At 38.7% G+C, this 144179-nt stretch overlaps 2 protein-coding genes across 7 annotated transcripts; both read left to right on the top strand.

The window, feature by feature from the left end:
- Positions 1–14545: 14545 nt before the first annotated feature.
- Positions 14546–21001, top strand: CLN8 (CLN8 transmembrane ER and ERGIC protein). 2 transcript variants are annotated; one of them, XM_083857613.1, is made up of 3 exons: positions 14546–14645; positions 15922–16560; positions 16953–21001. In XM_083857613.1, exons 2-3 carry the CDS (start codon positions 15922–15924, stop codon positions 17265–17267), a joined length of 954 nt encoding a protein of 317 aa, XP_083713739.1. In that variant the 5' UTR covers positions 14546–14645; the 3' UTR covers positions 17268–21001. The 2 variants fall into 2 exon arrangements, with proteins under 2 accessions (XP_083713739.1, XP_083713740.1); XM_083857614.1 differs by lacking the exon at positions 14546–14645 and adding an exon at positions 14665–14683.
- Positions 21002–28553: 7552 nt separating this feature from the next.
- ARHGEF10 (Rho guanine nucleotide exchange factor 10) lies at positions 28554–139521 on the top strand. 5 transcript variants are annotated; one of them, XM_083857594.1, is made up of 30 exons: positions 28554–28611; positions 36773–36832; positions 41704–41779; positions 59405–59575; positions 61724–62014; positions 62910–62973; positions 64145–64224; positions 65331–65387; positions 67980–68143; positions 71253–71369; positions 72541–72655; positions 74564–74676; positions 78399–78476; positions 78711–78890; positions 80157–80273; positions 82022–82111; positions 82515–82685; positions 85028–85173; positions 87469–87644; positions 102851–102966; positions 104576–104703; positions 105198–105298; positions 106208–106329; positions 109753–109839; positions 111153–111376; positions 112452–112609; positions 121217–121359; positions 127304–127478; positions 133576–133698; positions 135646–139521. In XM_083857594.1, exons 3-30 carry the CDS (start codon positions 41743–41745, stop codon positions 136158–136160), a joined length of 4059 nt encoding a protein of 1352 aa, XP_083713720.1. In that variant the 5' UTR covers positions 28554–28611; positions 36773–36832; positions 41704–41742; the 3' UTR covers positions 136161–139521. The 5 variants fall into 5 exon arrangements, with proteins under 5 accessions (XP_083713720.1, XP_083713718.1, XP_083713721.1 ...); XM_083857592.1 differs by having other exon boundaries at positions 82019–82111; XM_083857595.1 differs by lacking the exon at positions 71253–71369 and having other exon boundaries at positions 82019–82111.
- The last annotated feature ends 4658 nt before the right edge of the window (positions 139522–144179 follow it).

Here is a 144179-nt window from a genome sequence, read left to right as displayed (position 1 = left end):
GCAGGAAAATAGCACTTTCACAGAGCCTAGGCAGACCTCCAACCTTCAGAACCTGTAGAGTTACTGAATCACAGCAAAGAAACTGAAAATCGAGGCTCCTTTAAGAGATATCAATGAACATAATCTTGTTTTTTAGCTATAATATGAAAGCAAGATTAAGTAACAAGGCATCAAAGCCAAACACTGATAAGAGTGTGAAATTTCTTTTCTAAAATAATTTTGCACGCGTTTTCTCCCAACTGGCAGGTGTAATATGGCCAAACAAGTTTCATATATAGAAACTCTTCCTAACTCAACAAGGAGACCTCTGCCCCTACTTTTTGTTCTTTCTGATACTTTTCTGGTGTTTCTTCCCCATTGGAAACATAAATATTAATTACCACAAATCTCTGCAGGGAGGTTGTCCCAGTAAATATTGTTCACATATTTAAAATTGATATTTATAACACCCAAAATACATATGAAGGGTTTGGGGTTTTTTTTCCAGAATCACTTTTGTTGATACTCTCCTTTCTTCCCCAAGTTTCTCTTCTGAAGTGTCTTGTAATGTACTGAACAGAGACATTTGCCTGACTCTGCTGCATTCTCTGGACTCTGCTCACTACCTGTCCTCTCAGTATATTCTCTAATACTGACACTGGTTTTCATACACAGAAATACTTGTATTTATATCCTCTCCAATCAAAAATGTCCTTGGATTTCAGAGGGCGTATTTTTTGTCCTCGATGTCAGGCAGTTGTGAAAAGTGTAATTTAGACAGTGATTTACATCCTCTGTCACACAGCCTTCACAGTACTCAGATGGTGCTTAATGATACCATTGCAGAGTAGCTCATAAAACTGAGCACATAAATGTTTTTATGATTATGGACATGCATGGGCTCAATTCCATATATCTTCCTAAATTTAGACGTTTCTGCTGAATTAGCTTTTGATTGGTTTTTGCCATTCTGCTGTGCACTTAGTAAGAGGTCTGAGCTAAAAGCAGCAAAGGCATCAAGCCATTTGTTTCTCCAGGGTAGCCAGTCCCTGGAGAAACATCACTTAACTGCTGAGAAACACTAAGAAAGAAATAAGACCTCCTTTGTTGTCTAGCTTAAATTTTGTTCTTTGTGTGAAGAAATAGATGTTTTATGCATTAATTTTAGAACATACAAGATTTAACTGAAAAAGATCCCCTTCAAACCATCTCAAGCTGTTATCCTGTCAGCAGGAAAACAAACATGCTTCTAATTGAGATGTCTTTGTCTCTGAGAAGTCAATCTTTAAGCCACTCTCTCTCCATCTTCTAAAGTAGTCTTTCAGAAACATGACCTGTCAATTGTGAACAAGCCAAACCATAGGAATGGAACATCAGCCGGAAGGATTAAAAAACTGAGGCAGGAAGATGCTGAGAGGTGGATCCCATGATTTTGGATAAAGGGCCTTGTAAGAGAAAACTCTGGTAGTTTGGGCAGAAGAGATATTTGGGAATAGGGAAGAGACAGAGGTACAGGCTGGAGTATTGTTTTGGTAGGGAAGAGAAAAGAAGTTGAGGGTGTCCTACTTTGCAGTAGTTGGAGAGAGGGGAGGTAGGCACTGCAGTGAGGTGAGACCAATTTGATAATCGAGCCTAAGGGTATTGCAAAATGGGATGGGAGTAGACATGACAGGAGTATTTATTAGACAAGCTTGAAGACACTGATCGTTGTCAGTGCCCTCCCCATGCACATACAAGCACACTCCCAATGCTTTCTTCCTGGGCAAACAGCTACTGACAGTGCACACATCAGGATGTGTTTGCGGTAGCAGATTAGCTGTCCCTTCTGTTGAGAAATCACTTTTGAGCCACAGCTTAAACTGGTTTATCCCAAGATGAATGTTTTCTGTGGAGTGGCTGCTGCACCATAAAAGGCTGACATCCATGTGAATCTATGGAAACTTGGTGCTGGTCAGCTGAAGACCCTCATGACCCACCTAATTGTCTTACTGTCAGTTTAGTTGTGATTTCTGTCTAAATGTCCCTCCATTCCTGCCTAGAGCCTTCTGAACAAGATTCATACTGAACTGGGACCAATAGTCTGCCTCACATTTTTTCAGCCCTCCCCAGCTGCTCATATAGCATCCCTGCTCAGATGTTTTGGTATGAATCTGGCAACATCACATCACACTTTTTTTTGTCTTTTCTTCACCTTCATTCCTTCATTTACCTAACATCTGCCTCTGAGCTGGTTTTCTGGGAAAAAAAAAAAATAAAAAAAAAACCCCAAAAAACCCAAACACCCCCCCCAAAAAAACAAACAAACAAACAAACAAACAAACAAAAAAACCCCACAACCAACCAACCAACCAAAAACAAAACCAAAAAACCAACCAACCAACCAACCAAACCAAACCAAACCAATCCACCAAAACAAACCTGAACATTTTCACTTAATACGTTACAAGGGAAAGTTCTTTAAAAAACTCTCATTTTCAATAGCATATCTCTGCCATGCTTTCTTGGCCAAAAGTGTTGACAGTACAAAAGTATTAAGAACTATATTGAATAACTTTATTTAAAAATATGTGCATATATAAAAACTATTTTCTTTAAAAGTGCTTACATTCTATAGCCTATTTCCATGTAGATAAGTAAGACCAAAGGTCCTTCAATAATGTTTTAAGTTCACTGTCTTGTCCTTCAGAAATAAACTGAGCAGAACTAACAAAGAAAATTACAGTTAAAGAGTTGTTTAAAAATCTATTACTTCTCAGTTACAGCACCTCAGGGTTTTTTTTGTGTGTTTCTGTAAAGAGGCTTTACACCTACCTGAGTCCAGTGGAGATGCCAGGGGGGTACAGGAGCAGTCCCACCGTAATTTAGTGGGAGATCAAAAGTTTGATCACAGAAAAGGGTGCTCACCCACCGTAGTCATAAGTAAGATTATTACTTCAGGCACAAAGGACATACATCCACAGTAGTGTTCAGGGAAAATCAATGTAGAAAGAAATTTGGAGATCATTCTGGTAGTCTTTCTGTACAGAAACAGGGCTAGAAAAGAGATGCAATACTTTCATAGTATTTTCCTATAAGTTGCTGGGAAAACAACTACTAGAATACTGCTTCCAAACAAATAAAGATTGAAAAAGTTATAGATTAAAACTACAAAACTTTATAGATTGCTTAATCATCCTAAAAGCTTATTCTATTTAAATGATCAAAGATTAAAGACTCCTTGATCGCAATTTATAAATGCCAAAGCTGTTGAAGGTATAATGAGATTCAGTGACTGGAAGATGAAGCTAAACCAATTCAGACCATAAATAATGCTCTCATTAGTTATCTGTGTACATATTAACTCTTGAAATAATCTATCAAGGGTTGCCCATCACTAAAAAGAATTAAATCAACATTGGTTATTTTATTTGGTAGATATGCTTTAATTCAGCAACATCTATTGGACTTGAAGCAAATTAAATAATGGATGTCCATTGACCTGTGTTACTCAGAGGACTGAAGTAAATAATTTTAAGATCTATATTAATCACTGAGTTCTTTAATTTATTCAATGAAAATAACAATGTCATAGCTTGGTTAGGTGGGTTAATCCTTATGTCTTGATTTGTTTCTTCTAATCACAGTATTAGAATATCCTTTGCAGAGGATACTTCCTTCCCCCCACAGCCAGCAATAACCCTAAAACAGACCACTGGGACAGATCTTGACTTCTAGGTCATATTGCCACCTTTGTCAGCAAGCTTTCACAGAGGCCACACTGGATCAGATAGGGACATTTTGACCAGCATTGTCCAAAGGGATTACAGAGAAGGTGACATTATTTGGGGTTGTAACTGTACCCTGCTGAGAGATGTCCTATGACAGCTGCATCTTTTAAAATGCATTGCAGTGCAGCCTGGAAACAATGTGGTCATTTTTCAAGGAAAGAGACATTTAAGTGTGCTTCTCATTAATAATTCCCAGTCAGGCAATTCCAAAGCCTAATCACTGCTCTGCCTTTTTACTTGGCTGGTGGTGATTCATTCTCCTCGCTGGGACTATGTGTCAAATGACAATAATCTGCTCTCTGGGGCTTCCAAGCACTAGGTACTGTAGTGTGCTGTAACTTGAAGGTGCATTTCAGCATGTCATCCAGACCAGCACAGTGACTGATCTTTCACCTGTATTGATGATGATGGAACAAGCAGCATAAAAAGTGAAAAACAGAAGATGGAGGAAGGGGTTGTGACTTAATTGCAGCCTTCCAGTACCTGAAGGGAGCTTGCAAGAAAGCTGGACAGGGACTTTTTACAGGGGTGTGTAGTGATAGGACAAGGGGGAATAGGCTTAAGCTGAAGGAGGGTAGATTTAGATTAGGTACTAGGAAGAAATTCTTTATTGTCAAGATGGTAAGGCACTGGAACAGATTGCTCTGAGAAATTCTGGATGTCCTGTCATTGAAAGTGTTCCAAAGCCAGGTTGGATGTGACTCTGAAAAGCTTGGTTTAGCAAAGAGCGTCCAGGAGTTGGAACTATATGATATTTAAGGTTGATTTGAATATGATTTGATTATATGGTTTCACCTGCCCCTTTTATTGCGGTTTGTAATTTTTCGTTCATTAGATATCTGCTAACAGATACTGGCTTTGCATCTGACATATGTAAGCAATAAAAACTGTATGTTTAGGGAGAAGACTGTAACAATTTTCTGCTAGTCAAATTAGACGCTATTTTGCATTTGGTGTAATTTTTTTTTTCCAGTTTTAGTTAATCGTATAACACTTTGGCCTAACTTAAGGTCTGTGGTATAAGGATTTGGTCAAGTATTTCTCTTTTGTAAAGCCCTTACACCACTTCTTCTACCATTAAGGGCTGGTGCTTTATGAATCTTTTGCATATGAAATTGTGCCAAATGGCATTTAGGGAAGTCACCCTGAGTTCTGAAGAACCAGACAATGGACACTCTTTCTCCATCTCCAGGCTGTGTCAGCTAAAATGACATGACAAGCCTCCTGCCAGACACTCTCATTCCATCCTAGCTGTTACCTAAGCTATTTCCTTCCCTACCTGGAGCTTACTGCAACAGGTCAGAAAAGGGTTACTGGTCGAGGTAACCCAGCTTGCCTTGACAGGAGTATAAGCAGCTCAGGAACAGATTAGGAGGGGCAGTAAACTGAAACATGAAGGGTGAGGGAGAGGTGGCCAGCTGAAGAAAACAGCTTCTGCTAGCACAGCCAGATCTTGCAGTGAACAGGTGCAGCAGCCTTAGTTTTGCTTGACTTCTCATCTAAAATAAGAAGCACAATAGAAAGTAGGATTTTCCTGTGGCAGCTTCTACTTATCCCAATCTTATATGCATACCTCCCCCTTAATGCCGAATTTTAATTTGCCCGTTGAGCCCTCTAAAAGCTCCCTTCTTTGTTCTTATTCACTTCCCACTCACTTCTAAAGACAGTGGCTATGATCATATTGTGAATTCTGTTATGCAGCAGTACCAATTAGTTCTTAAAGTTATTCCTGATTGTTACTTTGGAAGAAGTTGAAAGTATTTTCTCATTTTCATTTTTCATGTCACTTCGTGAAAAATTCACCTTCTGCAATAGACGATGGGTTTGTAAGTCACAATAACTCAAATCACAAAACTTAATTTAACAAGTTGGATTTATGCAATTTGTTGCTATTGCCAATGTGTTCACTTCTTTCATGATGCTTCCAACTACCAGTTCCAGCTCTGTATTGAGTACAAAATGGAGACTGGGGAATATATAACTATTCAAATGGGATAAAATAGGAAGTGTATATCTGGGTCCTTATGTCTGGGCTTCAGAGAAAGTTTGTATTTTATTACTTATTGGTGTTGCAATACAGTTGTGGTGATCAGATTTCCATAGAAACCTGTCATTCTGAAGTACTCAGTATTTATTTGTTGTTGTTTATCCTCTTCAGCAGTGGTAATGACGAATCTGATTCTTTTGGCATGCAGTTTCAAATCCAGTCACTTCAGCAGAATGAAACTTTAACCTTAGCAAATGGAAATCTACTGCCTTGTCAGTGTAGAGTTCTTTTCTATGTGCTGAAGGGCTAAATGTTCAGTAAACTCCTACAATGATTTCATGAGTAAACCTGCTCCCTCCTTGTTCAGTTTGATTTTTGGTAAGTAAATTTAGATTCCATTTTATAGGGAAAAGTGAGCTACTCCTGCTAAAAGACTTTAAGGGAGGTTTTAGTCTGTGTAGGTATTTCACCTCTTTCTGTGAAAAACATTTCCCAAGGGACATTCTATTTCACATAATATTCTGAGTTGGACAGGACTCACAAGGATCATCGAGTTCAACTCTCAAGTGAATGGCTCATACAGGGATTGAAGCCATGACCTTGGTGTTATTAGCACCATGTTCTAACCAACTCAGCTAATAAAGAAAACTTTAATTACCTTACGACCAAAACAGAAATAGAATTACTTGGCAGCTAAAATCTAGTTTCCGTTAATAGCCTATCCCCTGGAGGTGCTGGAACAGCAGAGATCCTGCACCTCTGACACTGTAAAAACTGTCTACTTTAACAAAGGTGTTGACTCATTAAGTGGCTTCTTTTGCCTTCGGTTTGTTCTCTTTTTTTCAGACATTGATTTCATTTGGAATGCTTATACATAAGGATGAACCTGATGCATGGGAGTTTTGGTCTTCTCTTCCAAATAACTGGCCAAAAACTAGGGCCATGGTTTCTATAGTTTGTGTAAGCAGGTATCACTTTCCTGTCGATTCACAAATACAGCAACCTCAGTTCAGTCCAGATGGTCACCTTTGTAGAAAAAAAACGTACTCTGATTGCAGTGAAGACCTTTACTATAACTTTCAATGAGATTTTCCTTTATTAACATAATCGATTGCAAAATTATATGCTGGAAGACATAAGAAGGCCAAGAATCAGTTGAATGTTCACAGAATGAGGATTCTTTTTTCAAGAACAAGAAAACCAGCTGACTTCACATTAAGGGAAGGTGTCAAGTCCTGTGGAAGTGAGATGATATCTAGTAAGAAGTTAATTATTCCACTGAGGGCTGCTTTATTTAGGAGTCTATCAGTGTGAAGCTGTAAACTTATGTAAAATATATTCTATTTTTCCTTGTGCTGTATTTTCAAGCACCTAAGCCTTCTGAAATAAAAGGATGGAACAGTAACCAACACTCATCTCCAACACACTGTACACATGTAGTGAACAGATATAGTGTTGTGCTGTAACATCATCATTTCCAAAGGAAGGAGCTCAGTTTAGCCTTCAGACCACTAAAAACTGGCTCCTTCCATAGCCCGCTGCTCATCAGCAGGGCCATCTCACAGCATTACCCTTTGAACTTGACAAAATATTTACACTTAGACTTATTAGGTTACAGCCTAAGTCTACAAAGACTTACTTGTGCTTTTCACTGTGAGTAATCCCACTGAAATATCAATAAAGTTGGATGTCAACTTTTCTGAGAAAAAAGCTTGAAAATCTTGTTCATGACTCTGAGTTGCCATTATGAATTGCAAAATCAAATTGTTTTAAGAGAAGCAAGGTAAAGGAAACATGGTTGATTTTTCCATCGGAAATTTCTCTCATAATATGTTATTCTCACTGATCTTCTGCTGTCATTAGCAATTTGCAGAATGAGCTGCCCCTGTGCATGAATCTGGTGATGTGATGTTGAGTTTAGGCTATCTCTGGTAATTGATAGACCTGTAGCCAAACAGGACAGAGAACTCCTGTTTCGTGGTGCAGCCTTTCTTTTCATGGAATACTAATCGGGAGTTCCTTTCTACTGATTTCTGTGAAACTTTTCAGATCATATTTACTTTGGATGAAACCAGCCAACTGGTTCAAAACATAATATAAAAATATCTTTTGAGCTGATGTGCAAAGGATAAAACTACATAAAACCTTATTTCTTTAAAATTGTATGATTTTTAATTGTGTGTTTTTCCCTAAATTTCCTTAAAATACTCTAAAGGCTACTACAATGGATTACACCCATGACCTGCCATGGTTTATTTCAGTGGGGTTTTGATTAAGCTTGCAAGAAAGAGGAGAGGATAACTTGGCAGAAAATTCTCTGACGCACGTTCCTTCTCACTCTTGAAATGTATTCTTTTCCCTCTGTGGATATGACTTGTGAATGAAAGGCTTTAACTCTTTCCTTTCACATTAAACTATGTGATGAAACTACTGCAGTATGCAAGACACTAGCAAAATAGTGAAAAGGCCAGTTTACTCTTTACTGAAAGTGAAAATTCAGGAAGAATGGAATACAATGAAATGGGAAAAGCCCACATAGGGCCTGACCATGAAGTGGTATAAATCAGTTCAGTGGTCATGTGCTGGATGATGCCTTCTGTTTCAGCACACCACACCAAAGCAGTAAATAGCAGACTGATGAAAGCTCTAGGCTCATTTAACACTGACAGATTTGTGGCAGACATCAAATACTTGACTCCTGACCATTGCATATAAACTTAGCTCTGAGGAGAAAGGAGGTATTAGGGAGATTTTGCAGCACCACAGGCTTAGTTAAATGAAAATCTGTATTAAAGATTAAAAGAGACACCGTAACTGCTGTTTACTATCATTAATATGTGTAGAATTTATTTTTAGAAATTCATTAAGTAAATGGTAAGAATCTTCATATTCTAAACAAATTTAAATAGACTAAATTTAAAAAAAAAAAGAATCCATCTTTTGCAGGTCTAGAGTAATCTGCCATAAAAGCAGCTTGTTCACAGCTGTTGTTTTAAATATACATTTCTTCCAACTATTCCTAGCAAAATGTTGTAACAAAAATTATTTTCCTTTTAATTTCTCATATTAATTGTTGCTTTATATTCTTGTAATTGTTGCACAGTAGTGCAATTTGTGAAATAACTGAATGTTTCCACTTGGATCAGGCTGAAAATGATAAAATAATTTGTCACCTTCCGTCTTCTTTACTTCTTGTGGCTGCTTATTCCAAGAAACCATTTAAGCTATTCAGAATCTTCTTACTATGATGGATTTGCTGTCATTTTGCTGAAATCCCCAAAATTAAACTTGTCATATTACTGAGGCCACAGTTTCTCATTTCTGTCCACTGTTGCCTTACAGTAATTGTATGGTCCTTAACTTCACCTTGGATAATTTTCACAGTAACTGTAGCTGTCTACAAATACAACTGAAACATGGTCTGAGGTGATACCTGGGATCAAACTCTTGCTAGAGACACATTGGTAAGCCACTGGCTGCTCTCATTTGACAAACATAATTTTATCTGCTGGTAAATCCTCTAGTTTCTATTCAGGTGAGACTACCTGAAGCTAAATAAAACCCCAGAATGATAACCGTGTATTCCAGGAGACAGACACAGTATTTTCCTTTGATTCCTGAAGAGGAACTGGAGTTAACTGTGTGAGAAATGAGAAAGAAGGACTAGACATTCTGGGTCAACCTGAAACACCAGTTAAGACTAACCTTCATGACTACAGCTGTGAAGCAAGAGCCTAATACTAATGCAGAATAACTTGTTCCAGCAAACATTGTTAAGACATGTTGTTTGGTGAGGGAGGAATAAAAAGGTTCAACTGCAAACCCAAGATCTTATCATTACCTCATGGCACTTACATGAAGCCTGCGAGAAGCAACTAAGGAACTTAAGTCCAGGGCTGAATACAGTTGGTATTATTCTTACTTATTATTCCTAAGGGGTAAAAGTGATACTGGGCACTAGAAGGTGAAGATCCTCAGATAGGACCATAAAAAGCCATTGATTAGACAGAGGTAGTGAAAAGAGGGAGGAAAAAAAATAATATATTTAAGCAATGACTGAACAGCCATGCTTACAGTGCACAGGATATAAAGGGAAGCTTGCAAAATGGAAAGAGACTAAGAACTCTGTAGAGTGAAGCATGAACTTAAGGAGAGAAAGAAGAGGTGAAGCTGGCAATGATTTGATTTACAGACTAACTGCAGAGCCAGCAGAAGAGAGAATTTGAGATTCAGATAAATTCATGACACAAGTGGTTGGACTTGTATAGCAGAGACCTTGAAAGTGTCATGTATTAAAATGGAAATAAATTAGGAAAAAAATAGGGTATCTTGCCTTAAATGGAATTTTAAAAATGAGAAGAGAAGAAATAGTGAAGGAATAATTGCCCAAAGGCTGTACTTGGTGAGGTCCAACTAAGCAGTGGATGATGAATGGCCAGATGTTACAGCATAGGGATGAGTAATATCCTGAACTATGTTGACATGTAACAGAGCTTTTGGAGTGAGACTGAGATATCCAACACTACTCAACAGTGGTTGTATACCTCCAGCATTTTCATGGAATATTTGCAAACAGTAATGGGGGATAGCCTTTAGAGGGACTGAGTAAAGAATCTCCAGGTTTTTTTATATCACTTCCATTATCTGGAAATATTCAAGCAGACAGAAACCAACAGTTTCATTGCTGTGATCATTGCTGATCTGTGATCCGCTACCATAGCTCATAGCTCAAAGTGTGGATGCTCAGCAAATGTGAATAGTTTAAAATTTTGAGAATATCAAATGTTTCATGGCAACTATTTTCACTATCTGTTCTGAAGCATAAGGAGTTGATTAATTTATTTAAAACTGACTATAAGTGAAATACAAAAAGAGTTTGTGCAGATCTCCCAGTACAGAGGAAAGCATAGCAGTCTAGGTAGATGAATATGTTATGAAATGTAAAGATATTCTGAACCCATGGAGCACATGAAAGCCTTGTAATACAGGTTTTCTAAAAGAACTCAAGTATACTCCCTATTAGCTAAGAGGAAAAAGGCCTTAAACAAGCATGTTCCAAGTGCTCATTTTAACAATCGTGATTTGCATCTAGGAATACTGCAACACAAGTACTTGTTGAACAAGAATCAGAAGAACTTTGAGAGTGTGTGTAAAGCATTGAAAAAAAACCAAGATTACACATTTGGTGTTGCCACAGTGTTGCTTGAGGCAGGCATGCAGTAAGCCTCCCACAGACTCGAACCAAAACTCTCATAATTAGTAGTCATCTCTCATAGATTTGAACCCAGACTGTAGATTAGTAGGTGGAGAAGGTGTAAATTTCAGTTTAAAAAGCTTTTCTAAAACTTTGGGAGCAGAGGGCTAAAACCTTTTGAGAAGTCAGTGAGGTCTTGGCTTTTAAATTAGCAGTAGACTTTTTATCCTCTATTAGGAAGATTACCAGCTCAGGTTTTATTTATGATCATATGACTTAGTTCAACATACACTGACTACAAGTATTTTGTACTCTGGAATTAAAAAATTAATTAAAATAACCTTAGGCAGTAACTTGAGTTCCTTCATATACTACTTAGAGGATGACAAAGAGCTATAAAATGATCAGGGAATTGCTTCATCAGGCAGGTTTTCTTCCAATTTACGTCCCTTTTGCCACAGATAATTTCTGGCCCCATCAGGCCATGCCTCCTTCAGAGAGAAAAGTTCCCTCTGTTGCCACTGCAAAAGGCAGAATTCAGGGTGGCTTATTGTGGACTTTTCTGCCCAAGGCAAATGTTTACATGCCCAAGGCAAATGTTTACAGGACGAACAGTTTTCTGCAATGGATGGATTAATTTGATTACAGGCTTGAAACTCCTTTCTTAACTTGGCCCTAAAACACACTACTCAACTCACTGTGAATGGCAATGGAAGCACAGGTTGGCCATATTCTGTATACCCACCACATAAACATAAAATCCTACTGCAATCCTCCTGCAGTCTCTCCACAGCTGGCTCCCCTCTGAGGAGGGGAATCACTGAAGGTATCACTGGCTGCCCTTGTGTTCCCCATACTGATCTCCTAAGCCTACCTTTTAGGTGCTCTCACACCACCAAGAGGGGACTACTCTGCCTCTGGAAGCATAGGGAGCAGGAAAAGGATCTGGGATCATGGCACTTTGATTTGGGGTATAATGAAAACAAAAATGTTAAAACTAAAGACATTTTAACTATCATCAGATATTTGTGTATTTGTAAATAAAACAGAGGAACTGATTTGTTACAACATGCAGTATTTAATTATTGTTATGACACCAAGGTATGCTAAGGTTTACCTGAACTAACTGGTACTTACTTGTCTAAAGGGTTCCTGGGTATTGGGCATGGGTCCATTTGAAGCAGCAGTATGGCAAAAATTACCTTCTGAAGCCAACATTTATACACATGTTTTGGGAATAGTGTGTACTGAAGTAATTTTCAATTCACATCAGGATCAGATTTGAAACCACTTGTTTCAAAGTAAAAGGCAGCCCCCACATGGTGGAGGATGTATAGATGTAGACATTGAGGCAACAAAACACAGGTATTGTAAAGTGAAAAAAGATCCAGTTCTTGACTTCAAGCAAGCACTACCAAATCAGTATGGAGAGGCTTTTAGCTACAAGGAGTGAGTGGATCATCCAGACTGCAGGCAGGGATCCTTGCCAGGAGGTGCTCTTTGCTCTTCCAGCCATGACATTCTGAAGATGCTGAGAAAGTCTTCCAAAATTGAGACAGTCTAGATAGGAAATTTAGCTTTGGACTCGGCATGCTGTGGCATCCAGACAGAATGTCTGTATGAAGGAGAATTGAATATGACATAATGTGGACAATGAGCCTCACTGCAGGACGAACTACTTTGAAATACCTGAAGTGATCATAATGACACGCCTATAAAAAAGATGTTACTAAATATGGCTGTATCAGTAAAAGATTCAGAAAGTAACTCTGAACTATTTCAACATAGCTATGGCTGCCAGTAACTAAAAGATGCAATATTACTTTGAGAAGGCAAGTAAGGCATCAAAGACAAAGAAAAACCATAAGAAAGACAACAGCCAGTGAGTGATCTTGCTTTTGACACTATAGTTAAAGATCTTTATTTGTAAGTAAAAATATCCTCTTCCTTGACAACTTAAAGGAATTATTTAAAGACAGTTCTGGCAAAGAATAAAATTGGAGAAAGCTAAAACACATGGCCTTGGTACATAAGCCCCATCATGTTGCTTGAGAGAGTAATTTCTTCCAACTTCTTCCCAGCTTTTGCTTGAACTGCTTTATCATCCTTTTCAGGTTTCCCAGGACAGCTCCAGCACCTGCTAGAAAACAGGGGTTGATAAATGAATATCCACCATCAGCTAGGAAAGTACTTTTCAAGTGAGAACTCCTCCAGATTTTTCACTTCACATCTCTCGGGCCCTGTGGTCCTTTTCCCCCTCCAGCATTAGTAAATAGCTGTAACAATATCCCAAGGCTTTGCAACAAATTTACTCTCCCCTTTGTGCAAAAAATGAATCCTCCCGTCTACAAGACCAATTTGCTAGAGCTTGTCATTAGGACCTCTGTCACTCCTGCCTGCTGTATGAAATCAGCATTTTTTGGCTGAAATTTCTTTCTCAGCATTTACTGCTGAGCCTGGTCCTCCTGAGGCTCCTGGTAGGGAAGTGGCAGATGCGCTCTGCCTGTGACTCACCTCAGTGGCACACAGGCAGTGTCTGGGTGTGTAGGCACCGTGCTGTCCCTTGGGGCTGTCTTGGAGCAGAGGAGCTCAGAGAGAAGGTGCCTCACGCCCAGCACACTAAAAGAAGGCACAAGAGGTAGGTTTTGTCCCCAGACTTTCCCAACAAACAGGCGTTTCTGGCTGCCTGTATGTAAACTGCTGAGGTAGCACACAGATCTCAGATACAGGTCCAGAACAGATCTCACTTTTCACAGAACTCACGGGTCTGCCGCAGACCCTGGTATCACATTAGCAGCTAAAAGCAAATGTACAGAACCCCTGCAGTCCAGTTATCCTGCTATGGTGCCAGTTTTGCACAGGGAATGGCAGCATTTCCCTCTCCCCATGCAGAAACCAGGAACACGTCAGAGTGTCGTTTTGCAGATTTTCCAGCTCTGGTCTCTCACCACACCTGACTCGGGTCAGGATTTCAGCTGTTCTAGGCCCATCTTCCACGTGGCAGAAGTTGTGGCTTGATTTTATTTGTCTTTTTTGGTCGCTCTTTTTGAGAAATCACCTGATCTGTTGTGGGACTGAGAACTTCCCTAGCAGAACTCAGAGTCCCTGTTGGTCACTCCTGTAGGAGAAGCAGAAGTACACCGCGGCACGGTCACACAGCCGGGGAAGCCTCCCGGGGCAGTTTCAGTGGCCGCGGGAGATCCAGCCTGAGTCACTGGATGACAACATCAGTTGTCACAAATATGAGGAGAATCATGTAGCAGAACACTGTGACATCCATTTAATAACTTGCTGTCTTTAATGAAACGGGATAATTATAGCTAAATGCACATGCTATGGCACCACTGACATTTATTTTTGCTGTCAGTCTTGCTGGGCAGGCATCCCTGCAGTGTTCACCTCTCAGCCGCCGACGCTCAGCGCCGCTCTCGGGGAGAGAAACGCGCCCCGCAAACAAGGCTCCCCCTGCCCGAGTGGTACGGCCGTGCTGTCCGCCCTCCCCCCCATCGCGGCGCCCGGTGGTTGGTGCTGACGCGGCGCATGCGCGGAGGGCGCCCGGCGGCTGCGGGCGGTGCTGCGGGACCGGCGGGTCCAGCCGGGTCAGGGCCTCCCCAGGCGGGTCGGGCCGGGCCAGGCCGGGCCGGGCGCTCCTGGGGGACCGGGCAGGGCAGTCCCGGAGCCGGGAAGGGTCGTCTCGTCATTGCAGGCAGCGCTGTGGGTGAGGAGCGGGGTTTGTGCGTTGGGGTCGGTCCCCAGGTCTGCGTGAGAGGCTCGGCGGCCGCGGGGGCGGGGGCGGGTTACGGGGGTGTCGGTGCCGTGTCTGTGCGGAGGCGGAGGAGCTGTCGCGGCCCTGCTGGAGCCCCGGCTTGCGGCAGTGGGGGCTGATCGGGGCCTGGTCGTGCCGTGGGGTTGGTGTGTTTTGCCCTGGTTTCCCCCGGGGAGATGAGGGCGGGGGCTGCTGGCACTTGGAGTCGCTCTTGCCGAGTGTGGTGGCGTGGGGCGGGCGAGGGGCCCCCGGGCCATCCCCCTGCCCGGAGCGGCGAGCCAAGGGCAGGGCCGTCGGTGCCCTACAGGGTTCACCGCGGGCAGCGGTGGTGGCATTGGCTGCCTGCTACAGCAGGGCGGGGGCTTCTCGCCGGGCGCTCTGTCCTCGGTGATCTCCGTGGCCTTTTCTCTTGCGTTCACCGGACTCTAAACGCGCCGCGGTGTTAAACAGTCACAGGTTGCGGCGGGTGTAGTGGTCGTGCTTCTATCACCTGTATAGTTCATAAAACGAGCTGGAGTTCAGATCTGTTTTCTCCCTCCCCACAAGACTTTGTTTTTGAGCTTCACTGTATTGAGGAAGTTTCAGACAACTTGAGGCACTTAATGCTGGGCTGTTCAGCTAATTACACTGATGTTGCTAATAATATGTAATAATGTTGCTTGTCTGCATTCCATATTCTTTTTCCATTTTTGAATATGTTTGGGGTTTTTTGGAAAGTGGCTGAATGTTCAGAAACTGGTGGCAGAGTCTTGTTTTGAGCCACCATACATCCCCTTTTTGGTGTAAGTGTTCCCCCTTACTACATTAGTTTTTTGTAGTTTTATGTCCTGGATCTGTATTTGAGATTCTGAATTACACCCGAAGCTGCAGCTGTAGCAAATGTGGGAAAAGCAGGGGAGTAGGACAATAACTGCTGAATGCTGCTGAAGTAAAAGTTTCATAAGTAACAAAACTGGATTTGCTTCTCTTCCTCTTTCTTGCCTTCCTACTTGACCCTCCTCTGCTTTTGCTTCAGTGCATTACTTTGTACTAGTTGGGACTTCACAGGCCACTTGTAAATCTTGTTGCTTAATTTTTTTTTTGTCTGTCTACCTATCTTTGGGATGACTCTGCTTAATGGCAACAGGCCCAAAGTCATAACTGAGGTGGATGTGAGCCCTCTGTGGTTTAGAATCTATATACATCGATGTACTTAAAAATTCACTAAATTTTTTTCTCCTTGTTCCAGATGGAAGAGTTCATGCTTACTGGTTTGCATAATAGCAGAGGCAAAATAGGCATGAAGGAGACTATAGTGGGGATGAGAAGTGTCAAAAGAGAAGAAATGAATCCTGCAAATGATGATACAGTGTTTGGGACTATTTTTGACTGGGACTATCTCTTATGGGAAGTTCGTTTGACATTTTTGGCTGCTGGTTTTTTAATCTACTTGGGAGTATTTCTTCTGTCTCACTGGTTGTCTTCTTGGAGAAGTACCACTTACCGTGCCTTGTATGCAAAGGAGAAGGTGTTTTGGAATATGGCAGTCACACGTGGTGTGTTTGGACTTCAGAGCTGTGTTGCTGGGTTATGGGCTTTGCTCATAGATCCTGTTTTTCATGCTGACAAAGTCTATTCACAGCAAAAGTGGAGTTGGTTTAACTGTTTAATAGCAGCTGGATTTTTCTTGCTTGAAAATGTAGCAGTTCATGTGTCCAACATTATTTTTAGAACATTTGATGTTTTCTTAGTAGTTCATCATTTGCTTGCTTTTGGTGGCTTGGCTGGTTTAGTAATTAATGTGAAATCTGGACATTATCTGCCTTTGATGGGAATGTTGCTGGAGATGAGCACTCCCTCAACATGCATTTCCTGGATGCTTCTGAAGGTAAGGATGTGATAATTTTCAGATTATGTTTGTCACAGTTTTCATGCATTTCACTTGCCCGTAGATTATTATGTGGCTTGTTTGGATAGTTTTTCATCAAAACTGCATTTGTCCAACTGATATGTGTGTTGCTGTCATACCTGCTTTTGTCGAGCTGGCACTTGAGCAGCTCTATGTAGGTTTGTGTGGTGCCGAGTGCCTGTGGGGTGGTATCGGTCCATACCAAGTTTGGGATGCCAGATAGATGTGGAGTAACATTGCACTATGAGGAAAAAATGCCTGAGAGTGTGCATATATGAAAGGTGGATATTTGTATTAGTTCTACAGATTCCATTTCCTTATCTTGAAGTAACAATCTCACTTCTGCATACTTTGTGTTCTTATTTTCCTAGGCTGGCCGTGCTAGCACCTTTTTCTGGAAGGCAAACCAGTGGGTGATGATCCATCTGTTTCACTGCCGCATGATCCTTACCTACCACATGTGGTGGGTGTGTATTTTCAATTGGAATTCGATTATAGAAAACCTGGGACTTCTTCACTTTATTGTTTTGTTCTCAGGATTATTTGCTGTTACACTAATACTTAACCCATACTGGACATACAAAAAAACTCAGCAACTCCTCAGCCCAACTGACTGGAACTTTGAAAATAAAGCAGTGGAAAATGGCAAATTAAATGGTGAAACACATCAAAAGAAGAAGATGTAGTACTGAAACAACAATTTCCCAGCAGAGTAACAGAAGAATACAATGCAAAGTCATTCTTTGCACTGAACTAGAAGATTTTGCAAGAAGCTCATTGACACAGTGATTCCTTGCTGGTAGCACTCTGTATGCATCACAAGTGTTGAAAAGCATTCTTTGTGTTTCTTATGTGTATACATATAAGAACTTCAACCCTTGTTATGAATTACACCAACAATGTGTCAGATTGGACAGTATTTCATAATTTAGTAGTGATGTGCTCCCTAATGGCATTTTTTTTCCTAATGCTTCAAAGTGGTTTTACAATAAGTCATCTATTAAGCTCAGCTTGAATCAAGTTTAGCTTGCATCCTATTTCACATATAGGGGAAGTACTGATACTGAAAATTATGTTAAATTGTTTATTAAGATCAATTATGATCCAAGTTAGGTATGCATGGTACCTAATTCCTGTGTGCCAGTGAATCATTCCAAGTGGCAGAACTGGTCAGTGGTAGAATGCAGTCATGGCCCGGGTTTAGGTTTTGTGGTTGGTTGGCTTGTGGGTTTGAGGTTTTTTAGGTATTTGCTTTTGTTCTTTTTTTCTTTTAAGTGCACTTAAGGAACAGGAAAATAATTGTTTGAGTGTTTGCTCACTCAAAGTTGTAGTTTTCAGCTTGCCCTCAGTATGGGAGGAGTTCATATCCATTGAAACCATGCATGTGGAGATCCGTGTATTTGCCATATGAGTGGTCTGTAGGCAATCAGAGTGGCCCCTTCTGGACTTGAAATCAATGAAATACAGGTGGCAACATCAGAAGGTAACTCTGTATCGTCCTTGAAAAAAATGCTGCTTGATTAGTAAAGTTATTTTGTTTGTAGGTCCCGTGAGGGGTCGTGCAATTAGTTCCACTAGTGCTTCTGTTATGGTTCATCTTATTTTTGGGAATGCACTTAGTTTTCAATGGTTTCAGAATCTGAGTGACTCCTCTGTGGAGGAAAGCCCCTACGACCTCCTGTAGGAGTTTGATTGTTTTAATATTTTTATTTAACTTTAAAGAACATACCAAGTGACACTAACAATCCTTTGCACTTTATCTACCACATCACAAAAATCGTTCCTTGACCTGAGAAACTGGGTTGCTCTTTAGGTAGGGACTAATGGTGATGGATGTTCTCCCACTTTATGTAATTCGATGGTTCCTGGGTGAAATTTTTGGGAAGTGGATGGAGGGATAAAAGTCACGATAGAAGAGAGTGACACCTAGTGGCAAGAGAATGACTGGGGTATTAGTTTCGCTGCACAGAACAAATGAGATTTAAAAAAAAAATGGTTAATTGGAATTCTGTGTGACATAACTGTTACACAGATTTATTTCCCAAAGCATTAAGACTGAGTGAGCCCAAGCTTTGAAGAACTGTAGATCAGGCCATGAATTAGAGACTTTGTGGACTGATCTGTGGTGGATCATGTTGTTTTAAATGTGTGAGGGAAGCACTCTTTGGTGTATACAGCCCCATTTTATTAATTTTTGTAAGGATTGTCTTTGATTTGTTCTGAGTGAAGGGAGTGGTCAAGTTGCTGTGTTCCCTCATTCACTCTGTGTGAGCATAGAGTTGAATTGCTTTTCTGTGATGGGGACAAAACTTCTTACTTTAGGTCACAAATATATAGCCAGGTCTTGTTGATAATGATGAAGTGCTGAATATCTGAAATTGCCCATTCAAAACCAGGCTGAGAGGGTCACAGTAATTTTACACAGAACCCTGTCTCTTATTGTGCTGATATTTAATAGGTAAAATCTAAATTTGGAGCTACCTTCTTATTTCTAAGCTAGGCAGAAAAATCCTAACAGAAAATGGAAGGATCAGAAGAAGTTTGGGATGAGTGTGTAATTCTTATAGTGGCTGGCTAAAGAATGTGAATTTCCTATGTATTAAAATAAAAGAATATGGAGGGTGGGGTTAGTAATGAATTGAGACTGAGAAAAGACAGCTAGAAATTTGTCATAGCACTAGATGTCTAAAGTCTAATATTTTATATTATTAATTTGTGTAACTTTATTAATTGAATTTAAAATCTTTCATTAAAATTATGTTTTTGTCATAATAATGAAGTCTTTTTAGTTTGCATCCTAGTGTGATTTTTTTCACAAAAAGCCTGTTAGCCTGGGTTTGCATGTCTTTACTATATAATGAATAATACTTTAGAGCCCCTGTTAATGTAAACACCTGTAGACCTGCTAGAACAAGAAAGCTGTGCAATAAAGCAAATAACAGCACTTATTTTATTTCTGTTGGTTTGGGAGTACTTCACAGTCCAGCTAGAAATACAACACAACAAAAATACAACCTTTCTTTGTCTTCATCATGGCATAGTGTTGAGTTACCGGTTTCTGTTACACAGAGCCTCTTTCTTTATACTTGAGTATAAAAGGACCTTTTATAAGAGCATGTAGGGATAGGACAAGGGTAATGGCTTTAAACTAAAAGAGAAGAGAGTTAGATTATATTAGCAAGAAATTCTTCCCTGTGAGGGTGGTGAGGCACTGGTTGCCTGCAGAAGTTGTGGATGCCCCATCTCTGGAAGTGTTCAAGGCAAGCGAGGGTGGATGGGGCTTTGAACAACCTGGTGTAGTGGAAGGTGTCTCTGCCTACAGCAGGAGGGTTGGAACTGGATTATCTGTAAGGTCTCTTCCAATCCAAGACTTCTGGGATTCTTTGCTGTCTATTGACTGCTCCCTTTAGGAGGATTTTCTGGTTTATTGTTGTGGAAGTCACATTGCTCTGAAACAAGTCTGAAAAAATTCTCGAACTGAGGGGTTGGGTGTTATTAACCCTTACAACTAAGTGCACCTTTTCAGCCCAGAGGTAGAGTAGCCATATCTTGTTTGTAAATTTTGTCGAAGTGAAATTAATCCCAGTCCTATTGGCCCACCTTATACAGCCTCATCTGCAATCTCATTTAGAAAAATTCAGTCAGCTTCAGTAGTGGCTGGATTGGGTCACAGGGTATGCTGCTGTGGATTTGGAAAACTTGAATTAAGTGATTTTGGGTGAAATATTTGTTTCCCAAGGTGACTGCTAGGGACTTGGCACTGCTTTCTTGTTGAACAAGCTTATTTGAGGAATGGTGTTAGTGTCACCTTTCTGGCTGAAGCTTTTTTTTAAAAAAACCCAAACAACAAAAACCCAAACCAGCAAACTGTGGTGGGGATAATGGTGTTTAGTTGTTTTGGTTTGGGTTTTTTTGTTTGTTTTTTTCTAAAGAAAAATGTTTCATCTGAGACACCTTGTCCAGTCATCTGATTCTTACTGTGTTCATACAACATTCCTACATCACAGTTGTGTTTTCCTCCATTTCTATCCTATGTTTTTTTCCAAAACTTGTCATTGTTTCCCCCGCTGAACCCACCAATTTTTTTTTTTTATTCCTACTTGCAGTACTGGTCATGATCTTGGAGGAGTCACATTACCACTGCGATATCTTTGTCTAGTAGTAGTTTTCAGTACATCCTCTCAGGCCCATCTTCCACTAAATATTCATGTCCAAATCTTGCAGAGTGTTTTTGTGTATTCCTGATAACATGGATTAATATTTATGTGATATACAGTTATACAAAACCTTCTTTAACCTCAGGGAGACTCCCCCTTAAAGTGAATTTAAGTGTTAAGCAAACTCAAATCTGCTCTTGTATGATATAACGTTTGTTGGAAAGCATCTTTACACTGTACATAAATAAAAGTATTTTATTGAATAGCTGTCTATTGTGAGTTTCATTTACTGATTAAGATAATGCCAGTTATTTTTCACTTGCTGTTTGTAGCTTAAACAGTTTTTGCAGGGCATGCAAAAAAAAGTTTTATTTTGAAATGTTAATCTTGACAAAGATAATGTTATATTCATGGAAATAGCTACAAAAATCTTGTAAACCAGTGTCCCTTCACCAGCATATCATGTGTTATTCCCATGAGCATGTTTACAACACTAGAAGCTGTGCTATATGTAAGTATGTGTTAAAAACAGTTAAAAAAACCTCTTGGGAATGACCCTTCTGGCTTATGTGTTTGAAGTGTGTGGTCCATTTTTGCATTAGGCTTTGACCATGAAGACACTTAATTTGGTACCACATGATATTTCATGGTTTAGTATAAGCTACCTTAAATAAACAATCAAAACAACAAACATAAAGTCCAAAAACTTGCCCATTGCAAAATAGTTCAATACAGTTCTACGCATTTCTTTCAGGATGTTTTCCAGGAATTAATTCCTGATGCTTATTAGATTTGTGAGTCAAAGGAACACAGCATCATTACTGGCATTTTAATTATTCTTATAAGAATGTGCAGTGCAAGCAACTGGTTGGCTGCCTCTGCAGTGAAGTCCCCAAGATTAACTGAAGCAGAAACAAGACATCCATGTGTACAGCTCCACTGTGAGATGTGTGTGGGTACAGACTGGGATGAGAAGAACAATGTATAATAGCGTTTGTATGAGTAAAGTCCACCTCCTTTTTTTTGGTAAATGGTCTGGAAAATTAATTAAAATGTTATTTTTTGCTATTCAGGTGTTTCAATTAATAGGTAAATACATTTAATGTGGTAATGTTAAACATATTCTCAGAAAAATATTGGAGCAGACTTGTTCTAACAATGTTATACAACAATTACAATCTTTTGGTCTTGTGTCATTGCACTGTTACTTAAATTGGAACAAAAAAATGCAAGCAGTGGTCATTAATGAAGGAAACTATTCCTGTTGCTGTAGTTGTCAGCCCCCAGATGGGTTTCCAGTATTGGAGAAGACATTTCATGCTCTGGCTCTGATTGACCAATTAGCATGTTCTTCTAGTGGTGCCACAGAGCAGGAACAAATATTTTGCAGCACACTGTGCCTTTCTCTTTCTCCTAAGTGGAACACTGGTGACTGGGGTGGAACAATGATACAGCAAACCTGCAAAGCCATAACAAGCCTTGTTCATAGTTTAAGGTGCCTACAGGCCAAGGTTGGAAGGAGTGTGGCCTGCTCGCCCATCCACAAGTTAGAAAGCAAAGGAATTGGCCGTGCCAATTGTTTGCTGCTATTTTGTGTTCTGAGAGCCAGTTAGGGGCACTTCTGAGTCCTTAGGAATATGATCCGAGCAGAGAGAACAGAAATTTAATACTAGCTTTGTCAGATGCCTTACTTCTGGTCTGAAGTTTTTATTTCCTCATATGTTTGTAGCTGCCTCTGCTCCTTTGACTGCTTGGCTCCCATTAGTGTGCTGCATAAGCTGACAGTGTTTTCACTACTATGTCCTCTATAAAGAATTGGGAGGGTTTGGTACTAGTAATTGATTCTGGCATCTCCAGGTATTTTCTTGGATTTATATATTGCTATATAGATCTTCAGCTTCCTTCTCTTGCCTTGCTGCTTCTATGGCTAAAAGCAGTTTACCAGGTGAACGCTGCATTTTGTTACCAAAGTTGTGCTCATTTATGTTTAGGCATGGGGCTTGCAACAGGAAGGGGACAAACTATACCTGAGAAAGGGCTAATTTTGTAGAAGGTAGAGAGTCAACTTTCCTATGCTTCTGAACCTTGCAGTTCTGCTGTCAAGCTCTTTTAAGTGTAAATGAAGGTGACAACTATAATACCTTGAAAAAGAAAGCCATGCAGACAAACTATAGAAGTATATAGAGTACTTTTGCATGAAAGTTTACATAGAGTAGACAGATAGCATCCAACAAGATCTTGTTCATCTTGTTTTGTGGGTTGTATTTACAGGAAGAAAGTGTATCCTGGAAAGCAGCAGTAGCCTTCCTAGTAGTCATTAAGGATTAAATAAGAAAAAAGGTAGGAGGCTTTGGGGATGAGGTAGATGGAACTGGTTGTTACATTATATACTGCTGACCAGGTTGTGATTACATACTGAATATCAGGTTTTCTGATGCTTTAACTTCCTTTTTTCTCTCAGCATCGTATTGAATATCAGTGTGACACTGGTTGAGGGTAAGTTTAAAAACTTTTTAGGACATCAAAATTGCTAAGCAATATATTGCCCAAGGCTGAAAGAGCCTAAAGTCTGTTCTAATTTAAAGTAATTTATTCTTGTATCATCATTGCCTTTTTATCTTACATAATTATTTTTCACCCTTGGAGACTCTTTTGCATATTCATGAGTACAAATCAATCTGCTCTTTTGTTTTCCCAGCCATCCTAACACTCTTTGTCACTTTTCCCACTTGAATTCCTTTTTATTACATGTTGGTAGCTTAGAGTTGTTCATAGTATTTGATATAAAGTCTTCTCAGTATCTTGTATTACACTAGTACCTCCTTTCCTCCCCTGGGAACAGTTCTGCTTCGGCCAAAGGCTGCCTTTGTCTTTCAGGGTTGCAGGGCCTCAGCACTTTGTGGTGCTCCTGAGAGGAAATTCACTCAAGTTTTTCCCTTTATCAGCTTCAGGATGAAGAAGAGCCATCAGAGAACAGTGAAATAACTGAAAGTAGGAATGTTGTGTTATAGAAACAACTTGTGCATGTGACTGTCTGGGGTGTGGGTGTCCAGGCCGGGCAGCAGCGGGAACTGCGGGGGCACCGTGAGCTGAGGCCAGCGCTGCTCCAGCCGGATCCAGCTGGATCTACCGGATCCCACCGCCACCGCCGGGCACGGCCGAGCCATGGCCAGGGCGAGGGCACCATCGGGGGAAACATGGGTAAAGAAGGGCAAAGATGCTGCGCAAAAACGAGGAGTGAGGAGAACAAAGTGAAAGAAATAGCTCTGCCAGCACCAAGTTCAGTGGAGAAGGAGGGGGAGAAGCTGCTCCAGGGCACCAGAGCCGAGATTCACCCGCAGCCATGGAGGAGCCCTTGAAGAAGCAGGTTTATCCTGAAGGACTGCAGCCTGTGGGAAGCACCCACACTAAACCAGAGGAGGAAGAACCGGGAGGAGCTGTTATTGACGGACCACAACCCTGGTTCCCATCCCACTGTGGCCCTCAGGGTGGAGGAGGCCAAGAAGTTGGGAATGGAGTGATGTTGAGCCTGGTGAGGAGGAAGGACAGAGGGGGGAGGGTCTTTTTATTTTGTTGTTGTTTCTTACCATCCCATTTTTAATTTTAATTGGCAAAAGGTGAAATTGCTCCAAGTTGAGTCTATTTGGCCCATGACAGTAGTTGCTAAGGGATCTTGTCTTCATTTTGACCTACAAGGTTTCCATCTTATTTTTTCCCCCAATCCTGCTAATGAGGAGGAATGAGAGAGCAACTGGTCTGGTTGCTGGCCGAGGTTAACCCATCACAAGAATGGGTTATGGCATCAGCTGTACTATCACTTATGTACCACCCATGACAACAAGGAGATGATGTAACCTAAGGGCTCTGCTCCTGAGAAATATTAAAATACAGGAAAATTTATGCCTAGTCTGTCTGAATCGACAGTGTGAGAATTTGACTATACTCCTCGTAAAAGAAGGAAATAAATGAAATGCATTCAAAAAAGAAGTACTGGTGCTGGTGAAAGATCACAATATAATAAAATTCAATTGTCAGGTTAACCTGTAGTGGTATGCTCAGAACCGACTCCCAGTAGTGGTGCTCGTGCTTCAGGATGATGTAGAAGATGAGTCAGCAGTAGGCACCAAAGCAGAATGTGATTCAGCAGTGTTTTTATAAACCCAAATGTTATTTTTGATGTAATAGTCTTGTAGTGGTGTGGAATTGGGGTTTTTAATTTTTGTATAATTTTTGTATCTAAGTTCTGTAAAAGGTTTCCTCCCTACCCCCACATCCCCGCTTCCCTTGATCACCGTCGTTAAGTCACATAATAGGCCTGGCTCCACCCATTGTATGTCTCTGACAGCCTTGGCTTCAGTTGTTAAGAATCTATTATATCTTATCTGTGAACGCACCCAAAGTTCTTGATAGCCCGGGCAGGCCAGATGGCCAGCCAAGGCCTCAGGTATCATCCCACCCCTTTCAACCCTGAATGGTAATGTCACATTCCCTCTTTTTTGGTCACTCCCCTTAATTTCCATTGAGTTCCACCCCCGTTCATAAGAGCAGGACAGACCCAAAATCACTCTCTGGTCCTCACTCTCGGACACACACTCAAGCCTGGAACACCTGAGCATCTGCCCTGAATAAACACCTTCTTACCACCGATTGTGAGTAGCTTCTTCTCTGAAATAAGCACGCTCCTGCCCGGGGTCCGGACCTGCCTAAAACTTCACCTTATCTCCCAGAGCCCAGCAAGCCGGAGGGTTCTCTGGGAACAGTGATAAGTCTGAATTTAGGAAAACTGTGGTTTGCTTTTATTTTTTTTTAAATGAATATTATATAGTATATATCATCTATATCTATATCTATGTATAGATATAAAATAATTGTCACTCAGTCTGGTTTGGTAAGGAAAGTAGAGGGGACCTGTAACTTTAAAAGGCTCCAGCATGTGTTCTGCAGATGCTCAAGTTAAGCAAGCTCATTGGATGTCCTGGCTTGGAGTGGTTTCTGAGGTGTTACCATAAGCAGATGACATACTGTCTTCATGGGGGACACAGTTGGGAACAACAGAACTTCCAGTGGATGAAAGTCCCTAGGAAAAAGTGCCAGCTACATCAGCCATTTAATGGAAGAATCTGGGAAAGCTGGGCTTTGCTGGGGAACTTGATAACCTAAGTTTTAGTTGTTTAGTTGTTTTGTTCAGATTTCATGCAGTATTTTGGAAAGCAAGCTATTAGAATGATGGTTTATATCTTAGGTGTCATAAATTTAGGTATACATTCAACCATGCCAATTTCCATGGCACCATTGTGTCACAGGGGGTCAGGACACAGGCCAGGGCTGATGGTGTCCTTAGGATGCCTGGTACACCTGGAGAAGGTGGATGGTGTGGCTGTATGGTGAAGATGTGTGGGGTAGATGTCCTATGTGCAGTAGCTTGGAGGCACAGTATTGCTTGAATCCCCAGTAATCAGAAATGAGAGTCAGTAAATTTTGGTGAGGTCTCATGCAAGTAACACCAGCAAAAACAACTTAAACAATAGCTTTTTAGAATCTGGTCATAAAAAGCATCATGTTAACAGTGGAGACAGCCATTATCTGTACTCTAATTATCGACAACTAATTATGAGTGGATAAATAAATTTGTGATTGCAATGATTAGGGTGCTAAATATTACTGCTGATAGGCTGTTGCCTTATAAAACAGTAGGAAAGTGCAAGTTGTTTTGAAAGTTAATTTTTCTTTTTTATAAGTTGATCTGCTATTGTTGGATAGGTCCAACAAGGTTTCCACAGCAACCTTTTATTAGAATATATGTGTGGTCACCAGAATCAAAAGAAGGAGTTGTCAAAGATCAAAAGTCGTCACAAAAAGCCTTAAAGAAGGATTTCAGTTTTGTCTAAGATAATTGTGAAAGATTAGATTATCTGTGAAAGGTAATTATCAAAGGGAAAATTTAATGCACATAGATTGTAAGACAGGTGTCAAAAGGAGAAGGATATTGCTAGTAACTGGTATTTTTAATTACAGAATCAAGCTAGTCGTACTTGGCCTAGGTATGTCTCTGTTTTTTAAAGTGGCATCTAATGATAAGTACTTATTAAACAGTTTGCCAAAGATTGATTCCCCACCATTTCAGCCCCTGAAATGATAGCTTGGTGTGAGTGAAATGCAACATATTTTAAAAATCACAAAAACATCAGGATAAAATGGTTTCTGATGGAACTGAGTGGTCTCTGATATGAACTGAACACCATAATGGTATTCCTGGCCTGAATTTTTATGTATGGCCCAATTTTCTTCTTTGCTTTTTTACACAGAACCTATACAGCTATGTGAAAACTCTTTTGAGTCAATGCCATGATGAACTGCATTGAAAAGAAGTAACTTTGTGAGAATGGAAACATTTTTTTAAAGGAATAGTTTAAAAAACTTTGTGATTCAGACTGTATGAATCCACACTAAGACTTGGATAATGGTGAATCTGTGTTGTTAAACTACAAAGGGAAAATGTAGGGAAAAGGTGGATTAATGAAATATCAAATGCCACCATTTTCTAGTAACGTCTGCCTGTAATGATAATGAATTTACTATTTACTGAGTGTATTTTATTACTTGCTGTAGAATGAATTTATTTAAATAGGAAGGGATCACTGCTGGATGACACATGGATCTTTGAACAGCATTTAGCTTGAAGATTTAATTCTTAAAAGTGGTCCAAAGATTTCAGATAATACTAAACAACATTAAATAGTTGTAACGAGTTATAATTTATTTAAGAATTTATAATGTACTTGGGGCATTTTTTTTTTTAATTGAAGTGTGACAGATGTGTCCATGGGTATATTGTAAGGTACACATTTGCAAAATGATTGCATCTTGTAAAAGTTTTCTATACTTTAACTAAATGGCATGGTCAGGCCTGAATGTACAAGTGGTTGGTGTTAGTCCCAGGACAAGCATTCCAGCTGGAGTGGCTCGGTCACTGCTGGCCCGCAGCGATGCCAACATTCCTGTGAGGCCTGGCACGCGAGAAAGGTGCAAAAAGCAAAAAAGTTCCTCATGGGGTGCCAGCATCTCTAGGTAGCATTTAACTTACTGGATTTCAAGTTATAAATTAGATTTAAATCCAAAATAGCGCCGTGGCCCAGTGTGTACCCTGGCGTTTTCAGGGGCTATTCGTGAGCAGGAGGCGGAGTGTCCCAGTTGTCCAGCCCCGGCCCGGCTGCCCTCCCGGTCCCGCCGGCGGGAGCTCCCTGCCCTCCACTCCCCTCCCGTGGCACCGACGCCTCTCGGGATGTGCTCCGGCCCCGGGATGTGTTCCCGCTCCGGGACGTGCTCCGACCCCGGGATGTGCTCCGACCCCGGGATGTGCTCCGCTCCGGGATGTGCTCCGACCCCGGGATGTGCTCCCACCCCGGGGCGGAGTCGCGGGCGGCGGCAGGAACGCGGCGGGGTCCGCGGGGACACGAGTGCCCGCCCCGCCCCGGCTCTGCCCGGCCCGATCCGACCCGGGGGACAGGCGGGACCCACCGGGGCCTGGCGGGGGCGGGCGCTGAGGGCGGCGGGGCCGCAGCGGGGCGGGCAGAGCCGGGGCGGGGCGGGGCGGGGCGGGCAGAGCCGGGGCGGGGCGGGGCGGGCAGAGCCGGGCCGGGGCGGGGCGGGGCGGGGCGGGCAGAGCCAGGGCGGGCAGAGCCGGGGCGGGCCGGGGCGGGTCCCGCCGGCGCTCAGGAGCTCCGCCCGGCGGCCAGCGCGGGCTCCGCGGCGGGGCCAGTGACGTGTCCGGGCAGCGGGGCGGCCGCCGGGCCCCGGCGGGGCGGGGCGGGCTGGGCCGGGCCGGGCGGCGGCCGCCTCGGAGCGTCTGGCGGCTCCGGCCGCGGCGGAGGAGGTGGGTGTTCGCTTGGCGCCGGGGTCTTGCTCCGGTGTTGTCACGGAAAGTTCGGTGGGCTCGGTGTTGGGGGCGGGGGCTGCGGGCCGGGGGCGGCGGGCGCTGGACAACGCCGCGGGGGCGGAGAGGGGACGCGCGGTGTGGGATTGTCATTAAATAGGTTCTGCCCGTGCCAGGTGGGTCACTGAAGCGAGGGTGCGAGGGGTCCGTAAAACGCCTTGGCCAAACTTCTCGGCGGTGAACTGTGGTGGAATTTATTCCGCGAGGTTTCCGCGGGCGTTTCTCGCTGTGCTCTCGTGTTCCGCGGGGTGGGGAGCGCTGGCTCCGGCTCCCCTCCCCTCCCTTCTCCAGCGGCTGTGACACGGCTCTGGAAAACACAGCTCCCGTGGGGGCTGCACATCCTTGCCTGCGCCCTTCTTCAAAGCTGGTGGCGACCAGTTTTTTACTTGGCATCGGCAATTAAATGTTTCTTTGTAATTACGGTGCAACTGTCGGCTAAGTTACATAGTTGTTTGTGGTGATCCCAGACCATGTAGTTGCTTTTGCGAGATGTAGTGCTTACAGGGTAAAATAAGGAGAGCTTTAAAAGATTGCCCAGTCATGCACTGGATGAGTGAGTGAGTAAGCTGTGTCAGTAGGCAATACCAAGTGCTTGGAAAGTTAGGTATTAATAATTTGACCACAACAGAGGCTTATTTAAAAGACTTTTAGGTGTTGCTTGTTTTTTTAGCCAAAACAATTTTATCCATCCTAAATTCTGTCCTCTTTCATTTACATATTTCTTTAATCCTTCAGGTCTGTCTTTCTTTCTTTCTTTCTTTCTTTCTTTCTTTCTTTCTTTCTTGATCATGGCTTTTACCTTGATCTAGCAGGTTTTAAGTTGTTTAATTGCAATGTAAAAAGCTTTTTTTTTTTTTTTTTTCAGTCATGCAACTTTAACTGTTAGCATAAAAAGGTGTACAGTTGGGGTCTTTTTCTCATGAGTCAGAAAATAAAAAATATTGCTTTAAAACTGTTTAATGCTAAATACAGTGAGGTTATACCAACATGTGTTTGTTTGTGGCTGTTTTTATTGTAAATAAATTATTTTTTTCCTAAAGCCTTCGCTCTGCGTGGTCAACCCTAGTGAATTCTGCAGTATCTGTTCTATGGTATAAATGAACTATAACATTTTTAAAATTTTCTGTTGGCACTCAGGAGACACAGGTTTATTGCCTGAATGTGAGGACATATTCGTTGCCTACAACTTCAAGCCCATTATTCGGGCAGGGGTTCTGGCTGTTCAGCTGCTTTCATCAATGGGCCCTTCATTCTTTTCACTTGGGTGATCTGTTTGATCTTGATAATCTGTCTGACTTGCTTTGTTTAATCCATCTTGTCTTTTTTTTTTCTTTCCTTCCCACCCTCAGGCTCAGTACTCCATGAACTAGTTACATGTGTTTATCTGGTTATGAACAGTAGTTCTTTAGATACTACCTTGAAATCTGATATTTCCAGAGGCTTTACAGTGAGATTTCAAGATTTTTTTAATATATTCTGTGGATTCCTTAGATTACCTTTGGCACTCTACATGAGATGCGACTTACTGTGTGAGTGACGACAGGTGTCTTGTGATGGTGCTGGGCTTCCAGTGTGTAGGGCTTCTGTGGCTGATACCCACAGATGGATGTGGTAGGAGAAAGGACCATGGAAGCAGACAGACACTTGAGGAATGGGATGTCCATCATCTCGTGTTGAATGTTGGGACCTGACAGCATCCTATGGGTTTGAGCTTCAGGAGCTGGTATGCCACTGGATATGGAGAGGAGCCCCAGTGCTGCGTGGTGGGTGTGTGCAGTCTGGCATTGATTCCATGAGATGTGGAAGCCAAATGTACAAGTCTTGTGCTATTGGCTCTGACAGGCCAGTTATGAGCACACTAAAGTACTGAAAAGCACTTTTCCTTCCCTCCTTCCCTCCATGCTGAGGAGCTCTCTTTGACCCTGAGCTGTGTTAATGCTTAGCAGATAGGCTATGATTTCACTCATTAGTAGACAGCAAAAATCCTTTCCCATACTGGAAAACTATAAACCAAGTTTTATCTTGTCAGGCCAGGCAGGATGGGGTTCTCAGTGACCCAGTCTGGTAGAAAATGTCCCTGCCTCACACATGGCAAGGGGGTTGGAACCTGGATGATTTTTAAGGTCCCCTCCAATCCAAAGAATCCATGATTCTGTGAAGAAATACCAACAGCAGAGGAGTTCTTCAGTTGATTCTGAGCTGTTAAGGAATCATTGCATAGTTTATAAACATTTGAAGGAAGACAACAAACCTGAAGGGCTATTGTTAAACTTCATAATTGTTAATGGAATTGAATGCAGTTGGGAATAGTACATTACTTATTTGGTAAACAGGAAGTCTGTTAACTGCTTCTATGTGAATTAAAAATTATTTTTAGAATCTGATGTAGAAAATTTATAAACTTCATCCTATTTCTGAAGCAGCCAGGAAGCAAATGCTGCAGGCCAGAAGGAGGACCAGTTTTGATTCAGACTTTCAGACTGACCTTGATATGCAGTCAGTTTATTTATCTGTAGTAGACTGTTTGCAATTTTGTATGTGATGAAGAAATGAGCTATGTGGGTACTTATTTTCTTCATTTTACGTTTGCAGGACAGTAATTTTGTTTCCACTTATACAGTAACTCCTATTTCGCTTTTTTCTTTATATATTTCCATTTTACAGTTTTACTTTAGAATGTTAGAAGGGATCCCATGGAGTTGTCATGTGGTCTCTAAAAGGTATTTTTTAAACTATCTTTCTGTAAATTCAGCTTCCTGATGGTTTTTTGAGCTGTAAGTGCATTTTTGGACCATCCTTGGATACTTCTTGTGGAATATCTATTGTGGCAGTTGTACCTTAGAGGAACTGCCTTTGGAGTTACAATGTTAAATTGTTCTTAATTTTTGAACATTTTGTATGTTATAATGAAATGATAAATGAGGTTATGAATTAGTCTTCCATTTTGTATGTATTCAATGACACGAGGGAGGTATTTTTCATACCTAAGATCATATTTTGTTAAAATCAGCATTTATTACAGAAACTTTTTTCCCACTCCCATTCCTTTTAATGCAATGTCATTCTTGATATTACATCTCTTAGTGTAAAATTAATATTGGTAAATTAATTTCTGAATCTAGAAGTAGTTTAGCAAGTAGAAAAGCTGTAAGCCTGGATGCTTGGAAATTTTCAGGGATTGGTTCATAAACTGAAGGCTGAGAATTTCTTAGGGGAAACTGCAGGTATATCATAAGGAAGAGAGGCTCTTTATTATAAGGAGGTAGGAGGCACATGAGCAAGGTAAACCAGAATTCTCATTATGGACCTGTACAACTATCTCTTAGTATTCTTTTTGTTTTCAAATTTTTCTCAATAATGTCACTGTACGTCTGACCATGTAGTTTACAGAGAACAGAATATTGTAACTCAAGTTCTGTTATATATCCATGGAAGAAAACTCTGCATTAATATTAAGATCTTTTGAGATTTTAATCAGTTGGACATTTTCCTATCATAAAGAATCTTGAGTTTTACTTGCACCAACACAGTGCAGGTTATTTAGAAACCAGGAACATGTAAAACTAGAACTTGTTTTTAAGGGAATGATGACAAATAATGCTAAACAAAAGTTGAAAAATATGTTTTCAAACTTGTGTTTTTAGATCAAAAACTTGATTCATGTTTATTCTGAAATGCCTGAATCAGCAAGACTGTGGGAAGTGATGCATAACTGCACAGCATTGATTATGTCCTACATGTTCACTGCTCAGTCAGGAAGCCTGAAGCTTAATGTCAAATGCGTGGGTGAAGCAGTTAAGCAGAGCAAAATAAATTGTTCTACTTACGTGCTGCTGAATAGGGGCATTATCTTGGGAAAATCTGTTTCAGTGACTTACTGTACTGTACAATATTTGTTACTTGGGACTGAACCATGAATGTGAACTATTAGGATCCAAGCTCAAGGTCAGACATTCACTCGTTTCTCTTCTGTAATCTCTTGTTTCTCAAAATGAGTTAAAAAATTTGCAGAAATCATATGAATATTTTTTTCCTTAGAGATACAGACTTGTGCATCTCAAAAAAGTTCCAAGAAGGAGGGTAGGTAAACATTATTTCCTTGTCTGTAAAATGGGATAACAACTTTCTGAGAAGTAGAGGGCAATATTTAGATTTCCTGGTAGGATCACACTGAGTCTTGAACTTATGTCTCTTTTTTTTATATTTTTCACTTTTCTAAAGCGTTCTCAGTCTCATCCTCAGTGTCCTTTTAAAATTTCATACTTAATATTCAATATTGTTGCAAACCATGGATTGACTAATGTGGGTTTTAAAAACTTCACTTCCAAATTGTAGAAGGTTGAGAAGAAAGATGTCTACTAGATAATTTCCAATTCAAGGAAAGATTGAAGACTGCTGATGTTTGGACTAGCTGTAGAACTTACACTTCTGTGGGAATCTAGCTTCCATTATGCATTTTTTGAAGACAAGGGCTGTTCTTTGCAGGTGCTGTTGCTATTTTTCTTTCTTCCTGTAATTAATGATTTAACAGCTGCATTACCTGATTTCTGATTTATTTTAATAAAATTTTGCTGTTAGAAAAATCAATGAAAATAGTGGTTTTTTTTCCTAGAGCATGCATTTTAACTTTGTTATTAGAAATGTACTTCCGTATTTTACTCCATATATTTTTGAAACTCAGTAATAAGACTCTATTTATATTCTTAATAACTTGGTTCATCAGGTGAAATACATTTGTTCAACTGGATGATTTTCTAATGATCAGATAGAATGAGTTGTCAATGGGAAACAGCATGGTTACTTTTCCAAGGACAGTAGTACCCAAAGAGCTGAAAATGTTTAGGTAAAATATCTCTATCAGGACCTGGTTTGCAGGCAGCAGTAGTAACTGAATATTCATTTCAGTGTATCCTTTCACTTACATCATTGGAAACAGCTTCCACCAGAAGCTGGTGGAAATATTCATCTTGAAAGTATCTTGAAAGACAGCCCATGCCTCATGAAACTAGGATGCACAGGTTTAGTGCAAGTTGAAACAAGACTTTCTGCTTTTGTAATGAATGTCTGACTAATGTACAGTTAGTGGGGGAAAATGCTTTATTGACTGTATCCATAAATAACATTTCTGTGGCTTTTTTTTCCCAAGTTAAGACCTTGATTCACTGGAGAATGAAACCATGTTTCAGGAGGAGATATACTCCCTCTGACAATAAATACTGTATTTTACATGTAGAGGGTGATCATAATTACTATACTAAATGATATTTTGGTGCATTTTTAATAGAAAGCATTTCTAAACTCTCTGTGTAATAATTATAATTGCACATGTGTTATAATAATATGTATTCAACTAAACCCTGTATAGGCTTACATCTCAATTGAAGTGTGCTGCAGCATATGAAGATCTTTGATTACAAAATAGAGGCCTTGATGAGGATATTTCCAATTAAGGTAGTTTTTCATATCCAGCATTGAAAGGGACTAATCTGAATTAAATTTAAAAAAGGAAATTGCAGAAATATGATTGCTTTTCCAGATGAAGTTACTTGATTGCTATCAAATTATAGCAGAAATTAAGAAAAATGCTCTTAATATTAATATATTTTTATTTTGCTTGCATGTGGGACATGAAGGATCTTTGTCTTGATCCTTGATGCAGTTTTCTAATTTGTGTGGCACAGAAGAAGAAGACATCATTCTTGTTGCCAGTGTTCCTTTTTAATTCTTCAGACGCTTACAATTTGTTACAGTACTCTGGACCTCCAGGATGGTCTGGGAATCCTGGAGTGATGTCTGTCTTCTTACTTTGGGTGTTCAAACAGTTGCCAGGACGAAAGACAGGAGCAAAGCTTATTCACTAAAAATGTTAGGTGTCCTAAGTGCATGGTTTGAGTACCTCTTCCTTTCCCTGGTTTACTTTTTATCCATATTCCTCTCATTCCTCAAACATTTGTATGTCATGGCTTTTCTATTTGTAAAGTAAATATATTGCTACTGTGCTTAATAAAACCATATGCTTGTGTTGGATTCAGCAAGGTCTTTTGCAGAATGTGATTGTGATCAGGTGGGTGTGCTGCTCGATGGGTGGAAGCCTGGTGGGATGGTTAGAGGTGGCTGGTTGGCTGTAACGTGAGGCTGGTAACCAGTGGAGAGCCCCAGCAGTCCATCATAGGATGGAGTGTCCAGTTTAATGTTATGCATGAAGTGGAAGCCCACCAGCCCTTGCTCATGGGGTTTGCAAGCAACACCAAACTAGGGGAAAGGGGTGGGCATTGGATGAGCTTAAGATTCAGGCTGTCATTCAGGAGGATTTGGGTGGATTGGAGGAGCTGGCTGGCAAGAATTCAGCAATGAGGAGGGCGAGGTTACACACCTGGGAAGGAATGTCTCCTCAGAGGGGAAGGGTTCCTCTCACTCAGCCCGTGTCAGACCACACCTGCAGTATTGCATCCAGTTTTGTGTCCACATTTTACCCCAGTACAAGAGAGATGTGGAAGAAATGGAGCAAGTTCAGCATGAGGCTGTTACAATGTCACGGAGTGGGAGCAGTGTCCTGGAGGAGAAAAAAGCTTCATGGGGGCCTGGCAGTGTGCTCCCACCAGCCTGCAGACTATGAGAAAGGGAGCAGAACCACAGGCTATGGTCATAACTGAAGTAAGAGTAGTTCTAGCTAGATGTAAGGACAATGTTTTTTTTCTGGGAAGACAAGAAAACAACATCCTTATCAGGATGCCTGATAAGGTTGTGCAGTCTGTCTTAAGAGATTTTTCAGTATCTCAATAGATAAAGCAGCCTGGTCTCACTTGGTAGTGGACCTGGTTTGGAGCAGCACGTTGGATTACATGACCTCTTGCCAACCGTAATTGATTCTGTAATTTGCTTGCATTAATAATCTGTAGAGGGGAAGAACATAAATACTAAAAATTTAACAGTGCTGATTTCACTGTGATCAGGATCCTTTGGACAAATCTGCTAATGCGATCTTTGCTTCCTTCTTTTCCCTTCCTCTAGGTGATGTACTGTACAGGAATCTAGGTGAAGAAATGGTGTAAATAATACTCTTTAAAACGAAAGATTAGAAAACCAATCTTCAGCCAGGTGTTTGGTGTGTCTCTGTAGATTGCTTCTTTTTCAGGGCTTGCTGCTGCTGCTGTATTTTCTCTGGCCTTGAGCAGGATAGTGTTTGGTGTGAGAAATGGCTGCAGGAAAAGAAGCAAAATAGCTTTCGTTGAAGTCAATTCTCTATTCATTCTGAAAAATGTGCATCTCTGCAGATCTGGCCTTGTTTGAATTGCTGTAAGAACTAGAATGTCGCCCAACTTTAACTGAGCCAGGAATTAGGTTTCCTATTAATTTTCTACCTGAACCATTGTACTTCCTTTTTTATTCCATTGCTTGTGATTTCAGTAATTTTCTTTGCTAATATAAGAATAAAATTTGTATAGAACAGGACTCTTAGCTATTAATAAAATCAAATATACATTAAAAGAAATAATGATCCAGTCTTGATACAGAGACTTCTTTAATGGCTTACAGCATGGGCTGGAAAGCTGTCATAATATAAATGGCTGCTTCATTCATACTCACTGTAGACACCTCTTAAAAAAATTACAGTCTGTGTTTCTTAGGCATAACTTGTATGGAGAACAAGTTTGTTTTTTCAGTCTGTAAGACAGCTTTCTTGAGCTACAGAAGGAAAAAAAATAGGAAATTAACCTTCTACCTTCTGCCTTCTTCTATCTTGTCATTTCCCTCCACTGCTGGAAGAGTCTTCGTATCAAATTTCAGCAAGATTTACTTCCCAGTGGGAGTTCTGTAGTTCTAGATGGAAGAAGACTCAATTGGGCATTATGCAGCAATATTCAGTAAGTGTTGTGGACACAAAGGGATTTTAGACATTCAGGGACTTTGCCTTTGGAATTTTGATGTTGTTTAGGTGTTGTTGTTTTTTTTTTAGTTTAATTTTTAGACTTCCAGACTTTCTCAGAGACATTGCATTTCTGCTTGGACTAAGCTTTCTCCACAAGTTACAGTTTGCTGGAAATCAGTCTGCTTGATTCAGCTTCTTTTTCCTATTATAAAGTGTTCATTCTCTCTACAGTGTTAAGAATGAAGAATCCTGATGTTGCTGCAGTTACAGTGCACACACCCTAAAGAGAAGGTATGTGAGTCATCTTTACAGTTCTTAGGGTGATGGAGCTGAGAAAGCTTGGCAGCCTGTGCCCTTTGGGAGCTCAGTACATAAGTACTGTGCCTCCAGGTCTGAATGCTGCACTGCCTTGTAGTTTTGGCAGAGTTTGTGCCAGTCCCATTTTTGTTGCATTCTGGCTTCTGCCTAAGTAGTGACTGTTGGAAAATAGTTTTGTTGAAGTGGAAATGCAGATGTTGATCGGTATTTGTAACCCTTTAGCTAAAAACTGATAGTCTGTTGTTTGTCCCACAATTAGAGGAAATCATTGGACAAAATCAGATACGCAGATGCAGCTGAGAAGCCTAGTCCTGGAGGCAAAAGAAGTTACCAGAGGTTAGGAGAAAGGAAAAATGAGTCTCAGAGAGGAATGTTGACATTCTTCTATAGTCTTTGGACAAGTATAAAGGTGTCTTTGCCTTTGTTTTGTTTGCTGAATCTGTCCTTTGCTGTGGAGTCAGAATTTCAGTCTCACAGATTTTGCTGGTATTAGCACTTTGAGGTTGTAAGGCCTGCTGTGGAAAATCACAGACTCCCACTTTCTTCAGTACCAGCTTCTGTGGTCAAAGGTGAGTGTAACTGGTGGAAAATTTGAAGTGTTAGGAACTGTCCTTAGGGACTATTTCACACTTGGATGATTTTTATCTCTGGTGTGAGTGCTGTTGGAGATCTGACTGCTTTAACTGTGTGATACTTTTCTGCTTTGGAAACAGTGCCCATGAACATCTGGTTTTAATGTGGTACGTGGTATTTACATATCAACTTAAAACTTAGAAAGCATTGCAAACTTGGTCAGGAACTGAAAATATTGCAGTATAATACGGGACGTGTTGTGTTTTTTTTCTTTCAGAATGCAGGCATTTTATATGATTATTCCTGATTTTTAGTGCCAAACTTAGGAAGTTACTTGCTAAACATCTGGAATAAAAGCATGGTATTGTGCTACAAGGTGTTTTGTTTTTTTTTTTTTTTTAACAGTAGTCCTTTAGGCTTGGAATAGTTGGGGTTTACTTAGATTGATTGGTTCAGCTATAAGCGGGGAAGGTAAACTGGGAACTTAAAAAATTGGAAAACTATCTTTCCTCTTCCAATCTGTTAATATGAGTAAGAATTACCTGTTCCTTCTAACAGTTTGGCCAGAAAGGACTGGATGAAAACATCAGGAAGTAGATATTGAAAGTGAGGGCCAATATTTACACCAGAGTGGGTCAGCTGCCTTTGATAAAAGTGCCCAGGAGCTCCTTTGCCTCTCCCCCTGTGTCTGCTGTACTTGGGGCACACAGGGGAAACGAGGAGAAGAGGGGAAAAGGAGACAATCTGTAGACCACTTTTGTGGCCCACAGCAGCCACTGCTATCTCTACCCACACCTGAAGCAAAGAAGGTGATGAGCACCAAGTCCGGTGAATTCCTTTCACATGTGGATTGCAATGGGTAATGTTGAACTTTCAGCTGAGTAACTGTGAGAGCTTCTTTCTGTCTCTTTGTACCTGTGATTGCTGTGGAGTCTGGAAGGGTGCAGTTTGAGTCATTAAACAGAGGTTATACTGTGTTTGAGAAAACAGCGTTACATGGGGGAAAATAGCTGCATATTTTTATAACCTCTATGTCATTTTGAGTAGGTCAGGGCAGTTGTTCAGTTATTCATATTCATATTTTTATGAAGGAATACACATGAATATGATAGCAAAGGTCTTTCATGTTTAATAAGGACTTTTTCTTTTTGCAGTTTTTTAAATACCTTTGGAACCAAATCTTAATATTCTATGTCTTAAAAGCTGTTAATTTTTAAAATATAATTTTATGTTAAACCAAGTAGCACCTACTCAATAGTCTCGATGCTGCAGCTGAAATTCGGTGTTCATTGTGAGGCCCCAGTGCAAGTGAGGGGACTGGCAAACTGGAGCAAGTCCAGTAAAGGCCACTGCTATGGTTGGGGTGGGAAGAGGTCAGGAAAGGTTGAGGGAACCGGCTTTGTGTTGTTTTGAGGAGAAAGGACTGAGGGAGATTGAATTGCAGTCTTCTGCTTCCTGATGGGGTTGGAAAGAAGGTGGAGCTGGGCTTTTTTCAGAGGAGCACAGCAGGAGGATGAGAGGCAATGGCTGCAAGTTACTGCAAGGCTAACTCCAGTTGAGTTTATGGGAAAAACTCTATCTGGAGTTCCTGGTTAAGCTCAGGAGCAGGATGCTCTAGGGGATGGTGAGACCTCCACCTTTATGGAGTTTCATAACTTGGGGGAACAAAGGCCCTGAGTAACCTGATTTAATTTTGAAAACACCTGTCTTGAGTGTATAAGAGAGCATTCAGAAGTGCTTTGCAGCCTAATTTGAGCTTTGATTTTCACAGTTATTGTCTAAATGCACCGGTAAGTTGTGCTGTGTAACTCTTAGCGGGAGAATCAATAGGAAAAGAGCTTGAGCTACAAATGTAAATGTACCATATGTTGCTAGTCAAATTAAATAATATGCCTTAATCTTGATTTAAACACTTTTAAGTTGAGTTAGTTCCCCTGCCTCTCAAAAGAAGAGTGAAAAGCTTCTTTGATATATGGTGCTATTAGATATCGTTCATAAATGAGCTGTCTGCTTCATAATATGGCAATTAATTCCTTTTTGGAAGGTATTAATACAAACTGTAATATACAAGCATGTAATACACAAGCTCTCTTTCCTGCTGCAGGATTTTTCTCAGCATCTAAAAGGTAATGAAAAATGTGGGCAACTTCAAGATGAGTTAATGTAATGTATAAATGAACCCCTGAGGCATTCTTAAGTGAGAAAGTGTACCTTTCTTCTTGTGAATAACTGCACTGTTCAGATGGGAGCAAGCAGGTCAGTGGGTAGGACTATAACACTGGGTCTGTGTCCTTCTTTGACACAATTCTTGTGTAATTCGAAGCATGTCACTGTGAACTAGATCAAAATGGAAATCAAACTCCATGGCTCAGCTCTGTGTCTTGTTAATATTTGCTGGTCAAGAAGGAATTTATTTTTTTAAAAATCATTGTTGGAAGTTAACTTTGATAGATGTTTAAAAGCTTGCATCATATATTTACAGAAAAAAAAATTCTGAAAGCCTTTTAGCTACTCTGTTACAGATGCATTTGGAAAAGGTGCTGAGACTCACTTTCAGAGGTTTACTGGCTATTACATGTGTCACACTTAAAAACCTGTGCTCCAGTCATTAGCAGCTTTAAAAAAAAATAAAAAAAAAAAAATTAGCCATTTCTTCAAACCATAACTCTCACTTGTTTTGGCTGACAGTTTTGGTGTAGCAGGATGCATTCCAGACATCTGTAAGCAGGAACACGCCTTGGAGCTCTGCAGATATAAACTGTAGAGAAGCTTTAGAAGGAGCATCGTATAGTGAAAGCACATAATGGAATTTGTTGTGTTACAGGCAGATGTTGTATATGTGGGTGAATCCTTTCTGAGCCTTTGCTCTGAAGCTACTTGATTTTGTCTAGGACTGGATTAAGAGTTACCAAAGATTAAGACAGTTTAAAAAGGAATTTTGTATGCTTAGTAAATGAAGTTGTTATGAATTGTCTCATCATGATAGGATCTTGTGCTACCAGAGTTGTTATTCTTCCTGGCACATCAAACCGGTAATTCACCCTTGCAAACCTAATGCTAAGGAGGAAAATTGCCTGGTGCCTCTTAGGGTTGGATGCTTTTTTAAGCTTTTCTTTTTCACTACCACTTTTTCTCTAAGTGGTGATTGATTTGACCTTTGTATCCTGATCCATTTAGTTTAATGTTTTGCCTATGTACTTTGGATTTCACTGTCTCTTTCAACTTAATCTTTTAATTTTTGGGCTATGGAGACTTTCCAAGAGCTTGAGATATTTTGTTGCCAGCAGAGCAGATAACAACTTCAGATTAACATCTATGGGCCACTCAAGAGTAGGACAGAAACTTCAGCAGTGGCTCTTCCACTGTCTTTTGTAGCTTTTGGAAACTTACTTTTTTCTCCTCAGCTTTATTCTGAAGTCTGTTTTTTTGGTATCCTGTCTCTTGAGTTAGAGTGAAAATGGACTGGGCACGGAGTATGTGCATTGCTTAGTGCAGTAGGTTTTCCTTCTGGATGATACTGAAAAGTCACTGTTGAGTAGCATTATGGGGAAGGATGGATGATGTCTCTCATGGGTTCTGGGCTTTGCTCTCTTCAGTTGTGTATTCAGTACCAAAGTAGGGGAATACTTTGTAGAGTTTTTTTTCCTTAAAGCATGAGATCAATGGCATTTGAGAAAAGAAGATGAAAGAAAAGATCCACAGGAACTTGTTTGCTAGTACTTTGCTCTCCTTAGGAAAGGTGGAAGTAAAGGGACTCAAGCAGGATTTTTAAGATTAGCAAAAAAAAAAAAAAAAAAAAGGAAAAGAAGCTGTGAAGCTGTGTACAAAGTGTATAGTTAAAACTTGTTATTTCTGATTGCTAAATAAAGAAAAGTGTCGTGAAAAGTGATAAGCTTCCTAGAGTTTTTATCCTTCACTCCTTCACAAAGATTTTTGAGATGGAATATATCTTCCAAACAGACAGTGAAATTACATATTGTAGTAATCTTCTTGTGATTGTCACAGTGGGAACTGCAGAGTACCAAATAGTTGAAAAACTTTGTCTTTCTTCAGCTGGTTTACTGAGATCATTAAAAGAATTGGCTCCAGTACTGAGGGCTGTATATGTAAAAATTTGGATTGTATTTGTATTGAAGCAAAAAGCCAGGCAAATTTCCTCTCTTCCATAATGGTATTAGCTAATAGGTATGAGCTTGGCCAAATTGAAAAGGAGTGTCTCAATATTTGGAAATTGTGTTAATCTACAAAACATGTTCCCTTCATTTTTGCAGAGTTTTCCAGTCTGCTAAAGGTGTACTGGACACACTAGAATGGATACAGAGGATTTCCCTCCACCGCCACCAGAAGGTAATTGAAATAGTTTGGAGTTTAAAGCCAAATTTTCTGTAAGAATTTGATTACTTTTCCAGCAGTGATTTTACCTCTGCAGCATTCCCTTTCCCCATATCACCCTAAGGCTTGGACCCAGTGGTATTCTGTGAAACATGAGTTCCTGTCATCTACCCTCTCTTGTTCTTGGACTTCACTCGCTGGTGTAGTTTCTTCTGGGAAGAAACCTCAGAGCAATTGGTCCTTGCATTCCAAATCTGAAAATATGTGTTTTCTATGGCAGCTCTGTGTAGTCAGAGTACAGACACTTACAGAAGAGTATTATGGATGCTGGACTGAGGGGCTCATTGTATAAAGTTAACACTCAGTGCCCCTTGTCTGCTGTATGCTGGTAGCTGGATGGCCTCTTGTAGTGGTTTGAAAGCAAAATCAGTGAGAGACTCCAAGTCAGAAATACAATAGGACTTGTATAGGAAGAAAAAAAAAAAGAAGTAAAATAAAATAAGTGCAATAATACAAAAGACCTCTGACAGAGTCAGAAATACAACTTGACGTCCTGTTGGTCAGGGTGTTGGAAATGGTCCAAAAGTGAGCCCTCCTGTAGTGGCAGATGTGGTCCTGTTGGAAGTAGAGATGGTCTTGTGGAGCCAAGGGTCCAGAGATGGGTCCAGTCTTCCTTTGAGAATCCTGTGGGAACACCAGAGTGCCTGATGGCACTTGTGGCTCCTTTTTATCTAGGTGGAAAGGGTTTGGCTCCTCCTCCATGGATAGAACATCTCACAATAGGATGATGAAATGTGTCATGTCATTGGTGAGCTTTAATGGCCCATTAACAGAAGATATCTCCTGGGAGGGTGAACAGAGATAAGGAACAGTGCCTCACTTGGTTTTAACAGCAAACAATGCCCCACCCGGTTTTAGCAGCTGGCTTGTTATCAGAAAGGCAGTTACCCCTCCCTCCTGGAGTTACAACAGATAAAGAAAAAATACCTCCCCAGCTGGGTTTCAACAGATGGAATAGAATAAACTTTTTTTGTTGGTTACATAACTCAAGACACCTCTGCTGTAACCCAGTTGTCTGAGGGCACAAAGGTAGGATCTACAAAGACACTGTCTCACTGCCTTTTGTGTTTATGCTCAAAGAGAACATTGCATGGTGGTGTTTTTTTTTTATCCTGTTTGATTTCCTGCAAGCACATCATTGTGTAGAGCTTGTCATTACATATTTTAATAGTTCATAGGTTTTGGCTTTTGGTAGCTGGATGCTGAGAGACTTCATAAAAGTATTATGTGCTTGTTCTGGTCATCCCAAAACATAAATTTACAGAGATCTGTGGTTGAACCGTCTTGTATGTTGTTTAAGTTGCTATTATAGTGTAGGAGCATCTGTGGATGGCAGGGAGAAGGAACTCTGCAGACCCGAGACATTCTAGGAGCATGTGGTTTTATTGCAAGGGTCGTGGGTAAAAGGGTCTTGCCTTCAGCCACCAGCTTCGGCTGAAGGGATACCCCAAAGAGAGAGGGGGAGAGAGAGAGAGAGGGTAAGAGCAAGAAGGTAAAAGAGGTGGCTGGGGTAAGAGAGCGAGGTCCTTGTTACATTACATTATATCTCCTTTTGTGTTGAATATTCTAATTTACAGTGATGAACCGACGGGAGACACAAAACCTACAGACTTTGCAGACAGCCTATGAGAACTGCTATATTCCCATATCACTCTGTGTTCTGAACTCTAAAGGCTACTCTCTTATCTACGCTTTCCTGGATACCTTGGCTGGGCTACACCCTTGGGTCTCTTGGTGTCACTTAGTTATCACTCAGCCCATCTTCTAGCTAATCACTTGTCTTCCTGCCTGCCATGCCTACATCTCAAAGCTGGCTTTCATTTCTATTTCACTCACAGGTTTTATATTTTCAGTATTTCTTGACAGGCAATCATATTTGTAAGCTTTTCTTGTCTCATCTTTCCCAACATCATAGTTTGTATAGATAGTGATTTTTCTGTATCATATTATCTGCTCCTTATATGGGACAATATTACTTATGGACTTGCACTTTATTATATACATTGATAAATGCATATATTAATATATATAAATTATATACCTTATTGCCTACAGAGTATTTAATTTAATGTTCACACAGAACTTACATGAAGTCATTTGAGTATAAAAGATTTAATCTTAGTTTTGTTTGGGTGTAACACTTTAGAAATTTGGAAATTATCATTCTAGATCAGAACTACTTTCTCTCTAGTTTAGGCACTGCCACAGATAGAGGTCTGTTACTAGATACTACCTAGGGAGTTTGGAATACGAAAGAAGCAGAAACTTGTGAAATCAGCTTTTAGTGGGTTAGATTTCTGGCCAACATTATTGGCAGTTTCGTTTATGCTCTGAGATATCACTGAGGTAATTGTTGGCAACAATTCCTTGGCTGTCCATGCCTAATACACATGGTCAGGACCCTGAATTTAGCTCAGTTTTGTTTAGTGACAGTTCCTGTGAAACTGTCTCTGTAGGATAATCCATTCCAAAACAATATAGTGCTGTAGGGGAAGAGCCATCCCTAAGGAATCAATATTTCCACTTGAGCAGAGGCTGCTGTTTTTCAAAGACAGCCAATAATTGTGGCAACAGCTCCGACTTTGTGCAGCATTTCAGCTTGTGAGAGACTCTGACAAGGTTTCAGGGTGATGCAGTTCAGTACCATTCCAGAATTCAAATTCTTTTGCAGCAGAGGTTTTTGTGATGTGTAGAACTATGTGTATCATGTACTTATTTTCAGACATGTCAGTTCTTAATAGGCTGGGATTAGATTTATTTACCATAAATTGCGATTCTGCTCTACCTAATCTTGCATCAGTGTCAATTGATACTTTTCTTTGGGGGGGTGGGGGCAGGGGAGGGAGGTAAAAGGGGATTTGGAACAGGCTCCCCAGAGACCAGCACCAAGCCTGACAGAGTTCAAAAAGTGCTCAGTTAATGCTCTCAGGCACATGGTATGATTCCAGGGTGGCCATGTGCATAGCCAGGAGTGGGACTTTGATGAGCTTTGTGGGTCCCTTCTAGCTCAGAATATCTGTGATTTCTCTCTCACCTGAAAAAGCTTTGTCTGAAACCAGTGGCACTTGTATATTCTTTTAGTTTGCCATTGCTATCTCTCTTAAAAACATATTAAAGGTATTATCAGTAAAGATAAATTTTAATAATGACACTAAAAGACATTTTACTTCACTTTCTAGATAATTTTCCTTACCTGTTTTGCAGGTGGAAAAGAAGTGAGCATTTTAGGGCCAAGTATGATAGCAAATACACATAACAATTAAGAAATAAAGGTTTATTTTGCATGCATATATACTGGCTATCCATGTGTCTGTTCAGGAGGGGTGAGCAGTCAAGACACATGGGTGAGTTGTCCTAGCTCATAGTGAGGATGAGATTTCTGTTGGGTGGAGAACCATTAAAAAATTCTTACTTTTGGCATAATGATTCTAAAATCCCATACGGGGGCCACAGATGAAATCAATTGCTTTTTGAAAAACAAAGTTCTTATGTTGTTGTGGGAATTTTTTTATTTACTTAATTTTTGTCCTAACAAAGCTGTAGTGCTGAAAGTCATCTGGACTCCTTTCTATCTACAAGTGTATACCTTGCACTCTAAATCTTAGCTTTATTCTTGTCAAGTAAGTTTTCTATGGTTTTGCCAGGAAAATTCTCCAAACTTACTTTTTTTCAATCCTAATGTATACAAAGGGGAAGAATAGTAGTAAACCTTCATCTTTGTCATGGGGATGTCGCAAGAAAATAGATGAAAGGTTAAATAATGTGTTTTCATTAGCCATAGCCATCTGAATCTGTACCTTGTTTAAGTTAAGGTGCAGTAAAAGTCAGTAGTAAAGCTACTTCTGCCACTACTTGATAAGGAACAACTACATGTGATAAAAGAATGGAATTTAACATATTTTATTTGTTTTAATTTATCCTGCTTATACAACTTATCTATTCATAGATGTTTGGACATTCCATTCATGCATTGCTAATCAGGTAGTGACAAGTCTGTGCTGGTTACCTTTCCTACCTCAGAGCAAATTCAAGTAGTGAGTAACTTGGAAAAATTAATGCCTGTGTGTTCTGTCCTCTAAATTGCTTTAAAAAGAGCTGCTGCTGCTTCTTCTAGCCATGATTAAAAAATTCCTAGTATTTTTCTCTGTGTATGTTGAGGGAATGTGTGTTTTAGCAACCTGGAAGCAGTTGGAGTGGAGTAGATGCAAAGGCTTCCTTGGCTAAGAGCAAAATCCAGAAAAGTACTTCCAAAATGGATACTTGTGATGATCGTGCTAGCTCATGTCCCCTTCTTTAGTGTGTCTGTATATATGAATTTAGCCATGAAATGCAGGTATTTAGAACTTCTTACAGAAAAGAATTCCATGGCTATCTTGTGAAATAAAATAGAAGATGATTCTTGTTCTGTCAACAACAACAAAAAAATCCTTCCTTGAAAGCTAAATGAAATTGGCAATTTTTTTTGTGGGTGTAAATTCTAATTATGCTTTTAAGTGGTTGCTGTAATGGAGTGTCCTTAACCAAACTCATTTAGACAAGAAGAGGATATGCTGTGGACTGCAGAAGGGAGGCAGGAATTACAGAGCTGGTAGTTCTGAGAATCTGGAACCACATTGAGTCTCTTGTGTATAGGACTTACCTGCACACTGAACAGCTGGGACTGGAGGCTGGGTGTTAATGTTAGGATGGTGTTTATCTGTGATGGTCTGTGCTTGTGCCATTACTTCTTTATTAGATGTCATGTCTGGCAGATTTTCGTTCCTCTACTTGGAAAATGTCTGGTATCTTGCAAAGTGGAAGTCCTTTTCTTTAAGTGAGGACTTGAGAGGTGTTTATCAGGGCCTCTTTCCAAAGGAAAGCTGTGTGTGTTTGCCTAGCAGGATGGATACCTGAGAAGCAGCTTCTTGCCCAGAGGAAACTGGGGGCACTTTCTGTGTCAAGGAAGCTTAGTTTTGCAGTTTCATTGTCTCTGAATATGTCTATCTCTCACTCTTTCTGGTACATGGCACTATGCTTCATATGATTTCTCTGTGAAAACTATTAGAAAGCATTGGGTGTATTTCCTCATACTGAATATACTTTTGGTTTTTTTCCATTTATAGAAAATTAACATAAATGATCTGTCAAAATTTTAAAGTGAAATACTGAAAATTCACTTTTACTGAAAGGGTTCATACAAGGACATTGTAAGAATTAATTTGAATGCATAGTCTTCATATTATTGCCAAATATTCTCTCTACTTGAGAGAGAATCATCTTCATTTGAGAAGTATGAGAGGTGCCCTTAAGGACCAAGTGTAGTGGAGAGCTGGACGTTCACTCACCCACACCACTATCCCCAGTTCCTTGGGTAAAGCTACATTAGAAGCCTTGTCATGCTGAAGTTTGGAATTCAAGATGTTCTTTGAAATAAAACTGGTAATTGACTGAAAATATCTCCTAGACACCAATTTTGTACACCTTTTTGCATTAAAAAATAAGCTCTCTAGACCTATGAGCGGGATGTTTCTTTGCTCCTGATATAGAGACATGTAGAGCAAGGAGGCCAAGGACTTAAATCTGGATATCCTGTATGGAAGTGAGTGCTGTCTTTCCACAGTTATGTTTTGTTGTTTCCCTGTCAGGGCCAGAACACTAAAATAGTCCTTGCTCCTCTGTCCCTGAGAAGGAAGTCTGGCCTGTATCCTTGGGTAAGAGTGAAGTTAGAACAAGTGTGTTCTCATAAAAGTTTCCACTGGGGTGACCTTATATATTATTACAACACCCTCCCCCCCAAAAAAAAAAACACCAAAAAAACCCAAAAAAACCCCAAACCCGCCCCCCCCCAAAAAAAAAAAAACAAACAAAAAAAAAACCCAAAACAAACCCCACCAACAAACAAAACAACCCCACCAACCCCAAAAAACTGAAACTCAACAAAAACCCCATCAACTTAGTAGGAAAATTTTATTTACTCTAGTAAGGAACTGCTGGTAACTGCTATGCTTTGCTGTAGAGATGACTGTTTTTCTCTGCCAGGGAAGCTGCTTTTTATTCTATATCCTATATGTATTTGTTTCAGATTATTTAGGTACCTTTTCTACTTTTTAGTGAAAAAAAAGTCATAGTTTATTCATATTTTAAGAGTTCTAAATGGCTAATTTTGTGACCAAGACAAAAAGTGGTTAAATTGGGCTTTTTTTAATATCAACAAGAGAAGTGCTTGTATGTTTTATAATTTAGTTTCTGAAACTACAGAATATTGAAGACCCTAAGATTGTATTTATTTACTGTGATTGGGGAAATAAGACACTGCTTAAATTAAGCTGCAGATATGAAGGGAGTTGGTCTTGGGCTAAACAATATTGTTAGGTATCTATTTTCAGCATACAGACAGTTACAAATGATTGTAAAAAGGGAGCCAAGATTTCAGAAGAATGAGAACAGAATATGAATTGTAGTTATGAATGGCTCCTTGTTGTAGAAACTGGCAATAGCTTGCTGGTGTCTGACATCCCATCTGTAACAGAACAATTTATTTATTTCTAAAGGTCACATTTCTCTCAGTAAATGAAGGAAAATGCATTGTTTAAGGTAACGATTAATTATTTAATGTGACAATTCAGACAAGCTGTGTAATGAAGAGTAACAGGAAAATTCCCTTTGCAAAAACCATTTATGGTATCACATGTCACTCTTAATTACGTATTTTTCTTCTAGCCAAGTATATTTGCATGCTGGGAAAAATAAAAAATAGAAAGGAAATAAATAGATCAATAAATAGCTTATTTTTGGTTTTCGTATCAACAAAGAAAACACACTATATATAGATGTAATTGTATCTCTTTTTTTTCTGAAGAAAAATGTTAAAAACTTTGCTAGATGTTTAGAACATGTTAAATGATGTTACTGTTACGAATTTCTTGGTGGGTGATTTCATTCTTCTGATAGTGTTTGGTATTTCCTTCTGAATAATAAGATGTAGTTGTTTTCTTGGGTTTTTTTCTTGTTGACTCAGCTCCTCTTTAAGGTGACTTGACTTTACTTGCTAGGTCTGTGTAGGGACAAAACTCAAACATGTAATCAGAAAGTTGATGATGAGATAAGGGCCTTACAGGGGATTGCAGCAAAATTTGAACATTGGTTGGTAGGAATTAGTGTTGATTGCTTAAAAAACATCCCCCAAAATTGTAAAGAAATTTGTGCTGACTTTTGGATATTCTTTCAATGAGCAGTTGAAACTAAGGTCTGAAATTTTAATTTTAGTGAGCCAGCATGTAAGAAGAGGGTGAGCTTTGGTTTTTGGGTTTTTTTCCTATACTTCTTTTGTCTTTTTAGGACTTGTATCTATCATTAACTTCAAATTGCTGGCGAAGAACTGAGAAAATTTTTTTGGAGTTTTTTACTTTTGTTTCACTGAACTCAGTAAATATTCACTAACCATGCCTTAAAGCCTCTGTAATGATTCTGCTCTGGAGTTTACAGAAAGATTCATGTCTTTTATAAATTGTTATAATTCTCTTACCTTGTGCGTGAGCTTGTCTCAGATAAAAGCTTGTCTGCATTATAATAAATAAAGTGTTTGAATCTTTGAATGAGAGTATTATTATTCACTCTCTACATCTTCCTGTTGGGTGATTGTAGTCAGGTGGGAGTTGGTCTCTTTCTCCAGGCAGCAACTGACAGAATGAGAGGACACAGTCTCAGGATGTGTCAGGGGAAATATTGGTTGGATAGTCAGAAAAAAAAATTTCATGGAAAGAATGATAAAAGACTGGAATGGTCTGCCCAGGGACGTGCTGGAGTCACCATCCCTGGACATGTTTAAAAAAAGATTGGATGTGGCACTCAATGCCATTGTTTAGTTGGGGTGTTAGGGCATGAATTGGACTCGATGATCTTGAAGGTCTCTTCCATCCTACACTTTCTGTGATTCTCTGATTCTATGATTCCATTAGGTGCTGCTTGCTTTTCCTGCATGGAGGAATTGAAACTACGCCTAGTAATTTGAGGAAAACATACTTGTTAAACATTTTTAGGAGAAGACTTTTCCAACCCTCTGTATAGATTTTCTTTTTTTCTTCCTCATTGAAATAATCTTTCTTGCCTTATCATATTTCCATTAAAATGAATACAAAGGATGATTTAATAGATCAAAGAAGGGTTGTTGCATGAATATGTCTTACTGTTAAATAGTCTGTTGATGAGCTCAATAACTTTGTTTAGTTGAAAGTATGATAATTTCTGGATAACCTTACGCTGGTAGAAGTTTCTCTAGGGGCTGGAAAGAAAGATGCCTGTGCTTCTGTGCCATGGGGGTGCCAACTGATGGATGATTCCCGGTCTCTGTATTTCCCCATTCTGTGTGCTTGCAGGGGGGACAGAGGGAAATGTAGGCGCTGCCCTGGGAGCAGTGAATTGGTCAGGTGTAATTAGGAGGATTTCAGCAGTCTCCTGTATTGCAAAGGGAAGTAGAAGTAAAATTAACTTTGACTGGGATTGCTGTTTCCCCATGCATATCAGATGGTGACCCACTCATATTTGCATGAGAAGAATGCTTGCCAGCTGTGTTGGGTGTGGCTGAAATGGAGTCCATTCTCCCCACAGCAGCTCTCTCAGATCTGGCTGGCATTGGCTCTGCTGCACATGGGGGAGGCTTTTGGCAACTTTTCACAGTAGCCACGACTGTAGCCCCTGCACTACCAAAACCTGGCCATGGAAAACAAATACATAAAACCAGTTCTTAACAAGACTCTTTATATTGGAAGAAATTCCTTCCTGACTTCCATGTGGACTGGTTGAAGGTCTGATATCACAGCTCCAGGGCTGCCCACCAGCCAGCTTTGCCCTGTGATGATATGATGGAGTTCTTGGCAGGTCTGGAGTTTCTGGCAGGAGTGTGCTAGCAGGTGTGGAATAAAGAGAGTGGACTCTTGCTTGAGTTACCAGGCTTTATTGTTGTCCCGGCTGGACCTCTTGCTAAAGATGGGCTCTCAGCCTCGGGTGGCCCCTTTTTACCTGAGTGGGCGTTTCCCCAGAGAGGAGAACCCAGAACCAATAGCTAGCAAGGGAGGGTGTGACCCAGAGCAGGGGAACTTAACAAAAGAAAAAGGTGTTGCCTCTCACCCAGACCGAATCCTAGGGCTTTCAGCTTTGAATCTTCCAGATCTAAAGGTGATTGACAGTGTCCCTCAGGGAGGAGACCATCAGAGGGTAAGGGAAAGGGTACCAGGAACAAACCATCTCCAAACAAATGTAAAACATAACAAAAACCATACAAAACTTCAGAAAACTCAATCACACACCACTACAGTTGGAGTGGTGATATTTGCTTATGGTGGTTTTCTTTGACCAGTCTTGGGGCCAAGGCAGAGCTGCTGTCCCCCTCCATGGCTAATGAAATGGGGCAGTGAGAAGTCCCAAGGAAACACCATTGTTGCCCAGTATCCACTAAGGTGATAGAACTTCTGGTAGCAGGTGTGTTAAAAGAGTACTGTAAAACAGGATTTCTGAGAGTTCAGTGATGTAAGAATTACTATTTTCATGAGTTTGCTTGAATTCCACAGAGGTTTTTTTGAGCTAAAACTGGACCTTACCATGTTAGGTCAAAGAGGATCCAGATGTGTTCAAATAATAATTAAAAGAAATACTAAGAAAGGGGCTGCTATAAAACTCCCTCCTCATTCGTATCTGAGATAATGGATTTGTCATATTTTGCATATATTATACTTAGTTTACAAATCAGTCTATCTGATCAGTGCTCTTGAGGCTGAATGGAGGGATAACCAGGGAAATGAGGACCTAAGAAGCTAGCTGAAATCCAAAATATTTCCAGTATTGTCCTGGATTTACAGGACATAACCATTCTGTTCCAGTTTGTACTTTTTTTAGTAAAAGATACAGTAAATTGCTGCAAGATTTAATACCTAGTTTGTTTCTTTGTCCAGAATTTATCAAAGGGAAAACACAAATAGTTGAATGTACAGCAATTGAAGAGACAGAGTGTCCATGGTTTGCATCATGAAGCCAATTTTATTGAACACACTGCTGGTTTATATACCTTTCAGGCATAACAACAATATCTATGTCTCTTAGTAACATTGCTTAGCTATGGGCTAGTACAGACTTGTACAGTCCTGTACTGTCTTGCACACAAGCATGCATACATACACCTTGCTCTCTTCCTTCTTCAGGATCTTGCCTCAGCTTGCCAGGGCCTGTAGCCCTCTAGCACATCTACTTTGGCAATGAGTTCAGCAGTACTCTGAGTCCTGCTTCCAAGCTGTATTTCCACAGTTAAATCTTAATTATTTTTAAACAGGTTGCATTCAGTGCTCAGTGTTAGCTGGACTGTAATTGTTGTAATTGTTGGGAACAAGGAACCTTTGGCAGTGCGTCCAAAAGGACAGTGGATTCCTGGAGCTGTGTGCATCTTCTGATCCCTGCCTGGTCTGTTGCTGTGGGGGTGGGCTGAATGTATGAACGACTGCATGTCAGTGTCTGTTGGAAGTCAGAGGCTTTTAGGTGTTCTAAGTGGTGCTTTTGGGGGGACCCAGTAAGTGCTTAAGTGTTGACATTGCTAGACAAAAGTTCGGCCTAGACCTGTGATCCGGGATTTAGGCATCCTTTTGCCTAAGTCATCTGAAAGTTCAGACTAGGAGGTATGTACAGTTGCTGCCAAGGTGGAGGAAAAAACATGATCCAAAAATGAAGTAAAATCGTTTGCTAACTTCTTAACCAGGTTGTGTCATTCTGGTAGAAAGATGCTGCTAGAATGATCCAAGACCTAAAACCTCAAGCTTTTGCTCTGTTTGGCTTTCAGCTTTTTTTTTTAGTATGATAGTTTATGCACCTCAGCTGTATGTTTTCTTTCTGTAGAGGTAGGATCTCATGCTCCCTTGTTTTAGATCTTCTGGGCATGTCTGGCTGCCTTCTGCTTCATAGGGTTCCCGAATACTTTTAAAGAGCTTTTGCTGGGTATTGCTAGATGATTAATCAGTTTTATATTGCTAATTAGAATTAAACAGACTGTATTAGAGAAAGGCATATACCTCAAACCATTAAACAGCAATTGCTTCAAAGTAAAAGTAATTATTTGGAAATATAGATATTAATAGTTGATAACTGATAGAAAAAAGAAGTATAGAAGTAAGTAAGAAGCTAGACTGCTGTCACTGGTGGAAGTTTCCTTATTTTTTCATAAAACTGTTGACTACATGGTCAAAACTATATTTTTTAGAATTTTTTTCTGTCTTTCCTTCGTATGTTGTTTGTACCTTATGGTTGGCCAACATGCTGTGTCCTTGCACTGCCAGAGCTGGATATTGCATTTTCTCAATGACTTTGTAGTAGTCTACTGTTTGATTTCTGTTTTATTAGAACTCTCTGGTTTTCCTATTCCCTGTGTGGGTTGTCCATTTGGCAGCACGTTGTAGGTGAGTGAGTTCAGTGGGTCGTGTGCGCAGTAGCTGAAGCTGAGCTCGGCTGCACAGCCACCATCAGCAGACCTGTTGAACCTCAGCTCAGCTGCCTGGTGGCATTTATACCAGCTCAGATGGGTGACCTCGGGGATGCTAAGGATGTATTGGTATTCATTGAATACTGATGGAAAGCTAGTAGCCTTTAATATGGATAGATGCTTTTCAGCATGGAGAGGGCTCTCATGTGTAGTTATGCAGATTTCCATATAATGTCCGTACAGGCTTTCCTTACAGCACCAGCAAAATTTCTTGGTGAAATTCATGTGTCAGAATGTGCTAATATGGTGCTGAGGTGGAAAAGACATCCTCTGGACCAGGCTTGATCTGTGTTTCTGGTGGTGGCAGGCAATACCAGTGCCACCAGTGTGCTGAGTATTGAAAGGAAATGGGCACAGAACACTGATTTTACTTAGCTGCCTTTCAGGTTATTGGGTAGCCAGCACTGAAAAGCACGATGAGGCTTTACAAAGGAGTACCAGTCTGCTGGTGCTGCTCCTGCTTTTCTCTGGACAGCCTGCTTCGTGTCTTAATGCTTTTATTTTAGACTTTTGATTTTTTGCAACTCAGTTGTTTTAAATTAGCTAATGAAGACTTATATTTTTAGCGCTGCGAGTAGTTTGTAAACTTCAGGGGTTTTGCTATTTGTAAATCTCTCCTAACATCCACAGACCTGGGCTTTATTTCAAGGAATGCAATTTTTTAGGTATTGGGCATGCTGTTGTTAGCAGGTTCTCTGAAGCTTGAGCAGGCAGATTCATTACTCTTCTGACTCTGGTTTTGAATTTGTTTTTTTTAATCCAGAAGAACAATATCTGTTGTGCATGCTCAACAACATAATTAGTATGTAGTGTGTGTATTTGCAAAATACTAAAGAGGCATTTGTACTTATTTCTTTGTTATTTATTTGCAGGGAAAGCCTGTTAATTCATGTGGTGTTGCTTTTGTTTCCACCACTGGAAACGCTTTTTGCATGAATGTATACTCTTTAGTTTGGTTGGGGGTTTTTTGTAACTGTTTTCCGCAGAGAGTGGTAATGCTGACATTGTGGTCATGCTTTGGATGTGTGTGTAATTAGCAGCATGCTTGTACCACAAGGACCTGGGTTCCCTGCAGTGCCAGCTTAGCACGACTGAGTGCAAGGGGAATGAAAGTCCTTGGCTCCGATCAGCTTCCCATGGGAAGAAGTGCTCGCTCATGTGTTTTTGCATATGCATTTTTGCCCTAGATGTTTATTTTCTCCCCAGCAAAATAGGTACTTTCCACCCGTGTGACTGTGTGAGGGGTGATTTGTAGATGCCAGTGGTGTGCTGGTGGCTGTCCTGTGTGACTGGGGAGTGTCAGTGAAGGGCAGTGCTGGCAGAAGCCCTTGCTGGTACAGTTCAGCCTTTTTCCTGCAGGTCCCTCCTGCCCCGCACCTCACCGCTCTCCCTGCTGGTGCTGGTGCGGGTGTCCTTTGGGGAAGGGCAGAGGAGCAATGTGTCAGCTGAGTACCAGAGTATTCTTTTTAAATAAAGAATATTTAACTGCTGTTTTCTGTCCTGGAACTGAAGAATTAGTGGTCACAAGTGAGAGATGAGTGAGTTGAAAATATCATGTTTCTGTCTAGCTATAGGAATGCAACCTAAGTAGTGCTTTCAAGCTAGGAGAAGCAAGAGGCTGTCCAGTTGTGACCAAGTTTCTTGAAACCTGTCTTCAAGTTCCCACTGAACATGAGGCAGCTGCTATTTTACAAAGTTGGCCAAATCTGGAAGCTTCTGCAGGCATGAGTATTTCCTAGCACAAGGTTCACCATCCTGACAAACACTAAGCCTCTGCTACAAAATCTCTTCTGAAATAAAGGGAACAGCTTGAGATCCCATTTATCCTGGAGCAATCAGCAGGGTGTGTTTGGCCCCAAATGGTTAGTTTTACAAAATTAATGGTAACTTTAAAAATTGAGTCATTTCCTGGTATATGCATGCTTTCAGGACTTATTTCTATTGTACGCTTCCATATGAAACTTGGCAGATTTTAACTGTCTAGAAATACAGAGAGGGGGATCTGTAAAGGGAGGAGTATCTCCTCAGGAAAATCTCTGGAATGTATCAAGGACAAATAATAAACATTTAGATTGCTATGTCTGGCAGGTTGTTTTGACTTGTAACCTGTGTAAGTTAGCAAATTTTATAATATCTAAAAATACTCTGGGAGAGTAACATTTTAAAATATTTTTTTCCTAAAAAGTTTTCTGTATTTCAAGATACTCAAATATCTGTAGAAAGTTGAAACATTTGGGGAATTTATTTGAAAGGAAGGTAGGTCTTTGCAGTCCTAAGTTTCTGGTTGCAATCCAAAACAATGAGTAAAAAAGATAAATGTTTTAAAACTGCATGTTGGAATAAGAGCAGATAACTCCTGCCAGTGTGTTTTAGGTTCAATTGTATTAAATTGTTATTAATGTATTCATATTTTTTCACTAAATAATAATTAGATATGTGCCATTTGAAGCATTGTACACTTATTTCCTTCATCGGTCATGGTAGAAGTGACTAAAAATAGTAATAGAGTTCTTTAAATATAATAGATATTTCTGCTAGATACTTCTGCTTTTTGTTTCATAATAGCCTATGGACGTAAAAAAAATAAATTAAAAAGAGTACAACTGATTGCAAAGATGACATTCCTAATTTTACAGAAGCCTTCCATTTTTAAAAATGTTTTTCAAACCTTAAAATATAAAGTATTTATATTTCTTGGTGGCGGCATGCCTGATTACGTCCAGGACTTCTAGGTTTATTGTTACCATGCCCCAGACTGCTGAATAGTTTGTGCTTGGGGTTCTATTTCATTCTTCCTTTATCATGGTTTTTCATGGAAAAAGTTGACTCCTTCAGTTGACTTCTTCTGGGCCATTGTGGATTTACGAGATTGCAAGGGGGGACAGACATTTGAGGTTCTTTTATTATTTCCAGTGTGTCCATATTGTATTCAAAGTGCATTTGATAGTAAGTGCAGAGCTATTTTATCTTACTTCTGTGTCGCTAAAATAAACTGTTTAAGAAAACTATTAATGAAGCTTTGCTGACTTAATCTGGGTTTTAAAATTAATGTCACTCTTTTAACTCCTAAGCTATATTATACTGAACTATAAATAATTTGAGGATAATGGATGGGAAGATAAATGGTGCCAAGAATGCTTTGCAATTTGCAGAGCAACCAAACATTTTTAATATTTGTTTATGCCCCAGCAGGTCTCTCTAAACACAACCTAAGTGAGCTTAATTTTTAAGTAAATTTAAGAAATGTCATTTCACTGGATAACAAAGCACAGAAAAAAATCCTAAATCTGTGTGCTGTGCACAGTTTTGAGAACATGTAGTCCTTTTTCTGATTCTAAATTAGCACTTTCATACTTAATTTAACTGGAAGACAATGTTTCCATTATATCAGATTTTTTTCAGTCTTGAACACTCCAAATAGAAAGTTTTAGAAATGCAATAATTTCCCCGAAGCATTTACAGAGGTCTTAGCATGGTATTGCCATAAGATGAAGAAGTTCAATCAAGTTTTGTATTCTCATTGCTCTGGTTGGCATTCATAAAGCTAAGGATGTGAGTAGTGGTGAAAGGGAAAATTTGATTTGTAGTAACTAATTTAATTATTTGAAGTAATTCCAGACAGACTCTCTCATTCTAAGCATTATGTGATTATTACTTCATAAAAAAATAACATTTAAAAATTATGATTTAAAAAAAATTGTCCTCTGTGTGTTTTTGCAAGGGAGGGTGCCTTTAAAAATCCCCCCCGCACACACCCACCCACCAGACTCCCCCTCTCCCTCACCTTCTTTTTTTCTGCAAGAACCGTTGCCTCACGCACTTTTTGGCTTTGACCCTTTTGATTTGCAGATAAAGGGTAGGAGGAACTGGGGCTATTTTCATGAGCATGAAATTTTGCAAGATCTGTGGTGGTATTTAGTAGCCAGATTCAGCCTGGGTCTAACTGCTGTCACTCTTCCTAATTGTAGCACTTAAAAAGAGCTTTTGTCTGTGTGTTGTTGTGACATACAACAAGAGCTGTGGAAAATAGATATTTTCAAAACAGGAATTTGTCTTTTTTGTGTGACATAATCTGTATTTATCTGCAGTTCTGATCAGCTCTTAAGTTGAAGCAAAAAGCCCCCATCCTTTTTTATTTTATTTTATTTTTTGTTAAAATACTTTTCCCATCAATTGAAATATCATGCCCTTGATATTAAAAGCTTAAAGGATAATGCTTTTATTAAATATGAGATGGAAGGTATATATAAATTTTAAAGGCTAAAGTTTAGGCCTGCAGAATTAAGCAAATGTGTAGAAGTGATGCAAAACTGAAATACAGTTCTAAAAGTTTCTGAACTGAGGATATTTGTTTGTTTCCTGTCTACCCTTTCTGACAGACAATGTATTCTTTCTTTTTTGTCTCTTTTTGTAATCTTAACCCACTGTTCCATCAGTGATGTGATTATGGGATCTTTCCAGGCTGTAGTGCCTATTTATCAGGTTCTGTGCCTTGTTTCTCTATGATGCAAAGTAAATGTTTTGAAATGGATGAAGTAGAGGAGTGTTAACAGCCACGACAGAAAAAAATTAGGCGGCACGTCTATTTTTAATTATTTTTACTCATGTTGAAAAGACATCTTCCCCTCTTTTGTTTCTTTTCCCCATTACACAGTCAAGCAACAAGTATTACAGTTTAGTCAGATGGATGCTGAATCAGGAAGAATGCCATGTTTGTCTTTAATCACTTGGAAGAGCTCTGAAGAATTTCTTGCATCTTTCAGGAAAAAAAGAATTGCTAATGGACAAAGCAAAAAATGAGAAGGCTCACTTCATACAGAAGAGTTTTTGAAAGGAATTCATCAAAATAAAATTAAATGTCCTGCTGCCTCAGCCATAACACATGACAATAAATGCAGGATAACTCGGGTTTTTTGTTCCTTACTATTTTTGCAATTAGTTCACTTTTTCTCCTGCAGAGAGGCTGCATGAAAGATCTTGTTATTTGTGGCTGTGGCAAAATATGCTGGCTCAGCCTGCCTGAAGAAACAGAAGCCTTGGCAGGAATGCTGATTACCATGACAATCTAAGCAGTCTAGAGCTTTGGGCTATTGTGGGTTTTATCATAAAGATAAAAAAATGTGTCCTGAATGGTAGGATAACTGATAACATCATCATGATGCAGCAGATCCAGTCGTCTTTGCAAGACTTATTTTTCATTTTGTGTTACCTGAGGAAGGAGGTTGGGGGGGACCTTATCACCTTCAGGTAAATTTTTATTACATACTTGGTGTTTACATCTTTTATCTTTTTTAGGGTATTGTTTTATGCTGTAGGTACCTGACGGGGTTTAAGTTTTCATGGGGTTTCCCCAATAGCATGGGGGTAAACTGCCGTGTACTTCTTCCTGCTCCCTCTCCAGCCCCATGTACAATGCCAAATCTGTGCTACAGTATCTTCACAAGCAAAGAGAAAAAAAACCCAAACCCACCGTTCTTATCCATTTTAGGGTGTCATTATTTCAGCCATTACTTCTTCAGGGGTTCCACATCCTCCCTCCACCAGAATGCACGTGTGTTTGGTAATAGGGCTAATGCGTGTTGCATGAGGTCCTTGTTTTAAAACTGTCTCAGATTGGAGTAAGAAAAGCAATGTGCTGGTCTCTGTTGGAGCGTGTAAACTAAGTTATTGTCATTGGGATTTGGACACTGTTAGGAAAGAATAGATGTAGGCATTTGAGTTAGAAAGGAAAAATGACTTGAAATTATAAAGTTGCAAAGTCCTTGTGCAAATAAATTCATCTGTGAAGTTTTCTTGTTTAAAAATTGGCCGTTTTAAGTGTTTTTCTAAAAGTCTTTTGGCTCATTATGACAAAAGCAAGGGTATGTGCATTATTACTTGATTCTTTCCAAGTAGTTTCCTTGTTTGCACTAAAAGATTTATTGAAAACTGCATGAGGTTATCAACACATCAATCAACTTTTGTTCTGTTCCAGTAACCTAAAAATCTAAGGGTTCATTGTGTAAACTTCATTTGTAAGCCTTTACTGGTCCCATGAAATCATTCTTAAGAGCAAACAACCAAAGGTGTGTCTTTCTTCACAGTTCTAGAGCATGAACCAAAAGCCACGGGTCAGAATGATGAAGAGGAGGACGAAGGAGAACAGTTTGACTTTGATAGTGGAGATGAGATACCAGAGGCAGACCGGCAAGCCCTTGTGCCAGCTATTCCTGCTCCTGGAAATAACATAGAGCACCAAGAGGCTGGTGCTGCAGGTAAGTCAGCCTGTTGGTTTGTACCTCCACTGGGCTAAACAGTCAAGACTGATTGTGTCAAGACTGCCTTTTGTTGACAGTGCAATATAAATACTTTAACAAGAGTTTTCCATGGTGTTATGGCCTGCCCCTGAGGGCAACTCAAGTTCTTAATGGATCTCTTGAAAGAGATTAGAGTGAAATGACACTGAATGATTGGTGTTTGTAAATATACACATATTGGGTTTTTGTAAATATACACATATTTTGGAACAATTTGGTTGCACTGGAAAGCAAATATGTAGCCACTTTTGTTATTATTATATATAGTAAATTGGCAATATCAAAGCATAAAAATACCATCTGCTTATGAAAACATAAAAGTGAAAAGAAAGGAAGAAAGAGAAAGAAAGGGTAAGGGTAGGAAGATATGTAATCACTGCCCATGGACCTGTGATGAGACTTGAAGTGACGATTGAAGGTCTTGATCTGTCAGAGGTGGGGGAAAAAGCCCACAAAATACGAAGTCTGGTGGGTTAATGCACTCTCAGGTTCAGGTAGGAGTGCCCAAGCACCTGCTCTGCAAGGCCAAAGTTTCACACTGTCTTTTGATCACGTGCTGTTCTCTGGTGGAGAGTGTCAGAAATGAGTCTGGAGGCGCTTTGGGGGTTGTTGACAGTTATGATCTCTTCTAAGGCAGCTGCCTCTAATGTCAGTAAGCCTAAGTGTGAATGTGACCTTCCGTGGGAGGAGGGCATGTGTGTAAGGGAGGGCAGTTTGGTATGATAGAAAGCACCATCCTGTCTCCCCAAGGTCTGCCTCTTTCCAGCCTCAGAGCCCAGTTTGTAGTCTCTGGTGGTGATAAGTTCACCCTCTGTCTTGTATATACCAGAGGTTTGTCACTGCACACGCAGAAACTCACTGCCTTCTTTTTGCAGGCTTGCCAACCTCGCCTCAGCAAAGCATGCAGGCACCTCCAAAAATGGTCAATTTCTTTTGAGTCATAGTCCAGTCTCTCACACATGGAAATACCCTGCAAGTGTTTTGAATATTCCTGCCAGTTACAGTCATGGTAGATCTGATAGGGAAAGTGACCATCCCATGTAATTCCTGTGAGGTTTCCCAGTCAAGTGTGACTTCCAAACAAATGGATTGGACATAGTGTGAGTGTCGTGCTACAGAAAGACTGTATATCTTTGCTGGTCTTAAGGCACATTGATGGCTTGAGATAAGTTGTTTCACAGATAAACTTGCTGGTTCCTGAGCTTGCGATGTTGTGCATAAAACTAAGGGGAGTTTGAATCTATGAATTTCATTCAAAAACAAAGTTTTTCTAAATATTGAAACATTTCTTATGACATATGCAGATGTTCCCAGTGCTGAGGTGTAGTCTGGAAATTGCTGCTCAATTCTGCTCAAAATGCTAACTGCTGATTTTGCTTATTTTGATCCAATTTCCTTTTGTAAACGAATTCACTGTGCTTATGGCAATTAAAGATAGATAACTCTTTGGGTACTGTGCAGTTTGACAGCCTGGAACTTAAACACTATCTTTCCCTGAGCATCTGTTGCTTGCTCACCCTTATTGTGCTTACAGCTTAAAATCATTTGATCATTTGGAATGCGGTTCTGCAATTCCCTTCAGAGGGGCCTGTGTTTCTGCTGTACCTCAGCGTGTCTCAAAAAATACTGGGAACTTTGTATAAAAGAAAACAATACATTTTCAAAGAGGAAAACTTGCAAAGTTATTTTGCAATAACAGAGCATTTTCAGGACTGCTCTTTGAGGAATGTCCCTCCAGTGAACTTTTCTTGTCCTCATGACTACCCCTAAAATACTGTGTTTGTGTTTGTAGGATTCAAATTTATCTAGAATCCAGATTTTAACCTTTAGGATTTAGACTGTTTCGACTCATGTCCTTATGTCAGTCAAGTTACTGTTTTTCCATAGGCATCTTTGTTACTCATCTTGTTTTGCTCTTCTTTCATTCCTCTTTTGTAAAATGGGGAGGTTGGCACTATTGTGTGGGAATTTTGAGTCTTAGCTTATAAGCAACTTGTATAGTAAAGGTCAGGTCAGTGTTCAGCATACTTGTAAAGAGCTATTTGAGCAGCTTGAACAGGTATGAAAAATAAAACCTTCTATTTTTGTTTAATCTTTCAACAAAAGGAGTTGATAATTTAGAAAACAGTGAGAAGCCACAAACATCAGAACCTGCTGCAGAAGGCACTCCAGCCAAAGTAAATCCTTACTCAGTCATAAATATTTCCCCAATCCAAGATAAGGACCCATCCTCATCACCAGAACCAAGTCCTCAAGATGAATGTGCAAGTCCCAATTTGTCTGGTGGATATTCAGTCCCGGTGCCGTGTGGATATGCTGTGCCCTCCAACCTCCCTCTGATACTGCCAGCCTACTCCAGTCCTGTCATCATACGCAGCCTTTCTGTAGATGAGGAAGGTACTGTATTCACACACCTGACTTTATTTGAAGGGGAATCCTTGGGTAATCTCAGGTACATTTCCTGTGTAGTACTCAGCCTGGATGAGTATGATCAATGCTCATTCCTTTTTAACGCAATGAAATAATTTCCAGATCCAGAGTTCAGCGTTCAGGCCAAATGGTTTCTTCTCATACCTTTTATTGTTTTTTCTAGATCCTGGCAAAATTCCTCTCCCTTTTGTCTTTTCTTAATGCATTTCTGTTTGTTTATTTTCCAATTCTTGTGTATTTAGAGTTACTGTGGGATTTTTTCCTTGACGATTTGATGAATTCTCTGTCTTCCAGTACAATTTTAAGACAGAAGAAGAAACTAGAAAGGGAAATAACTACGGATTACTATAGAAACAAGATACCCATTTTGTAACCAGACTTGAGAAATTTGACAGCTTAATGTCAAGACACTAGGAAAAGAAAGCTCCCCATATCCTGCCTTTTCCTTTTTGTATTTTGAGTTTACTTCAGCTAGGCAGCTATTCTTCTATAATTCCAGCCCTTATTCCAGCCTTTGCTTTTTACCACCACTAGGAATACTGTCAAGTAAAAGCAGGTGTTTGTGTGGTCCTTATTACCTGTAGAGGAATTTTTGTTTGAGAGATAGAATTAAATGCATCAGGCTTTGTAATTTCCTCTTAACAGCTCTTCTAACTAATGGCTGGGTCTTTGAATTACTTAATTTTCAAAAATGCATGGTGTGAAGAAACTTCAGATTTTTTTTTAAACATGTGTAAGAATAAAACTATTGCAAAGAAGAAGATTATTCTTTAGCAATGAACTAGTAAAATCAGTTTCTTATGCTAAAATGTGCCATTTACTGATGTGTTATTGCAAGCATTTTTTTTTTTCTACTTGGCAGGTACACAGTCAGCAACTGAAGAATGTCATTATAATTCTGTAAACTTGGAGGACTCTCAGAATAGGTGATTGCCAGTTCATCATGTTATAGTGATTTGTAAAACCTTAAATCTTAAGAAAGCTTGCATTTGATAAGTATTTTATTTTCCTTATGTGATGCTTCCATATTTGTTGGTTTGGTTTTTTTCCCCTTTCTTAGTCCTGTAATTCTGATTGTGTACTAAAATCAGTACTGGTGTGTGTATCTATACAAGAGATTTTTTAAGACACTGGGTTGAATTTTTATAGAGTGATGGTAATGTCAGCTGCATCAGATTGCTAGAGATTTTGTCTAGCCTGCTGCTTTCAGCAGGACCACTGCCAATATTCCATCAGATCAACCATGGCCTTGCCTGCTGAGCCTTCAAACCCTCCAAGGATGGAGGTGCTGCAGCTTCCCCGAGCAGTCTTCCCTGCTGTGCTGCCTTCCCTTCCACCCTTTGCTCTCCCTACCTCCCCAAATGTCCAAACCATATCTTCCCGTGGACTGTCTGTCATCCCTCCTTTGTCTGGCATTAAAAAAAAAACAAACCCCCAAAAAAACCCAAACAAACAAACAAAAATAACCCTGATTCCATCACCTCTGTAGTTCTCTTTTGGATAGTTGTAGTTGCTCTTGAATCACCCCATAACATCCTTTCCACCAATCTAAATTATATCCATGTTTTTTATCTCCTTCCTTGTAAACCATGTGCTTTAGTCCCTGACTTTGGTTTCTCTACATCTTTCTAGAGGTAGCTTCAATTTCTCCACAGCTTTCTAGCAGGGGAGTGTTAGGAGACCAAAACTGGGTGTGCTGCTACAGGTTCAGCCTCACTGGCATCAGGTAGAGGAGGATAACAGCTTTGCCTCATGGCTCCTGATGTAACCCAGAATGTCTTTAGTCCTATTTATCATGAAAAAGAAGCTCTCACTTCACTGTTTCTGAGAGAATTTCTTGTATTCTCTCAGAGAATACATGCAGAGTATTTTTTAAGATTGTAAAGAAAGTGTTTTCAATTTTCTGACTAAAATTGTCAGACTAATAAATAGATTATTCATCACCCAACTATGTACTGAAGCAGCATTTTTGAGTAATCAGCAGCCTTGGAGTGGAAACTAGAAGGCAAAAAGATATTTACTGCCTTGTCTTCATGGATGCTTAAAAACATTGTGGTGTAACTTTTAGTTCTTTTATTTTATGGCCTCTTTTTCAAGTGAAGATAACCAGACCAAGAGAGAGGATGATGCCCTGGCCAAATGGGTTGCAGATCCTGCAAATACAGCATGGATGGAAAGTAAGTACCAGTGACCAGTGAAGTACAGCTGTGGAAGGTGGTTAGTTTCAAGCTGTGATCAGCAGTATATGTGTGTGTGCACAAGCAGATTTTATGGGAATGTCCATATTCACTTTTGCTGTATGTTTTTAGACAGGTTTACAGAACCAAGGTGTATCAGTTAGAACATTCAACAGTGTAATGAAGTTGTAGTTTGGAATAAAGTTAACATTACTTTTCCACCTTTTGGAGTCTGTGGAATCACGTTATGGAAGTCATTTGGCTCCATCAGTGCACGTGCAGTGGAAATAAGCTCCAGTTCAGAGTCTGATTTCCAACTGTATTTGAAATTGCTCTTCTTGTGCAGTAGTTGGCAAATAAATATTTGGAGGAGGTAGAAGGGAAGGAATTGCCACTGTCTTGGTGTATGCTGTTGATTCTTGGCTGGTAGCTGCATTTTAAACCAGAACAGAGACTGTGTCGTTTGAGAACAGGTTATCCTGCTTGTTCTCAGCTGTTTCCAATGGGCTGGAGGTTCATCTTACATTTTTTTGTGAAGTGATTGAAGAATTTATGTTGACATTCTGCCTCTTAATATACTATGATGATCATTATTTAGTTTTGGTTCTTTTTAAAGAGTCAATTTCAGCTTTTCTACAGTTATTCAGTAAGGCAATGAGCAACCTTCAAGAGGCACAGAACATACCATACTTCTGTAAGAAGTAGGGGGAAATACTGGCTTTTGAAGTAGAGTTTTGTTTTCAGGCTTCCAAAGGTCATCATAAGCAATGTAGATAAAACTGAAATTTCACAAATACCATATACTGCTTTGTGCATTATTGCAATATTTGAATGACTAGATGTGCAAGCAAAATGCTAGTGGTGAGTGAGTCATATCTCCATTGTATTCATACATGCCAGTATAACCAAAATTCTTTAAAATAGAATTGATTATTTTGGTTGGAGAGGACCTACAGCATATCAACTGCCTGACCATTTCAGGGCTGGCCAAAAGCTAAAGGCATGTTAAGGGCTTTGTCCAAATGCCTCTTAAACACTTGGTCCCATTCAAATTTTAGGAAATTTCTAATTTGTTTTTTTTTTTTGTTTTTCTGTCTTGGTTTTAGACCCAGATGAGGTAATTTATGATGATGTGCCAAGAGAAGATTCAGACTCTGAACCAGGTTTGAGGTCTTTATAATGCTGAAAGCAATGTAAAATGGAATTATGTGCATGTGTACTAAACAGATATGTTCATTAAGTACCTAAAATATATGTAAATGGAATTAACATTGTGTCAATAACTGTCAATAGGTCTCAAAAAGTTCAGAATTACACTAACATTTAAAAGACTGTCTCAGCAAGTTTCCTATACTGCTCTTCTCAGAAGCTGAATTCTGCTTTGTTTTATAGATACTCTTCCAAAAGCTTGAGTATTCTGCATATTAGAGAATTACAGTGTTGGGTGTTGTAGCTGAGTGCCCTCAACAAGGCAAGGTAGTGAGGAAAAGGGTGTTCTAAATAGTTAAATGATGTATGATAATGTATCATTGTCATGGTTATAGAGAGAAGCTCTTTCCTTGAAAGTCCTCTTCAATATATAAATGCTTGATAGATGGAAGAGATGGTCCAGAGAAGCTGTTCACTATCCTGATGGTGACTCTACAGAAATGTCTTATTTCAGCTTTGAAGTGGCCCACTCCTGATGGTTTGTAACCATGTTTGGAGGGGGCAGAATAGATCTCAAAGTAGTTGCTGGAGTCAAGATTTTGTCTTTACTGGAAATGATGGAGTTAGGGCTCAAGAAGCATATTTCATTGAGTTCTTGCTTAGGTTTGTTTTGCAGTCTTTGGGTATAGTGAAGTCTGCTTAAAGATTAGTTGCTACTGACTGATTTTGTGTTCAAGTGAATTGACTTATTGGGAGCTCAGCATCTTACTCGTCATGGCTATCAGAGGGTGTAGGTGTTTGATACCGAAATTGTTAATGGATCAAGAAAACATTAAGCTTTCTGAAATGTGAAGACCACATTAATCTTTAAAGCTGTAACAGTTTCATTTCTTGTCCTTAGTAGTGTTCAAGCGAGGTGTTTTACAAATTACTAGTGAATTTTTTTTTCATCTATTATTGGAAAGTACCGTGTTACATTAATGATTTGAATGCTTGCATTACTGGAATTTCTCTCAGTGCTACTCTGAGCGGAGACATCTTTGTGCTGTTGCTGATATCAGTCAGGAAGCACATACACCAGGCCCAGGTGACTGAGCTAGGTTGGATATAGGATACGGAGCGAAGCTCTGCTGAGCATATTGGTCAGAATCTTTAGCTTAACCCATAAGACATTGATTAAAATTTTGATTTTCATTTTGTCCCCAAAGACATTGAAAGATTCTAAGGAAATAGATAGTAAGGGAAATTTCATCTTCATGCATTCATGATTTTGATGTTTATAATTTGTGTATTTTGTCAGGGAGAAATAACTATTCCAAAAAAAGTTTCAATCAGACAATCTACATTAGCACATGGACAAGATAAATTCACCCAGTCGTGGAGTAAATCCTGACCCAAAGCTGACAGCACAGGAGTTATACTAGCATAAGTCTTGATTTATTTTGATTTACCATGATGGTTCTTTTAAATTACTCATTGTGCTAGATTACCACTAAGATGTCTTCTTCAGTAACAATATTTTAAGGACAGCCTTGATATGCATGGGGATTTTAAAAAAAAAATTAAAATCTAAATCTTCCAAATTTGACTAGAATCCTCTAGTGTTAATTATAAAGAATTTAATGTTAATATTGAAGTCCAAGGTTTAGATGGATGTGTAAAACATGTCAGCTTTTCTTTTGAGTACATATTTTTTCTTCTCTGTTTAAATGAAACATCAGTGTTAAAATAGAAGTACAGCTGCTGTTTCCTGAATTTAATAGAAGACATTTAATTGTAAATGCTGCATCATAACCTCTGACAATAGTGATTCCTGGCAGAAGTGTTGTACCACGAGAGATGTCCACACTTCTACTTGTAATGACAAATGATGCTGCAGGTAGAGTGCATTCCTGTTTCCTGCTAAACAGTTGGCTCTACATTTTCCATTTTATTTTGAGTAAGTTTTATGTTCTTGACGCATGTGCCAATGGAAATACCTGTGTTTTTAACAGGAGGTACTTTGGTCAGCCTTTGCAATATAGATTTGAAAAGGTTAATACTTCAAGTTTTTAGAGTAAATTATGAGCAAGGCAGCTGCCAGGTGTGGGAGACTTCCCATGGCTGGAGGTGATGAGGCATAAAACATCATTGTGTAACACTTTTCTTGCTACTTTGCTCTGATCTGTTCTGTGGAAGTAGTGACATTTTCATTTGATTCTTGCAATGTTTTAGCATTTATCATTTGAGCTGATGTCCCTAGGGACAGACAGCAACCTTACAAATGGAAGGATGGTGCTTCTCAGTGCAGATGGGCATTCACAGTTACAGTTTAAACTTCCTTTGAAGTTCTGGATAATTTTGTGGGATTTGGACACAACAATGTCATTTGATTAGCATGTTTCTAAAAGGATCATAGTGTAGACCCATAACACTGTCCTGTTTTGGTACTCTGTTTCTACAAAGACAGTCCACTTTGCCTATTTGAATATTGTATTTAATTCAGGATTTTTAATGTGCATGCAAAAGTGTACAATTCTTTATAGCATATCCTGAACAAGCTTTTTTGTGTTTGAACAAGCATATATTTCAGTATAGCTTTTTTAATTTTGGTTTAATTTTTGCAGAGGAAATGATTTATGATGATGTTGAAAATGGTGATGATGGCGGAAACAGCTCCCTGGAATATGGATGGAGTTCAAGTGAGTTTGAAAGCTATGAAGAACAGAGTGATTCTGAGTGTAAAAATGGAATTCCCAGCTCCTTTTTGCGAGGCAACCACAAGAGACATGTATGTATCCTGCAGTGCTGCTCAATCATTCAGGTTATCCTGGTTTCCAACACTTGCCTTTCTCACTTGTATTTTTTTTTCTCAATTTAGTTTCAAATGCCAACAGCATCTTTTCAAAGGAGATACGAATCAGTGTGGAAGTGAGAGTATATAAAATGTAAAAGGGAAAAGAAGAGATGAAAATATTAAACAGAAACTTCTTAAAAAAATGAAAAAAACACAAATTGGATAAAAATGGAAAATGAGATTATTTTTGCCTATGGGCAGTTCCTCACATTCTCTTCTTTTGCAGTTACTGGATTAGTCTAAGTGGTAAATAAGCGTGGAAAATAATGTGAAGAGTAAATGGGTACAAGCCTAACAAGAATTGAAGGTTTGGGAGCTTTAGGTGCTCAAAAGTCACAGAACTCTTTGCCAGTATTCCCTAGCTTTCTGTCTTAGATCTGCATCAGTTTGCTTATTTGGAAGTGACTGAGCTTAAAAAACTTCTGAAAGTGAAAGATTTTTGTAATCAAAGAGAATTCTACCTGTTAGGAGAGAAGAGAGGTGGCATGATTAAAATAATCCATGTGTGACACTTCTCAGGTCTAGTACCTTTGGCTCCATCTCTTCTGTGGGATGCAGGAAGACACAGGTGACACAGGTGCCTGTCCTCACTGCTTCTCTCCCATTTCACAAGGGGAGAGCCACGGGCTCTTGCCTTCTCTTCACCTTGGCTCCTCTACCTCTGCCCTTGTGCACCCTCTTTGTGAGAGGCTCCCCAGTGTGTGCTGACTAGGACAGACCCCCAGGAGCCACTTGGCAACTGTGTGTTGTGAGCTGCCTCAGCACCCTGTGGCTGGAATGTGCAGGGTATTGTTTCAGACAGGGTGTTACTTCATAGGACCTTTATTTTAATTTTGCAGGTTTCTTAACTTGATGAGAATAAAAGCCTTGCTGTCTCTTTTTCCCTCCAGTACATGTTATCTGCTCTCCCCTCACCTCCATCCTTGCTGCCTGTCCTTTGGAAATCAGGGAGTGAGCAATTAACTGCAAGACTTGAGCCTACCCAAATCTGCACTTTGTAAGCTGAGTGCTCGTCCTCTGTTTTTGTCTTGGTTTTGTTCTGACTAGAACGAGCTTAAACTGTTGCAGCTGTTTGTTTAGGAGGGTTTTCTTTAACAAGACTGAAAAAACTGAGTTTGATTATTTGTTTTTTCTAAATACCTTGGAAGAGACTAGGAAATTATTTTGCATGTGGGCGTGGAAGCCTTAACAGGACTGCTGGCTTATTCTTTCTTTTTTTTTTTAATCTTCTCTTGCTGTCCCTAGCTGCAGCTTTGGCCATAGTCATAAGAATCTGTTTACATATGTGAACAAAGCAAGGTTTAAAGCCTTTTTTTTGGAACTCTTAAAAGTATACTTTGATCTGTCATGGAAAACTGTTGGCAGTGGTTGAATGTGATTGTACCAGGATCAGGCACAGAGTGTCTGAGCAAGAGACTGAGGAGTGATGACAGAAGAGGGGTGGCCCTTTGGTACTGCCCTGCAGGTGGCTTTTTCAGGCCTGTGACAAAAGGTTTTGAGAATTGCCTTGTGAGGATGGGCACAAGAAGGTGAGGAACACTTAAGCAGGTGGATGGAAAAGTCAGAGAGGCTCCTGCACCTGGATGGGTTTCTGGGAGATGGAGAAATCGGGAAATTAGAGAAGGGTTTTGGCAGAGAGTGAGGAAAGAAACTTTTTAGGACTGCTAAAAAAACCCTGCAACAAACAACCAAGAAAACAACAACAAAAACCTACCCAAAAAACCAACCCCAGCCCCCCCTGCACTGGCACTTCAACATGGGCAGACACTACTGTTCTTTATGTACATTTTCTCTGTATCCATTCCTTGCACTAACATTCACTTCTCCCCCGGCCTTGTGATGGATATTACAGTATATTCCCAGTATACATTGCCTTCTGTAGCCTTTCAGAGCCTGTGAGGGACTTGCCCTACTTACAATTTTAGTTTTAGTTGAAAAGTATGGCAAGGCTGGAGGTGGGATTTTTAATTTTAAGTGCTGGTATGACTTCCCTCAAGGTCACCTTTTCATTATGATTCTTACTATTCTATTTATTTACTAATTTATTTTAAGAAGGGAAGGTTTTTGTGCTGTTAAATACTTCTTGTCTGTGAACCAGATGCTATTCTTCATTATTCTGCTGAAATGCCAGAATCATCATGTTAGAGGTAATTACATCCTGACCCAGCCTAGTGGAGCTACGTGCTGGGCCTGTCGCTTTGTTTTCAACTCAGTAAGCCTTCTCTTTCCTGAGGCTTTGATCTCTTGCCAAATAACTCTGTTGATATCAAGCTGAGGGTTTTTCCACTGGTCTTCTATTATAGGGCACACCAAATATTTTCCTCTTTTTTTTCTTTCCTGGTTGCATTTTAACCTCTTTTGTCCATCTTTGTCAAAATGTTTAACAAATGGTAGTTAGTATTCCAGAGCATTCCTTTCTCTCTGATAGTTTCCTTACCTTGCAAATGAATATATTCATGTATGAGATGGTTACACCCAAGTTCATACAAGGAGGCTATGATGCATGTGGAAACTGCAAGGACATGAATCCTGTTAGTGTCTCCTTACCTGACCCCCTGCCCTGTCAATTTTCATATTCTCAGGGGCCAGCAATCTCCACGGGTTCTTCAGTCTCTGTGTTTTCTTCTGATTCACTGTTTTAAAGGACAGTCTGAAATCCAGACTAGGGTTTGTGCTCCAGTGAATAATGCTTATGGTTAAGCTGATTTATTGTTTCCATGTGGTTTTTAAGAGATAGGCACACTACAATTAATATGTATAACAATTTAGTTACCTTAGTCTAAGTGGTTTTGCCCGTGTCTTTACAGAAAAGCACCTGGTGGAGTTCAGCAGTGCCCAGGAACGATGGTCCCTTCCTCGGACTGGAGCTTCCCTCAGTGATAGCTTTCCCTCAGTGTTAGCATTCCCTCAGTGATAGTTTAGTTTTCCCTTAGTTGTCTTTGTATCAGTAGCTAGATGGGGCAATGTGCATGATTTATGTGAGTGCTTTAGTGTGAAGTTTTCACTACTTTTTGAAAAGATTGTGTCTTTTTGTACACTGTAGCTTTCTCATGACCTAACGCGTTTAAAGGAGCATTATGAAAAAAAGATGAAAGATTTGATGTCAAACACTGTGGGAGCAGTAGAGATTCAGCAACTAAAGCAAAAACATGAGCTGAAGGTAGTGTAGTTGATTTTTGTAACTAGCTACATTTAAATAATTGCTTTTCCAACACAGACAATGCTGCCTTTTATTAATAGCTTAAAAAAAGTAGACAATAATTTGTATTAAATAAATTCTGAATGTGCTGAATTTTTATTGTGCATTCTTAAATTAAAGATTATAGTATTACTATAGTCTTAAAAATACTTGGTCAAAGACCTTTTCTCATGCCTAGTTTAAATGTTAACAGTCTCAGATAGTGAGATAGGGCATTGTCTTTCCCTGCTGACTGGTGCCCTTATCCCAGAGTGTGAGCCAGGTGTACAACCCTAGTGCCTCTCTGAGACCTTGGCTCCATGGGGCTAGCCTAGCCCTAGCTCTGCAGCCACAGAGGGTTAAATTGGGACTCTCCCTGCTCTCCATTTGGAATGGAGCCAGTATGAAAAGACTGGGTTTTTGCTAAAAGCTTCAATCTCAGACCCAGAAATTGCTTGATTGCAGCAAGACAGCTTTGTTTGTGTCCTGACAATAGTGGGGATTTTTTGTTGTGATATTTTGGGAAGAATAAGTAAAAGCAGGGTATTTTAATAAACATTTTCCAGCAAAGCAGAATTTCTTTGATTTTTTATTTTTGTTTGTTCCATGAAATTTTATTTGACTGTAGTAGTGTGCTGTGAGATTATGACATTCTTAATTAAATCAATGTATTTGTTCAGTGAATGAAGTTATTAGTTGTAACTTTTTCCTTCATAACAGTGTTTGTTTAAGAATATAGTTAATATATAACTGAGTCTAGGGGATTATCTTTAGGTCAGAAATACTTTGGAAGAGTTATTGAGACACTGAAAGATGGGCAAGACCTCTGGCTGTTAATGACCTGTGAGTAGTAGGTATTTGTTCTGTAAGATTTGAGACTATTTAATAAAATTTCTGAAAGTTTTTGAATGCAGAAGGGTTCTTACACATTTCTGCTCTTTTAGACTTGCATACGGTATTCCCATGCAGTAAGTCCTTGTCTCCAATTTTTATTTTATTTTGAAATACAGGAGCTCAGCTCTGAGCTTTCTTGGTTCTCTACTTAATTATTTATTCGTTTGACTTTGAATGATATTCATAGCCTAAAAGTGTGTAGACTCAAATGTTTTCCTATTATTCACTGAACATGTAGACTATATTTTTTATCTTACAGATGCAAAAGCTTATGAGAGCTGCTAGAGAAGGTACCAAAGATGGACTTGAAAAGACAAAAGCAGCTGTGAAGAAGGGTCGTTCCTTCATTCGGACAAAATCTTTCATTTCTCAAGGTAAATGCTATTTACAGTGTTTCTCTGTTGCATTCTCTGATAATTTCTGAGAAAGAAGATGAATGACCTAGCAAATTTTTGTAGTGGGAGCTGAGAGCTAAATGCAAGAAATCAGATATATACCAAAAATATATGGTATAATAATATTCAGTTCAGATGACAGTATGGTCAGTGCATCTTGAGCAGTTTTTTCTGTTTGGGGGAAGAACCTGAGTGACCTGAGGACCACAGAGAAGGGTCAACTTAAAAACAATAACAAAAAAATCCCATCAAGCAGTGTGATCTAGGTACTGATAGATGGGAGTTTGGAAGTGATGTTAAGTTACTGTCATGGTGTAACCCCAGCCAGCAGCCAAGCCCCACACAGCTGCTCACTCACTCCTGTACCACCAGGACTGGGGAGAGAATTAGCAGGTAAGAGTGGGTTACCTCAACTTGTGGGTTGAGATAAAGACAGTTTAATAGTGAACATAAAAGCCACACACAAGCAAAGAAAGACAAGGAACTAGTTCACTGCTTCCCAAGGGCAGGCAGGTGCTTATCCATCTCTGGGAGAGCTTGGCCCCATCACATGGAGCAGTTACTTGGGACACAAATGCCATCACTCCAAACATCCTCTCCCCTTACTCCTCCTTCCTCCCACTTTGTATACTGAGCAGGATATCATATGGTCTGGAATATCCTTTTACTCAATTTGGGTGACCTGACCTGCGGCTGTGTCTCCTCCCAACCTCCCATGCACTCCCAGCACCCTCGCCAGTATGGCAGGTATGAAAAGCAGGAAAGGCCTTGGCTCTGTGTAAGCTCTGCTCAGCAATAACGGAAACATCTGTATATTATAAACCCTGCATTCAGCACAAATCCAAAATGTAGCTCAATACCAGCCACTGTGAAGAAAATTATTTCTACCCCAGCCAAAATCAGCACAGTTACTAAGTCTGCCCAGGTCTCTCCATCAAATAACTCTTGAATGTCAGGAGAGTGTGCTGTTAAGACATGGTTTTCAGTGGAGAAGTAGTTGATTATTTAAAAAAGTTCATCCCTGTAAGGTAAGGAGTAATGCTTTCTGTGCTTAAGAGTGAAAGTAGGACCTGGCATTTCTTCTTACATTTCTAGAGGTTAGGTTGCAGACACAGTGTATCTGTGGATGGCTTAATCCCATAACCACTTTCCAAATCAGCAGGGAGCTAGTGAAAAATTTGTTAACTAAACTCACAGGTTTCTCCTAGCCATCAGATCTGCTTCCCTTATTTCTCCTTTTGTTCAAAGACAGTTTCTCATATTGTTCTTTCTTCATGTCTCCTTTCCTCATAATCTGCTTGTTTGGCTGGCTGTGTGCTGCCACCTATCAGTGCACTTCGGTGGTGCTTTTTCAGTAAAATTTTTACCCACAGAGCAGTGCAGAATCCCTCACTGCTTTTTGATGAAAGCAAACATTTTGGTTAATTTGGCTACTTCAGTTCAGCCACAGAAGGATGTATGGAATTTTTTTATCTGGATCATAATATGGGTGTTTTTAGTTTCTTCCCAGGGATCATTTATTTTAAAACTGCTGGCCCTGGAACTGCAGTGCTTTAACCCAACTTGTCATGTCCTGCCCTCTGGACAGCCCCATTCTCCTGGCTGAGAGGAGGGAGTAGAGGTCAAGCAAAAGATGCTTAGGCTGCCTTCAGCTGTGAGATACTAGAATGCCTTTGAAAGGTGTTCTATATCAGAGTGCCTGTTGGTGGTAGCATTCATGTGATTTCACAGATGATAGAGAATTGCCAGGAAATTTGTTCTGTTTGCTTAGTGAAAATTTATCATTTCTGTGCTCAGATGATAGGATCTTTGCTTTTTTGGTTTTGTTTTGCTTTTTCTTCTTTCAATCCACATGTAGAAGCTGACGTTTTGGTTATTTATTTGTAGATCATAGATCATCTTGTCTGGAAGAAGAAGAGCTAAATTTATTTATTGATGTGGACTGTATGCACACAGAAGCAATTATGACTCCTATGCCTGAAGGATTATCGCAGCAGCAGGTAGTAAGCTTTGGGAAATATGGTCTTCTGCCTCTTTTTTCTCCCCTTCTGCTCTGCACCAATGGCTTTTAGGTGCCTTTGGTCTTCAAACATACTGGCATTTTACTTAAGTGGACATCAAATTCAGAACTGAATAAGTAAACTAGTTTTTTGAAAATTGGTGTTAGTGCATATAGTTGCATCAGTCCTGAATTCACCTAGAGGTGCAAAATGCTGGCTTGCATTATAAATTATCTATAAGAGCTATATTGTTTCACTACCTAAACACTTAAACTAAATATGATGGTTTTGAGTGAAAAAAAGAAGAGAGTCAAAGCATTTTTATTGAACCAGAAAACATTGTTCCAGGTACTCTGGGGTTTCTATTTTAAATGTAGAGAATATCCTGTGTGCTCTTTGAATTTAAAGGTTTTTCTTTGTTAAAAAAAAATCATGCCCAGTAAAGTCAAGTCTACAGAAGAATTCATTTTGCTATGTTCCACCTCAAACTGTGTAGTCACTGTGGGAATCACATCAAAAAATACAGAAATCAGCATCAGTTAAGTTTTGGCTGAAAATAAGTCCCTTGGGTTTATGTATTTTAAGACAACTAATAATTGTATGAGAGTTTTTAGCTTCTTGTAGTGTCAAGTCATGAGTTAGTTGGTCAGTACCTTAAGAAAATGAGCAAAAAAATCAAACAAAGGGGCAACTGAGGAGAGGGCTATATATTTTCGGGATTTTTTTGTTTTACATTTTACTTGGGTGGGGTTCACTTTTCTCGTGTTTAACACAGTGAAGTGCTAATCTTTTAACAAAGCAACTACCAAACCATGTTACATTACTGTAAAATTTTATTATAATGTGAGATTTCAACATCAGTCTGGATGCTTTTTCCTTCTTTCCAAATAAGAATTTGAGCTTCACTGGGGTAGTTTTGTACAAGTAAGTTTATCCTCTTTTGCCACAAAAAAACCCAGAGTGCTTATAGTTTGGAACAAAGGAGTAATAGTTGTGTAAGTCATGACAAATATTGCTCAGCTGCCTAGGAGGAGCTGTCCAAGTGGGCAAGAATGGAGTTAGAAAAGCCACAGCTCAGCTGGAGTAGTGAGGTGTGAGGGGCAACAGTGAAGAGTTTGTGATATGTGCACTGGCAACAAAAGGAAGTTGAGAAAAAACACACTACAGTGCTTGGTGGGGCACGGATCTGGTGATAAAGGGTCAAAACTGTGCCACCTTTGCCTTGGATTTTACTGTTGAGGCTTGTCCTCAGGACTCAGCCCATGAGCCCAGAGACAGGTCTGCTGGGGTCAAGCCTAGTCTGCAGCAGGGGCAGCTGAGGCCATTTGGACATACGGGTGTCTGAGGGACCAGAGGGGATGGATATAAGGGGGCTGTGGGTAAGGCCTTTCTCAGTCATCTAAGACCACAGCGATCAAAAGACTGGGAAAAAGTGTCACGCTCTTACCCACAAGAAGGAGAATTGAGCCTGGTCTTACCTCAATTCCAACAGAAGTGGTAGAGTGGATGCTCTTGGGAGCTATGTCTGCATTCAGTAAGACAGGAGGGCGAGTGGGGAAAAATCAACATAGATGGACCAGAGTCCATTTGCGCGTGACCAGCTTGAGCCCCTTTGAGGTGATTTTATGGGCAGAGAAGAGCAAAGTGTGTCAATTACCTCTGCCTTAACAGGGCTTTCAGGTGTCTCCTGAAGTATTCCTGTACTCCTGTAGGTGAGATACAGTCTCTGGGTGGACTAAAAGGTGGGTGGCAAACAGGTGAGGACACCATGCTCAGTGAGTCCGTGGTACCAAGTACAGCGAGTGGTCAGCATTAGTCCTGTCCCTCAGGAGTAGGCACATCTGGCATTTAAAGCCTGTATGAGTAATCTGACTGCCAGCTGCAGTGCACATCTGGAGGGATGCAGCAGCTGTGCGGGGGAGGTTGGCTCGTGGTCAGCAGGGCTCTGATGGGCTGGGGTGCACACAAACACTGGAGCAGTTCATGGGGCACAGCCTGCCTGTTGGAAGGGGTCACAGTCCTGAATGCCCCAGGCCAGGACCCCGTTCCAGGCCGGGTGCCATGTCACAGCAGAGCTGCTCTGTGGACATGCTGGTTTCAAACAGCAGGTGGCATGATGGCTTCTGTGTAAATCCTGGTGCCTGCAAGGGCTGGGGCTCGGGCTCATATCTATTGCGATAACCTGAAGCCACTATTAAGTATTCTTTTTGTGTATTATAGAGCCTGAAATTTTCATTTCTATAGATGTTTATTCTTTTCAGAAGAATGAACTGTGACTAAAAGTAGGATTAGTATTCTTTACCAGAGCTGCTGATCCGCTATACCAAATAAGACACTGCTAAATCCATTCTAAACACAGATTAGACACAAATAATTTTACTGTATATATCTTAAGCAAAGCCTCAGATAATTTTGAGGTCCTCCTTTGAAATGCTAGTACCTGAAAGAAAATTCTCACATACTCTTCATTTAATAATGCAAAATACAAGTGGAGAATTTAAAGGCAGTGATGGTGAAGGAGGCAGGAGGCTGTGGGGCTCTGGAGCAGAAAGAAGCAAACTTGAGATTTGAGTTTCATGGTCATTTAGGCTATTTTAAAATAGCAAAATGAGCTTTTTGTTCCTTCTCTCTTGGTTATGGAAAGTGGTTTGATCCTACCCCTGTGCTGGCTTCTCCATCATAGTCCCCCTTTTGAAAACTTGGGTGAGCTGGATTAGGAGATGGATTTGGGTGAAAACAAATCCTTATAACCAACAAGAAATCTAATTGATGGCAAGAAGCTTAAATTCTTAACCAAATTGGTTCTCCAGTCCTTCCTATCCTGCCCCCTGCATGTACATACAAAGTGCATTTCAGCTGAATTATCGAAGCAGAAGGTGGAGAAGGAGGTGTGATAAATAGCCTGTAGTTTAACATGAAATATGGTAGCTTTTCCTGAAGCTCTTATTACTCTGTCAATGCGTATAAATATAGATAACATGGGGGTTTTCAATTGTGTATGATAATGCCCAAAAGAGAATGCTGACTTGGATACTTTCTCAGTGGTACAGTTTATAAGGCCTTAACTTTAAAAGGCAATTAGTATTTGTTTGTTTGCCCTTCATGTTGCTCCTTATAAATTTATAAAACCTATTAAAATAAAATTTAGGACTAATTTTTGAAAACTTTGTTACCTATTTTGTTGTAGCAAATCACTGAAGTTGTCAACATCATCTTATACCTATGGTTGTTTTCATTAATGCCTATATATATACACTTAAGGTGCATAGGATTATAGAATATCATGGTTTGGAAGATCACTAGGGTTCTTGATCTTGGCCCTGCACAAGACAGCCCTAAAAATTGTACCAGGTGCCTGAGAGCATTGTTAAATGCCAAAGTCAAAACAGAAGTTTTAAAAGTTAAGCTTGGAATTACAATAGTCAGAAAAAAATTACCACTATTGATAAAATAACTTTTATGTTCTTTAAAATAAGTACTTTTAGATTAATACAAATTTAATTACTTTTGAATAGGTACAGTATTATTTTATTGCAGTCCCACTATTGAAATTGCTTTGTATTTATTTTGTTTTATTAATGTGAGAATTTTATCATCATCATCCAACTATATCATCATATAATCTCACATCATGTAATGTGAGAATTTTATCATCATCATTCCAACTATAATGAATGTATTACCTGATTAGAGCTTTGGACAAAACTTTGTTGTTTCAACAGGTTGTGAGAAGGTATATTTTGGGCTCTGTAGTTGATAGTGAGAAGAATTACGTGGATGCTCTCAAAAGAATCCTGGAGGTACCTTAATATCTTTTGTATTTTTAAATTTTGAATATTTGAAAAATAATCATTAAATGTCATTAAAGAATCTGTCATATGACTAACACAGATTTTGCTACAGATGCTTCATGCTAAATATTCAGTGATTTTGTGTGTGTGTGTGTGTACTGTTGCTTAAGTTTGTTTCTCTGCTTATAGAAGTCCACTTTTTTGTTTGTTTAAATCAATTTGCTTTTTTTTTCTGTTTCACAGCAATATGAGAAGCCCCTTTCAGAAATGGAACCAAAATTACTGAGTGAAAGAAAACTTAAAATGGTCTTTTATCGAATTAAGGAAATTCTTCAGTGCCATTCGATGTTCCAGATTGCGCTGGCGAGTCGTGTATCTGAGTGGGACTCTGTTGAAATGATCGGTGATGTCTTTGTTGCTTCAGTAAGCAAATGTGTCAGAACAGATAATCTGGTTTTATTTTAGTCTTGTTTTTCCATCTCCATATCTTTCTAACTTAGCTGCTTTCTTCCCATATTCTCCAATGCCTGTGGCAACTGTCAGAGTATGCATGTACTATCCTGATAAGGAAACTGACACCAACACGTCTTCAGCTCGGTTGGCAGATGCAAAAGGATTGTGAGAAAAGTTTTCAGGCTTTGATTAATCTTTCAGACATTTCAGTAAGCAGTTTATTTTTATGATAAATTAGAAATTCACAAACCCACCAAAATTAAGGTGAGACTGAGACTCAGAATCTTGTAAAAAATGTCTAGTCATTGTACACCTAGTAGTGTGCAAGTAGAAAGAAACCCCAGTGGATAATGTCCTGAATTCCTGAGTTTGAACTGAGATGAGGCACTGATAAAGAGTACTTGTAAATCCCTATTCTATCATTAATGGAAGTCCATTCAGTAAAGCACAGAATTAGTTACTGCTTTAAATTAGAACAAACAAGAAGTGGCCTTGGTTGATAGAAAAACGTTCACCATGAAAGTGAGGCTTGAATAGGCTGCCTGCCTTCTCGCTTGAATGCCTTGTTTTATTGCCACCCAAGTGCTGGAAATCACCACCTTTTCGTGCCTGCTGTAAGACAACTGGGATCTAATCACTGTTCACCCAAAATGAAATAGTTACTAAAGATCTGTTGTTTAAAGCAAACCTGCCTTGTTGTGACTGAATCAAGTTAGATAGTCTTAATGAGACCAGCTCTGCAAAAGAGGGGAATGAAATTACCAAGAAGGCAGTGGGTGGTGATCTTACCATTCCCATGACTGTTTGCAGGCCACACAATCTGTCTGCTCTTTTGGTAGGTCCTTAATAGCTGAAGTCAGGGTGTGAAGGCCCTGAGACTTTGCCAATTCACTTAATCTGGAAGACAGGTAATGAGATGATCAGGGGATCTCAGCTGTCACTTTGAATCTCAGTGGATGCCCTTTGATTGCTCATAGTTCTCAGATTCTGCCCCAGTGTTCTAGCCAAGAGGAAGCAATTTCTGTATAAATACATTTCTTGTAATTCACAGCTGTTATATTTTTTTTGTTTCCTGTCTTCTGCAGAAAGGTTATTTTGGGTATTACCAGTATATCTATATCCAGCACTAGGCCAAGCAAAGCCCTTAGTTCCTAACAGACTGAGGTCTATATAGCTGTGCTGGCAGAGGCCTTTTGTGTTTTTAGTTTTTTAGGATTTGCCCTTTCTTCTTTTCAGTTTTCTAAATCTATGGTGTTGGATGCATACAGTGAATATGTAAACAACTTCAGTACAGCAGTTGGGATTCTCAAGAAATCTTGTGCCACCAAACCTGCCTTTTTAGACTTCTTAAAGGTTAGTTCATTCATTCTTAAAATAGTTGTGTATATGCAATAAATAAGAAAGTATGAGTTACAATTTGGGAGGAAATTTGACTTGCTGATACTGTATTTTGTCTCGCTGTTTTTATGGGCTTAAGGTCTGTTTTGTGGGTTTGGGACAAAAAGACCCCAGATGATACCCTTCCAGTATTGTATTTTTGGCATAGTAACGTTCTGTTACATCTTGGATGTATTTTGAACTGCACAGTAGTTTTATTGTTATTCAAATCGTTATTTATTGGTGTTTGCATTTCTTTATTTGCCTAAACATAAGGATTTTTTCATATCACGTGAGCTTCAAATAGTAGTACACTGTATGAAGCCACTTTTAAATTAAAAATTTATTTAATTCTAATTTATTTATTGTGTTGTGATGAGTAGTGTAGCTGGATTTCCATTCCACAACAATTTCCCTGGATTTTGAAGATTGTGTTTCTGGCTTGGGGTTGAAATTGGTGATTTTTTGCAGAAATCATACTACCCCATTGCATTTGATGCTTGTCATGATGTATATGGAGAGCCTGGCACACACAGTAGAAGTGCTGTGAATCCCTAGGGTTCACACCTTACAGAGGGTACACAGAATCCATTGCAAGGCTTTTGGGCTGAGAGTCTGAAAGCTCAGCTTGTCTCATTCCCCAAGCATCCTGGATTGAGTTATACCTCTCAGAGCTGGTTACCCTGTCAGGTCTGTTACAGTGGTCCACAAAACAGTAAAACTGGCTGCCTAGTGCAACTCTCAGGTTGCCTAGAGAAGGGTGGCAGGGGTTTGTCTTCAGATCTTAAATTAACTAACAACTTTTTGGAGTGTGAACAACTCTGTGCAGGATGATACTTTGGAAGCCTTAAGTACCATGAAGATCAGACTCTAGTGTTCTACTGTTAAAAGCACGTTTTTTCTGATAGACACATAGTCCATAGCTCTCATCACTGCTTGTCAGGGCCACACTGGTTCTGCTTGCAGAAACACAGCCAAACTCTGATGAAAGATGGCACTTCTTTAAATTTCCTTCTTTTTTTTTCCCCCACCAGCAATGAAGGTCAAAATCTTCACTACTATTTGGAAAAAAACAGATGTTTGTATAGATAACTATGCAAAGACATTGTTGTGAAGCTGATAGTTGTGGCAATAAATAGCAATTTAAGCACAACACCAGTTAAATATAGTTTAGAGTTTCTTTGTTTTTAATATTGAGTATTTCTTCTAATCTTCCTATTTCTAGCCATTTCTGGCTTTTTTGCACATGCAAAAGAAATTTGTCTGATTTTGTCTGCCATTCCTGGTAACTGAAATTAATGGAATTATAACATTTTTCTTTCCAAATATAAATCAATTTTTTCTTCATTTCTTCTAATAAAGGAGATCAAAATATCTATTTGTATAGCACTGAGATTATGATGATTTTCTCTTAAAAACCCATAGGTAGGTTTTTAGATTGATAGGTGCTGCATTGCTGGTGTGGCTTTAGCCCAGCTGTACTTATTTAAGGAGGATATTTCAGTTCAATGGCAGGCCATCATTTTAATAGCGATAGGTTTTTCTAAAAGATTTAGTATTTTTAAATGAAATAGTAAATGTATAGTTAATGGAATCTTTACAGTCTTCTTATTAAAATTAATGTAAGCAATATAGAAAAATTTTTAGAAAGTGTTTTCCTTTCGTTCTGTAACTGGTGGAAATGTGCTCATGGTAATAAATGTGGCTTTCTTGCATTTCAGCAGTGTCAAGAGTCAAGCCCTGATCGAATTACACTGTATGGTTTAATGATGAAACCTATCCAACGTTTTCCACAGTTCATTCTACTATTGCAGGTATGCTGTCCATGTTTTAATGAGGAATGATAACAGTAATAAAGATAATACAATATTATTACAACAGTAAATATCAGAAAAGTTTCATTTTAAATTATTGTTTATAGACACATACATATTATAGTTTAATACTGATTGCCAGACTGTTTAATATTATGTCCTTTCTCTGTAGTTTTGTTCTTTAAATAAGAATGTATGTGATCGATTCAGTATGTTTTTTAAGAATTACTAAGATATTCAGGAAGTTAAGCAATGTGCTGCCGAATATTCATTAAGTGTTTATTGGTCTTATTCTTTAGTAGTACTCAAGTAAAGAATGTAGCTTAAATGTACATCCTGTAATCTTTGGAACCCGACTTTGAAAATAAATGGGTTTGCTTTTTTTTTCTATAATTCCCCTCAGGATATGTTGAAGAACACTAATAAAGGACATCCTGACAGATTACCTCTACAGATGGCTCTTACAGAACTCGAGACACTGGCAGAGAAGTTAAATGAAAGGAAAAGGGATGCAGATCAGCGCTGTGAAATAAAACAAATAGCAAAAGCAATGAATGAACGTTACCTGAACAAGGTAAGGAATTTAGGAAAGTATAATGGAAATGGAAGTGTCAATTTCTGGGCCTTGGGCAATCTCTACAACAGAGAGCAAAGAGACAGCTATATTGATTTTTTCTGTAGAGCTCAACCACATGGGGTCATTCTAGTGGTAAATGTGAGATGTGACCCACCTCTGGGAGTGTACAGGCTCACCCCTGTGTGCTGGAATGGGCAACACACTGAACTAGCCTCAGCAGAATTGTTCTGTGGCAGTGTAGGAAATAATAGTATAAAGTAAAATCTCATGCACATTTTCTGCATGGAAAAATTCAACTTTTAATTTATCCTAGAAGTGAGGAATTACTGCTGTGTAAAGAAAGGGACCACATCCTTATACAGGAGTGCTTCCAACTATGAAGTGTTTCAGCATGTGCTATTGAATGGGTCCAACATATTCCTTGATTTAAGGAAAATCTCAGTCTATTTCATTCATGTATTTGCATCGTATGATAGAAATGTCTCAAAAGAATGTGAGAAGATTTTCAGTAAGAAGGAAGGAGCAATCTTTTTTATTTGAGCTTATTAGTAGCTATCTGTACTGTGGATATATGTATGCTTGTTTTATCTGTATCATAAGTGATTCCTTCTTTTCCATGAAGTAGGGCATAAAAGCTTCAATTACTGCTTTTGTGAAGTTACAGGTTATTATCCTGTGGACTCCTTCTGAGATGAAGTAGTGGGGATGTGCTGAAGGAATGGGGTTGTTTTTGGTGATATATAAAAGCACGTCTTTTAGGAAAGCAACAGTTAACCAGAAAACGCTTGTTTAAAGCTATTTACCAGGAATGGAATACTGAATTTATTGTCATATTGGAATAGTATTTCCATTCTAAGTGCGTTAGAAGGTGGATTCAGATATTTTACTTGCTTTTCTAGTTGTCATAATCTGCTTCTGGAAGCAGCTATTAGTCATCTGCAGATAGTTCCAAGACACAGAATGTGCTTTTGAAGAGGTGGCCCAGGTTACCTTTTGTCAGTTGATACTGACTGTAACATTTTGTGTGTTACGCACTGGGGGATTCATTGATACATACGTGGGTAGTCACTCCATGTCTCACAGGGTCCTGCAGGCTTTGTGTGTTAATGTCACAGAATCGGCCGAGTTGGAAGGGACCCACATGGATCATAGAGTCCAAATCGTGTCTCTGCACAAGACCACCCACCCCTAAGAATCACACCAAGTGCCTGACAATATTGTCCAAATGCATCTTGAACTATGTCAGGCTTGGGGCTGTGACCACCATCCTGGGGAGCGTGTTCCAGTGCCCAGCCACCCTCTGGGTGAAGAACCCTCCCCTCCGGAGGAAGCTGTAACTGCAGTGAGGTCTCCCCTCAGCCTGCTCTTCAGACTGAATAGACCAAGTGACCTCAGTCACTCCTCATACAGCTTCCCCTCAAGGCCTTCACCATCCTTGGGGCCTTCCTTTGGACCCTCGCTAATAGCTTAATATTTTTATGTTGTGGCACTCAAAACTGTACACAATATTCAGGTGAGGCCAGTGCAGAGCAGAGTGGGACAATCCCCTCCCTTGCCTGGGTGGCCAGTGCTGGGCCTGATGCACTCCAGGACGTGGTTGGCCCTCCTATATATATAGGGCCTATATATTTGCATATACAATTTTGGAGCAATGCCAGCCAAGGTGAAATAGGAGGTGTGAAGATGGTGGTTGATTAGTAAATTAGTGAGTTATGGACCATTTTATTCTGTTGGACACTATGGAGGTGTGCTTGACATGTAAGGCATTAGTTCACACTTGCATACAGTGGCTGATCCTCAGCCCTTGAAGGCAAATGTCAGGAGCAATTTATGTGCCAAGTATCTCTTGGATATGTCATCCTTTCCACAGCCTGTGACACCCTGCCAGCTGCGCTCCTCAGCTCTGTGAGCCCAGGGGGACAGAGCAGGCTGAGCACACTTTCTCCTCCCACTCTGGCCTCCCACTCTGGGCAGCTGGAATCATGTGTAGTCTTCAGTGGACTATGGAAGAAGGGACTAAGGAAGGAAATCACAGAAATTGTGGAAGGAGTAATTTTTTTCACCAAGAAACCTTTATCAGTGTGAAAGATTCCCAGAACAGCCATGGTCTACATTAAGATGCAAAGCCCTTAAAGTCCACGTGGCTTTATGGATGACGGTGGAAGTTACTGTTTCTCTAAATCAAAAGCAGGTTAATAAAGAGACCTAATTCCCTTGGCAAATCCACCTGCAACCACTTGTGCTAGGATGGCAAGTGGTAACCCATTGTTTTTGGTTTTTGTGCCGGATGTTGGATGTACGGTGTATAATACGCAATGCTGATTGTTTCCAAAATCCAGCTACTCAGCAGCGGAAACAGATACCTCATACGGACTGATGATATGGTTGAGACAGTTTATAATGACAAAGGAGAAATTATCAAAACCAAAGAACGGCGACTTTTCATGTTAAATGATGTGCTGATGTGTGCAACGGTAAATATTCGGTAAGATTAAATTTATAATGTTTAGATGATCATTTGAACTTTAAGTGGAAAAAAATGACACTTACAGAATTGCTTTTGTTGTGTTTACTGTGGCTAATGGTTTTTAGGAGTAGTCATAATAAATGGCTAACTAGCTTTGTTACATACCTCCAAATTGCTGGCTGATATTTGGAAGTTCCAGAGTAAATTTGTAAGAAAATTATATCAGTTGGAGACTACATATAGAAATGCTCTGTAGTGTCTACTGTCTCTGTTTATTATTGCTTAGTGGAATACAGGCATGTCAGGGTAAGACTTTTTTCTCTTCTGCCTTAAATTCAGACTGTACCTTGACACAATTTGTAGATTAAATCCCACCCTCTGCAAAACAGACAAACAACCTCAAACAAACAAACAAAACAAAACAAAACCCATAAAGTTAATGCAGGTTGCCAGAACAAACCTGGAACTCACTAACAAAGTTCCAGATGGGGAAGGATTCTATCTCTGAAACCAAACATTGAAGGATTAAAGGTGAAATGCTTTGAAAAAAGCATTTTTCATAATTCCTTCTGTGCTTTAGCTGTAATTATTACTGTTACTAAGTGTCTGTGTATGCCAAGGTTGTGTTCACATTGATATCTTGCTTGTATCAAATTGTTTTATGTGATGGTACATACTGACAAAGAAAATATGGATCATTAAAATCTTCCAAGAACAGCTTTTTTTAAGTATAATATGAGCTGATGTCTTAATTAATTACTTAATTCATTCTTAATTCATGAAGTATGAATCCTGTACATATATTTCTAAGTGTGTGATTGCTTGGTCTCATGTTAGTGAGAGAGAAGTGCCATGTAATAACTACGTTTTAGAAAATGACCAAGCTCATGTCAATTATTCTGTGATCCTTGCCTTTACAAATTCTTTACTTTCTTAATAACACTTGGATATTTTTTTTAACTATTCATATTTTATCTTCTTTCATACCAGTAAAGTCTTGGATTTTCTCTATTTGTACTTGAAGCAGCAAACTGCAGTCTGTTTTTGTTTTCCATGTTAAAAGTTTATGATCATGCCAAGTCTCTGACTCTCTGAGGGTTATATCCTCTGTAAAGGTATGTATCTTTTGCAAGCCATAGAAAATTCCCCTGTGACTAGTGGACCCTAGGCACCTGGGACATTTGGGTATTCCTGGTTTGCAAAAGGTAGATATTTTTACAGATGACATAACCCTCAGGTCTTTCTTTGCACACAGTCTACATGACTAGCAAGAGCTGGTGGCCTAACTGAAGTAGCAGCAGTTGTATGAGGTAGATGACATCCCTAGTGACTAAACAACTTTGTCCTGCCTTTTTTTGTTTATTCTGAGCTAGGTCAACAATTTATAAATATTTACTTAAGTTGTGGCAGTTGTTTTCTTTGTTCATACTTGCTTCCTCATTGAAATAAAGGTCTGTGTTGCAGATAGGTAGCTGACTAGCTGAACTTCAGCATTTAGTTACTGATTTCAATGAATACATTAAAATAAATGCAATAAAAGCATTTGACTTCTGCCTTTCAGTCATGCTTTCTGTAAAATAAACCTTTTTTGTTCACTTTAACATCTCTTGTCCTTTATAATAAATATGTGTTACATGTTCTTGAATGGGAATAAGGGAATGAAGGAAACAAAGTAAAATTAGTATTAATCTAGTTTCTATTCTAATGAGCTTCTTCAGTGTGCTCTTTCCTCTGAAATGCCTGTTGTGATACACACTTCTTAACAGCAGCTCAGGCAGGATTACTCTTGGAAGCTGCAGCACTTGCAGAGATCTGCCGTACTGTACAATCTGGGCTATGGGGCTTGGCAGAAATGTTGGCTTGTCAACCCTTCAGAGGTTATGTTGTTCTTCCTGTTGCCAGCACTCATTCAAAGGTCCCATCAGCCATACTTCCCTAAACATAGTAGTTAGGGCCCAAAAAGAAGTGTTTCAAAAAAAATAAGGAAAATGTGGAGCCGAAGTAGAATCCCAAGTGCTTATATTAGGATTTCAGAATGCACATTGATCTTAAAATATGGTCATTTATGTTTTGCTATAGTAATGTAAGGACTGTTGGTAGTGCTGTGGTTGTAGACAAGATTATCTGCATCTGCATGGCTGCTCTTTGCATGCCAGGAAAGGCCAGTCACAAAAGTCAGCCCGATGCATGTATTTCTTTCAAATTGTGCACTGTACTCAAACTGATAAAGAGCAGATTTTAGAAGCTAAAATAATAACTAGTATGCAATGAAACACAGTTGCTTGTCACAGCAATAATTTGTGCATCTTCCAGCTCTTCCTATGAAAGCAGTGGCACCGTGACAACTGGCCAGAGGTATTTATTGAAGTGGAGCGTACCACTGGGACAAGTGGATGTCATAGAGTATGGCAGCAGTGAGGGCCAAGGAGACAACTGCAGGTTCCCACCCCAGCTCTCTGCTGAAAATGTCATCATTAACACTAAGCCAAGTAAGTGACAGGAGTTACTGACTTTTGCAGACTGCTTTGTTAAAATCCATATCTGAAATTCAATGGGCTGCTGAAAGCAAAGGGAAAGCATTTTGTCCATGAAGATTTCTGTAACATGAAGAGTAGTAGAGACTCTTTCTTTGAGAATAAAGTGGCAGCCAGGCTCCTGCCTTGGAACATGAATCACTTGTATTTGTTGTAGTTTAGAATTTTATGCACGAATGAGTAAAGAGTTCTAAAGCATGAGAGGGTGCAGACGTGCAAAAATGTGGGTTTGGTGTGGTGCACCCGTGGTCTTGTGGTTGCTGGTTCTGCCTTTGTTCTTTATCCCTTAGTTAGAGCAAAGAAGTTTCTCTCAATGAAACTGACCAGCCCACCCTGTTACTGTGATTAACTCTGGACACAAGTGGCTATTGCAGGGTAGTATTTACTCACTTCTCTCAAGCCTGTGGTATCTTGCCCTTCAAAGTAGTGCTAGAAAAAAACCTTAATGAATGTTTTTGAAATGATATGTTAATAGGTAATTTCCTCCTAGCCCCTCTCCAAAAATTACCTCAAGTTCTGAAGTTTACAAATTCTTCTCTGCTAGTTAACCCCTACTATGAGTCTGCCAACTGCCTTCAAGAGAAATACGAATTTTAAGACTTGTTAGCTAGACTTTCATACATAAGGAGTTATTTTTATATCCTGGGTTTTTTTGCCTAAATATTGTAACAATAATTGCATTTACTATCTCTAGATTGTAGTTTGATTCCTATTCATGGATTATAATTCACATGGATTTCAGTGCTAGCTCTAGGCATTGTTTCGCACTACATTTATTTAATATTGCACCCTTGGCTTCATGAATTTTCCCACAGTTTTTCTATAAGGAGACATAAATGCTACAGCATCAGAGTGTAGCATTTACTACCCGCTGTATTCTCCAGGATAGTTCTTGTCAGGTCTTCTTGTTCCTCCCTTTGTAAATAGCTACAGAAAATTTTATGGGCACTTATGTCTTTATTTCAGGGATGGCTTAATTCTTGTAATTCCTTTTAAGCCATAATGGACTACTTAGAGAATTATTAGAGCCTTTATCTTATGATTTACCAGCTGCTGTATGCATAACCCTGAGAGGACTATATAAAGAAGTGTATTTCTTAGAATTGGGGGACCCTTTTGTAGGTGAGTGTGGGAGGAACAGATTGTTGATTTTGTGCAGCAGTTACACAGCTGATAAGACCAAATCCTTGCATGTCAACATGGTTGTATGGGGAAGAAAAGTATGAGGGGAAAAACAAAAACTCCTGACCAAACAGTCACATAGAACTTACATGAACCTCTTGGCTTTTGAGATTTTTCAGCTTCATCATGTTTGGTGACAGTATCACACACACAAAAAAAAAGAGATGACTGTACATCATTTGTAAATCAACCTTCAGGTTAAATGGTACACAGTAGGTAAAATGTGAGCTGAACTAATTTTTCTTTTGGTAAGCTCTGTTATATTAATTCAGCCTTCTAATAAAAAGGATAAAAAGATAAGAAATAAGAAAGGATTTGAAGGATACTGGGTATATTAAAAAAATCCTCCTTTGGTTTAATTAAACTTTTCTGCCAAATGATCCAGCTAAGTTGAATATAAAACAATCATGAAAGAGGAACATCATAGCCTTGTTTTTTGCACATACTGCTGTGTTTGCACTAGCTGTTACTCTGAATGCAGAATTGTTTGAACTGGTCTTTAGAGACAAGTTTGAATACACACCTAATTGTGTTAGTTGTTCTGTAAAGTTGTCTCTTTAGTTACAGTTTAAGTTGGCTGCTAAAACTCAGAAAGTACAGCCTTCCTACAGGGGGACAGACTGGTAAGACTGTGCTGGTTCAGTGTTGCTTCTTATTTGCGCCCACCAAGTTGCTCCATTTTATAGTTGATGATGACATGATCTTTAATATCATAGTATCGCATCGTTGGTGAGACTACTGGGTGTTTACTACAAGTTGCAAAGTGCTAAGAGAGAAATACTATCTACTCTGCTTGAAACTTTGTATATTTACAGTCATCATAAAAGTATATCTCACTCTGTTTTCAAAGCATACAATAAAATCCCAGTTGCCTCGTAGTATGTGGTTTTAATAAAATCTAGTGATCCAAAATAGTTTAGGATGCTGCAGGCAAAATCCTGAGACATAAAAACGTTTCTCTGATGCGATTTTCAGCTTACATACCCAGTTTGTGGGTACTGAAAGGATACAGAATAATGGTGATTCTGGGTGAAATCATGAAGTGATTACCTCTTGCATTTCTGGAAGACTGAGAAAAGTTGGTTTGTATCTACCACATGCCAGGTTGAGTACTTGACTCCTGTTAGTTTGATATTCTGACATTGCTGCTGTGATTAGCAAGGATTCTTGATGGATTCAGGTTGTGTACTTGCCAGGATTACTGGTTATTAGTTACATTGCCCTTATCATGCCACTTTTTTCTCCACCAAAATCCTTTCTATGAGGAAGTAGCTGTCACAATTGTGTCTTGCTGTTTATTATTGACTAAATGCAATTGGTTCTTCTAGTTTTCTATGATGTTGCAAGAAAAATCAGTATAGTTTAAAGATGCAAACTTTATTTTGGGAGCTGAACTAATAGCTGAATTTAAATAAATCTTGTATAGCCTGTAATATGAAACTGAAAGGTTGAAAGGTTTTATGAGTATGTATAAATCAAAAGCATCCTTTAGTACTGTTCTAAGATGAAAAGCAAGGGCTGTGTGAACTTGGTTTTCACTTGGCAAAATCATCAATGGGCAGCTTTCTACCCCACTGAACTTTGTACAGCAGTCTTTCGTCTCTGAATTCTACAGAAGAACACAGGGGCTGGTTTTTTTCGTTATAAGCCATTTGTATTTTGGTGGGAAAAACTGTGTGTCCTGAGGGTGTGTGGGGCAGGAAAGCAGGAAAATTTTACTCAAGTGTATTCTGCTCAACTGCCCCATCCTTGATCTGCTCCTGCCTTGTTCCTGTTGTTCTCCCCTAGCACCAACAATAGACTAAATTCTCTTAGTTACGAACATGAAGAGGGATTAAAGTCTCAGCTGTTTGGCAGGGTCCTTTATTTGTACGATTAGTATTTTTTTATTAGTGGAGTGCAATTACAACTCGTGTTTGCTTCCTGCAATAATAACCAGTAAACATTTCACAATCTCAATCTTGAGAAAAAAATGCATTTCTCTCAACAAATTAGTCAAAGTCCTGTTTCATATATTAGAGTTAGACTTGCTTGAAAATCTGTATAGCTCTCTGACATCCCAGATGGACAGTTTTTGTGGAAGCAGTTATTTAATATGTGTGCCAAAAGTGTGATGTGTTAATTTTCTTTGTAGAGCTATTGGCAGAAAGATGTGAAATAGAGATTTTCCCCTGGTAAATCTGTTTATTGTTTCTGGCAGGCTGTCGCTGTTCTCTTCACCCCAGTTAGTCCATGTGCAGAAGCACAGACATAGTCATAGTATGGAAATGTTGAATTAATATTGGAACAGGGGAATATTTTCAGTGTGAACAGAAATTTGTATATTCTTGATTTTCATTTACTTGTGTTGGTAAAGAAATTCACCTCCCTCACCTGGCTGGTGCTGCTGTACCTGATGCCCCCCATGACAGGGTTGGCCCTCCTGGCTGCCGGGGTACTGCTGACCCATATTTAACTTGCCGTTGACAAGGCTCCCCAGATTTCTTTCTATGTGGCTGCTCTCCAGTCTGTTCGTACATCCAGGGATGCCTTGTCCCTCATGCAGAATCCAGTACTTGCTTTTGTTAAACTTCCTGTGGTTGGTGATTGCCCAGCCCTGTAATTTGTCAGAGTTTCTCTGCAGGGTGTCTACCTTCAAGGGATTTGACAGCTCCTCCCAATTTAGTATCATTGGTAAAGTTACTTATTGTTCCTTGGAATCATTTATGAAGACACTGAAGAGAACTGAGCCTAAAATGAAACCCTGGGAAGCCCCACTAGTGACATGTCACCAGTCTGATGTTACCACCCCATTCACTATAAATAACCCTTTTCCCTGAGTTGTGAGCCAGTTTAGTTTCTCACTCATCACATGATGTGTTTATCCAGCTGTGTGCTGGATGTTTTGTCCAGAAGAAACCTGTGAGAGGCTTCAGATCAATAGCTTTACTGAAATCCCCAGTTCACATCAACTGGCTTCCCCTTATCAACTGCCTGAGTTACATTGTCTTAAAAGGAAATTAAGTTTCTTAAACAGGACTTCAGCTTCATGTACTTGTTCTGGCTGGAACCAATGACTGTGTTGTCTTTCAGTTATTTTTCGCTAGCTCAAGAATAACCTTTGTAACTTCTACCACATGCTGAAGTGAGACTGGCAGGCATGTAGTTACCACAGTCATCCATCCTTCTTGCCTTAGGACAAGGTTTGCCAGGTTTCAGTCGACTAAGACCTCTTCAGATTCCCAGTTGGATTGAATATGTGGAAAGAGGGCATCAAGGAAGTTGAATGCTACTTGTACTTTTACAATAAAAAAAAAGGAAAGCACAGTGAATTCCACTTGTTTTTAATATGTCATAGTGATATGAAATATTATAAATGCTCTTTCCAAATTTCTAACTCCTTAACCAAAATATTCAGTATTACCCCTCTAGAAAAATCAGAAGACAACCTTCCCTTGCAATTCATCCATGTGTACATAAAATCACTGTGAATATGTGTATTTCACTGCCTTTTAAATGGGAATACAGGAACAAAAGTCAATATACTGGCCAGAGTTTCAGTTTGTCAGACTTCTGGCACATGTTAGGAGTTTGCAGCACTTTAGGCAACCTGTTGATGGGATGTAAATTGTGGTTTGCACTGAGGCAAATGCCGGTTTGGTGCTGCAGCACCAGCAGCCACCCTCAACTGCCTGTTCTTGGGTCCCCAAGAATGACAAGGGTGAATGAGAAGTTTCTCACAGCACTTCTATTTAAGAAGACCAGACTAGAGAGACTCTGTAGAACCAAAGGGAGAGGCCTAAGCATCCTGCCTTGTCTGGGTGGGAAACCAGTGCCTGTCAGCAGTGTTCTGCTCTGATCAGGTTGATTAGGAGATACAGACAGCATAGACAGTTACTTATGCAAAGAAACACCAATTTGAGCCATATGTCTAAAGTCTGAAAAGGGAAATGAGCCAGACCCATCTGTACTATATATAGATACTATATATCCATACAGTGATAAGCATTGAAGAAAACAGTGAGGTCAGAAATCAGGTTAGTATGCTTATGGCTGCATTTTAATGTCATTTTTTTCTTGCACAGGTTTACAGTTTGTAACTGAGAGCAAAGCTCAGCACTGCTAAACCATGGCTGTTCCCCTTTATCATTCAGACTTCTAGGGATACATTTGTACTCTGTTTCGAATTGATTGTGTTCCTTATCTCTGTGGGGCTTGTTTGCTGTCTAATGTATTAGTGACATGATGCTGAAGTGCAGAAATTATTCCTCTCTTCCAAGTTTCCTTCTGCTTGATGCAGTCACTTTGTGTAGGCCTCTTGAGTGTTGCCAGGGAAACAGGGAGGGATGCTTGATGGGTTACAGTGTGCATTTCTTTCTGCCAACATCTTGCTCAGTGGAATGGCAGCTCTTTTCAAAGTTGGAGATAGTGCTGCTGTGATAGCCATTGCCATTAAATAGTTTTTTTGCAGGTTTTTCTAAAGAGAAATACAGAACTGGGGAAGAAAAAAAAGTCAGCTTTATGATTCCCTGAAGGGCACAGCAATAATAATACAATATCCAGAGTAAGCAAAACTACTATTAAGTGACATATCAACTCCAGTATTGGTGATGAGATTTTTAATAAGAATGATGTGGCATGACTTGCTAATTTAACTAGCTTTCATCTCAATGAAATACATAAAGATTAATAATGTAGGTATTTTAAAGTTAATATTATTGAAGACAATACTGTGCACTAAAGGAGATTTAATATGTTTATAAATGTAAGCTGTCACTGATATATGGAAACAGAAGACCAAAGATTTTAAATAAATCTAGTACCAAAAATCCTGTTCATCTGAGCAAATGGGGTGACATTAAATAGTTCACTTTGTTAAGCGGACATAAGTTTCTATCTAGCGGATTAGGCAAGGATAAATTTAGGTGTTACATGCTTGTCTCACCCATGCAGGATGAGATTCTTCTCTTTGCCTTTTGTGTTTTTCATAGCGGTTACAGGATTTGTCATCCACTTCCTATAAACCTTTTTCTGTGTTGCCAGGGATCTCATCCACATCTTGACACTGAGTAGTAAAATGAATAGAAACCCAGCTGGTGTGTATGAAAGAGGGAGGTGAGCTCCTCTCAGTGCCATTTCCACGTGAGTTGTTACAGTCTGGTGGGAGCTCCAGTGTAAACCTCTGGCAGCTTGGCCGGTTTACAACTGCCTGCAGACCTGTCTTGGGATCCCTGCAGTACTTTCATTGTTTAAATGCCTTCCCACATGCACTTTCATTTCCTGTTTATATTAGTGTTTGTCTTTTTGCACCCATTTTCTCTCTCTCTTTGTGCCCATGCATGTGCATCCCAGAGGTCCTGTGTGACTCCTCTCCTTCTTTAGGAGGGAGACCTCCTAAGGAGACCTCCATGACCTTCCTTCCAGGTCCATGCTCTCCTCAGCCTTCTTTTTTGGGCCTTGTGAGAGAAAGGGCCATGGCACTTCTTTTCTTTTCTTTCACTTTCAAGTCTTTGTTTACAGCATTTTTCTTCCTCATGGGAACAGAGCCAGGAACTGCAGTTAGTACACCATTGTCCCAGCTAGTGTGACATTGGGGAGCTGGGCTGTGGGGTCCACTCTAATGACCAAATCAGGGCTCCAGTGTTTCTCCCTCATGTTCCCTGCTGCTTTAATCTCTGACACAGTACAGCTGCTTCAGTCAGAAGGAAAAATATTTATGGCCTTTTATATCTGAAATTCCCTGTGCAGTCAAGATTAGCTGGAGCTTAATATAATCTTCAAGCCATGCTGTCAATGTACAAACTATGTCTCACTATCTTAGAGGCTTTACATTTCCTTGGTGGGTTTGCATTATTTTGCATAATTTTATTCACAAATGGTATAGCACTATGAATTCAATGCCTTACCCACTACTTGCAGTTGCAAGCTGTTGATTTTATCTTGCTATTCCTCAAGACGTGAATAAGCAGTTTTGTGGTTAGATGGTAGTTTTTGTGCAACCTGTTTCTTCAGTGTTCAGATCTGATACAATGAGAAAGACAGGTCTCAGCATTTATGTAATTACCAGTTGAGAGAAAGGTATTAGTAACTGACAGTGAGGTAAAGCATGTTAAAAATACTTTTTCAGAGCTGGGACTTGTGAGGTTTGTTTCCCAGCTCTACACTGTGTACTGGATGTCATGCAGTACTTGGTTTTGTGATTAGACCCTGAAGAGCTCCCCTGTCTTGCATGGCAGGGAGAATAGTTAATTTAATACATTCATTTCAGAGACTCAGTTTCAATAATTAAGAACATAAATTATGTTTAGATGCTTACATGATTGAAATATTAGACTGAACAGTGCCAGATCATGTTTATGATAAAGCTCTTCATGGTGATTGATGCTGGAGAGTCCTGACTATATCCTGACTGCTTGCTTACACCATGTCTGAACTGAATAGTTTACTTTCTGGTAAAGTCAAGGGGTTTATTGCTTATCCCCTAATAATATGTGTGTGCTTGTTCTGCTTCTTTCCATGCTAGGTCACTACACCTAAGTTAGGTTTGTACTGCAAAGATACATGCAAGTAGCTGCACATATCAGCTTTTCATTGATGGCTGCCAACTGAACTCTTGTTCTCTGACATCATTCCTGTCTTCCCATCTGCTTAAATTTCCAAACCTGGAGATTGATGCCACTCAAAAACTTATGTAGTTTGGACTTGAGAGTGTGGTATAATCTCAGGAGACCTACAGTTGACTTATGGTGGCTTGGATTTTTTGGGTGTATGCAACTGTGGAGTTGGATTTACTGTGAAAGAGCAAACCAGGGGAGGGCAGAAAGTCTCCTTTCCTATGATGAACTTTAAATGACCCATGGACTTGTTGAGTCATAAGCCAGGATTTTGGACAACTTTGTTTTAATTACTATTTTAGTCAAATTCCACTTGGCTGTTCAAAAACTCTCATCAAGGAGAAACAAGAGAACTGTACCTGCCCATGTGCTTCTCTGGTGCATCTGTGGTAACAAGAACAACATGAGTGAACAAATGAAGACACAAATATGATGAGGGTGGGGATGTGGGGGCTGTCAGGGACTTTGCTTGCATAATACAGCATGCAGGAAGTTGGTAGCTCGGCATCTAGAAACCTCATCTGCTTTGTTACTGACTTTAACACTCACACAGAATTTCTGGGGAGGATGTATATCAGAGGTATGGAGGTGCCTCTGGTGTATAACAGGTGCTTGAATGTGTCAAGTTCTGTGCAAGATAAAGTTTCAGTACAGAAGGGGGTCCTCATCACCAGCCCTCTAGCGAAAGCTAGGTGTTCTGGGTTAAGGGAGTTTACAAAGGAGAAGGAAATAATACCTTATATAACATCAGTATCAGCTGCTAAATGAATGACAGCATTTCTGGTATTTCCAATATTAATAATCTTTTTGCCATCTCTGTTTGTTAGTTACTGAAATAGATAGCTTGCATTATAATAATGACACATAAAGATTTCATTTTCTGTTTGTACTGAGAAAAGTAGTTCCACTAGACCTGTGAAAGGAGAATGCTGTTTCTCACTTTGATAAGTTCTCTTCCACTGAGTAGCTGTTAAGCATTGGTGTGTTTTGCATACCAGTACACCTACAGGGGCAGGATTCAGTACCAAGTCATAGGAGAAGAATTCCTCAACTGAAGTGATTGAATCTTGGACCTTATTAATTGTTTCTGGTTTTCCCTCTTTATATTAATTATCAAGGTCTTGAGTATACAGGAAACTATTTTACTTCTGATACAACATTGTCTTTCACAGTCTCTATTCTTGTCCTTTCTAAAGGAGGGGATTAAAATTAAGCAGTGAGATGCTGTCTGCCTATCATTACTTCAGGGAAAAAAATCAACTCTTTTAAGATAATCAAAAGCCAAATTTAAAGAATTGAACAGATCTGTCTACACTGAAATATATTTATGTTTTAAATATATTACTGCTGCATCATCATAGTCTAACATAGATATGTTAACAATCTCCTGATATCTGTCTGGTTTATTATGAACCAGTCAGGAATTCATCTAGTATCATGATACTTTGTTTTCCAGAATACTGTGTAAACTTTTCAGGTTTAAATGTAGTTGAAATGTTGTGTAAGGGCCTAGTTTTTTTATTATTTGTTCCAAGTTTGTAAATCCTATTCAAGTACCAGTTTGTTATGCCTTCCTCAGACACAGCAGCTTTTGAAGTTACCTCCCACATATGTAACTTCTTCCCCCATTCCAGGTAATTTTTATGCTCTATATGAGGATTGAAACTTTCCCAAATCTCTTCCTTTCATAGCACTTGATGTTTCAGAGTGCTGCATGGATGCACACAGATGGCTCAGTGGGAGGAAGCAATACAAATGTGCTCAGCCTCGAAGGCCAGATTGCAAATGGCAAGTCAAATTTGGGATACACTGACCTTTCAGTGGTCTTCAAATCTGGCATGTTGTTCAAGTGTATCATTAATTTTGTGTTACCCCTCAGTAACACTGGAACTGTAGTCAGGAAAAGAGTCTTTCTCAGATTCAGTTGTGGTTTTTGCATTCGAGCACACGTTTTGTGCAACACTAGACTGACTTCAGGGCTCTGTGTCTCTCAGAAGCAAAGCAATCTTTATAAGGACCTTGAATTTTCATGATGGATTAGTTTGCACTTCATTTCAATATAGCTTTTCCAAAAGCAATTTGTATTGATACGTTGTGGTTTTGAACTGTGTGGAGGAAAGGTCATTACTATGATTATATTTAAGGCAGATGTTGTCTATATTGGTTACTTTGCAGTAGAAGAGACCCCCAGCAGTCTGTCTGTTAACACTATTTTGTTTCAAAATGATGGACAATACAGAATGTTTGCAAAAACAGTTGGAATATTGAGAGTATGTTGACTGAGGCTTTTATTTTATTTGTGTGACATTTGGATTTATATAATACTATAACTTGAAGAACATCCTTATAATTGGGAGTAAACAGGAATTTAGTATGGGATGGGACCAGCTGAGCTACTATGTTTGCTTGCCCAGCAGTAGATGTTCAAATTATGGATGATTGCATCTGCTCTGTCTTTAGTAGTGTAAATCTGTGATAAAATAGTAATTCACTAATGGGAATCGGAACACCCAGCAAGGGCTGGTAGAAAATGTTTACAGGTAACAAATCACCATGGAAAATAAATGTGTCCCTTTGTAATTCTTAGAAAAGAAGAATAGGATGTGATCAGTTCAGGATTATGATAACCAACATGCTTGAAGTAGCCATGGAAATTGAAAATTTAGGGGAACCAGATGGATGACAATCCCAAGGGAGCAGCTGCTGTGCAGGGAGAGAGCTGTGGCTGCTCACTGTGCTCCCCAGAAATGGAGCCTTCTGCTAGAGGTGGGAATCCTCCCCCTCTGCCCAGGCACTAGCACACAGACACTTCTTTAGCATGTGTATATTTATTCACAACCTTCCAAATTCTGCTTTTGCCTGAACCAAACTGACTTTAACCACCCCCAGGGAGTTTCCTGTAGGCTTTGAAAATAAAGTATTTTTTTGGATATAAATCACCTATAGTTGCTTCTGTTTCAATTATAAAAATTGCTTCATACCAGGAAAAAGTGATGAATTTGAAGCTGTGGTGCTGAGAGCAACACTGGGAAACAAGCAGGTAAAATAAATGTTTGGTATCATACTCAAACGTAGTTTGGCCTAAGAAGAAATTGTTATAAAAAGCAGAATCTTCTCCCCATTTTTACATAGCAGCAAAATCAATTTAAACTTTAACCTCCTTTCTTCCCTCTAAACCAAGTTGTGGTTTTGTTTTCTTTTTTAACCTTGAGTCTATTTCATTTTAATGCTGAGCAAGGAATTGGGTATTCTGGAAGAATTACTTGTTGTTGGCAGTAAACTTGCCTGTTGCACGGAGGCACAAATTCCTCAGTAAAATCTTAGCAACAAAGGAATTGGTGAAAAAAATTCTTGCTAGATTACACGTGGCCAAGATTTCACCCTTGATCTGTGGGTGGAATGCAAAAAAGTTGCCTTTGAAGCCAGATATGCTGTTATTGGTTAAAGCATGTTGCCTTCTCTCCTGCCTAGGCACACTCTGTAGCACGTAGGATATGTAGGGTTGGGGAGAGCCTTCTCTAAAACCATGAAGGGTTTTTTTTCCCATAGGAAAATTGAGTTGTTTTAGAGCTTGAGTCTTTATCATTTGTGAAACATTTCACAGTACAAAAGAAACTGAGCATGTATCTGCTTTGGAGTGAAGCCAAGAGTTTCTCAGTGCACTCTCTCTGGATAAAAGGAGTGAACGCCCACCCGAAAATAGCCAACAATTGAATGGTCAGGGAACATGCGTGGGCTGAAGCAGCCAGTCTGTGGCTGTGAACTGAGAAACATCTGATGAACAGAGTAGTGTTCTCTCCCCACCTCCTCTGCTCAAGAAAACCCCCTCCATCAGATAATTCTCAGGATCAACTGGTAGTCAGTGTTTGGTTAACCACTGAGAAGCCAGTTATATTTTAAAAGACATTGTGAGTAACCCTTACAGGATCCAGTTCAGAGATAAAGTTGATGTAACTTGCAACATAATCCAAGTGATCACTTTTTGGAGAACTAGCTTCTGAAGAATCCACATCATTGTTGATTTCTGAAGCCTTATTTTTCTGCATCAGTTTGTGCCCACTAAGGACCTCAGTGAAAGGCTGATATTAGTCATGCCTATTGATCTAATCCTTGACAAGTAAAATTTCCTCTTAACTTGGCTGTTTCTCTTTTCTAGAACATCAGAGGATGGAAGCAGGCTCTCATTAATTACTTACTGTTTTGATTTTGTGCTTCCTTTCCTGTACTAAGAAATGTGATCCTTTAAGGAATGAGCCTAAAATTACTTTTGTTTGGTTTTTCTGTGTGACAGCCTTTCAAATGCCAGGTTAGTTTATTTGCTTTGACATTCATATTGCATCCTTTTTATCTTGACTTATTAAGAGCTTATAAAATATGCATGATGCAGACAGAAGAGACTCAGGTGACAATTACTGAATGAAATTCAAGATTTATGCCTTCTTTCCAAGGCTGGAGCAAAGATATTTGTAAGATTATCTGAAGCTTCAAGAAGAGGATTATCAGGCATGGTGGATATATATGTACTGCTCAGGGCAAGCCCATCTGTGTGAACAGTCAAGCTTGCTTTATGGCCTTAGCTGAAGACTATGGCATAAAGTCCTGCAGCATCTGGGCTTGCCTGGATGCTCCTTGTTACATGTTGCATTAGTGTCTGTTCTCCAAACAATAATAAACAAAATGTCTACTAACTGTTTTTATCAAGCTACAAAGAATGACCCTGGCTTTTATAATTTAAGAATAATGCAATTTGCTTGGGTGAAAATACCTGTCATGTACAAGTGAAGCCTCACAGACTCAGCTTTTCACAGCCTGATTGTTGTAAGTTTTCTCTCGGTTCAAACCCACAAAACTAAATTTCAAAAATACTTGTAGTAATATTTTCACGGCAGCTGTTTGGTTTGTTTAGCAGTGGAGTTGGTAAATGGCAGGTAACTAGACTTCTGCCAAAAGCTCAACTAATAAAACAATTGTTTCTGTTCAGTGTAACTTTCGTTTTGCAGAAGTTATCTTTTTGTTGGAGAAATTTGCAGCAAGAATGATACCATTTGTGTTGTTTACAGTGCCAGACACATTATCATGGCTTTTAGTTCGATTTCACCATATTTCCTGTTAACACTGATCTGCACCTTTCTTTGCAAGTAGCCCCATTGGATGTGTCAAGGAACTAGTGATTCTGGTACTTAACAAGTTACAATTATTATGGATGTTAGCAAGAAACAAAGTGTAAGCTATCAGAGGATAGATACAGGGAGAGAAGTGTTTACATCTTTTCAGATGTAGATTTTTCAAGTATTTGGATTGAAGAAAATGAAAATGCAGCTTAATGAAAATGTGGAGTCTGCAGTTCAGGAGAAGAGGTGTGTTTGTTTTTGTTTTTATTTTGAAAGAGAACTGCAAACATATTCAACTGGCCATAATTTTAAAATTATTTTTCTTAGACTTACTTTGCATTTGTTTCTTTCCACGGTGTACAATAAATGTAATTATCTTTTCTTATGGACTAATTTGGTTTTAAGGGTAAGAAAGGCTAGATTGTTCTTTTAATTAACATTCAGAGCAGGCAAAGAAGAGGATGATAGTTGCATCTATTATCTGAATGGGTAAACACTAGTAAAGTAGAGTCATTCCCCTGTTTGATGCTCAAGTGCAATGCATGGAAATATTTCATCGATCCAATTTACCAGAAGAATTAATGGCCAGATAATTATTTTGAAATTTTATAGGAATGTGTAATATTTCAGGTTTATGTTGCATTTTCCTGCAGTGGAGAACTCAGAAATAAAGTAGCCATTATTATTTTCTTTGAGCCTTGAAATTTTATGCTTTTCAGGGTTTAAGGCAGACTTCCAGCTTAATGTAATGAATTGCATTAAAGAAGAACATTGTGATGGCCTTTATCTGTATGATGCCTCCAAACAGAAAAATTTCTTTAGAAAACAGTTGTTTTGATACCTATCCAAAAATATACCAATGATTTAAATAGCATTTTTTTTATACATGTTTATTTTTCATTTCAAAATACACATATTTTTCATGTGTATTCTGATGTAGGCTATTTGGACAGCTTTGTGTCTGGTTGGATGTGTTGTGTTTTGCACCCTGGCCCTGCAGCAGGCTGGGGGGACCAGAGGTGCCACTGGGGTGTGTATGACAGCTGAGCTGTGCCAGCACCCTCTGCCCTGCAGCCACAGCAGGTGCCACAGCTCGTGCCTCTTCTCCTCAGCTGTCTGCAGAGCCTGCAGCCAGCACTGTACTTAGATCCTGTTCTTGCCAACACACCACTGAAATCCTTCTGATCCAGGGGCGTTTGCTGCCCACAGACTGGTTTCCAAAGCTGTGCTGGGGATGAAGGATCCAGAGTTTGGATACTACACTGCGTGAGCTAAAGAATCTGCAGGAGTTTCCTGGCAAGATAATCCAGTCCTGTTCCTGTCATTCAGCCAGATGGAAACATGCTGACTCTGTATGAGTCAGGGTGGGGTTTTTTATGGGAGAGTGAGTGTTGTTTCCAAAGGAATTACATAGCCATTATACTCCCAGCATCATGTAGTCAGAATATATTAGCAGGGGTTTGGAAGCTTTGTGCATTTAAATGGACACCTTATCCTAGTAATCAGTGTGTTTTTCTGAGTTACTGTTCCCTTATAAGGCTTGTACTTATTGATTATTAGCATAAAATATTTCTGCTGCTGTTCAGATTTTCTGCTGATTTTAGAACAGATCCTTTTTTTATTTAAGCATGATTGCAGTAAAATTTCAAGTGGTTCAGTGAAATTGTGGACTCGTGTTAAGAGTTAGGATATGGATATATGTTCGTGTCTCACGATCAACAAAGCAAATATTGAATTTTAAGCCATCATAGCAAAAGCTACAGATAATTTTTTTTGCTGGTCATATAACCAAAAACATCCTCCAGGAAAGATGTTTGCATTCATGTGTTCAGCAAGTCTGTTGTTTGATGGTAAACAAAACTTCCATGGCAGCAAGAGATTTTGGGGCCAGTGCAGCTTTGATATTTGTTACAATTCTAGTGTGGGATGTTAGAACTGCAGATAGTGCTCTCCATCATACTAGGTGGAAAACTTGAATCTTGTCATGAAGATGATCTAAAAGGAAATGCCAATGGTAATGCCTGTACATGCAAAGGTTGTATATGGTATATGCTACTGCCCATTATTTCCTGGGGTGCATTTCACAGTTATCTGTCTGTAGGGACATTAGAAGCAGCTGGAGCAACAAAGTGAAATTCTGAGGATATATGTAGAAATAAACTACTCTGATTTTAAGTTGTAATATATGTTTATATTGTCTTTGTGATACTTTCCTCATTCAACTGAGAATTGCATTTTTTTATTATGTATAATCTTACGGTTTTATTATTTTCAGACAAGCTCTATATGGGACCAGGGCAACTGTACCACGATCTGCAGAACCTTTTACATGATTTGAATGTACTTGGTCAAATTAGTCAATTAATAAGCAACCTTAAAGGAAACTATCAGGTAATAAACAAAGCTGGATTTATTTTTCAAGTCTATTCTTATAAAGTAGTATAGCTGCCTCTCCCTAGGGTCTCTGCAAGACATTCTTTAGTTCTCTCTGCAAAAAATGGAATAAATTTTACCTCTAGTAATGCATTTTCTGTTAAGTGTTATAGATTACAGCTGTCATTCTAATCTTATTTTCTTTATTGTTTTTAAGTGTGGGTGGATGCTACAAGTGTCTGCATTTGTTCAGTAGCTGATAAACTTATATGGAAATAGAATTACATTTTGATGTTAAGAAATTGGATTCTTGCAGTGAAACATGGTATTAGGAGGATGGTTGTTTGGAGGAAGTTTTTGATCCTCATCCAAACTCATAATCCTGGCTTTTGGGGGAAAACTGTACTTAAAACTGAGTATAAATCACAAAAATATAAAAGGATTTTCAGAAGAATTTTGAAAGTATTTTGCTTTAGCTTTGTTCACATCCCTTTGATTTAGCTTATATTCTGGCAAACAAATACAGTGCGTAACACCAAATGAAGTCTTGAGACTTCAAACAATTACTTTTTTGCTTGTTTTTTAATATGTTTTATATATTGTTACATTTATTTTTTAACTCCTACCTGCCACCACAGGTTGCAGATGTGGGTATATGTGTGAATATATGAAAGCTGAGTTTCTCTTGACATATCTTGGCATCAGAGTCAAGGCGTTAAATAAAACATAGTATTTTCTGAAAATGTGTATTCTGAATGAAGTTTATGGAAATAGTGCTTTTGGACAAGCTTCACAATTATTAGAAGGTGAATTTCATCTGCATAATTGGGAATATGTATAGCACAGATGTACCATAGGACATTCACTCATCACAATATAAAAAAACCTTCCTGCCTGCACTGACAGTCAGAGCCAGCTACACTTGGAAAACATAAAATTCAGTCGTTGTTTCCAGATAGATGTGTGTAAGATCGTTAGAAGAATTTAGTTGAGGAATGACATCAGCTTCTTTATTTTTGAAAAACACTTAAGTTGTCATAGAATTCTGATGGTGGAAAGAATCTGTATTTCTGTCTACTGGTTAGTCGTGATGCTTTGTAGCATTCAGGTGAGCTTTTACTCTCTGCAACAGAACACTCACCTTGCACTGAGCTATTGTTTCAACATCTTAAACAGATTTAGACCACACATCTTTTGTGATGACTCTGTAAACTCAAAGATTTTGACACAAAGATTTTAGCAAAAGCATATTTTCAGGATGATTCGTGAATGTTTTCACAAGATTATCTTTAGTAGCAGAATTTGTAATGCTGGAATAAAGGAAAAGGCTTGTGCATACACCTGATACAAATTTACATTTTTTTTATTTGACAAACGCTTGGGAATGTCATTTATGCATCATCAAACTGAGAAATGTGAGATTATATGTTCCAATGAAGTACATTGGAAAATACTGTACAGATATTTCTAAACTGTCTACAAATATGGCTAAATTATCTGTGATTGAAATGTGGTCTAATTGAAACTCATGTGTCATTGTTTTTTATATGCAGGAATCACCTTATTATCCTGTTTGCAACAGGCTGGTAGACTGGTGTTGAATCTTTGGGTTTTTTTAATTTTTCAGAATTTAAACCAATCTGTAGCCCATGACTGGACCTCAGGTTTACAAAAACTGATTTTGAAAAAAGAAGATGAAATCAGAGCGGCAGATCGCTGTAGAATTCAGCTGCAACTCCCAGGAAAACAGGACAAGTCAGTAGAAATCAGTAGAAATCTTGATTAAAAAACTTTAAATTGGTTAAGGTATTAGATATAGATGTATGATTGAGGATTTGGGAATCTGTAGCTCTTCCCTCCCTTCTGTCTCCATGGTAAGCCCCTGACTTTTGCTCTTACACCGTAATGCTGGGAGCTTCAATGTTCCAGAGCAACGCTGTAGCTTTTCTCCTGCTCCTCAGCCCAGAGTTCTGGATGCAAGAAGCAAGCGAGGAACTGTGGCAGTGACAGCTAATAGGGAACAGTCACTGTTGTATTCCTTCACCAGTTCCTCTCACAACATTTCATGTAAAGTATAGGAAGATATGATATGATATGGCATATCATAGCCTGCACACTTAAATCAGAGCTGAATCTTGTCTAAGTACTAGAAAATAATGGAATTTCATCTTGCTCAACATTTTTAGCCATGGCTGTATTCATACCCAACATATTTATAGTGGCTTTTAATTTTTTTTTCTGTATTGCAGGTCTGGGCGGCCAACTTTCTTTACAGCTGTGTTCAATACATTTACTCCTGCCATCAAACAGTCTTGGATCAACAATTTACAAATGGCTAAACTGGCCCTTGGTAATTCCTAGTTACTCAAATATCCTAGCAAGTTAAAATAGCTCTCAATGTACAGTGTAATTTATTTATTTTTATTTTTTGGAGAATGATTTTCCTTTCTTGGTGAAAATTTGTCTGTAGATGTTTAAACTTGCAATACAGTAAATAGTAGTGATTGTGTACCACTACAAAGTAATAACATTATAGATAAAACAAGACACTCATGGAGGAATATATTTTCAACAGTATTTTAATGAAGTCTAGTATTCACTACAAATTATTACATCTAAATCAAGACAAATAATCTCTAAGTTAGAGCAATAAAAAATATGCTGTCGTGTGATGTTATTAGTCGTCTGTTTGCACAGGGGGATTGGTTTCCAAAGATACTTGGACTTTTCAATGCCTAGTTGAGAAACATTAACTTGCTTGAAAACAAGTTTCACCAGCACATGGTCAAAATGGAATGCTTTTGTGATGTTTCACAGAAGACAAGCATAGTAACAAAAAAGAAGAGAGAATAGATGTTTCCATCATTTCAGGAGGAGGATCCTTATAATTATTATAACTGGCAGTTGGTAGTGATGTTACTTGAACAGGCAGAGATTTCCTAGAGTCTGAGGAGATGTTTGATGTCTTTTTTCCTCTTCCAATATTCAATTTACAAGATCATTAAGAGACTACCCTTAAGAGACTTACCCTTACATTTTGCTAATGTAAGGTGTTCTTTTTTTGCAGTATGTTTGTGTTTTACTGAATTGAATTTTTGCTCACAGTTTTATGTTATCATTTATGCATCTATGGCATAAGAACAGCCTGATCTGTATTAACTAGTCCTGGCAGAATTCTTTTCTGTTCCTCTGGAAAGGTGGAAGTGATTATTCAGTGAAAGGATTGTGGAGTGTTTATTGTTTGCTCTTTCCATTACAGCGGAGGATAACCTGTTAGGTTGGTTCTGCATAGAAGATGATGGGAATCAAATCAAAAAGGAAAAACATCCTCTGCTTGTTAGACACATGCCAGTGATGATGGCCAAGCAACAGGAGTTTAAGGTGAATGGAATTTAGATATGAGATTACAGTAAGGGTTTTTTGTGTGATATAATTTCTAAAGAATACCATATTGTAAATACATCTATTAGTTCACACTTGTTAGTTCTCTTGAGCAGCGACCTTGGTTTAAGACCATTAGCAGTTAAAGGTTGAGAAGAGTCAAAGCAAAATGCTGCAATCTTGGGGCACTAAGGAGTATAATGTTTATTTTTATGCAGTGTGACATTCACTTTCATATGTAAGTGAATCACTCAGTGTAAACAGAACTGATGGGAATTTTTAGTTGATCTTGAGATTTCCTAGTGTGTGTTTGGGGCAAGGAAGTAACCTAAAGCTTTCAAAGAGCAGTAATCTGATCTCCATGAAAGCCGTCCTTTCCTGGTGGCACTGCTAAATCCTCCTGAAATTTCTTATTTTTATTAGTGCACAGAGTACAATATTTTAAAATATTTTTTCAATTATGTTTCATGGAATCTTTTGTAAAATTACACATTCTGAACAAAGATATAGAAATTGTTTCAATGGCTCATTTCCTAAAACAATGTGTCAGTTTGAAGCCTTATTGACCACTGACTTTAATGATGAAAATAAGTACAATACCAAAGCAATATATGGAAGAGGAGAGTGCCAGATGCTATTTTTCCTGTGTATCCACAGGATTTTTTTACTGACAATCAGTCAGTAAGTCTTGTGCAAAAAGAGTAATGGAAATAAAATTGTGTATGTGTGGATAGAATCCCAAAGTTAAGTAATGTCATTGCATGGGTGCTGCTTAAAGAGGTGAGTCTGCAGGCCCTCACTGCTAGAACAGCCTACACAAGAGGGAAGCTCAGCTGACAGCTTCACTTCAGATGTGAGTATACAAGCCTGGATGTTGGGGGAAAATAATCAGTGGTTCAAAATGCAGTAGAAATGTGTAATGGTGCTGAGACAATCTATTCCTATGACACTGTTTTTCAGAGCAGTGAAAGTTTACTGAAACTCTCTGATTTCCCATACAACCAACCATTCATGCTTGTCTTATTAAACAGCCTTTTCTGTACTGACTACTTTCTAAAGTCACCACTGGTGAAATAATCAACTAATTTAAATTTATTTCAGAAATTTAAATTATATATTTATTTCCTTAGAGCCTAGGCATTTGTAAGTCCTGAAAATGCATGCTGGGATCTGTGAAGGCCCAGGCTCAACTCTTGTAATCAAGTTAGAACAGAGTCTTATTTTGAAAGGAAAGGGAAGTTTGTCACCTTTATTAGGTGGCTGATAGTCCTTGCCTTGGTCACCTCAGGAGAGCAGAGTGTGTGACAATATTTGCCTCAACCCTGGGCCAACTTTGACAGTTTTGCAGCTCCTAAAGTAATGTGTGTGTGAGCCCAGGTGTCATTCCTGGTACTCCCAACTCCTTAATATCACTAGAAAATATGACTTGAGTATAAGGGCAGCCTCAGCTGCAGTCTGGCTCTCAGGCCCCAGCTCAGGGTGGGAAGTTGCCTGGCTAATCCTGTTTGTTGGCTCTGTGTGCTGCTCAGGCTGCCCAGTGCTGTAGGGAGCCATCAGAGCACATTAGCATCCCAGGCTTCTGTCAAGACTGAGAGCTAAACTACCAGGGTTTAACTATGGAAAAAACCATCACTTTTGACCGAGACACAAAGTGACACAGAGGTGTAACAAAGAGCTTGGGAAATATCCAACATGCAGGCTGTCTTATTTTTCACTAGTGATATATTTTGTTGTCACAGCTACTGTAAATCACGACAAGTAGATAGGTTCAGCATGTGTTAAATGAGACCTGCTAAGACAGGTGTGGATAGCTCTTTTTTTCCCTCTTTTTTCTCATCTATTGATTTCAATTTTTTATCTGTATACAGTGAATTGCTTTGCTGAATAAATAACATTTCTTCTACTAAGGCAAATAACTTTGCAATGCCTGCTGACGTCAAGATTTGTAAAATTCTTTGCACTTTGGAAAATTAAGTAAACTTGGAATTCATAACTCTTAACTTTTGCCAACTTGTTTTTGTTTTGGATTTTTTTTTTTTTAATTGTTCACTGTTGGGAGCTGATGTTGCCAGGCTGTGGGGAGTTAATACTAAATGAGTAGCCTAAGTTATTACTGAGTTGTCTCTAGTGCTACAATATAAGAACAAAGACATGGATGTTCAAGATGAGAACATTAGTTTGAATTATAGAGACTCTTGTGTAAAAGTGTAGTATCACACCTCATTTGAAACCTTTTTATCCTCTACACATTTATGAATTGTTTTTATGTATTTTGAAGTGTTTACATAAGCTTTAGGAAACTGCTGTGGATATGAGGGAAATTAGAAATCCGTGACTGGTCATAAAAATGTTTTTTTTTCAGATCCTTGATGCTTGAATGATCTTCAGAGTTGGGATGGACTTAAATATAGACTTTCAATCTGGTGTTGCTTTCTTTTTTTTTTTTTAATGGCCTGCATGATACAATAATGAGTATTGTTATTAATTTACTGACAGTAACATGATGACATAAGATTGGAGGGGAGTTGAAATCTGAAGAATGAGAGTATTAGCATTCAAAATTACTAAAGCACCTGGAGAAATAATTTGAGGGGGAGAAAAGAAAAATAAAAAGGATGACAGTCAGCAGGAAAGACACATGGTATGCTCAGGGAGAAATTAGGAGTTTCATAAATCCAGACTGAAAAGGTGATTTAGTTGGTATGTTAAAGTAATTTTAGTAGACCCGGAAGGTAAGGATTGGTTAGGGATGTAACATTGTTACAAAGAGCAGTAATGAATGAGATGTGTAAAAACAGCCTTCTGAAGAGGTAACCACGGTGTAGTGCTGCTACCAGCTCTGCTAGACTACTGTGTTCAGGTGAGAAAACTCTACACTCTTAAATACACACTAGGCTGATACAATCTGCTGGAGAGATGTCAGTTAAAAAAGTGACAATACTAAGTTTAAAAATAAAAATTTGAAAAAGTAATTGTTTATAAAAATGATACATAATTAATTGATAATGTTAACTTAGCCTAATGAAGAGGTGTCTCAGGCAGGGTCATGGCATATATCAGCCTTACATGTAAAAGGACATTACAGAGAAAGAGAAGTACCTGGTGTCTGAGATGAGAGGTAACAGTCTAATGATTACATCAGGGATGGTGTCAGGTTGGGGACATAAAAAACTTAATGAAAGTCACAAAGCATTTGAGCAGATCAGCAAAAGAGAATTTATGGTCTTTGGCCTTGAAGGTCCGTAGGGGTAGGTAAGGGTTGTGTCAGGAACAAAAGCTGACCCTGCCCATGGGAAGCTGGGTGAACTAAACTGCCTCATGAGATTCTTTGATATCCTTAAATATTTTAGTAATTAAAACCTAAAACAGAAACAAGCATTTTTTTAAAAAATGTGCTAACAGCTCTCTTTTCCTCTTTTGAAGATTGAATGTGCTGCTTATAATCCTGAGCCATACCTTGCTGGAGAAACAGAGTCAGATTCCTGTGCTGTGGAACATGGTTTTCTTTGGGTAAGTGTCATCTTTAAAATCTGAAAGTGGTTGTCTCCTGTATATTTCCATTGCTTTTTGTGACTCTCAGCAATGTGTAGATATGAAAGAAATGTTGGGTTGTTTTTTTTTCCTCTTTGTTTATTTGTTTAAAGGTAAAGGGTTAGCTACTAATTTGTCCTTGTGATCTGGCTGGTCTCTGTAGGGTGTCAGTTAAGTGTGTGTGATTTGTGCAGCGCAGAACAAATTCCAAAGGGCTGAGCACATTCAGAAGGGAGTTATGTGCTAATTTGTAACAATTGCTTCTAAAACCCATATAAACTGTCCTACTGTCTGTTTTCATATTAAAATAATGAAAAAAAAAATCTGTCAAAATCTGCAGAGGAAAAATACTTACTCTGTATATTGCTATGACCCCAGGTATGAAGATATTCCAGCAGAAAAAAATTATGTGGATAGAAGCTATTCTTAAAAAAAATGGCAAACTAATGATTTCAGGAGCTTTTCTAGTTACTACAATACTGAAATTCTAAAGGAGGTCTTGTGAATTAAAAGTTAGAAATAGCTTCTCTTAGTGGCCTTTCTCAGGGCAACCCATATAATTTCCTTTTGTTTTTGCCATTTATAAAAAATTATTGCAAAAAGAAGGAAATTAAATATTTTTTAATGCTACAAAAAAGTCTTTCTTTCTCTTTCCTATTTTAGTTCATATAAACAGAAAGAGTTACTATACAAAAACATGTACTGTGCTTGGGTATATTTTTTTTAAACTTCTCCCTGATTCCTAAAATGTACAAGTTTATGAACATGTTGATGATACTTAGTTCTGGATCAGGGAGAAATCTAGGTTTCTGTATCAGAAAGTTTACAAGACTCTTCCTTTTGGAGCAGAGGATTTCTTTGTAGACCTGTTAGTGTGCAAAGGACAGGCCTCAGCTATATTACCTGTTTTAAAAGAACCTGAGACAACTTAGGACACCAGTTATTAAAATAGTGTGTTGCACAGATAGTTAGAGTAATTGCATTGTCTAATGTGTAGACATTTGAGTCAGATATCAGAACAGGCTGTAATATTATTTCTGCTTTAAAAAAATAACTTTTTGTGTGCATGTAGAAGGCAAGTTTGTTTATATAATGTTTTGACATATCTTGTATTTGTGCTGAATTATTCTTATATCTTAATGCATAAAAATTCATATTCACACATATAACTTGAGGTGCACTCTTTAGTTAACATTCCAGTCATTCCTTCTTGTACCTGCTGATCTTCCTGGAGACAGGTATCAGTCATGGTCTGTTGTTTTTCGTTTTTTATTTTCTTTTTTTCATTTCAGATTGGCAGTTGTACTAATCAGATGGGCCAGATTGCAATAGTCTCGTTTCAAAGTTCCAGCCCCAAGGTTATTGAGTGCTTCAATGTGGAATCACGGATTCTCTGCATGGTCTACATACCAGAGGAGGAGAAGCTGAAAGAGCAAAACAAAGCTCCAGACTCTGAAAATGTTTTTGCAAAAACTTCTAACGTGCCTACTATTTGCCTTGGCATGGAAGAAGGAAGGTGATTTTTGGTTTTGGTGTAATGTGTATGATTTATTGATTAAGTTTACTGTTCTCAAAATTGTGTGAGATGCTTCTAAGAAAATGTTTACTTTTTCAAAAAGTATCCAAGCGTTATCCCAGTGACCTCAAGGTATCCTTTCCACTCAAATCAAGGATAAAATGCACTCTACATTGTTCAATATTACACCGTGTGGTATTTGTAATTAAAATAGGGCATCTTTTTGATGAAACATGATTAGATCATCTTATCTGAAAAATATAAATACTACTTTTGTAACATTTCAGTGTAATCTTCAGGTATTGGAAAATTTTCAGGATGACAAAGAGGAATCATTAATCTTCTGACCTGTCATATTATGTAGGATTTGTCACATGAAAACATATTGTTGTCTACTATTGACATGGACTACTTTGCTCTCTTTGAACTGATGGCCTACTGAGCCATCACTTGATTTGTGTTGAAGAACAAGGCTACATGTTCTAAACTTATAGGCCAGTTAGCAAACAGTTCTTGTTATAGTTAGTGAGGGCAAGTGTGTAACTACATGTGATTCTTGAAGGTGTTTGTAACTACTATAAATGAAGGAGAATAAAATTCTCCAAGGAAAATGCCATTTCTAGAAACCAGTGATTTAATTCCAGCTTTCACAATATTCTTAGCATACTCATTGTAACAATCAATAGGAATTGTGGAAATTTTAAGTGTAAGTGACATCTGGTAGTGAGCTTTTATTTTCTTCTTCCTAGTTCTCCATGTAATATAATTTTTTAACTAATAAAAGTTTTAGATAGACTCATAATAAGGATTTTGAGCAGAATTTTTATTATGTCTCTTTTTTGAATAACTGTTTCTGCATATAAGATAATACAAATGTGTTGTCTTATGTCAACGTTAGGTAATTGCAAGTTGTCTATGCAGACATTCTGAGACATTCTCATTCAATTCCAAGAATTGAAGGAGAAAATCTTCTTTCCTCCAATATTTTATTCTAAACTTCTCTTTTGCATATTCTGATGAGAACTGTGTAAAGCATAATTTCACAGGTCTATTTTTTTCTTGCTTCTTTCTATAGCATTTCTGTTTACAAAAGTTGCCAAGGCTCAAAGAAAATTCGACTTCAACACTTCTTCACTCCTGAAAAATCAACTGTTATGAGCTTAACATATAGGTCTCAGTACTTGTTTGCTGGCTTGGTAAATGGAAACATCTCAATCTACACAAAAGCAGAAGGTAATGCTGCATAGTGATACGATTTGATGGCATCCTGAGGAACTCACATGTCAGTGTATTTTGGCAGTAGTAATTTTTCACTAATATATTTCCTGAAAATTCTCCGTAAAACTGCTGAACTAGGATTACTACTCTTTCTGGTACGTCTGAAGAGACTTGTTGTCTCTTTTTGAATGATAGTAGGAACTTTGATATTGTTCCCACTTTCACCATACATCCATATGACAATTTATTTTACCTCTTAGCTTAAACCCTGAAGTCTTCAGTGTTACAAGACTCCAGAAATTTTTGTGCTAACAGCAGTACACAGTATTTTACACAGCACAGTGCTTATTTCTCTCAACTACCCAGTATTGATGTTTATGAAACACAGAAATCCCCTATTGGTAAACATTTCTGTATATCTCATTTAAAATGACAACCCAGTTTTTACTGTACAGATGGGATAAGTCTTTCCTATGTGTGCAGTTCATGTACTTCATGGTAGACTTCCTTTTTCTGTTAGCCTCATGGTTGTTTTGTATCTAGATAAATAATTGGCTGAAATAATTTGAATAAAGGAGAATCCCAGGCAATTCTTCTGAACCACAGCTGTCTTTTCCAGAGCAGGTTCAGGTGCTTCCAGTACCTCTCACTAACTTCCCTGCAGTATTGCATATATATCTAGTGATTCAGTTCAAAATCAATGAGGCTTTGCTCAGGGTTTGAAACCTTAATGTTTAAAGTGAAATGTTAGCCCTAAAGAGACTCCTAAACTTGCAAAGTACAGAGCCAGCAGAGATCTGTCTTATTTGTGTGAACTGCAGTAATGATGGTTGTCGTGCTTCTCTAATGAGGTGGGCCCTGTGGGCAGTTCAGCTGCATTTGTGTGACACTGTACCTTGGCTACTAAATCCCACCAGTCTCTAACTGAGGAACCAAACTCAGTATCTGTAATCTTGGAGCAAATTATATGCCCACTGTTAGAGCATATAAAGGCTTTGTTTGGGAAAGGTACAGGATGCTTTTTTGGTTTTTTTTTCCAAGCAACAAAGGATCTGGGAAAAAGTGTTGGGAAAGAAACTTCCTTTGTCCAGTTGTCGTCTTCAGCCCAGTAGGTTTCCTGTTGAGCTGTTGTCTCTGATCTGAAGCCAGACATTAGATGTCAGTTCTCTTTAAAACTTTTTTTTTTTTAAAACCACTGAATAGCAGTTTTTTTTCTTTGTTTTTGAGGCACAGGAGTGAGGTCTTGATCCTAGATTCATAATATTTTAGGTATTTCAGTTTCTCTACCTACCTGGGAGGGGTATTAAAGTGAAATTGTGGTCTTCTCTGAAAGGTCCTGGTGTATTTAAGCTGTTTTAAGACTGCAATTACTATCACTCAACTTCTTCCAGAAAAGACCACTTCAAAAACACAACTGACACCCTTGGCAGCATAGCTAAGAAAGGATTCATGGGTTGCATATCTATAGAGAATTTTAAAGATGGGGCAAAGCTGTTAACAAGACTGCATTACAGTCTGGTTGTGAGATGGAGGTTGTTGCATTGACCAGGATTGTGGCATCCCCTGTTGATCTTCTGAAGACATTGGTTTTGGGCAGTGAGGTGTTCACAGAGCCTGTCAAAGTCTGAGACATTATCATTGGAACTTTGAGATGGGAAATAATGCTATTTTTCTGACTCTTGTAGATTAATCTTGTTGTCCCTCTCCTTACTGCTTGGTCACTGTGGCTTATTTCAGTTCTCCATGCCCCACAGAAGGTGTGTGATTCAGCCGCTGCCATGTTAGGGTCCATCTTCCTTATAGCTGGCTGCTGTGGTTATGTGAGGCAGTCAGCCCTGGAGGGGTGTTTTTATGAGCACTGACCTATTTACCAAGCAAAGGAATCCAAGCAGGGAAATGGGAGGGAGGGCGAATACAACCTCTGAGGAGCTTTGTGCAATTCATCAGGGTTGCCTTCTGTTCTGCAGCGGGGGTTACTTTTCAGCCATGCACTTCAGCTTGGGTTTTGGTCTGTCATCATAAAGGAGATTAAGGAAAGATTTAAGAGTGAATGTGAAATATATCACTGCATTATGTCTTGATTTGAAGCCTGAGAAGGACAAATGCTGTGAGAGGCACAGGAAAAATGGTTGTGCAGCCTGTTACAGTATTCCATGAATGAGAAAGATTTTCATCCTAGAAGGAAGATTATCCTTTTTCACAGTCTGTGATGGAGTTGAGTTCCTTTTGTCTTCCTCCCTGGGCAGAAACTGTGTGGATCAGTTCTTTCATTGAAGCTTAATGCCTTATTCTGTGTAGTCAGAGACCCATGACTGGTGTCATTTGGTTTGCAGGACCCAAATAGCTCTGATTCCTCCAGTTGTTCTTGGAGGGGTCAGTGCATATAAATATCCATGGTGTTTGTTTACAAATAGCAAGTGATTTCTTCTGACTTTGTTCACTAGAGAACTTTGTCAGACCAACAGCATCCAGAGTGCTCTCTGGCTGCAGAAAGTCTTGTCTTGAAGTACTAAAAAATGGAAACTGGGAAGTCTGTACAGTAAATCAAGGAGAAAATGCCATGTTAGTGGGAGAGTAGGAGGTGCACAACTTCCTTTCTGAAGGGTAGTCATATTTTAGTGAGTCACCTCTGTATCCATGTATTTTCACATATGAGGTACTTTTTAGCATTTTATATTTTTTTAAGTACTTAAAAATACATACTTTAATGTATTTTAATATAAACTAAAAGCAAAGTCTTGAGGTGTTGATACTGTAAAATCTACTTGGCTCTTAAATGTGAGCTAACAGTGATTGGTGAAAATATCACAGAACAGGGTGCAGGTCAGCTAATATGTTAATTGTAATAATAGTACCCCTGATAATTACCCTCACTAATCCTTAATTTTACATGTGTGAGAAGACTTGTTTTGGGAACTGTGAGACAGCTAGTGAATTAAGTGCTGTTCTGTATAGGAATGGGAGTGATGCAGATTACAAAATTTCTGACACCTTGTTTGTTGAGAACTTACTTTACAGGTTTATGAACTTTTGCAGTTATCAGTCTGAAAAATTCTGCATTTAGTATTTGTCTCAGCCTGAGTTAATATTTCCATGCAAAACAAGCTTAGAAGAGGTTAAGGAAAAAGTGTGTTGTATTGTCTTTGTTTAAAAAACATAACAAAACCCCTTTGTGATGATTGCAGACAACCCAGCAGATGTGTTTTCTGAGTGATGTAATAGCAGAAAAGGTCAGCGTGTGTTTGACTTCCATTCACAAAAGTATCTTAGAAAAAGGAAATCACAATCTTTATGTAATATAGGTGTATTGTTCCTGATGTACTGTAGTCAGTTCCAGCTACTTCCTTTTTCTAGACATTGATATACATTTCCTTTTCATAAAGTCCTGTAAAGATTATGAGAGAGAAACAGGAAAAAGAAAATAAAAACTCAGAAATATTGTGGCAGAAAGTAGAAGAATTAATATTTTAATAGTCAGTAAGAGTTTGGTCAGGTGAAGTAGTAGCTGAGGCAATTTTGCCTATGCACAGAACAGAAGAGATTTCACTGGTGAGAAGTTAGGGAGCTCCAAAGTTGGTCACAAGTTTTGATGACTTACCTGTCTAAAGAGGCTTTGTGGCACTCCACAAGTGAACATTTTCAGAGGATTGATATCAAGGAAAATGACAAAAACTGAAAGGAAATACAAGGGTAAGGGGAGACAGTTACAACGCTGAAGGAGTAGCAAGTCAGTTCACTGGAGAGGTACCTTGATGGGTTTGGTAAGACTCTTGTGTCCTCTCACAAACTGAGGAAAGGAAGAATATGTGGAATGTAAAATGCTGATGTCGAAGTCAGAGCTTGAGTGGATCCATGTACTGCTCTAGCTTTTTTGAAGAGTGGATTTCTGGCATGTGATTGCCACTTTAGGTAGACATTGTGAGAGGTATTGCTGTGAAAAATAAACAGTGGTATTAAGCTATTAGGGAGAGGACTAGAGCAGTCCTCTAACAGAGATAAATACCCTTGTCTTTGCAGTGTCACATAATACTCATTACCAGAAATATGTTGACATTGCTTTTAGTCTTATTTGTGTATTTTATCCTGGGACCTCCAGCACCACCCCTTGTATAGCTTTAGGAAGAGCTCTATCAGCTGTTTAGCTTGAAGAATTTGATGCATATGGGAGAAAAAATGCATATGCATGCACAGTGTAGGACCTTGCTGGTCACATATTGTTTAGAAGAGCAGGCCTGAGTGTCTCATCTTATTTTCAAGTTATAAGGAATGTGCTAAACTTTGACTTCTGTAGGTACCATTTTACTCCTCCACAGTGCTGGTTTACGTACCATGTGATGGAAAAAAATGTTTGTGCTCCACTGCACTAATTAACCAAGAAGTGCTGTTCCCAGGGCTGTGTTGGCAGCTCTGTTGAAACCATCAATAGGGCTGCTAAGCAAGAGAGGAAGCTGTCAACAAAAACGCTTGCTCAGTTCAGCTTGACTGAAAGCAAAAAAAGGAAGGGAAGACTACTACAAACTTTGAAAAGACTTTCTGAGGAAATAAACTATATGTTAATAGGTTATCTCATATAAAGACTTGAGTGCATCAATTAATTACAATTATTAAAAGTACAAAATATTTTGAATATTTATAAATTAATACTAGGAAGCCTATTCTTATGAATTATTGCAAAATAATATTACTTTCCTTCATTAGATTTTGTGGAAACAAAGTACAGAAAGATAAAATGAACATTGTTTTAAAACTTTTCCTATCAGATTAAAATTGAGTGAATCGAAGGATAACTAATTTTTCAAAGACATAAAAATCACAGGACTAATTACAAAATGCACTAATGGAAATAATGTCCTTTTACATGAAAGTCTTAGAAATATTTTATGAGCATGAGAGACCTTACTTTGATGCAGCTAAACAGACTTATATATGCATTGCAAGGTACTATTCAACACTGGTGTATGAACTATGTCATGTAACTTCTGGGGAAATATAACTTACAAAGAGTATTAAAAATAGTGGCATAACTCAGTGATATGACACAAATCTATTAGTATAAAATCTGTCTTCATTTTTTTAAATGAAGATGCAAATATGCAAATGTCAGACATCTTATATACAGCATAAATATATGACATCTAATTTCAAGAAGCCTCTGGGTTAATTTCTATCTTTGACCTTGTTCTCAGATTTTGTAGACACATCACTTTCCTGCAAACAGCTGTACCTGCAATTCATATAATATGCTTTGAGATTCTACTGGCAAAAGTTTTATCTTGGCTTCTATTTCTTGCTTCTTTTCTCTTTTGCCAAGAAAAAATAAGCTTATTTTAGTCAGTAACTAGCAAAGGATTTTATAGCATCAAGCAAAGCTGTTCCTTATCTTTTTTGAAAGTGCTGTGACTAATTTTAAGTACTTGGATAGTGCCAGTTGTTGAAACTACTTACATAAGCATGTCTTGAATCTGTAGGTGTTTACACAAGTTGGATAGAGATAATGCTTCTTTTCCCTTAGATTTTAGAAGTAACGGACATTGGATCAGACAGATAACATGAAACAGCCAGAGTCAAACATAAAATCTGTGCAGGGAGGTATTGAACAGGGTCTGCTGAGATCTAGAGAGAGGCAGGGAAAGTATTATGTTTTCTTCAAAGTATGATTTTGATAGTCTTAAACCACTTGTGCGCTAGACACAGACTTGCTAAGTAATTTTGGAGATGGGTGATAAAATTCTTGGTCAGCAAAGTGAAGTGGTGATCTTACTTTTAGCCAGCGGCCTGTGGTTAAAGCATTTACAGAAGTATGTTGGATTATCAGGCTTAATCCCTTGCCTTGCTTGAGTGGATTTTTTATCCATGCTTCCTACTCTCTAGAGATTTCCCTGGCTGCCACAAAATGAGAGGAGAGAGATGCACAGGGCTTAATTTGTCCTCCTGGTGCCATTCCACTTTGTATAATTAATTAATCATTCACTGAGGCAGGGTCCAGAACACAGCTGACACATCCTTTGAATACTGCTCCAATTACTAGACCAGAGAGTGTCTCCCTGCCTGTTTTTCCCCTCATCTGTCTCAGATGCTGTCTGATCTGGAAGACAACAGTGTTTGCAGGAAGAAATAAAAAAGCACCAGAGAATAGCCTTATCACATGACTAAGGTCATAGGGTAGAGTGATAGCTTTGGATTTTTCCTGGGCTGATACCTCAAGTGGGATTTCAGGGCTTTTTTCACGAAATCATGGTAACATGAAAGACATGAGGCCTTTCTCTTACCTCCTTCTATGTCCAATCCTGTTTTAAACTGAATTGTCAAGTACTGTGTTAACACACACACCAACAGAAAATGGTTTTGTGAGAACTGAGGTTTTTTAGGCACATATGTTGAATCAGATATTCATGACTCAGGTGGTATTTATAACATTGATTAAAATTATTAATAAGGCTTAATGCTTAGTCATCTCAGGGCATAAAGGTCCAGACTTAAATAGAAAAGAAACACATTAGATGTTTGAAATTTAGTTTTAAGTAAAATGTAAATGAGTCCACAGTTGAGATCCTAAAAATCCTTATATTCCTGTTGTTTTAGTATCACCTATGCTTTGTTTATAAATTAATGTGTAGCTTGAATGTATTTGTATAGCTTGAATGTATTTAAAAGAAAGAGTTGTCAAGTTTCATGAACTTTTGTTGTATATTAATGTTTTTTTCAGTGTAAAGTGTTACTAGGAAAGATAGCTTTTTGCTCAGCATAACTGCTCCTCATCCAAACTGACAGTCCTTACCCTTCAGAAAAGACAGAAAGAATGTACCAGAATTATGCTGGGTTTACCCTAAGAATGGTGCTAGGTACAGATTGTTGTTCACCTTCTGTACTCAGCATCCCTTGCACAATGAAAGTTGTGACACTCACGTCTACACCTTCACTCTCTGAAGGCTTTGCTCTGCCTGCACTGGTTACAGCAATCAGAGGGCATGGGCAGCCTCCAGTTTAGAATTTAATTTGTGGGTAATACGGTTGCTAAAGAATGGAAACTTTTCCAGAAGTTTGTTTATTATTAATAGTGCATATGAGTCATAGAGAACACAGAAAGACTCTGACAGTGCTGGGAGAGTTTGCAGGCTAATAACTGGAAGCACTATTCTCAATACAAACTAAAATAATGAAAATTATTTTGACAACCTAAAACTAAATGTCACTTCTACAAAGATGCTTTCAGAAGAGAGCCACATCCTGAGAATGACTCAGAGAAGGTTGTATCACACTGGTGACAGAAATTTTGAGAAGTACTCCAGAACTGTGGCTTCTCATTATTGTTGTTGCTAATGTTATTGGTGAAGCAGGAAATTTTGCGCCCCCGTTCCCTAGGCAAATAATAGAAGATGCACTTGTTTTCAGGAGGGAAAAGAAAAAACCTGTACTTAAGTGCTTGCCTAAAGATGTGTTTACTTTGGTCTCATCAATCAAAATTTAAGTGGCTACTGAGTTGAAACCAGTGTCAGAAAAGTAGACAATTTTGCTGTAGCTTGTGCAGGAAGAAGATTTTTCAATGAAGAAATGGTGATTTTTTTAAAAAATATTTTATCTCCATGTAAAACCCAGTTACTTTTAACAGATTTTTATATTATTAATAAATCATAATGTATAGAAATATCATCTTTGAGACTATATTCAATGAGCACTTACAATATATAAACTAATATGAAAACATTAAAATTATTATTGATCTATTTAATATGACAATTTGTATGTATAAAAGATAAAGCTACAACTGTTTCAAGAAGCTCATGTTGCTGGTTCTTAAATGTGGGGATAAATAATCTGCTAGTCCTTGTTTCAAAGAGATGGTAACTGAGAGTGACCATAGCAGTACGTGAAAGCATGCAGTTCTTACCAGAATCTCTCTGAATAACTGATTGTGCCACATACACATGCATAATTTAATTTAGATCTGCTAAATTCAGTCCAAAGAAAACACTGTGGGTTCTATAATTAGTGGAAAAAGTAAGAAAAGTGAAGATATGGCACAAGACCAAATTTTAATTTCTTCCCTTTTTTTTGTTTTAATTTCCATCTTAAATGAAGCATCTAGTAGCAGGAAGGTCCATTCCAAATGCTCTTAGACAGTGATCTGCACTCATTAGAGCCTACAGTAAAAAAATCTTCCTAACTACTTTGCAAATGAAAGATGATTCTGTGCTAGTTAGAAGTTGATTCATCTTGAAATAAGTTGGTTGTGAGCTCCTTCTGAGTTGAAGACAATTGTGTCAGCCATGGGTTTCTGATTGTATTTCCTCTGGAAAGGAAATTAGTGGTATCAGAACAGCAATGTAGTATTCCTGAATTACCATTTAATCTAGATAAAATTTGCTCCGTTGACAGATATATAAGTACTTAGGTTTGGGTTTTCCCCGTAATGCTGTTTTATCCTTATAAATTTACCCTGGAAGCTTAAAGTAACCATACACAAATCACAGTGTAGCTTGAAGTGGCAACTTGCAGAAATTCAGGCTTTATGCTTTCTGGACTTTCCAGAATTGTTTTAAAGCAAAGATCTTAATTTGATTGTGTATAACTTTTTTTTTTTTTTTTTTTTTTTTTTTTTTTTTTTTTTTTTTTAAATCGAAGATGGGACATGGAACACAGAACCTCAGAAGATAGTTAAATTGGGGGTTCTGCCTGTTAGAAGTCTGCTTGTGATGGAGGAGACCATTTGGGCTGCATGCGGTGGACAGATTTTTATAATCAGCACTGTGACGCATTCCATAGAGGTAAACACTTTTAAAAGCATTGCTCACCTGTTATGTTTCAGGGTATAAGTGGTGACATTTTAAAAATGAAAATTTGTTTAAGAAGCGTCATTATTTGGGAAGCTTTTTATTGAATGTGTCTCAATTCTTTTAAATCTCACTCTCTTAGTTTGTAATTCTGCTGTTGTGTTCTCTGCTGATGTCTCATTAGATCTTGCTCGGTTTTACCCACTGGTTTCCGTAAGGTGCTTGGAAATGATAGAGTATTTGGGGTAAGAGATTGTCTTAAAAATGGAATCTGAGGTAAGGCCGCAGAGAAGTGGAGTTTCATGTTAATTTCATGTTAGTGGAAGCCTATAGGAATTTCATGTTAATTACAGCAGAAGGTTTAACTAAGAGACTGCCTCTATATAGTTAGATGTTACTTGTACCTTGTGATAATTTCATAGCATAGTTTTTCAGAGTTTTGCTTCTCTCTGGCCTACAAAAATTGTATAAGCATTAGAGCAGTTTCTCGTGAATAGTCAGACAAAAGCTGGCTTTTTTCAGAACAAAAGAAGGGTTAAGGGTTCAAACTCACATTTGAGACCACATTTTCCAGAAAATGTTAAGCCCTTATTTCTGTCAAAATTACAGCTTCCACCAAAAGAACAATTTTTTAGTCCAGAAAAAGTTGGAGTTGATGAAACATTAGGAGTTCAACCTCTCCTTCAACCTACATAGAGTGTCACTGAATTGCATGATGTTTGCAGCCGTGAAGTTTTTTCAAACAGGAGTCATGATGAGCTCACAACCTCCTTCTTTGTGTGCTTTGTTGCTGCTTTTTTTATTTTTTTCTTTGATGATCGTGTTTTCTCCCAACAATTGTCTGTTTGATACAATTGATTCTGTGAGTCACTGTCATGGGTTTGGAGGAAAATAGCTAACATCCTAATTTCCTCTGTCTTTTTCTATGTTTTCTGAGAGATTTGTTTCCGCTAATAAGGTGCTTGGATTGTATATTCTCCTACTTTGCTTATCTTTAAGGCTTGTTTTGTTGGCAGTTTGAATGATACGATTAGGGAAGAATTCTGGATGAGTGATTTGGATAGGTGCTTGAAATGGACTTTGATTAGTTTCACAGCTTCTGGGACACATGGTTGCTGTTTTACAGACTTTGGTAAAATCTCTCAGATTCTCGGTAAGAAAACAGTAAGAAATCACAGCCAAGTCATTCCTGTGTGAGGCTGGATCCGTACAGCCACATCTCTGTAAATATGTTTGTTAATTCTGGCCTAATTCTGTAACAATGCTCTCCCTAAATCAGGTGTTACGGCTGCAGTTTGGACTATGCTGGGCTATTTTGGCAGAGGAGAACAAACTCAGAGTTAAACTAGTTTTAAAGATTAAATGTTTAAAGCTTACTGTGTCATGATACAGTAAAATGGACTTCAGTGACTACAGTCATGGACTGCAGTGTTGAAACCAGAAGTTTGGAGACATAAAATAACAAGTACTCTACCAATATCTCTCAGGCATGGCTGTTTCATTTTTCAGCTGTTACTACAGATTTTTCTACAAAAGCATCACAGGAGGTTTCTTCTCATGTCTCAATTAAGCCATCTGTTGTATTCGGAGCTCAGGTTATTATAGGTCCATTGTGCACACAATAAGCGCTGCAGCAAGCAACACAAGAAATAGTGCATATGGGTTGAGTAATGTCTTTTTAATATAAATAATTTTGTTCATGAACATGATGATTTTCTGTATGTCTGGCTGAGGGCCATCTTTTTTATTTCACACAAATATCCATGGCATAGCATGTTATCTTCCTCATAGAATTGTGAATGAGCAGTGATTTTCTGTTCCTTCTTTATTGGTATTAAGACATACTGATCTTTTTCTCTTCATCCCACCAGACTAAACAAGTCACTAATGTTTTCAGTGTTGCTGCCTACTTAGTGACCTGACTTGTTTTGATAACTTCCTAGATTTATGTTTACAAAAGTGATCTGCTTTGTTGTCATTACCATATTCACTGGCAACATTGTTTCAATATTATATGATGCAGGAGGCAATTTCAACTCTGTCTATATCAAACACTTCAACATCTGAGCTGCCTCTTTCTTATTGTGAAGAGCAGAAGCTTTGTTGTATGAGGGAAAACAGCAGCAAGGAAGTGTTTGTTCTCTCTCTGCTCTCTCTTGTTGAGAGTTAGAAATAAAGATTTGAGTCAAGATCTTTTCTTGCATCAACTTAACCTTTGCTCTATCAGCAGGAATCCACGTGTTGCATAGGGCTCACCTGTTACTCTTCTTTTTTTACTGAACAGCTTCATATCTCCATATACTTAATGTGGAGATATTCCATTTATACTGCAATGCAGCTGCTTGCTAGTTCATTGCTACTGTCATGTATACATACTATGTGCTGCATCATGTACATTATCTGTAAAGGCATCTGACAAGATGTTAACACCGTATTTGTGCAAGCTCATGAGCATATTCAAGACTATTTAGTAAACTTGCCCTTGTGAGGGATTCTTTGCTTCACAGGTATCTCATATTTAACTGTCTGTGCATTTTCTAAGTGCGAAGTATGTTATCCTTGAAGACAATCTCATTCCATGCCTCCTTGCTTTGGCAAGATTTTTATTTAAGATTTTTTATTTATTTAATTACTTCTAGTAAATGAGCAGGTTTGGTATTGTCTATTGGATTTGGATATTGCTCACATCTGCTTCCCCCCCCCCCCCCGCCCCGATATGGGTAAGACTCTCAATTCACTTGTTCTAATGATATGTTACTGTAATAGAATGTTTTAGGTAATGGCTTTTATTGGCACAGTTCCCCAAACTGGCACAATGTCTCAAGATCCTTGGCAGGGCACACATGAGAAATGCATCAATTGCTGTTATATATTAATTACATACTCTGATCCTCTTTTTCTGAAGAAATTTTTCACTTAGTTTTGACCCTAGGTCTGACAGTTGTATTGCTGTTGACTACAGACCTACACCCGATAATGGTCTCTGTGCCTGGAGGTCTTTGCTCTCTGCAAAAGCAGTTTGTGCTTGTTTCAAAATTTCAAAAACTGCCAGAATATTTAATAGAATAAAGTCACCAATTGAGTGTCATTCTATCCTAGTTCTTTTTGTCTTGTTTTTAAAACTTTGCTAACTATTCAGGAGTTACACTGAAATGTTTAGCTAAGTAAACAAAAAAAACAAACAAACCAACAAAAAACCAACCAAACAAAAAAAAATACATGAGTGTGTATTGACCAAGTATTGTAACTTCTTTGAAGTAGTGAAAGACGTTTGTTTGATGTTGAGGGTAATGACATCCATTATTCTCTTCACCTGAAGCTGGAGAAATTGTGGTCCATCTCTTGATGGAGCTGTTTGGTGTAAGTGAGCACTCCCTCAAAAGAAGAGCTCTGCTGTGTCCCACACTGCTGGAACACTAGTGAGCTGCACTGGGCTGTGGCATCCACAACTCCTTCTGCAACTCCTGTGCTGCTGTAGTTAAAATGGCAGAGCCTGAGGGGGAAAAGCCAGGCTTTGAGCAGAGAGGAATGTAGGTATGAAAACCTAAAGAGAAAAAGAAAATTAAGGTCAACTCTTTTCATAACAAAAGGAATAAGACATCTTTGTTCTTTTGTATCTGTATTATTTGTTATAAAAAGAAAAGAAAAATAAAAGGCCAGCTCACTGGTTTTCAGATTGATGTGTAATTGAAACAGGTGTCAAAGCTATCATTTATGCAAAATGTATGCATAAGAAGGTGCAGTTTTTGGGTATGTTCTTGCTTCATGTTAGAAGACCCTTTCAGTGAGAAGAATAGTTCTTTCTACAAGCCTTGTCGTGTTTGCAGTGTACAGTTTTACTTCAGTGGGTCTGTGTGTTCCGGCAGACAGCTGGACAAATGGCAGGACAGACTTAAGTGGGAGTATAATGAGTTGGCTGGTAAAAATGGAATGTGATAAAAATGCATGTGCAAGTTGTTTTCAGTGGCACCAACAGAGTTGTCAATTGTGGTTGGATCACTCCAGAGAAAATTCTTTTTTTTACAATCTGCTTAATTTTTCTTCTAATTTCAAAGAGTACAAGTTGCTGGTCAGGTTTGCTTCAGTAGCTGTGGGTCTATTGCTTAGAAGTTCTCAAAAGCCAGTTAGTCACCAGTGTAGAGATGTATGAGTCTATAAACAAAGTAAGTATTTTAGAATCTTTTTTTGCAATGGAATATGCATGATAAGAATATCATCAAATCTAGTGAAAAGGACTGTTTCTGACTTTGGAAGATTTTTTGATGGATAAATTCTTCTGTTGAATAAATTTTATGATTTTCAAATGTCTATATCATTTGGTAACAAATGATTAGTGGTTACTTGAGGAAAACAGTGAATATAAATGAGCCTGCCAGTGAATATAAATGAGTTTCGTACCTTACATTCTGCAGTGTTATTATTCAAAGAATCAAAAGGTAATACAGTAACAGTCAAAAACTGAACCACTGCCTGACAGCTGAAGAGAAAATTCTATTCATTTACTAAAAACTGAACATTTGAAGAATAATGTTAACAAATGAAAAACACAAAAGATAATTCCCATTCTCTTTAGACAGCAAATTTTTCAGTGAAAATAATAATTTATACGGTAATAAAGTATGAAAAGAAAATTAAGTGCTTACTAAACATAATACCAAAAGTTATGCTTTGTGGAAATCCTAAATTTTTATTCTTTGTCTCTGATCCTAGCCTGTTAGTTGAATTTTGATGGAAAATTTGGACAATATATCTATAACCATATTATATTTAGATTTCAATGAAAAAAAACCCCAAAATATAACTGTTAATTGTAATGCCTGGAAAATTTAAGTGTATTTCACAAGGAAGGAGGAGGTAATTCTGAATTTTATCTGCAAATGTAATAAAGAGTATATGATATGTTAAGTGAATATTAGAGCACTTATTACTTCCATACTCCTCAGAGAGAGATTTTTATCCAAGAAACAGTTTGTCATTTATTTAGCTAAGTAAGTTTTGTGTTTATCAGACTGACTTTCAGATAATAGCTGGCACAACAATAAAAGGCTGTGTTCAACTTCAGAGACAGTCTTCTCAGAAGACAAAACTGGGGAGGGAAAAAATCTCCCCTTCTTGTTAATGATTAAAAAACTTCACAAAGCTTTATCTCCCACGTTAATAGAGACATACAGAGAGAGAGGTTTCTGCCTTCCTGGAGCCAGGTTGTAACTGGCATTAGATCAAGGAAAAAGCTCTGTCTTCAAAATGTTGTGTTACTTACATTTAGAAAGAGGATTTTGGCTTTTATAATGAGAAGCAGCAATTCTTTGAAGGACAGGAAAACAAAATAGCTAAAACTTGTGAAATTCAGAAGCATCAAAACCAAAACTGCAACATTAAGGCTCACATTGTTATGTGTGTAATTGAGCAAATAATTGTGTGTTTATATTCTTAAACACTCTACTTTCTAAATATGACTTTTTATTACATTCTATTATTGTTGCTATAAAAAGACCCCCTGGCAGAACAAAAGCAAAGTATTTTTTTATTGTTGAAATAGAAGTTCTGCTGTAGATAAAAGTACAGCTGTGGTAGTTTTCCCAAAGGGGTATAAATAAAGAAATACAAAATCCTTTTAAGTCTGAACTGTTTTGGGCTTGCCAGCCCTTATCATGCATTATTTTAAAAAACAAAAAAAATCTGAGTTACTCTGTCATTAGGTAGAACTTTGGCTCAAGAGCTAAGAATCCTTCCATACTAACAATATATTTCCAAAAAAACTCACAGGGAAATTAACAAATCATATGTAGTTATCAGAACATATTCTGAGTAAGGCAGAAGAAGCTTTGTCCTTGTCAAAGAGAAAGAGGATACAGTGCCTACACTGAAAAGCTGGTAAGGAAGGTTGAGTGATATCCTTGACTTGCATCTCCCCACAGAGCCCTTGTTTTTCTTGCAGAACCATTTTGAAGCCCATCAAGAGGAAGGGATGGTGATCTCTCACATGGCTGTGGCTGGAGTGGGAGTCTGGATTGCTTTCACATCTGGATCTACTCTTCGCCTGTTCCACACGGAGACACTGAAACACCTCCAGGATGTTAACATTGCCACACCTGTTCACAATATGTTGCCAGGTAGCTGAATTGCATCATATGGTAGCATTTTTGTTTTATCACTGTTGTTCTCCAGTGCTGTAGATCAGTCCAGAATCAGAAGGTTCATCTCGGGCTTTGAGTCTGAAAAGTGTCTTCTGACTATTTGCTTTAGTAAGTCATAGTCAATCTCCTGCCCAGGTGAACAATGTGTGCAGTGAGCTGGTTGAGTAACAGCTCTTCTCCTTAGAGGTTATCAATGTAATCAGATGGATAAGCAGGTGGATTCTTCTGTTTGGTCATATTGTGTGACTGTGAAACAGTTGGACAATGTAATCTGTTATGACAACGTGTTTACTTTGCAGAGAGTAGTATTTGGTTTTGGAACCTTAGAATCAAGTACATGATGAAATCATTTTGTCTAGGATCTAAATCAAAAAACTTCCTTAATTTTAGTTCCATCAGTAGATCCAGGGAACTCAGCCGAAGCACTCACATGCTGCCATTTCAGAGTGTGTTCAGTGTTTTGCTGACTGGAGCTCTAATTTGTTGAATTAAATGATTAGTCTTAAATCTAACCTGTGGTTGTTAGGATAAAACTTTAAAAATTAAAGCTCTTTACGTGTTTTAAGACAAAAGCTGTTCAATAGGCAGTTGAAAAGGCTTGTATCAGTTTAGCAAGTGAGTGTCAAGGACCTCAGCATCAGCAAGCACATCAGGTGGGAGCTGGGACGGTGCTGGGAGTAGAGACAGAAAAGTGGTACTGGTGTGGCTGAGCATGAGGTATCCATGAGTGGACAAACATTCTGTCTCTCCCTGTTTGTAGACTGGAACAAGCTTCTGCAGTTTTTATGGGCAATGTGTGTGCCAGCTTTACAGCTTAGTTTTTCTAGCTGAAGCCAGTTCTTCCCACACAGAGATTATATTTATATTCTCACAGGAGTTAGGTATAAATCTTACATCAGAAATGTTTCACTTTTTCAGTCTCTGTCTTCTTACCATGTTTTCTTTGAGATGATATTAGCTTGGCAATAATCTCCATTATAAATTGTGTCTGTCTGTCATGTTCTGGACAGGGTGCTTTTCACATATGGTGTTTGACTGTAGCTCCAGGACTGAACAGCAGCAAATCACCTGCCTTTAAATAGATCATTGGATTGAATTCATCAGAATTGTGCAAAGAAATCAAGATCAGTTGTAAAAAGGTTAACTTTTAGTATGTTCTGCTGCTCGTAGCAGCGGGGCTGGGGGGGAAAGGAAGCAAGACCTCTCTTGTATGTATTTTCTGTATATAAAAAATATTCAAAAATTTAGCTTTGTGTTCATTGCCATGGCAATAAAACTGTTGATGTAACATACCATTGTTTTTGTAAAAAAGTTTTAGCTAATAATAGCTGCTTGGTGTCATTCTTGCCCATTTTAGTTCCTCTTCTTCTCTCTCTTTTTTTTTTTTTTTTTTTTTTTTTTTTTTTTTTTTTTTCTTCCCTCAGTGTCTTCACAGACAACACACCAGTGAAGGGAAATGGAAGTTTATTCTGGGAGTAGGACATTATTACAGCAAATGTTCAAAGGGAGACTCCTTTCTAAAAATGAACTGAATTTCAATAATTTAGCAGCAGCTCTCAGGCCTGTTTATATGATCTCAAAAATGCTGCAACAACAAAAGCTAAGACAGAGTAGTAGGAGGTTTATATAATAAAGCAGCAGTAAGAACTAAAGCAGCAGTTTCTGAACAAAAAGGGGCTAAACAATAAATCAAGTTCTGTATAGTATATACTGACATAAAAAGGAAAAAAAACCCAACAGGGCGAAACTGAATTACAACATGGTGAAATAGCTGTGTATTTACAATATATGTATTTGCCTTAATGAGAGATTTTTACAACATTTAGTTTTAAAGGAAACAGCTCTGTTAGCTTTGTGAAATTCAACAGAAGTTCCTTAATATGCATAAAAAACAGATAAGTAAAAATTCAAGTGGTGTTGAAATGAGAGAAGAAATTGGTGTAAAAATATTGCTAAGAGTCTTGAGAAGAGAGATTTAAAAAGGCAAGATCTCTGTATAACTTTGAAGAAGCTGGACTTCTTTCCCCAGGATTTTAGTAGGAATAATATGTAATACTGGCCCAATAAGCCTATTGGCTTAGAGGTGTCATCCCTGTCTTCACTTAATGTAAATAGGAGAAACGTTACTTCATTAAGTTAATTAATTTTTTGTTGTTGTTATACAGTACAAGTAAAAGAAAAATGTATTGTCACTGTTAGGAATGGTTACTTAGAGTTACAGTGCTGTACTTAAAAGTTAACTACAGTAACTAAGGTTAAGAGGGTCTCATAACCTTAATAATGAGTTTTAGCATTAAATTTTTCCAATTTTGTTCTTAGGAGAAATCTAAGAACAGAGAATAAGAAATCTATTTATATTTGAAGAAAAATGCACACACTTCACTAGTACAACATATATCATTTGTAGAGCAACTTTATGCTTAAATGTTTGTGATCTGTAGCTGAAGAATCAACAAAGGCAGTTTTTCACCAGCCTTTGTCACAGTTCACACCAAAAACCATTGTACTGTACATGAACAGACCACTTGTTTTTTCATAGTCACAGAAAGTATTTTATTAAAAAATATCCTTAAACATGTTTTTGCTCTCAGCTCTAAAAGAATTTGCCTATTTAAAGAGACTCCTGTAATTACTGTGACCTTGATACTTCATTTCTCATATGCATGATGACAGGTTACCTGTTCAACAGAGATGATTTCTGCTTAACTTGCTGTATTCTGTTTATATCCATCTATCATCTTATGGCATGTGTGTTTCCTGGAAACAGATGGCAAAAGCAAAGGGAAAAAAAATAGTATCATTTCCTCTCTAGAGAAAACAACTCTACTCTGAGGCTTTACAGGTTGCTTTTTTCCCACCCCGCCAGGTGCCAGACCATGAAAGGCAGTGCTTTATGATCACTGCTGGGAAAGGATAAAAAGTTGAGAAAACTTTAGGTCAGCCCAGCAGATCTCTACAGTGGACTGTTTTTTTACATTTTAAGAGCAGCATGGCCATGTAAGAGGACATGTAATAATGTTCTTGCACCTTCTTGGGTTTGAATTCAGATCTGTGTGGTGTTTTCCAGCTCTGGTGGTTGTTGTAGTGGGGTCCTGAGAACACTGAACAAAGAGCAGGCCATATGCTTAATTATTGGCTTCAGTTCTTGTAAAGTCAAGATCTTGGTCAGATTATTTTACAGGTTTTAACAGTTTTTTCCTCACTGGAACAGTGTGAGCTAAAAGTTGCTATTTAAAGATGAGTATTTTATTGGTTTTGGAATCTATGTTTATCATTTTCACTTCTTAACTTGCTAATTTGCCTGCTTATTGCATAATATATTCTGGGGAATTGGATTGACTCTTTCTATCTGAATTTGAAATACATCAAAACAAGAAGTCAGAAAATAACAAAGATGAGTATGATTTCAAACCTTGGCCAGCAGATAAATTAGTATTTTAAGTTAGATTTTTTTAATCTCTCTCTATATATTTTTAGTTGTTTTATGTTATTTCAAAATCTCTTCTCAGATGCAGATGTTTCCTGCTTTTTCAAGATTTCACAGCAAGCAATTTTTGTTTTGACCTCACTGTAGCTGTTTCATGCTTTAAGTTGTGCTCAGTGTTAAGGTTCCTGGGTGATGATTTGGTGGTTTTACCTATGGAAACAGTAACACATATTTGCCTGTATAAAAACTACTGTATAAAATTTGCTTCAGGTTTGGAGTATGAAATCATGAATATAATGTTATTTTTTAAATGCTTAAAAAGCATTAAAGTTCTGTTGTTTAAAAATAGGAGCATCTTGCTTCTGCAGGGGATTGAGAGGCAACAGTGCACTTAGAGCTTTTGATAATATTAAGTTAAAAAATCATTCTCAAGTGTTTGTGTAGTTGGTAAAACAAGTTCTATGTTAAGTTAACCTTAACTTGCACTTGCTGGGACACAAGTGGTAGGAGAGGACTCACATGTCATCAATAACTTGGGCAAGCCTGAGCTCTAAATCACAGAATTCCAATACTGATTTTTGAAAACTCTAGAACACAGAGGTGTTTGGGCATTACTGTTGGAACTTCTTTTGCTCCTTTGTGTGCTTTGCTTTGGATACTAAATGAATCCCATTAGTATCTCAAAAAAAGCCAAAACAAAGCAAACAAAAACCCCCAAAACAAAACAAAACAAAACAAAACAAAAACAAAAACAAAAAAAAAAAAAAAAAAAAAAAAAAAAAAACACACACACACACAAAAAAAAAAAAAAAAAAAAAAAACCAAAAAAAAAAACAAACAAAAAAAACCCCCACCAAACCGAAACCCCAAAAAAACCCCCGAAAACCCCCCTCTAACACCAAACCAAACCAAACAATAAGCCCATTGAAAGGGCAAACTCCAAAAGATTTGTAGTTTGTGTACAACATAGACCGTCCTTGCTTATTTAGCTGAGGAGGGATGATGCATCCCACCAGCACAAACACCTATAGTTCATGGAACTCAACGTAGGAGTCTCTGAAGGTCTGCACAAGTAGATGCAGCTTTTTAAACTTACTTGTCCTTGTTACACCTGACCAGGATGACCTAATCATTGTGCCTTTAGGGTGTTTTAGGATGTGTTAGGAAGACAGACCTTGGATTCCAGGTCCAGCTTCTTAAAACATACCATTGCTGGGTTAATATTTTGGTTTTGTAAAGTTCTGTGAGGGAAGACTTGAACTGTGGTCTGCCTCAGTGCTTTGGGTGACTGTCAGGCTGCTCCTTTCCTGCTTTCCCAGTGAGTGTGTATTTCATATATTCTTGGGTGTAAAATAGCTAAGCTTGAAGGGGCAAGACAGAAAATCATTCATTTGTGAAACACCTTAATTAAGATCCTTCTCCAAAGTGTTGAACATGAGGGTTTACTCAAGTCACATCAAACATGGAATTCAAATTCTCGACCTACTAATGAAGTGGTTCACAACTTGAGAGCTATGATGAACAGGAAATGACTGTTCTCTTACCTGTAGAATTAATAAATCCAAGAATGTGTATGTTTTGAACCTGAAACTCTATGAGCTTTGAGCAGAGTTTAAATGCTCCTCCCCACTAACTTGGGCAAAAGTTTGGGCAGATCATGGTTTCCATTTCTGAAACTTGTCAAGGCTATTTTGAAAATCCATCTGAACTGAATCAAACATACTTTTAGTCAGCATTGCAAGCAAAAATTACTTTGTTTTCATTGGAAAACTAGTAATCCTGTAAATAGTGTCGTAGAAAACTATAGAATCATAGAGTAATTTTGATTGGAGGCTGTCTTGTTCATCCTTCATGAAGAAAGCCTGATGAGACCTGATTGCTCAAGGTCTTTTCCAGCCAAATTTTTAATACTTTTGGATAGGATGGAGATCCCACAACCTCTCTGAGCAACTCATTGCAATTTTTGATCACCTTTATGGTGATGCAGCTTTTCCCTGCGTAGAATGCAGTTTTCCCATGCTCTAAATTTGAGTATGTTGTGTCTTATTGTATCACTGTGCACATGTGGATAGAGTCTCACTGTTTTCTGTACCTCCTTCCATCAGGTAGGTGCAGACAGCACTTCCTTTAGCATCTCCAGTCTCCTGATTGTCATGGTTGCTTTCCACTGGACTTCTTCCAATATGCTAGTGCCATTCTTGTATGCAGGGACCCAAAGTTAGACAGGTGGACACAGCACTTCTGATAGAGTTTCACAGATTAAAAACTAGGAGAAAAAAGTAATTGTGAACAGACTTGAGTCTTGAGAATTGTGTTACTGAGTATTGTGAAGTGAAATGATTTTCAGTTTTATTATTGGGAATATACAAACATAGCCTATTCATAAAAGCATGTTTGTAGAGACTGTCTGTGTCTACCTTTAGATGCTGTGGTTCAGAGATTTAGGGCAGAATGTTTCAGAAGTTCAGTAGTACTTAAATTGTCGTGTATGTAAAGTATAAATCCATAATCCAGCAAAATATATGCCTTTGCAGTGAGTGCTTTGCTGAATTGAGATGGTACAGCTGATTGTGTTTGCCTGAAGTTGCTTTGATCTAGGCAAAGGTCGTCACTGTTCAGTAACAGAGCACTTGCTAAACTCCACAGGGCAGCAGCGTGTCTCTGTGACCAGTCTCCTGGTGTGCCACGGGTTATTGCTGGTTGGAACAAACCTGGGTATAATAGTAGCGTTACCAGTGCCACGCTTGCAAGGGATTCCCAAAGTAACTGGTGAGTGAAATCTCTCAAACAGATGGAGTACTGAAGATGTCACTTCTCTTCTGCCAATAATTTAAATGAACCTGCCAAACTGTATGTATTGTTTAGATAAAAGTTAGAGCTGTTTGATGAAATGATACTTGTTCTTTCCAAGCTTTACAATATTATCCAGATACTTGTCTAGTTTTGTCTCAGTTGTTTGAGAGGGGGCAACTGTTTTTCTTTAAGAGATAGGCATTAATCCTGTCAGAATACAGAATACATATGAGGATGAGAAGAGAATGCAGACAGGTTATTTTCCAGATTTAGGGAAGATAAATGCATTAGACAACATGCTTATTTTTCACTATCTGTGTCTCTAAACCTAACTGGTTATTGAATAAATTGATTGTGTTCCATTTTCCCCCAAACTGGAGACTTGGACTATATGAGATATGTATATATTTCAATTTTTTTTAGTGATCAAGGTTTTTGCATTCTGGACAGATGAGTTATTTTCATGTGACTCCATTTGGAATACAAACATACGAATGCTGCTTTATCACTATACAAATGTTTAAGCTACTAGCAGAAGCAAGGTTTAAAAACTGTGTTTAATAGGGGCTTTTCCCCAGAGTTTTGGATTCAGAATTCTGCTCAAGCTTCTGTGTTGCAGAGGGAAGCTGGCAGATTTTATGAGGCAAGCTGTTTGCAGCTTTCTCCAGGGGGAAAAAAAAAGCTTATGTAACTTCACAAAATGAAAATTAAATCCTCTGTGTTCAGCAAAATACGCAGCAATAATCTGGTATGACACAGGATAAATGTTTTGTAAAAATCTGGAACCTATCTTAGGTGAAATTAAATGCAATTACAAGAATATGCATAGTTGTGAAATCAAAAATCTCATTCTTCCATTTTCTGTTTTTATTATTTTGATTTATGTCATATATTCTTGTGTTTGTCTGGGATCAAGATTTTTCAGGTTTCATAGATCTAGCAACATTACATTTAGAGATGTGTTTTTGTAGCCATTGATAACTGTATTTTGAATTTAAAAACTGTGGGTTTGCCCCGTTATGTTTCAAATAGCGATAATTCATCTTTATATGATTGTACTTCCTGTAAAAGCAGAATGCATTTTCTTATAGTGTGAAATGTGTTTGGGAGTCAGGGATGGATGTAGTGATTTTTAAGGTTTGTGGGCTTTTCCCCTTGCTAGGCTAGCTCTTTTTCATATTGTAGCTTACTTGATAGAACTCTAATTTTTTTTCTCCCTTTTTTTTTGCTGTAAGAGGCACATGTATTGATACTGCTACAACTTCTCAATTTGGCCATGTGCAATTTGTTTTTCATACATTCTAATGATTTGCACTGTGTAAATCTTCCTTGTACTACCAATATCCCACTGATTAAATACTTAAAAAAAAAAAAAAAAAAAAAAAAAAAAAACCCACAAAATAAGAAAAGATTGTTCAGTCAATTCCTTATGAATCTGTAATGCTAACTAGACAACCAGAAGGATGAGTTTTAGTTCCTGTTGTACAGTCTGTTGCAATGAAACAGATGTTCTTATGCTGTTCTGGAGAGGTACAGAGGTAGAACAGGGTTGATTTGGGATACACAAAATATGTGGAGATTACTGGAGAAAACTCAGTGTTAAATTTGTGTTGATGCCAGCTAAAAATTCAGCAGTATTTCTGTGCTCACGCTGTAGTGAGAACAGAGCACAAAAGTACATCATCTGAAGTTCATAAGCCATATTTCAGCTGATTTATTGGGTCCTAAAACAGTTGTGGTAGAACATTATTTTTGTACTCTTTTTTTTCTGTAAATAGTGTCCACACAAGGCAAAAGACTGGATGCATATAATAGGGCTTCGAGAAATTTGCTATTCTGAGCAAATTTCATGAACTAATTATGGTAGAACATTGTGGTCTGGGAAATAATGTTCTTTAATTGTGTCTTTTCTTTTGGCTCCAGGAAGAGGAATGGTGTCATACCATGCACACAATAGCCCAGTCAAGTTTCTTGTAACAGCTACATCTATAAACAAGAAGAACAGAAACAAATTGAGGCACAGCCTCCCTCCTGGCTCAGAACCTAAGGATGATGACCAAAAGAACATTCTGCACAGTGAAAGACCAGGCTCCTCCCTTAGTAACACCCAGGACAGTGCAGTTTGGCTGGGGGATTCAGCAGGGTCCATTGCACAAAGAAGTGACTTGTCATCGTCTTCTGGGTCCCTTACTTTGTCTCATGGATCAAGTTCCCTAGAACACAGACCAGAGGACAGTAACATTTATGAGCTTTTGAAGGATCAAAACATCTCATTTAAAAGTAAAAGACAGAAATCTAAGAAAATGAAAGCAAGTTCAGTATTAGTTATTTCTGGTGGCCAAGGACACAGAAGAGTGAACAAGAAGAACAAGCAGCAGCGACAAGATGAGCTAGTATCTTCAGTGATGGTCTGGCAAATCCCACTATTAAATATCTAACTGTACCAAATCCAAGATTGTTTTTGCTATTGAAAAAAGTGTGATATCCTTTTGTGGCTGATGCCAGCTTAGGACTCAAGCAGGTGGACATTATACATCTAGGAGCAATTTCAGTAGACTTGGATCATGGGATTAAAGGGTGCAAGACAGTCTTCACATACTTAGAACATTCTGCAGTGTTAGAATATTGGAAAATGTTTAGCTACTGGTGCTGTCTTTGATACTTAGAAAAAAAGGAACTGTTAGGGACTTTTAAATGGTTTTAGAATGTTTTACCTTATTTATACTCACATTTATAAATATCTTAATTATGTTCTTATAGCACTTAGGGAAGGCAAAGAAGACATGCTATGTCTCATGCTGGTTTCTGCTTACGTAAGTCAGTTGTTTCCAAAAGGACATATTGCATGGAACAGTGGATTTTAACAAATTAGCAAATATTTTTAAATAAGAAGTAGTCTAATGTGAGTTAGTATTAATTTGGCAAGAATTATAATAGTTTCAAACTTCATTCCACAAACCAGAATTTGGTTGGAACAAAACTGGCTAATCTAATTAATCAGTATTTGTTTATTTCAACAGAGAACATAGATTTTTAAATACTAATTTCTAATGTTTAGTATTATTAGAAATGCTGCAGTACAAAAATCACATTAATTTTTTTGGTAGATGCAATGTGTATGGGACTTGTTTTTGTTATACAGAAAGTTGCAAGGATACAATGACTTCGGGCAAATAGAAAATACAGATACAGAGCAGCTGTGCATTTTAGTGCTGCACATCCTCTGCAACTCAATATCAAAGCCAAACATGGATTGTAACATTTTTAAGGAGGCATGCACAACCAGGAAATTAATAATGAAGTTATTAATAAGTCATTAATTGGGAAGATATATACTAATATAGGAATATCTATAGGAAGTGCAGCTAATCACTGTAAATCCTAAATTAGCTGGGTTGTGCTGTGTTTCCAGGCAAGCATCTAGCAAATAATGTCACAGTGCAACAACAACAACAGCAGAGATAGGATCATACCTGAGTGGTGGGCACTTCTTTTCACCCGTTTCAGCAAAGCACAGTCTTGTAAATGGGCACTGGGGAAGTGAGGTGCACAGCTTCATTCCCTCAGATGGGCAAGTTGCCACTTTGGTACTGTTGAAAGGAAGACTTCTAAGTAAGGACCTAATCAATGTTTTATTCATAAATTGATGTATTTCCAAAGGAGACTTTGAATTTGGGAATCGTACTGAAATTGCCTGTTGCACTAATCTCTGCACATGTGAAATACACAAAGGCTTCAGATCATAAAGACATTGCCAGAAATGCTGATGAGACATCCTTCAGTCAAAATCTGTTTAATGCAGGTAACTTGTTGAATAGAGTCACTGGGAACATTCCTTTCCCTCATCAGTAGGCTGAAATGCAGAGAAAGTAGAACGATTAAATTTCAGTTTTGTTAAGAACTCCAATACTGTCCATCAGTTCAGTTAAAATACCATTTAAGTATATCTGAAGTAAAGCATTTGTCAGATGTATGCATTTACTAGAATCAAATAAAATTTCTGGCGACTTTGGTACCATTATTATCCCAGTAAGAGGGTGATTTGCCCTGAAAACGTTTCTGCTACTTCTAATTCAAAGCCTTGATTCCACTATGTTTTGTTTCAATCTGTTTAAATCACTATCAACCATAATAGCAGTATTTCCCAGTACATGCCATTTCAAGGCAAACAGTACAAGATACTGAGGTATTTTGTTAGATATACCAGTAAGGTTGGAGTTTTAAAAATGTTGCTGAAATTTATTTTCTTAATTTTGCAGTAGATTTGTGTTCATCTGAAATTTTCAGTCTTGTCTGCTTTAAAAAGCAAACCTCTATCAAGGTGACCCCAAAATCAGTATGTAGGCTGACTGAGCACTGGACTAACATCAGGTCTTCCCTGATGCCTGACACAAGTGAGTGGCACAGAGGGAATGCTGGTGAAGGCGTCTTTGCCTGCTAAATGGCACTAAAATAGGCATTTCAAAATCAGGTATGCATTCTGATTTCAGAGGCTTTGCCCACTTCCTCCATTGAGCCATGATAGCATGGATTTCAATGAGTCACAAAGGATACTTGTTACAGGTGAGATTGTAGGCTTACGATCTTCATGACTGTTTTGTGCTTTTATTCCATGTTTTTTGCTGTGTGTCTTGCAATTTCAGTTGGGTATTGTCAGTGTTGGCATAGGCTTAATGTTGGCTTGAGTCCTGGTAGGGGAAAAAAAATAGGAAAAAAGCAGAGTGCCTCTAAGCCAGGCAGCTGGCAACATTTTCCCAACCTTTTCTTCCTGTCCCTGACCTACTGCCTAGACTCCCCTGGCTTGAGAGATCAAGGCCAGTTTCATTTTCTATACTCTTCCATAGCTATGGCCCTGGGAGCTGCTCTTTGCCCACTGTGTGGAAGTACTACATTGTGCAGTTTAATGTATGTATACTGAAAAACAAGTTAAAAGATTCTTCTGTGTATAAAGCATATATAATCTAGTATCCCTTGGCTACAGTGCAGCAAAAATACCACAGGTTTTATTTCACATGCTCCTTGGGCATGGTATTCCACATCCCTGCCTTCGGGACTGGAGAATCGCATCTACTTCCTGATGGATCTTGATCACTAAGAGCAGTAGGTAGAGTCCACCACACACTCAACTGGAAATCCATGCATGGTGTTACTACAGGATCCTCTAGCAGTAATTCTTGAGAGTTGTAAAGAGACATTTATCCTGTCAGCTGAAATGTAATTTTCTTCGGTTCTATCAATAGGACACTAAAAACAAAGTACAAATCTGCTCCTCTGAAAATACACTGGAGTTTTGCCAGTGACTTCTGTAAGAAAAGAATGGGTTTCTCATTCAATTCCCTTATTTTGAAAATACCTATATATTTATCTTATTAAGCTGTAAAGCAAAAGAGAACCTGTATGTCTGTCTTTAAAAATACATATTGTCATGAACTAGATTTTAGGAACTAACTGAGCACAAGGTGCAATGTTTCTTTTTGACATGCAACTTACTGGTATTACCTTACTATGAAAACAGGCAGGAACCAAAGTTTCTCTTACAACTGGCAAATAGACCTTATAGCTGATGTAGACTGTGCTGCTCAGAGGTTGGATTTCGCTTTCTGATACTGCTTGTCTAGATTAATAGAAGTTATGAAAATAATAGGAAAAAGGGGGAGCAAATATAACCACTACAATATATTCTATATATGTTTTCTAACACATAGTAATGTCTTTTGTAACATGAGCCATAAAACTTGTGTATTTATGTTAAAAGTATAATTTGAGAAATATGTTGAATAAAAAAATATGATAAAAATTAACTTCAGAAGAACATCTTGGGTTGTCATTTCAACTAGAAGACTAGAATTTGGGTCATGCCTTAATGAATAATACATATGTATTAATGGACTCATGCAGGAGAAAATAGGATATGTGGTTAGGATGAGAAAGATGAAAATTTTAGTTTTATATTTCTACAATTTAAATGCCACCAAATAGAGTTTCTGAAAATTATGCAGTCATTTATTTCTTATTTATTTCTATTTATTAAGGTTTGATTACTGTGTCAATGGACCCAAATACTGTCTAAGCAGTAGAATTTCTACTATGCTATGTGGAGTAAGCATCAGCACTTGGGCAACATGCATGCTGCATAAAAATGAGAAGCATTAATTTTGAAAATGAGTACTGCAGAGCAAAGGCTTTAAGAGAGGAAATTAATTTTCAGTTGCTAACAGGCAATTCTTTCTAATTAATCTGCCCTAAAGGATACATACATAATCCCATGATTGTGTTTAAATACAGAGACTTGTATGTATCAGGCTTGGCAATAGCCTTTCTGAGTGTACCTGTGCTAGTATAAACAAACAAGAGGAGTTACTGAGAATTCCTTGGTAGCTAGGAAAGACTGCCTTTTTGCTTCTGGCTGTATACCACATCTCTTTAATACATGGTTCTCAAAAACATCAAATCACATGAGCACAGGATACCTGTGCACACCTGGAGACAGATTCTGTCCCAATGGGAATTTACGGTTCATTATTTATGGTGACAATCTGAGGGCTAAAACTGCTTACTCCCTCTTTCAGAGAGGCCTGTATATTGGGAAGGGTTCCCTGGACTGTGGTTCAGTTCTTAAACTTCACTGTTCCTCTCTCTTCCATCCTATTTAATTTTCTAACTGCATATAGACAAATTGGTTGTAAAATGCAGGTGAGAAACATCAGTCATTTGGAAGGTGCAGCTGTAATGGAGGGTTCTGCATGAGTTAGCCTGTATTGCAATGAGTGATACCATGGAGCTGATAACAGTATTTTTAGATTGCTTTACATAGCTTCATAGTAATAATACTTCATATAATAATAGTCCTGTTAAGAAGGCAGATTAGTATCTGTAGCTAGGAAGAAAATAAGTTGAAAAGCATTGCCTGACTTGAAGCTGTATGATGAGTCTGTAAAAGCACACAGATTAAAGCCATTGCTGCTCTCTAAGCCCATGATTAGTCCTTTAAACAATCTCCTCCTTTCAGGTGTCCTGTACATTTGGTGGTGGAAAATGTGTGAGTAAACTGGCCAGGACTAGGGCGACAACTGGAGCACTGAGCTGTGATCACAGGGAGTAGTTGGCTGGCTGGTGCTGAACCTGGCCTGGGCTGCTCCTGTCAGACAGCATTGGCAGAGCCACTTACCTGCTCTGTTTTAGGGACTGATTAACTATGTGGATGTAAATTGTGTGGTGCCATTTGTAGAACAGGCTTTCTGCCTCCAGTTTCTTGATACTGATGCAGCCTTGCACGTATCCATACAACCTTCTTTCTGTGGGATGTTTGTGTAACAGTCTGGAACTTGGGACCTGTCAGGAGACAGAAATACTGACTAGCATAGATTTGACATGTACCATGCAGGTACCAAGCTGGTATGAAGAGGGCCACTGTTAATCTGGGATGGTTCATCAGCTGCTTGCACCATGCCACGGCTCAAAAGGTATAGGAAGTAGACCAGAATTTTAAGATTTAGGGGCTTTATTGCTGTATGTAGAATCTACATCCTGTTTCCTCAAAAATGCAGCATGCATACTGCCAGAACTATCTGCTATTTAATTTGAGAAATCTAGCTCGAGATTTTTCAGAATTAGTTGCTGCTGCCTTGTAATTGTGCTTATTTGATTAATAGCATTTTCTTTAAATACGTGCCCAGCTACCAAACTGCCAGAAACACTTTTTTCCTCCTAAAACAAAGAGTCAGCAAAGCAACACTGAAACAGCTTCAGATGAAAGGATCTGAAAATTTCCTAGCAAATGAAGAATTACTCTCTGACTCCATTTGAAATGCAACAATGCCGATATATGACCAAAAGCGCTTCAAGTGCTTTGGCCAAGCTCCATAAACCACACTATAAAGCAGTTAGTCTTTCACAGCATGACCTTCAAAGGTGTTCAAAGGGATTTTTTTCCTCCAGCAAAACAGGCCTTGACAGCAGAACTGCAAGTTCTACTGTTGTACATATTGTTATATTCCAGTGATAATCATGGTTATCATTAGTGTGTCCCAACCTACAAGATGAGCCAGAACACCTAGGATTAAAATGACACCCCTTGGGGGAGATGAAATCATTGTAAAAATTTACTGGAAATACAATTTCAGGAGATTTTGACATCAAAAGGTTCAGCTGAGCCTCCAGCAGAGTTTTCTCAAAGCACTGAAGTACCTGATTTCCACTGAAACTTTTGTATCTTAAATGCCCAAATGCAGATAACCAGTAAGGAAGGTTTTAAATTCAAAAAAGCTTAGCTACAGAGTTACAAAAGTTTCATTTTTCCTCTCTCTTATTCCACATTGGAGAGAAACCCTGTGGGTTTCAACTTGAGCATCAGGATCACCTTTAATGTGGGTACAAAAACTGCATTCGCTCACGCCTTCCAAATCAAATTGTTTAAATGGTTTCCTGTGGGCTTTTCTGGTCTGCTCTGTGTGCATTTCAAGTTGTGGAACATGCCTGCCAGACTACACTAACTAAATGCTTTTTAGTGTTCCCTTTCTAAGGAGATTTCTTTTTCTGTAGAGTTGGGTAGCACAGACTGTGTGCATTAATGAGGAGGATTACCCCCAAGATTTGTAAGAGCAACCACTCTTCTGCAGTGCTGCTCAGAGCAGCCTGTGATGCTTTTAATCCCCATCACAAGCAATTGACACCATCAGTTAACTTAAGCTGCATCTGCCCTGCTGAACTCCAGAGCACTTCAGAGGTTACAGACACACACCATGAAGCGTCTCAGGTGAGATCCATGTGCCAGTTCTTTCCTTGCCTTTCAAGAGAGCAAAGCTGGTTATTGTCTGCACATGGTAACATTCCATATGGCATTTGGGGAGAAATGGACAGATAATGAGGTATTTTGCTCACAGGCCATTCACACATTTAGATGAGACAGGTGATGGGAACAATCTGTGGCTGATTATGGCTGGGAAGAAATGCCTGGATAAATTCAGCAGTGTAAAGAACAAGGGTAGACTTTTTTTTTTTTTCCAAATTCTTTTGGGTTTTATTTTTAGCAAATTAGAGGATGGTTTGCACATTTTCTCAATTGCTCATCTAAGTAAATGCTGTGTATTCCCCATCTTTTAACCTTATCAGATGCTTTCAATCTCATTAAAAGCTGCTCCACCTATTCAGGACACTCATTTGGGTGGCAGAAGTCTGTTTTAATAAGGTCTTTTTTTTTAATGCCAGTTGCTTTTTTCTTAAATTAAAACCAATATTGATTTGTTTCTGGTACACAGAAGTATGCAAATCAACACTGAAGAAATCTGTATTACTTGTTTTTCCTTAGAACTATAAGGCTCTATCTGCTACAAGCTGATAACCCTTGTGGTGCAGCCAGCCCTTTTCTTCCAATTGTACAATCTGGGCATATTACAGGGATGTGTGAAAAATATTACAAACAGATCAGCTTGGTCCTGCATCAGATGTATACAACATATCATGTGTAACATGTATACAGCATGTACAGGCTTTGTATTCCAAACATAAAAAATGTATTTTAGGCATCTTTTCCCAGCAGAAATAAAATAACTATTTTGTCTGTTCCAGCAATAGCATCAAACCAATCCTTGAGGCTGTTGTATTACAGCACCAAGAACCATTTCACTCGGGAGTAGTCAGGTGTTAAACAAAGGATGAGCAAAAGAAGTCAAGTTTTCTTTTCTCTGTTCTGTTTTGGTTTTACATGTTGGCTTCTAGCCATGAAGCAGATCTCTGGGAACTGTAGGGAACATAGACATCAGCTACCACTACTATGTAGTTCCAGAATTTTGATGCTGCATCCTTTTTTTTTTTTTTTTTTTTAAATACATTCTTGAGCCAGTCTAAATCACCAAAAAAAAAAAAAAAAAAAAAAAAAAAAAAAAAAAAAAAAAAAAAAAAAAAAAAAACCACCAACAAAACAACCAACACAGAAAACTAAAAATAGCCTACCAAGAGCTTTGCATCTGTGAAGACACTGGTGGCAAGTCTGTGTAGACAGACCAGTGCTGCCTAGTGTGCTGGACATGTGCCCACAATGTGATGGACTTAGTGAGCAAAGTCTGCACAGCCCACTTAATTAGATGGGTAAATAATTGAGCATGGACCCATATGCAGCCCCATGCTGCCATGGGTGCAGTATCTGCAGGATTCTACTTTGCTTACTTATAGAAGCTAGCTTGCATATGCTGTGAGCTACACTCTGAGCCTGTTATCTAGGAAGGCTTAAAGCTTCTTTTTTTTTCATAGGAAGTGGAGTGAATATTTCATCTGGATAAAATAATTATTTGGTTAAATTATTCCTAACCTCCTTAAATGAGAAGTTCTGCCAAGAATCAACCACCTGAGGACTGGTATGATTAATTTTTGATGTGACCTACTGGCTAATTTTGGCTGAGGAACTGTGCATTTGCTCCAGCTACCTCGACAGCCCAATCCTGCAAGACAGCCTCTGAGCT

This window comes from Zosterops lateralis (genome assembly GCF_965231275.1).
Source record: "Zosterops lateralis genome assembly, chromosome: 3".
In the NCBI taxonomy this organism is placed as follows: Eukaryota; Metazoa; Chordata; class Aves; order Passeriformes; family Zosteropidae; genus Zosterops; species Zosterops lateralis.
This window is presented reverse-complemented; position numbering and strand designations above follow the sequence as displayed.

What these genes read in the sequence shown, in the direction of transcription:
- CLN8 (XM_083857613.1), top strand. Translation starts at nt 15,922, where the DNA reads ATGGAAGAGTTCATGCTTACTGGTTTGCATAATAGCAGAGGCAAAATA. An exon ending in TTTCCTGGATGCTTCTGAAG is followed by an intron (nt 16,561 to 16,952) that starts GTAAGGATGTGA and finishes TTATTTTCCTAG; the next exon opens with GCTGGCCGTGCTAGCACCTT.
- ARHGEF10 (XM_083857592.1), top strand. Translation starts at nt 41,743, where the DNA reads ATGGATACAGAGGATTTCCCTCCACCGCCACCAGAAG. An exon ending in CCTTTTTAGACTTCTTAAAG is followed by an intron (nt 80,274 to 82,018) that starts GTTAGTTCATTC and finishes CTTGCATTTCAG; the next exon opens with CAGTGTCAAGAGTCAAGCCC. An exon ending in AGGGATTCCCAAAGTAACTG is followed by an intron (nt 133,699 to 135,645) that starts GTGAGTGAAATC and finishes TTTTGGCTCCAG; the next exon opens with GAAGAGGAATGGTGTCATAC.